Raw genomic sequence first — 144,179 nt, 5'->3', positions numbered from 1 at the left:
TTATATTATTGTCACTCAATTCTCTTCTCTGCAGACCTTGGGCAAGTGACCGTCACGTCTGCCCCTGCTGCAAACTTCTAGGACATTGACCCCAGCCCATACTCACGCCCACGCCTCATCTGTCTGGGAGCTGAAATTCATAGTCATACCTTGTATTGCTGAGCAAAAGCATATGACCTGGCACTTAATAGATACTCCACAGATGTTTGTGAAAATGAATCATAAAGATACTTCATGGTGTCATCATTGTCCTCATTCTCCTCATTTTTTAATTAAATATTTAGCTAGGAGAGACCGTATTACATACCACTTGTGAAAATGGCTTATGGGTCAATTGGTCACACTCAGATTCATAAATAAAACTTAGTCTGAGTCTTGAAATTCCAGATAGCTCATTTAAATATCTGGAAAATTGTATGAATAATTTTTTCTCCTCTGTATATTGTGAAGACTTTGTTGGATATAAATTTATGCTATATGAAGGGGTTCTTTTCTCTCCAAGGAGTTATCTAATCAGTGAAGAAAATGAGATTGTACTGTACGTACATGGTAAATTTCTATCATTTAGTCTTCTTTCGAACACTTCCAGAAATCCTGGGCTAGAGCTAATTAATAACTAATAACTAGCAAATTAAAAATAATGTTTGAACAAGCTATATTTCAGACAAAGTAGCACTTCTTTTTCTCTGAAGTATATTAAGCAAGTATGACAATAGTCTTAAAAATGACAACCTCAATTAAAAGTTTATTTTCCATGGTTTGCCAACATGTAAAAATGAACTTCTGTTTCTAAACATTCTGTAGCTTTCTTCTTCCTATTGACTCATTAGCAATATTTGTTTTTTCCCCAGTTATAAAAGTAACACATGCCCAATGTAGACATTTTATAAAAGATACAAAAATAGAAAGATGTAAATTAAAATCATCCATAATAAAAATGGCTTAATACCATTAACCACTGTTAACATTGCTGTATTTCTTTCCAGACTTTCTATGCGTTTGCCTTGACTTTCTCCTCTCTCTCTCTATACTTATTCTGTGTATATATCATATCACAAGGGCACCAAAGTGGCATTGCATTAGACACCACTATTTATATAGCCAATAGAAGAAACGGCTTCTTGGACCTAGAGGCTCATAAGCACCTTTCCTTTGGCCAGGGGAACAAATCCGGAAGATGATACTGCACTCAGTTAGTGGGGCTACCTTTTTTTCCTCCTCCCCAACAGTTGTATCTGTTATTGAATCAAGTGTGGGTTTTCCCTTAAGAGGCTTCCAACTCTCTCAATGCAAATCAATTTGCAGCGGGCCCACCCCACCGGTTCCCCAAACTCATATGTATGAATTATAATGAAAAGCAAGGTATTACTATCTCTGTCAAATTATACTTGAGTCTGCAAGGTGACCTATTAGTTGGTGATAAAAAATAGAAAGGATTTTGAGTTTTTATCACAGAGTAAAGAACTTTTGAATATTTGTGAATCTTAAACTTCTGTTTGGATTTTCTTTGAGAAGTTTTGCTTTTCTTGCTATATGCTGGCTCTCATTTGCTGTGCCTAATCACTGTGTCTTCATTCTCTTCATAGCATCTTCTGTGTGTCTTTCCTTCGTAACATCTTTTATCCCCTCATTATTTTTTCTACTAGCTGTTGAGGAATGCAGGATTTCTGTTTTTTGTTTTTGTTTTTTTGAGATGGAGTCTTGCACTGTTGCCCAGGCTAGAGTGCAGTGGCACGATCTTGGCTAACTGCAATCTTTGCCTCTGAGGTTCAAGCAATTCTCCTGCCTTAGCCTCCCGAGTAATTGGGATTACAGACACATGCCACCATGCCTGGTTAATTTTTGTAGTTTTTTAGTAGAGACGGGGTTTCACCATGTTGGCCAGGCTGGTCTCAAACTCCTGACCTTGTGATCCGCCTGCCTCGGCCTCTCAAAGTGCTGGGATTACAGGTGTGAGCCACCGCGCCTGGCCTAAATGCCAGATTTCTTACACCAACATCATTGCCTCTACATGGGATAAGTAACAACCGGGTCACAGAACATAAGGTTACCTTTGTTTCTTTTTTCCTACTTCTTTCTCTAAAAATAGCCTTGAAATTAGAACTGAACAAGTTAAGAGTTCATTTAAGCGAAATAAAACATTTCATAGTCATGTAAAGGGAGCTGGTTTACTGTCTCCTATATTTCAGCCTGAGAATCATGTTTCTTGTATTTATCAAAGGCCCAGGAACATTACAGGGGCACTAGATCTTTAATTCTTTGACCTCCTAAGCCATTAGTGTTCTTTTTATGATTGTATTTCAGAGCTGAAGTCTCTAATACCACTCCTCTATTGTATAGAATTTACCTGAAACACAAGCAGACAGACATATACCCACCATCACATCTAGAATCCAGTTTTCTTGCTTCTTATCTCATATAATATTAATCACTTCCTTCACTCCTGAAGGCTTTTTGAGCATTTGCATTGTTCCAGGCCCTTAGCTGAGTGTGAGGGATACAAAGAAGGCCCAGTCTCGGACCCATCCTAATATGGAAGGGGAGATGGACAATGCTTAATTCTATTTGAGGAGTCAAAGGTTATTAGAGCAAATTATGCTTGACGCTGAGTTTCTATCACTTAGTCTTCTTTCAAACACTTTCAGAAATAGATTTCACAGGAAGATAGGGTTTTTACCACACAAACCCTCTAGGGTTGGATGTTTTAGAGAGAGGAAACAGCATATGCAAAAGCACAAAGGCATCGTAACATCCTTATGGGAACTATGAACTCTTGGGTTTTGTTTCAATACAGGTGCAAGGTAGAGGGGGATGGTGGAAGATGAAGTTGAATATCCAAGAAAGGGTGAACTAGTGAGTCCTGAGGAATGGCTTGGATTTTGTCTGTGGTTGACAGGCACCATTAAAGAGTTTAGAAAAGGGATTGATAACTCATACTTAAATGTTATAAATATTACATTGCCGATAGATGAAGTGGTGGGTGAACTCTTGAGAGGAGGTGTGAGGTTAGAGGCGGTTGGAAACCTATCTGAAATTTTCAAGTAATGGATGGAGAGATGTCAGAGCTGGGGTATGTTAAGGAAGCAGGCTGTTCAGGACATGATGATAGTGACAGGAAGAAAGTTCAGATGACTTGGGTTTCTTTCTCAGATGAACAGGTGGATGGTGGTGTTGAGGAAGAACCAGGTAAGAAAAAGAGTTGGGAATGAAAGAGAAAGAGAGAGAAGCTGTTGAAGTCTCATGAGCACTGAGGACTGTTTACTCTCCCAATTGGAAGTGGTTCTAAAATACTGGCTTTAAGACACACAGGCTTGGCATAGTGGCTCATGCCTATAATCCCAGCACTTTGGGAGGCTGAGGTGGGAGGATTACTTGAACTCAAGAGTTCCAGACCAGCTTGGGTAACATGGTGAGATTCCATCTCTATAAAAAATTAAAAAATTAGCCTAGCATGATGGTGTGTACCTGCAGTCCTAACTGCTAGGGAGGCTGAGGCAGGAGGATCGCTTGAGCCATGGATGTCAAGGCTGCAGTGAGCTATGATTGCACCACCGTACTCCAGCCTGGGTGAGAGAGTGACAGCATGTCTCAAAATAATAATAATAATAATAATAATAATAATAGACACATAATGTACATTTGAAAGATAGTTATCCAGGCCTGAGGAATTGTTTATAATAACAGAGTAAAATGATAAACGCACATTATTGGGTTAAGAATCAAGAGATTGTTTGATTTTTGTAGTAATACGCTGCTGTCAGATATTCATTACATCTAACTCTAAACTCCATGAATGCAAGGGCTGTTTCTGGTCTGTCTACTTCTGTGTCAATGGTTGCCATGAAATAGATTCTCAACAAAAATTTATTGAATGAATTATTGAGTGACTAGTTAGGTTTGTCTAAGAAGCTATGGTTTTGTTGAAGAATCTCACAGAACACACACCACAAGGATATTGTCAAGGAAACGGCTTTCTTTCTCCCTTTCCCTTGTTAATTAACTTCAATGAATGCTTATCGTCTTCCTTTTGTGCCTCCAGTTTGCTACCATTTTCTTTGAAATATTGAAAAACCTGAAGAGATTGCTTGCTTAATGGAATCTTGGAAGTGTGGTAGCATTAATTTGTATACGTTTTAATCTTTCCAATTAGATTTCTTAAAGTGCACATTTCCAAATGTGTCTTATTCTTTTGAGTTCCTATTGCATTTGGACAATATTTTAAAATACATAAAATGTTTAAAACACACCCATGTGCAAAAGTCCTTTGCAAATTAAAGTGAACTTGTATTTCCAATATTATTTGTAAGCAGTAATACATTAAGTCTGACTAGTCTCCAGTTTGTGGAAATAAGGTTTATGAGAAAGGTCTGAGTCATAAATTTGAAACTGATTAATAGACTATTCCTAAATTATAATATCATTATAAAGCCAATGACTGTATGACCTTCAAGTAGCTTATTAAGTCAGTAAATTCTGTGAAAAAGAAAACCTAATAGTCAAACTATTTATGGGCAGTCATGTAGTTTAAATTATTGGTTTTTCTGCTATGCAGAGATACCACTTTTTAATTTGATGATCAGAGTTAATTAGGTGATTATGTGCTGGCTAACTGCTAATGCATTTTATTTGAAATTGTTAAATATATTTTGGTTGTCGTAATTGAATTTTATGAATAGAAATTAAAACTTAGTCAAATGTCTACATAAAATCATCTGGATAATTTGTGTGTGTGGATATGTGTTATTTACTTATACTTACAATTGTTTGTTTTTAAAAATTTTATTGGGCTTTTAGTTATTCTACAGATATTTATAAACACATACAATGAACTAAGCATTGGGTTTACCACCTTGTTCTTAATAATATAGTCTGGAGGGGTCATCAAACATCTGAGCTGGCAATTATAGCTCAATTTGATGGGGCAAACACAGAGTGCAAGGAAGAGGCAATCAACTCAACGTTGGGAGGCTAGGGAATGCTTGCTTCCCATAAGGAGGAACATCTAAGAGGAGTCCTAAGGGACAAGCTATCCAGGTGAATTAGTCAGAGTTCTCCAGAGGGACAGGACTAATAGGATGGGTGTATATATGAAAGGGAGTTTATTAAGAAGTATTGACTCACACGATCACAAGGTGAAATTCTACAGTAGACCTTCTGCAAGCTGAGGAAGCCAGTACGAGTCTCAAAACTTTAAAAGTATGGAAGCTGATAGTGAAGCCTTCAGTCTGTGGCTGAAGGCCTGAGAGCCCCTGGCAAACCACTAATGTGGGTCCAAGAGTCCAAAAGCTGAAGAACATGGAGTCCAATGTTCGAGGGCAGGAAGCATCTAGCATAGGAGAAAGATGGAGGGCAGAAGATCCAGCCAGTCTAGTCCTTCCATGTTCCTCTGCCTGTTTTTATCCTACCCATGATGGCAGCTGATTAGATGGTGCTGGCAGCTGATGGAGGGTGGACCTGCCTCTTCTAGTGCACTGACTCAAATGTCAATCTCCTTTGGCAACACCCTCACCAACACACCCAGGAACAATACTTTGCATATTTCAATCCAATCAAGTTGACTCTCAATATTAACCATCAACCAGGCCAAGGGAGGAAATGGCTTCATGAAGACTCAGAGACTCTTCAGGAGATTCATAAGCGGTTTGTCATAAATGGAGTAGACAGATTGAGGAAGGGGAAATGGGAATTAAGGCATGAGAAATAAACTGGCGTTGGTCATGAAGGCCCTTGTTTGCTAAACTAGGCAACCTGGACTGCATGGTTCTGTATAGGTGCTGTATTGGGTTTTGTTTAAATATAGGTGCAAGGTAAGGGGAATGGTGGAGGATGAAGTTGAAGATCCAGGAAAGGGTGCTCTTGTGGGTTTCAAGGAGTTTTTTTGTTTTTTTGTTTGTTTGTTTTTTTCAGTTGTACAGTGTAGACTAGATTTAGAAACAGTGGTCACTGTTGACCTTGAAGAGAACAGTTTGTGTATATGGAGGATTGGGAGTGGAAACCAGACTGTAACAGGTTGAAGAGTGAATCAAAAATGATGGAGTAAAGACAGTGACTATTGTCAAGTCCAGAGGTTGTTTGATTTATGAAACATTTAAGGTTGGTAGGTCATGAAATGCTCAGAATTAGGTATGGAACTATTAGGTTGAATACAATAACAAATGATAGGTTAACCATCATATACAATAGTTTGTATTAGTTTCTTGTCATTTGTTAATTTTAATTGTTTTTCTAACTGCATGAGAATGGAGGATGCTGACTTGAAATAAATTAGCTCGGAGTCTGAGTTTATGGACTGCTTCTGAAGAAGATGTCAATCTCTCCCTTAATGTGCACCACTTTTATTTTCCTGGAGTATTATTTAAAAAAAAAGTAGGTGATAAAAATGTTTCTTCCAAAATCAGTTGTCTTTTTATGATCAAGTCTAATGCCTTTTACTTAAGAATTGCGGTGCTTATGAGCATATTCAATAGTTTCCACGAAGTTCTGTCTCATAGTGACTAACTGAGAGAACTTAAAAGTAGACTATAGTCACAGCAATAAACAAAACAAGTCATACAAATCTAATTTTTGACATTTCATGGAAGACTTTTTTGACAGTATAAAAGATACTGGCTATATGATTTCTTTGGTTCTTTTATACATGTAAAATTATTTGATTAACAACAATTCCACTTTCATAATATTATGCAAAGCAGCCTACCTGTCCTGCAGATACTAAGTTGGTTACCTTTCAATACAAACTGTCTTTTTTCAGGCTAGAAGCATTAAAAAATGCAACTAATAGATGATGCTTCTAGTGTTAAAACTGCTGTTGACGTAGATTTCCCATGAAGTTAATGAAACTTCAGGGCTCCTTACTTGCATGTACCTAATTTTGTATCTCTAATTTCTAAGGCCTTGTACCTAATGTTGTATTTCGAATCCTTATTCTTTTTCTTAAAGAGGGCCTACAAATTGTATATGCTTCAAACCCACAAAAATCTAAGCCTGTCCTGATTTCTTTCTAACAGACAATGCCTAGATAGAGAATCTCATGTAATTATTTAATGCTTCTATTTTGAACTTTATTAAGAAAACAGATGTAGACTACTGAAGATAGAAATATATTTAAGTTTTCAACAGGTGCTAATTAGTAGACAATATTCTTGAAAACCAACAAAGGAATAAATTCCTACAACTAATTTATTTTGTTGTTGCATAGGTTTGTTATCTGGAAAGAGCCCACATATTTTGAGGCTCACTGTTTGGTAGGCAACAGTTAACGCAGCAATGCAATGAGGTGGGACCTTCTACTAGCTGCATTATATAGGCAAGGAAGCTGAGGCCTGTAGACTGAGACTCTGAGCCTGCCTGTTAAGAATGTGTTTAACTTTGCTACGTACACTATTCTTCAAATGGTCAATATACACTGTTAAAATAGCGTTGTCTGTTTGATACCTGAAGAAACTTAACTTCACAGAGAATGGACCTAAAGTCAAGTGCCTCTGGACAGAGGAAACTATTAGAGGCCATGGCCAGTTCAGGGCATACCCATGACCACACAGGAAAAGGGACTCCAGGCATACTTCTCTTTCAGAGTGAGTCTATCTGTGGCATTATTGACATATATAAATGACAACTTACTACCTTGGCACATTTTAGATTACTGTTTTATACTAGAGGCATTTTGTTGTTTTTCCACCCAAGAGGGCACCAGACAACCCCAAAATCCACTGGTTGTCCATAGTCAGAATCTTGTTAGTAGTTGTGAATGATTACCAAGAAATGAACTTTTTTGAGAAAGGAAGGGTCCAGACAAAATAAAATAAAAGAAACGAGCCCAAATTAACTATGGTGATGGGAAAAAAGAAACACAAAATGTTCAATAAAAATTCCCTTGAGTAGTTTTTTATATCACCCAGATACCTGTTGTCATACAAACAGACTAACATTGATTTTGTCACTAAAATCCTCAGTGTTAAGAGGGCTTGTTGTAGTCACAAACAGAGTAGGAATCTCATTTATTCTAAAGCCATCCATGAGTAGCTGAAAAACAGCTCATCCCATTTTTTACCTAGCCATCAAAGCGTTTATATTGCCCAAGTTGAGTTGTGTTACCCTATAGAACGAAGGGTATGTTTATTTGAACCTTTCTGTGGTAATTGTATTTTCAGGCTGGTCCCTGGTCTTCAGAATGCTTCCTAGAAGCCTGGAAAGGGTTTAGTTGTTTGTTACAGGCTTTTTCCAGACTGTTAAACTCCCCCTTCCCAATTTCTGCCAGCAATATTTTATTTTTAAAGAGCACTCAATACTCCAGGCACAGTTTATTTTTACATTTCAAATTTGAGCTCTGGTTTTTAGGAAAATGTAAAAAGCTAATATCTGGGATCAGACAAAATCTACTTAATTTTAGTAACATCTTTCTTTTAAATAGCTTTAGTTGACTTTGTCTTTTTTCTTTTTCTTTTCTGATTATAAAATTTTCTTGAGAAGTTTGGTAGGATATTGATTTGAAACCAGTGAATTTTTGAGGGCACTCTATAAATTTTTTCTATGATACTTTTTTACGTCTTTGTATTTGGTAAATAACCATAAAAAGTCTTCTGTTAGAAATTTACCATATCATTTCATAGCTGAAAGAACTGCTTCTGAGTGTTGTATTTACCCTAAATAGCTGACAGATTTATCCCTCTAATAACCTCCCACTGCCCCTAGCCCCCTACCTTCTAATTTTGCCATAGTTAATCATGAATACATAACAGTTTGTGATGGCCCTTGGGAATTGTGAGATGCTCTCAGCTGGAATTTAAATTTCTATAAGCAATAATCTCAATTTGTCACGTTTTGGGATCCTAACCATGTATACTTTGCATTATTCAATCACCATTCAAAATCATATCTGTAGGAAAGAACAGGTCTCAACCACATAAATTCAGTCTCTGAATAAAAAAACCAGCATGAGTCAAAGGGACTCAACTAACCAGGTCTTCACTTTAAGGAATGTTTGTTAGCAAACTGCAGTGTGATTGTTCATTATCTGATTAAAAAAAAAAAACTTTTAATTCAATTGGGAAACATTCGCTATGAAAATATGAAACATGTGAATGGAAATACTTATTGGGAGTTAATGATTGGGGAGTTTATGTCATGCTTTAAATGCAATAGAAAGCTTAAACTTTCTATGCTAGGGTATCAAATTTGAAATATCATCTAAAAAATATTTGAACTGACCAGAATGAAAATTGTTTCATTTTCATTGAATGGTTTCATGAAAAGTTACCAATACTTGTGTGAAAGGTTAAAAATTGTATTACTCGGAATTGATGGTACCCACACCAAATTTTTCACCTCCTCATTTCCTCTTTTTACATATATGTAGTTATTTAGAGAATAGGTAAAAGTCAGAATTGACCTTTTATTTCTACAGTGTCTGCGGGGTACTGGTAGAAGTACCACCTTGGTAGGTAGCTCTTTGGATTGAATGTTTTCTCTCTGAGCAGGGGACCATGCCACTGCTGGGAATGAAGTGCAGACTATAATTTTAAGTCATTGTTGATCTAGGCTAAATTCCAAACAATAAACTGGTAGTGAAAGTCCATAGGTCCTATTACTAATCTCCCTAACCTCTTAGGTTTCTTCTGTTTTTCTTCTGATTACATTATTAACAGTGTCTTGTCAAGGGATATATCAAACTCCCATAATGGAAGCACGATATATAACCAATTTATAAGTTAAAATAATTCCTCATTCTATATTTAGGGTGCTCGTATTTAATATGTGCCATAATTGAACTCTAGATAACTTTTTCTTAATTTGCTAAATTTCTGCATATTTTCTAACTGTTTCCCTGATATCGAATTTTTAATATTTATGACTTCTTGGCTCCTTTACATTAAACTTGTGGTCATATGATGCTAGGGCATTTAAAAATCATTTCACTGGTAACCTTCATTGTGTTCTGTAGTTATTCTGAAATTCCACAGTCCGTCTTGAGCCTCCAGGTGTTCCCTTTGAAAAGTGCCAGATTCACCATAAAGACAAGTGTGAAATTTTAAAAAGTTGTATTTTCTGGTGCTATTTACACACAATATTATTTTCTGAAATACTATATTTAACATTACAAAAATTATTCTTTATACGTGATTATTGTGGAAGATGACATGCCAAAAGATATAAGTTAAAGTCTTCATAAATCTCACCATCCAGATGTAAACAGTGCTAACATTCAGAAATACATCCCTTAATATCTTTCTATTTATAAATATAAATATATATATATTTTAAAGTGGAGGCCAGGCATGGTGGCTCATGTGTGTAATCTCAGCACGTTCAGAGCTGAAGTAGGAGGTTTGCTTGAGGCCAGAAGTTCAAGAGCAGCCTGGGCAATGTAGCAAGAGCCCTGTCTCTACAAAACAAACAAACAAAAATAATGGCGTCACAATGTGCTTATTATATTGCAATTGTTTTCTTTCCTAATTAACTTATTATCAATACCTTTTCCTCTCCACAATTAGGTATCATTACTATCATTTAATGATTGTGGAATGTACTGTAGAGATTGCCATAATTTATTAAGCAAACCCCTAATTATTGAAGATATGTTTCCAACTTTATATTGTTAGGGAGTTTTCTAATCACTGTTCTTACACATAAATTTTATGCATTTGATTATCTTCGTAGAGTGAATTTCTAGAAGAATAATTACTAGGTTATTAAGCACATATTAAGGCTTTTGCTATCTTATCAAGTTGTTCTCCATAAATATTACAGCAATAGATAATTGCTCCTCCTAGGTATGAGTGATCCTTCATTCCACTCTCTTCTTTTTAAGATATTCTCACAGTTGAAAACAGCAAGAACCATTTTCACTCATACTCATCACTCATACTCATGATCACTCATATACATGGTTGCTCTGATTTCTATTTTATTAGTAACTAGGTTGAATGGCTTTTCATATATTTACTTGTATATCTATAATTTTTAAGGATTATCTTTTTCAGTGGTTAGCCTATTTTTCTATTCAATCTATTTGTAGAATTTAAAAAGTAACAACTCTTTATTAGACATTATACAAAAATTTTTCCGTTTGTTATTTGTCTTTTAATGTTTATAGTATTTTTATACACAGCTTAAACTTTTAACATTTACCTTAAAATTAGATGTATCAATTATACAAAAGACTGTATAAACAACATACATATACTCTTTGAATAATAATAAAACAAGTAATCCTATACTCACATTCCCTTTTAGGAGTAGTACATTTTCAAAACTTTGAAGCCTGCATGAACTGTTATATCACATTTCCCCTTCTCTCCAGAGATAATGGATGTTTTGAATTTTGTTCTTATTTTCTTTGTAGTTTTAGAAATCACATATAGATAATTCCTAAACAATGTATTATTTAATTTTATTCATTTTTGAACTATATGTAACTAGAATCATATCTTACAAATTCTCTTGTGACTTTCTTTCATTTGGAAATTTATTACCCTTTCAGTATCATCCATGTTGATGCATCCTTTTAATGCATGCATGGTATTATACTATATGGTCGTATCACTATTCATTCTGTTGTTTCCAGTTTTTTCTATTACAAAAATGTAACAATAAACTTTCTTATACATATGTGCAAAAGATGTATTCCTGGATTAGAATTGTTGGCTCATAAGATATGCATATTTTCTTCTTTAAAAAGAGCCAAATTGTTTTCCAAAGGGCTTGTATCATTTTATACTCACACCAGCAGTGTTTAAGAGTTCTTGTTTCACATTACTGTTAACGTTTGTTATTTTCAGACTTTAAAATCAGTGGTGGCTGTAAAATTCTAGCTCATGGTGGTTTTACTTTGCATTTCTCTGATTACTGATTAGGTAAGCATCTTTTTCATCTATTTATTGGTTCTCTGAGAAATGCCTTTTCATGTCTTTGGACTACTTTGTTACTGGGTTGTTTTTTCTTTTCTTTTCTTTTTTGATTCCAAGATATTCTTTATAAATTCTGGATACTAATCCTAAGTCAGTTTTATGTGTGAAAATGCCTTCTGGCCAAGCATGGTGGTTCATACCTGTAATCCCAGCACTTTGGGAGACCCAAGTAGGAGGATCACTTGACCCCAGGAGATTGAGACCAGTCTGGGCAACATAAGGAGACCCCAGCTCTACAAAATTTTTTTAAAAAATTAGCTGGGTGTGGTCTCTGCTACTCGGGAGACTGAAGTCAGAGGATAACTTGAGCCTGGGAGGTTGAGGCTGCAATAAGCTGTGATCACTCTACTGCATTCCAGACTGGGCAACAGAGCAAGACTCTCTCTCTGTCTTTCTCTCTCTCTGTCTCTGTCTCTCTCTCTCTCTCTCTCTCTCTCTCTCTCACACACACACACACACACCCTCTGCCTGCCCCCCAAAGAAAATGCCATCTCTCAGTTTGTGATTTCTTTTTTCCATTTCCTTTGATATATTTTGATGTCATAATTTATCTAGTTTTACTTCATGAGTTGTGCTTTTGATTTCTTGTTTAAAGTCTTTTTCCACTCTACGGATATAAAGGTATTCTTCTGTTTATTCCTGAAAGATGTAAAATTTTGTCTTTCACATTTATTTATTTCATATTATTTAACCGCAGTTACACATTTGCAATTTTTGCACATGGTTTCACATGCTGTGCTAGTTGTATTATTGATCCCAATTTGTCACCCCTCCCTGTAACCATATCCTTTGGGTATGTGGTTTCAAGTTTCTCTTGTAAAGTTAGATGATACTTGCCCAGCTCTTGGCTTTAGTCATATAGCTTTTTTTTGGCCAAGAGAATGAGCAGAAAGACATCATTTCTGAGCCTGAGACTGAAGAGGCCTTGTGTTTCTGCTTCTTTCATTGCTCAGAGAACATGTCTGAGCTAGTCCACTAGTCCCAAGAGGTGAGCTACACCAGCCACACAGCCTAAGCTGAGCCCAGTTGATTTCAACTGAATACCAGGTCACTTGTAGAGTTTTCTGTGATGATAAACCATTGTTGCTTTAAACCTCTGAGTTCAAGGTGTTTTGTTTTATAACAATAGTTAACCGATAGAGGTATTTATCCAATTTCATTTTTTTCTGCATAAAAATCAATTGTCTCTCTTATCATTAATAGTAATGACTCAAGTCTTTTGGTTTTCTTTTGGTTAGTATTTGTCCATAGGTTTTTTTGGGGAACAGGTGGTATTTGGTTACAAAAGTAAATTTTTTAGTGGTGATTTGTGAGATGTTGGTGCACCCATAACCTGAGCAGTATACACTGAACTCAATTTGTAGTCTTTTATCCCTATGTCTGATATGTTCTTTGGACAGTGTTTAGTCATTTTCATTTCATAGTGATCATTGTTTCTTTTGAATTAATCGCTACCATCTTACTTTTCATTTTCTCTTCACTTTATTTTTTTCTTTTTTCAGATTGGTTTCTTATTATGCTGATTTTTTTCATTCTACTTTTTCCTCTTCTAGTTTTTAGTTGTACCTACTGTTTCTATTAATTCTGTGGTTATCTTTAACATTTTATTATGCATATTTAGCTTAAAAATGTTCAAAGGACATCACTGTCTTCAGGACCTTAGAACACTTTAACTTTGATAACCATCTCCTTTGCTATTGTTTTATTTTATATTTGTTCTAGCTTTCTAAAATCCCACAAGTTAGACATTTTTATATTGCAGTTAACATTTACTGACTTCATCCACATGTTTAGTATGTTTTCTCTTAGTATTTTCTCCTGAATTTCAGTTCTTTGTTCTACAGCGTTTCCATTAGAAATTGCTTTAGAAAGGATATGTGGGTTGTAAACTCTCCATTTTTGATTGTCCAAAAATGTATTCTTCATGCTTACCTTGAAAGATACTTTTGTTGGGTATATGATTCCAAATTGAGAGTTACTGTTATTTGGCATGTTGAGGATATTATTCCACAATCTTCTGGCTTTCATGGTTACTATAAGCTGTCAGCAATCATTTTTATTAATAATTGTTCATTTGTAGATAATCTCTCTGTTCCCTCTGGCTTCTTGTAAGATCTGCTGAACTCAGGTATGCTGCATTTTATGACATCTCTAGGTGTGGATTTATTTTCATTTTTCCTTCTTGGCATTGTTATAATTCTGAATCTGAAGATTTATGCCTTTCCACAATTCTAGCAACTCTCTTGCATCTCTTCATTTGTTTTGTTATCTTTGACTGTCCTATATGTCTCTCTCTTCTGACTGTTCTCCGTCTTTTGACCTCTCTTTTATATGTCAATGTTTGATTGTTGTTGCTGCCTATGGGTACCCAGATTTATCTTCTAACTTATGGGTTCTCTCTTCAGCTCTAACTTCAAGATTAGCTTAACAATTAAGTTTCTAATATTAAGATAGTTTCCAGTTTAACATTTTGTCTTTTTCAAGACTATTTTTTATAGTCCCTTGTTGCTTCATTTTCAAAATTCCTTTTCTGTAAACACATTAAACGCATGTATTTTTAAATATAATACCTGACAATTCCAATATCAACAGTTTCGTGAGTTTGATTGAATTGCATAATTATTCTGCTGACTCTTGCTCATAGTGGCTTGTTTTCTTATTTGTTTTGTGATTTTTATTTGTGATCTCATAATCATTGAAACTCTATCTGTGGGGAATATGAGGCCTGGGTTAAAGTTGCCATCTATAGAGAGAATTTAAATTTGCTTCTGCAAGCCAACTGGGGAAAAAATCAAGAGCTACTTTAATCTATTTTAGTCTGTCATCTTTTTTTTCTTTTCCTCTACATAATAGAACTTCTGTTACCAAATCAAAATGAAGGTTTGCCCTGAGACCAAGAGTTCTTAGGAATTCTCTTCTTTTTTTTCTTTATTCAGAAAATAGAATCCAGAGCCCTTGCTTTGTGAGTTAGGGGTATGGTTTTGTTTTGTTTGTTTAGTTTACCTTTTTCATTGAGAATATCTCCTTTCATGATTTCAGCTTTGTGGAAATGTCTTGATCTTAATTTCTGTTTTAGGTTGGTCCTGTTTCCTGTTCCTCATTAAAACAGAAATCTCCAAACTGTTAGAAATCATAAATTTCAGCAAATGCCTCCAGGCAGCTGTGCTGTTTAGTGCTTGGCTACCTTTTTGGATTCTAGCTTTTAAGTCATTTTTACTACTGAAAATTATTTTCTTGCCATCTAAGCTATGCTTCTGAAAGGTTTTTAAAAATGTTTTGTTCAGAATTTTTTAGGTATTCTATACAGAAAAATTCCTTAGGATGCACCATATTGCTGAAATTTTAAAACTAGAAATTTAAAATTTTAAGGTAGTCAAATATATCAATTTTTCAAATAAATTTTGTTTTCAGTGTTAAGCTTGGGAAGTCCTGCTCCAATTCAAGACTATCCAAATGCTCACATGTATTTTCTTTCTGTAGTTTCATGATTTTATATTTTAAATGTTTAAATATTTGGTTCATTTGGAGTTAATCTTGATGAAACATGAAAAATAGATATCTAATTTTATTTTTTCCTCAGATAGTTAACTTCTTGCCCCAATATCTAGGCAATTTGTTAAAAAAAATAGAAATATAAAATAATAATGGCTAACGGTATAGCTAGTAATGAAAAAGATTGTGTTTCAGTTGTAGTTACAGGCATACTTGCTAGATGCATAATATGGAAAACCAATTGTAAAAATGAATGGTTTTGTGTTTTTTAAAAGTATGTTGATTTCCTTTGTGCTCTTTGAAAGAGGGTGGACTTTTAATTCCTTGGTTTTATTCACCAGTGTCTCCAACAGAAATATTTTTTTCTAAAAAATGTCCATGATACTGTAAAGTAAAGCATTAAAATAGGAGACTCTGGAAAGCAAAAGATTTTTTTGCTGACTCCATGTTTTTTGTTTTTCTAAAATCAGAATCTTGTATATATTGAATGTATTCATTGTGACATACTTATTGATGGTCTAGTACAGAATTAGAAACAGATATATATTAATTTGGAAGGGGAAAATCGGACTTTTTAATTTTCCCAGGTATGAAGGCTATGAAGATGGAGACAGAGGCACATCGATAACTCCTATGGAATATTATTATGCTCTTCCTCATAGGTCAAACTTGTGCTTTTCTGGTCAAGTTTTCCTTTACCCTGGAATTATTTCCATGCATACTAGAAATTCTCTGTACTAAGAAGTAAAACAACTTCCAATTGAAACTTGTAGCTTACATTGCTACAGATCCATGTAAGAATAATGCGGGTTTTGCATTATGGACATAATCTCTATCATTCAGCAATTATTTGTTGACCCTCTGAAACTCCATGCTGGGCCTTACATTGAATAGGAAGAAACCTCAATCCTCAATTATGTATAATGTAGAAGAATAGTTTAGTTTTATTAATAGAACATATGAATGGTTAATCACATCAAAAAAGTCAAAAATAGAAATGCATTTGAAACTAAAAATATATGGAAGAGACTTGACTGTCTTTGGCACTTCTGGATTTCATAGTATTTTCCACTTACAGTCAGAGAGCTTTGATTATTATTGCTTAGCCTGGTAGTTATAGGTGAAGAAGGCAGTTAGAGGTTGGATGGAAACAGGATTGCTTTTACAGATATATTAGAAGTTGCTTTATGGACTACATTTCTGAAAGCTTGTTTGCTTCTTCTTTCCTCATTAAAGAGAATTTGCAGAGTTCTAAGCAGCAGTTGCAACATCTTTCATTTGTTTGGTGTCCAACATAGTGTTGGGAACATAGTAGGCACTCAGTAAATGCCTGCAAATTAACTGAAAAGGGGGCAAAGGAAAATACTACCTGTTTATTTTAACTTTCTGGTTGATTGCATTCTAGATATGACAGTTAATTATAGAGAGTAAAACAGGAACTGACGGAATCTAGAAAAGATGTGGAAAGGGAAGGTTGTTCAGCAAGTCACGAAATTTGAACCCGATGTCAAGAGTTCTAAATGGGCAGGACGTGGTGGCTCAAGCCTGTAATCCCAGCACTTTGGGAGGCCCAGGCAGGTGGATCATGAGGTCAAGAGATCGAGACCATCCTGGTCAACATGGTGAAACTCCGTCTCTACTAAAAACACAAAAAATTAGCTGGGCATGATGGCGCGTGCCTGTAATCACAGCTACTTGGGAGGCTGAGGCAGGAGAATTGCCTGAACCCAGGAGGCGGAGGTTGCGGTGAGCCAAGATTGCTCATTGCACTCCAGCCTGGGTAACAAGAGCGAAACTCCGTCTCAAAAAAAAAAAAAAAAGAGTTGTAAATGTTCTTCCTGTTGAATGTTGCAAGGTGTTTACCCATCATTCATTTTAGTTTGTTTTTATGTGAGCTTAAACTTTGGGTAATTTCTTGATTAGTGCTTTTTTAAATTTAATATTGGGTTTTGAAAAATGATTTGCATTTTGTTTTACAACAGCGGCCCAAAATATCCCTGAAAAAGGAGGGCTGTGTTTACCTTTAATACTTAAAAATCACTTGGAGTTAGTTCAACTGAACATGAGTATGTGCTTGCAAGAAAGTAAAACATAACCATAGTGAGTAACCTTTGTCCTCTGAGGCTTATTGCATATGATTTATGCATGAAAAAACAGTGAATTTATTTGTTTTAATGCCCAAAATTTTGACTCAAGAGTTAAAAGGAGCTAGCTGACCAATAAAGTAAAAATGGCAGCAAACTTACTTTTAACTGGGATGATATTTAATCTTACATCTCTTCCTCATAGGACATGTTGAAAACAGAAATAATTTTCTAATGTTGGAAGCCCAATTTAGAATGTCTTCTCTGGTAATATAAAATGTAGGTTGGCCAAATTCAGTGAATAACCAAAGTCCCCAAACCCACTCTGGAGAGAAAGGAGAGTTATTTTTTTTTAGCTTAAATTATCCAAATTTATAATCTCATGACATTTAGTAATTACTCAATCTTCATCTTATCCCTGCTGCACTGTAAACTGAGTTATATTAATGAAATGAAAAGATTCGAGGAAATAGTATGATAGGAATCAGCAATGAAAGGCTCATTTTACTTTAAAAATGTTGTTTTTAAATTAGAGATGATACATGATAATTTATTTAAACCTGAAGAAATCCTGATTCATCCTCTCAAGATCAGTATTTGGTTGATTATTCCATGGAGATTTTACTCTCTTGTTTTTATTTTCTCTAAAGAGTGGGTGGATCTTAGCTTGATTTGATGTTCCTTCCCAGGCCACCAATAAAGGCAGGGCTGTTTCCCAAGTGACTTTTTTATTATCTTTCTAGAAAAATGCTGATGACAATAACTTTTAAAATTACCCTTTATACTGAACCTCTTCATGCCTTCCTAATTGAATATGATAACAGCCAATTACTTAATATTTAAGGAGTAACTTGGGGTTAAACGAGGGCCTCTTCCTTTAAGATAGACCCTAGAAACCATAACAAAGAATATAAGACATGTTTAGTTATATTTTTAGACTCAGAGTTTGATTACAGAGAAAATGACATTGATAAAATGGCCTTTCAGTAATTAAGAACTTTTGTTTGATCCTTGGCATTGTGCCATATACACTGTGGGGTATAAAAGCTTAAGATGTGGTTACGGTCACCAACTTGCAGTCTGGATAATGTGAACTTACAGTCTAGATAACGTGATCATATTTACGCCTGAACTTCCAGCAATTAAACATACAACTAAATGCTAAAATGAGGAGTATAAACAGCAAGTATTATCAGAGTTCCTAATGGGGGTTACATATCAGTAGAGGCCAGTTGACTTACACAGTGGAGTCACATCTTAGGGGTTTGGTACTAAAGTCCGTATACAAAATAAAAATTATGTGAAGTCAATATCCTTGAAAGCCTATTAAACTGCTCATAAATTTTAGTATATACCATCACAAATACATGCTACGTTAGATACTAACACACACTCTCTTTCTCAGCAAGTGCTGTACAGTGTTTCCTCTGCTATAGACACAGATCACTAAAGAAGTGGGCTTGGTTTTATCAGCATCAGGAGGTACTTAGACTATGGGGCGCACATGGGGAGTGAATGCTCCTTCAATGAAATAGAGGGCAGAATTGCTTACCCTTTACAGTTCTTTTACTTGCATCCTTTCCAATAAGCATGTAGAGGCAAGTTTACATAAAGTGTCTACCTGACGTGTTCCATTTTATATAAACTACATGTACTCTTGTCTTTTCTTTCTCTAGCTGTAGATGGTAAATGTTGATTTGTTTTTATTTGGCTGTATTTAAGATTTATGTGGCATACTTAACTCAGCATATTATTTTTTCATGCTTATTTTAAAAATAAGACCAAGGCTGTCCTAATTAGGACTTTTGTATTCTTCTCTATAACTTTCCTGTATTTTTCTTCTCCTCCTTTTAGTTTCATAAAAGAAAATACACCCTATCTGTTCTATAGCCAAAACTACCACTTGTCCTGGGACTCACCCTTTCTCACTTTCTTTAGGACTCCAACCACTCATCCCCTGACTGAATAACCAATTAGCAAATATTTACAGAGCACCTACTATGGTGCAAAGTATTTGAAAAAGAAACTTTGAAATTAGTCAAAAGGGAAGACTGGGACATTCAATAGTGCAAAGTACCATGTTGTGATACCAAGCTGGTGATACAGAGAGTAAGTGCTGTGGTCATTTCAGAGGAGGGAGACACTCATAGCCTGGAGTGAGTGGCTGTGAAAGTCCAGGGAAGGGGCTGCAGACTGAGCCAGGCCTGGAACCTTGGGTAGGTTTAAGACACAGAGAGCAGGGTGCATTCATAATTCCATTCATTCGCACTGAGATACATGAGTGCTGCCTGATACTGGTCCTTTGTGAGCTCCTGGTCTAGTGATGGAGACAGACAGTGCAAACGATAAATTTCAGCAATGTGGCAAATGTGTTTATACAGGGATTTGAACAAAGTCTTGTAGGGGCACAGAGTGTGAAGGGACCCTCTTGGATTCTGATAAGAGGTAAGAAAGGATGGGTCATTTGGGTGGCACTTTCAAGGTAGATAGGAGCTTCCCAGGACACAGAAGGGAGAAAAGCCTCTTCAGGGAAAAGAAGACACTGCTCCCAGGAACAAATCTGGAAAGAACAAGAAGCCCACCATGGCAGAGATGAAGGGCTGGATTCGAAGGTGTGGCACAGGGCGAAGCAGACTGTGAAACATCTTCCATGACTATAGAAGGATTTGCACATCACCTTGTAGGAAAAAGAGAGTGAAAAGCCATGGCATGACATTATAAGATTTGTTTTCTAACAAGAAAATGCAGTCGGGCGCTGTGGCTCATGCCTGTCATCAAGCACTTTGGGAAGCCGAGGCAGGCAGATTACAAGGTCAGGTGTTTGAGACTAGCCTGGTCAACATGGTCTCTACTAAAAATATAAAAATTAGCTGGGTGTGATGTCACACACCTGTAGTACCAGCTACTTGTAAGGCTGAGCAGCAGAATCACTTGAAACCGGAGGGTGGAGGTTGCAGTGAACTGAGATTGAGCCACTGCACTGCAGCCTGGGCAGTTGAGGGCTACACAAGGGCAAGACTGTGTTTAATTCCTCTTGGTATACCTAGCACCTAGCACATAGGTGTGCTGCACTTTACTGAATTGCACCTTTGTGTTGTCTATATAGTCTAAGGAAAGGCTAAGAACAAACTAAGGCATTAGCAATATAAGTAGAAAGAAGAAGTCAAATTTAAGTGAGGTTTGTGAGATAGAATCCACAGGGACTATCTTCTGATCAGATGTAGTGGGAGGGTATTAGGAAGAAGAGAAAGTTTAAGATAATGCCAAGGCGTCTTAACTTGTGAGGCAAGATAGATTTGTTATAAATTAAAATTGAAAACACAAGAACCACGATGGAATTTGGACTCTCTTTTGGAAGTGGCTGTTTTGTTTAAAGGGCCTGTGGATTTCTGAATCAACTATGTCCAGTGGACAGTGGGAAACACAGCTCTGAAGAGTGGGATTGATCTTGAGGCCAGTGATACAGATTTCACAGTAACAAGCAGAGAACAGATGGGCTGGGGGCAGAAGAGACCACACTGGAATGGTCACTCTCTGGGGCTGGATGAGGACTGTACTGATTTGAACAGTGTCCCCCCAACACCAAAAGATTTCATGTCTATCCAGAACATAAGATTCTGACATTATTTGGGAGCTTGTTTGGAGGTTCTAGCAGGGGAGTGCAGCTGTTTGTATATCCTTTACAAAAAACCTGTCCTCCTCTATGGTCATCCTCTTCCCCTGAGTGTGCAGCTTCAGGAGGGACACACGTGCAGTGATGAGGGAGGAAGGAAACACCTACCTAGCCAGCCATATCGGCCAAATCAACCCTGGTCATCAATGGGATGACAGATGTTGCAGTCAGATCACTTTCACATTCTGTCACCTTATTTGGAATTGAGTCTCTGCAGATGCAAGTTAAGTTAAAATCAGGTCATACTGCATTATGGTGGGCCCTAAACCAATACCTAGTGTCCTTATGAGAAGAGAAAACAGAGACACAGATGCACGATGGAGAAAGCCATGTGAAGGCAGAGGTAGAGACTGGAGTAACGCATTTATAAACTAAGAAACACAAAGGATTTCCAAGAACTCCAAAAAGGTAGGAGGAGGCAAGAAAAGAACCTTTTTATGGCCTTCTGAGACAGCATGGTTCTGTCAACACCTTGATTTTAGACTTCTAGCCTCCAGAATTCTGAGAGAATATGTCTGTTGTTTCAAGCCACCTAGGTTGTGGTATTTTGTTGTAGCAGCCCTAGAAAACTGATACAAGGACCATGGATGAGCCGTGGAACCTGACAGTTAAGGGGAGCAGAAAATGAGGACATGAGAAAGGGGCAGGGAAGGAACATTACCAGAGGTAGGGAAGGCCATGTGAGTGCAGGTGGGGAGTAGCACAAGAATGGCTTGTTTAGAAGAGATGACTTGTGGTTAGGCATGGTTTAGAGATAAAGTCTCAAAGATGTTGAGAGCCAGCTGAGGTGCACTTCTGTTCCAGGCACAGCTATATATGGTACATGAGCAGCCTCTGATGGTCAGGGTAGGATGGCTCTGGGCTGTTTCCACATCTCCAGTCTTCTGTCCCTTACCCCATCTTGCTTCCAAACTAACGCCAGTCTGCCCTATTCTGTAAAGGACCAAACAAATGACCCTGGGTCTAATCTGCTGCCCCTTCTCGTCTCCTTCTGCACCCACTGCCTCCAATTCCTCACCACTCACCCTCCAGGACTTGATTTCTATCTTTAGTTTCCCCAGTAGTCTTTAACTTGTTAACTCCTGTACCTTTTTGTCTCTTTTTGTTTTCCTTGACCTCAGTGCATCTCTGCAGCATTAATATTTCTGATCTTCTCTGCGTGGTCCAAAGTTTCTCTTCCTATGACTTCTCTGCTGCTGTATTATTTCAATTCTTAAATTACATTTCAGGACCCCTAGGGTTCATTCTTCCTGCTGCTGCATAATGTGGACTAAATGATTTTCTTGGGTTAACAATGACTTCTATGGTTTCCTCCCTCTCTCCCTCAGATAATTTATATAACTATTGAATGGATTAATTATGAATTAATTCAATAAATGGTAATGCCACAAAGATTTTTATCACATTTGACCTCTCTCAGGCCTAATATAATTTTTGTCAGGAATATTAAGCATTAATTCTAACCATGTCTGTTTGGAATTCCTCTTGTTTTGTTCAAAATGTTTCCTTAAAAAACTTATTGAAGAAAATTTAGAAAATACAGAAAAAGAAAGAGGAGAAAAAAGCGTTCAATATTTCCTTTCATCTTTTTTTACATGCACACTTTTTTGGTTTATTTTTATAAGCATAGTTATAAGCAAACATTTTTGTATATGTATATGTATCTATAATATTGGCTTGTTTTCTGTTTTTTAGTATTATAAGCATTTTATATGATTCCCATTATTCATAGGTATTTCTTTTGGCTGCATAGTAATCTGTTGAGAGGTTATATAATTTTTTCCTTAGTCATTTTCGTACTGTTCAACATATATGCTGTTTCTCCGTTTGTCTATTAAAAATAATGCTGCAGTAAATCTATTTGCACGCCAAACTTTTTCCTATTGTAATTTTACTTAATATATTCTTCAAAGTGGAATTTTTGGATCTGGGGTATAATCATTTTATACCTTAATATATATTGTCAATTTCCTTATATGGGGTTCTACACCAAATTGCACTTCAGCAATTTAGGAGTGCCTATGTTACCATGGCCCTTAAATGCTTACTTAGACTTTCTGTTTTTTAAATACTTAACTGTTTTCCTGCAAGAACATTGATGATGCAGGTCTTCTTAGTGAAGAGACCTACAATTTGGATATTTTTGTAAGATATATATATATGGAGAGAGAGAGAGAGAGAGAGAGAGAGAGAGAGAGAGAGAGAGAGAGAGGACTGTTAGTAGAAACTAAGTTGACAAGATTCTGGCTTTTATGAATAAAAGCATGTTTACTTCAAAGTAGAATCTTAGAGAAAAAAGGAAAGATCTGAAAAAAAATTGTTATGGTTTTAAAGGTAGTTTCTGAATCTGCAGTATAGCATTTCTCTGTAATTCCTCTCCAGAATAAGAAAATATTCTTAATTTCTTAATTTTAAGCAGAAAAACAATTCCAACAGAGAGGGAATAGTTTTCTTTATGAAGATATAATATTCACATATCTTTATAGAAAATATCTTCCAGGGGCATGTTCACATGAACATTTTCTAATATGCTTGTTATCTGCTGGCCAAACGAAGTGACTGCTTAGCAAAGCTTACACAGAGATTTGTGTATTGCCCTAATGTAGGCACGTGTAGCCAGTGGTGTGTAGGATTGGCTGAGAACATTAATTAAATTCTTCCTGCTAGTTTATACAGAACGTACTGTCAGTTTATGGAAAAGATATTTATGTGTTTGTAGAGTTCTTTCAAAGAGCCTGAGATCTGCTATTTCATAGCAAACAGTCCATGTCAAGTCTAATTTCTGAATCACTTTCTCATAATTCGCTGAGTTTCTGGTTAGTGATACTTGAAGAAAAGTTAGAGAAAAGATAGGTGCTTGATAAGACATAATTGTTATGTTCTGTATTCCCAGGTTTTTGAAAAATCAAATCACTGGTGGTATGCTAAAAGCTAAATTTTGTAAAATGTTAAACATTTATGAAAGAAATGATGAAAGAAAGCCTAGGTTTCCTGCCAGCCTTGCGGTCAGCAGCAGTACTCTGGCCTGATTACTTAAGCCGATGTTTTTCCTAAATCAGTCATGAATCAGTAATTATCAAGTTTTGCAATACTAGGCGATTCTCTTGAGAACAGCAAATGATTTGTAATGCTAAGTTGATAGCTTTTTTTTTAATAAAGGAAATAATTTGGCTCCTCTTGATGGGTTTCCCTGGGCACTGGGCAGAACCCCTATTGATTTAATGGGCTTTGTCTGTGGAAGCTTTGTAGATTTATTTTTCTTACATGATCAAATAGCACATATTTGTTTTCTTCCTCTGCAAAAACAAGAATGCTGCTGGTGTGTAGTGTATTGGTTTCGCTTCTATTCATTTTGCTTAACTACTTAAAACACAATTTAGTCCCCAAATGGAAAAAAAAAATGAGAAGTCATAGATACAAATTCAGAAATCAAGATTTTTGCTTTATTTAGTTTCTTCCAGCATGTTTTGGAATGACCTGCTGATAACTGTTTCCTTTTCCTATAAGATGTTCTCTTTTGTGCAGTCCCCAAGAAGTCTTATTCATTCTTTTTCATGCCGATTCAGGATTGTATGCTGATGTACGATTATAGATCATATGGTTGGAAGGGACTTTGTGAAAATTTTCCAATTCAGTCTTCTGATTTTTGAAGCTCATGGGAGTTTAAAAACTGTACCAGTTACAGAATCCAGAAATGGTTGAGTAGGGACCCAAACACGGGCTGTTTTTCTTACACGGTGGCTTTGTTTCAGAGGCAAGATACCCAGCGCTCAGTGAATGACAGTTTTTACAATTTGCTTTGAGGTACTGTGTGGTGCCAGGATTTTAAACAACCTGTTTCTTGGTTGTCCAGGAACACTCAGGCTGTTCCTCCTCTTGTGCAGTCACCATCCCAGGCCTGTATACTTTTCTCAGGAGGCCTGTATAACTGTCTTGTCTACCCCCTGCTTATTTACTTTTGGAAATACTCTTCTTGGGCACATCTCTGACAACAGCTTTGCTTGGAATTTTCCAAGAATCTGAATGTCCTAACCTTCATGACGGCCCCTGAGGGGCCCTCAGCATCAGATGAGCCTTTCAAAATACTCTAGAATCTTATATATCTCTTCTTCAAGGTGCCACTTTTCAGTTCTTTAGTTAGGTTTTCATCTTGGAGTCTCCTTGTCTAATAGCTATGATCCTTTTTGAGCACTAATGAGTTTTTGCATTCTGAAGCTCTTCCCAGGTACTGGCTAGCACCCTGGGAGTTTGGTCAGGCTCTTGGTAGAAGTTAGATTGACCCATTCTCTGTTTTCTCACCACCATTCGGAATGGGCTCTGGCACCCTGAATAAGACTAACTCGTAGCTAATCTTTAATGTTGACAACCTTGCAGTGTGGATTCCCAGGTTTGTTTATTGTGTTATCAAGGGGGAGCTGCAGAAATTCACACAATCATAGGACTGGAAGGGAGCCTACTGGTCATCAAATGCTTGCATCACCCCTACCAAATCACTGCCAAGTAATTATCTAGCCTGACGGGAAACTTATTACCTCCCAAGGCAGTGCATTTTAATTCAGACAGCTCCAACTGGTGGGAAATTCTTTTTCATACCTATTCATTTTGATGTGTTTCTTGTATTGAGTAAACCAGAATTCCTATTAATTAAACTCCACGCAGTCTTTCCAGAGTTGACTTAACCTATTGCTTTTGGGAGGAAAATTTATTGGCATTTATGGAACTTGGTGGATCTTGCCTTGTGAAATTCAGAATGCCAGCATTACATAATCAACAGACCTGTGGTGGGCATTTAATGTAAAACACTTGCTGAACTAAACTGAATTATTGTCTCCAGAAAGCAGCAATGGCTAGGAGTATAGTGCTTATAGAATGCATCATTATTTTGGCAGCTACTGCCTTGGACTCTCAGTCATTTTATATGCACAGGTCTTGCCTATATAGCCTGTTGTTGAGCTCCTTGGAGTGTGGACCTGTCTTGTATGTGTAGTCCCCAACAAGTCTTACTCGGGACCTTGCATTCATAAAATCAGTTAGTGAAAGAGTGAAAGTGCAAGAATTGTTCCTCCTGACACTGAACTGCTTTTCTTCTTTCCCCAAATGATGAGTGGTGGTAATGGCAGTGGGTACGTGTGTGTTGGCAGAAGCCCAGGGCCAACTCTATCTTATTGAGGGTCTTAGAATTAATCTCCCAACAGAAACAAGTATTCCCAGCTGACCTACAAAAACCTATTCCATTTCTGTTTCTGACATAAGCCTGCGGCACTGGCGGAGCTACAGTTGGGGTTAAATTGACACTTGGGTGTTGGTCTGGCAACCTGACAACCGCATACCAGGAACACCCTTCTCCACTCATCTGCCTGGTGCATGCTTCCTCATTCTTAGGCCTCAGTGGAATGTCTCTTTGTGGAACCTTCCTGATCCACCCAGGCAGAGGGCTCACCTCTTTTTTCTTGTTCTCACTGTACCGTGGATAGTCCTCTATTTTTCCACATGCTGCCTTGCATATGTATTATTTCTATCACGGTCTCTTTTGTTCTTCTGTAAACTTCTGTAGGAACAAGACTGTGTCTCACTTTCTCTTCTCCTGTGCCAAGAACAGTGCAAAGTAAGAAGATACTCAGTGAATGTTTTTGTAGGAATGACTATTGAAGTATATGGGTTGTTGGTGTAGAGATATACATTCCCAAGTGCTAAAGAATCTGTTTGCAAGCATATTTTTGGAATAGAACATTTTTTGAAGTTGAATGTTACTTGCACTGTTTTGTGTGCTGTCAGGTTTCTGCCATGGTAGGCATGACTAAACAGCATTCTTCCAGTTAACTCAGTGAGGGTCCTATGGTATGGATGAACCATGAGCTGGAACAGGAACAAAGTGAGTCTGGCCCTGAGGATAGAGACCTGTTTTAGACCCTGAGAGAGGACAGTTGGCAAATAGAAGTTGATATCCACTGGGTATGGCAACCAAGCATGGATCAGATAAGCAGTTGGCTTTACAGAGTCTAATGGAAGAAGTGAGAAGTCCTAAAGGTGGTTGAACATAGCCGTAGGATTAGAGGAACATACTTTGTACTTCTGATGCTCTCATGTGTAGGCTGCTGGTGGTTAGACAGCATCAGGGAAGGTTGTCAGGAGTGAAGAGGTAAGGGATTAAAGGAGGTACTGGCAAGGACCTGGCAGAGCTCTAAACCTAGAGAGACACTGGCATAAAGGCTTTTTTTGTCATTCATTGAGCAAATATTTATTGAACACTTATTGTGAAATGCTTCCAAGAGGAGGCAAATTCTTGATCTGATTATCAAAAGAAGAAGAAAGAAGATGCCCAGTTACCAGCATTGGGTTACACGATCACGGCTGGTCTAACTAAGTACTGTGACATGATGTGAATTCCTTGTTATGGAGATAAAGCTCCCTTAAGTGTCTTTTGTTTTTACTTAGAATTGATCTTAGAGGCGGATGGGCAGAGCTTCTGGGGTCAAATAAACCCAATAGCGGCAAAAGAAGAAGGCCTAGGGGTTAGAGTACCAAGAAGGGCCATACAAACCATCACTTGACTGATAGACCTGGATCCAGCCTAGAATTATTTATTTTATTTATTTATTTAATTTTGGGTCGGCGTCTCATTCTGTCACCAGGCTGGAGGGCAGTGGCCTGATCTCAGCTCACTGCAACCTCTGGCTCACTGGTTCAAGCAATTCTTCTGCTTCAGCCTCCCGAGTAGCTGGGACTACAGGCGTGCGCCACCATGCCCAGCTAATTTTTGTATTTTTTTAGTAGAGACGAGGTTTCACCATGTTGGCCAGGATGGTCTCGATCTCTTGACCTCGTCATTCATTTGCCTTGGCCTCCCAAAGTGCTGGGATTACAGGAGTGAGCCACTGTGCCCGGTCAGAGTCATTTAACTAAACCATTAAATTGTTGATTGGCCACACCAAATGGTGGCACTACATAGCACAGTACAGGAAACACTGATTTGAATAACATCTTCTACTTGAAAAATACTCCATACTTACCAAAATACTTTCACATTTCACTGGATTTCAAAATTCTGTGATATAGGCAGGGTGTTATATCCATTATTTTTAGAGGACATTAAGGCAGTAACAATTTAAGTGGATAGTTTTACTCCTGGCTAGCTAGTGGCAGTGGCAGAACTAGAACTATGGGCTCCTTATTGACAGGTCACTGCTCTTTCCTTGATCCCACTGCTTTGCTAGTGTGATGCTGTTACAACTCTTGGAGGCCACCTTTACTGAGAATTCAGTCCAGGTCTGAGTGACTTCTGGGAAACAGGACCTGCTGAGTCTGAGGATTCAAGAGCATACTCTCAGCCATAGTCATGAGTCCAAATATTGTTTCAGATACTTGCTTTAGGAAACATGCTTCAATTCTGATTAGTGGGCTATTATCTCTTTTTAGGAGGTCTCCTTAAATGTAAGGAAGTAAATTAGTAATGCCAGAGATTTTAAAATATCAGTTCCTAGTAAACATGCTTCAATTTTTGCAACTTTACCATGTTGCTGATTTATTGAGTTCCTCTGATGTGTCAAGCACTGTTGTAAGATTTGAAGACATGGCAATAAACAAAATAGAAAAAAATCCTGTCTTTGTCATGGTAGTTGGGGAGGGGGTGTTTGTGAAGGAGACTAACAAAAACCAAGTAAAATGTAAAGTATTTCAAATGTTGATAAGAGAAAAAATAAAATAGGAAATGGGGACAGGGTATGTGGGGTGGGGGTGTGAGAGGGATTGTAATTTTAAATAAGATGGTTAGGGGAAAGGCTCCATGGCAAATGTGAAGGAAACACATCACTATGTACATCTTCAAAATCTATAAACATCAATATGAAATATCCAAACTACTGACCTATAATTATTAGTGAGAAAACAAAATAATTATTAATGAGTATAAACACACAGCCATACCTACACACAGACACATGAACATATATACATATAAAATCTAGTACTTTTCAAATTAACTCCCCACTCTTTATGTACCTAAAAGATGAAATAAGTTTGAATTTGTTTTTGTGCAACTATAAGAATATGGAATGTAGCTATTACTAATCTCTGCTTTTTTGTTTGCAGACCTCCCACCGTTTAGCTCAGTGATAAAATTCCACAATAAATTATGACTTGAAAGATTTTAGGATATCATGAAAATGGGAATGACGAATGAAGGCTGAAATGAGGCAAATACTTGGCAAATCCTGTGAAGCACTTAGAACAAGCTTTATTAAGTGTGGTGGAATCAGATAATCATTATTGTTTTTATTTTTATCTGGGGTCAAACTTAATTAAAATAAAACATTTTCTATGGGTTTTCAGATTAGCCTATCAATTTCCTAGTCTCCAAAGATCTTTGTAGATAGATGGTAACTTTGGCACAGAATTCTAAAGCAGAGGACTCTCTAGATCTGGAAAGAAGTTGGAAAATAATTTCTTTAAAAACAAAACAAAAAATGTCCCAGGAAACACCATGAGAGAATGTTTTGTGACATATGGGAGATTCAGTTGAAAGATATTAATAGGGAGTCCATGGCAAGCTGAGCCCCCAAATGCCCAGTTTGTCATAGTTCATAACTGCAAAGACCTAGGAGAAAATGTTGTAGCTGCCCTCTTGTGGCCAAACTGAAAGTTTTACCTTTTTGTCTTAATACTCGTAAGAAACGATACATTTTTCCCCCTGGAGCTATTTATTTAATAATCTGAAAGCAATGAAATATTTCATTTTCAAATAGGCTTGAAAAAAAAAACCTTCCCTCCCAAAGACAGAGTCAGCAGATCAGTCAATACATACTTTTTAGTGGCGCAAAACTCCCGGCTATTGGTAAATTATAGTAAAATTGTGGTCCCTTCCACCACACCCCAGGCAAAGTCATTTGAGGCTTTTAAAGGAAATACCCAAGTCTACAAATACTCTCTGGTGGTGGTGGTGGCGGGGTGGTCACTGCAGGGGGACATGTAGGAAATAATAACGGGAAGTGCTTTTGTGCTTGTCAGCTGAGTGATCAAGGCTCAGTCACTTAACCCTAGGGCTTAGACTTTAGTTTTCTCACATGTGAAATGAGACTGTTCAAAGGCAACTTCTAATATCACTTTTATCTCTAAAACTCTAAAAATATGTGACCGGATGGGCAGGAAAAATGGCTTTTTGGTCTCTGGGATTTCTTTCCTTTCTGCCTGTGTGGCTTTAGGATTAGTGGACCAAAAAGTCATGAGGGGAATTGCGTGATGAAGCCTTTGAAAATTGCAGGGCTACAGGGAGATTTGTAGAACTGCCCCTACTGGTCTTGTGAGAATTTTTCAGTTTATTTGTACAAGCACTGAATTTATTATCAAATATGTGCTATGCATTATTCTTGGTGCTAGTAAAACAAAATCAGGGAGGAGGAGAATTCTTGTCTTTAAAGTGTTTGTAGTTCAAAAAAAATTAAAATTCAATAATTTCTATGTAGTCTTACACAGTTTGCTTATATGTTCGTATGGTTCTAAAAATATTAAGGGGAACTTACCTTAACTTTGTCTCCAAAAACTTTGAGGTGGGATCGTCTTGAAACTTAGCAAAACTCCCAGTGAACTTTTGCAAGAGCTGGGGTCTGGATTTAAAACTCTGAGTTCAGGAGAAGTGTGCCCGTTGGTGAAGCTTCCATTAAAGAGGTGTCTGACTATGCCCTGGTCATTCTGAAAACTGCTCTTCCATGGGCCATTTCTTTTAACATAAAAGGAAATCCTAGTAAGCCCTGTATCTTTTTGGAAAATGCCTTTTCTGTGTTCTGCTTTTACATTCATAACATACTATGCAATGACTAATTAAATAGGTCAGATTGTGTTTTAAATGATGTATGAATTTATTTAAAATTTTTGCTTTAGCAGGCTAAGACTGTTTTCTTAGGTTTGTTTATTCCTCAAGTCCTTGTGGCATGTTCTGATGTCTAAAGTAGAGAAATAAGCTTAAATTTGGCAATGCTAATTGTTTCAGATGTGAGAAAACATAAGCTATATATTATTAAAATGAAAGTTGATTTATATTATTAGTTATATGCCTATGCACATGTGCGCTATGATTAAGTTACAGGAGCTTGATTAAAATAATTATTCTAGATTACAAGAAGTTCTGGGAGGACCTCTTGATGGCAGGTTTTTTTCCCTGTTGCCTTGGTATTTTCGGAATATCTTACACATCATCTACTATATGTGGCTTTGTTGTAAGTTAGAGTTTGATTAGATAGAACATTTGAACACTATTCAACTTGGCAATGTGAAGAGCCTGGAGTCCAGTGATTCGTCTTTAGGGCGGTGTTTGGGGAATAACAAAATATGTCAGAATCATTAAGGGTATTCCAACAGGGAATTTGGGAGTGGTTGAGATGCTTTGTGTGCTTCTAAGAAGGCAGGATGGGAGAGATTAGAAGAGGAAAATGGTTTTAAAATTTCACTCAGAGATTTGTAAATATAATCAGCATTGCTGCAGGTCCATAATACAATAAAATGATTACAAATTGGTAAAAAGATGATGGCTCTTTCTGGTCTCAGTTTAATGAAACTGAAATGGTAAAACAAAAAACAATTTACATGTTACAAAGGTAGGGTTATTAGTGTGTGATATTAGAGCTCTCCCCTGGCCAAAGATATAACTGTTAGAAAGACTTTTAGATATAGACTTTTAAATAAGTTTGTGATATCATTTTGATACAAACGGTGACACCACAGATCACTTCTTTAAACATGATTTTCATGTAGATATACTCCAAGGAAGACACTGTGAAGTCTTGGAAAGAACAAATACCTGGGTTCAGAATATGCTGGGTCAGTAATTTGCTGGCTGTATGGTCTTAGGTAAGTTTTTCAGCCCCCAGAATCCACACTTACAAATTGAAGTGATTCTTCTTCTCTCATAGGCTTATTCAGAAAAAGCTCCATGTTTTCCTCTTGCCTGATCTTCCAGGTTTCTAGGAGCGTTTTGCTACATACCAACTGATCTCCAAAATCATGTCAATCATTAAGGTCTAAAAAGCTAAAAAAAAAAGGGAGAGAGAGAGAGAGAGAGAGAGAGAGAGAGAGAGAGAGAGAGATAGTTGAAATGTTACTGTTTGGGTTAAGTAGTACATGAAAACTTAAACTCCCTCTTTTAGCTATGCCAAACAAAGAGAAATGCATTTAACATTGAAGGCAAAAGAGTCTTTGTTCCATGGACTATAAGGAAACCTGGATTTTCAGGTTTTTGTTTAGGTATGGGGATGTGGAGAACAGCAGGGCTTTACAATTTCTGCACATAGGGCTCAAAGGCTTGTCCAGGCATTTTCTATGTGGTTGTGTTTGAACTTGGTTGTTGATTTCTTTTCATGCAGACCTCTTTCTTACATTAATTTTTTCCCCCTTCATTTCATTCAAACATTTTAACCATTGGGTACACATTATTGAGCACAATTCTTGTGTCTTTATGGCTTAGACCATGTTTAGAGTGTGGATTAATTCTGGATTACAAGTTCAAATGTGTGTGCAGGTCGGAAGGAAAGCAGCCTCTATAACACAATTGTGAGCACCAGAGACTGCTGAACTGAGGACCTCAGTCCAGACAGCAGCCACCAGTCAATGGCTTGTGGCCACACCATTATGTGAGCTGCCTAGTGCCAGATCTTCCAACTTTTTTGAGAGCAGTCAGAAATACAGACTTGGTTTTTAAAACACTGCAAATCAAACAGAGCCCATTGTCTGAGGACTGCTTGTTTTGTGTACTTGAGTTCCAGATACAGTTAGCACCTCTCTTACTATCTATTTCCTAATAATATTATAGTTAAGAGCTAGATAAACTGGGATCAAACCATAGCCGCATCACAAACATACTAACTGTGTGACTTCAGCAAGTTACTTGCCATCTCATTTATGAAGTAGAGGTAATAATAGCTTTTATCTCATTGGGTTTTGGGGAAGACTTAAATGAGCTGAAATATATAAAGCACTTACAATAGTGCCTGGGATGCAGTAGGTGCTGCTGAAGTGTTTAATATTGTTGGAGTCTCTTTTTTGTCATCATGAGACCACACTCCTCTTCTTGTGAGGTCTGGGAAGAGAGAAGGAAGAAGAAAGGAAACTACCCTTTATTAAGTACCTCCTGCGTGCCAGGAATTATCCCATGTGCTTTGTATAACATTTCCTCAGTTAATCCCCATGTAGAATCTTGAGGTAGATGTCATTTGCATTTTATAGGAGAGAGAACTGAGACTCAATGAGATTCAGTGACTTTTTTAAGGTAGAGCAGGGATTTAGACTTAAATAGATCTGATTCCAAACCAATCATTTTACTAGAAGGCTTACCACCCTTGAGCCAGGGAGATCTGCTGTAGATTTTTTGCTTGCTAGGAAATTGCTTTCTAGATGAACCCACTTGGTATCATGAGAAAAACTTGGGATTGTAGTGTTTCCTCCTCACCCCAAAACTGGGAAGGTATTAAGAGACCAAAATTACTTGGAAAAGTCCAGCTTGGTGAGTAGATGAGTTTATTAAGACTCAAGGCACTCCCAGACAGCAGCAGCACAGCTCTAGAGATTCGTTCCACTTCCCATCTCTCATTTAAGCTAATTCTTTGACTCTTTGCCTACTGTGTATGTGTGATGGGACTGTTTTCCTTGGTATGTTTGGATTCTCAGAAACACCTGCTCCTTGGCTGGGCATGATGGTTTTGGATCACAACCTGGCCTTCAAGGTTCAGGCAGTGAACATGTACCCTTAAGTAACGTGGTAGGGGGTCCATCACGCTACATTTGGGGCCAGATTAATTAGGGAGAGCTTTGCTACTCATAAATCTACTGTCCCTGCCGGGCACCCATCAGGTCCTTGAGGGGAAGGTTGGGATCTTTTTATATCTGAAGCATCCAGCATATTCAGTGAACTTAAATGCTGACAAAGATATGAAAGAGGGACTCAAAATAGGCCCTCACCATTTTGGAGAGTCCGGACATAGCATGTTAGGTCTGGCCAGGCTAAGTATTAGCCTTTAATTCCTACACTAAAAGCCCCTCAAATGTTACATAATTTGTGCCTCCCTTTCTACCAGTGTTCTTTATGGTATCAATGAACAGAATCAGAGTGGTTGGGAGGTGTGAAAGTGTGTGTGAAGGGAAGGAGGAAGGGAGCCAGAAGAGAAAGTAGGAAGCTGTCTGTAGAGATAAGGAGAGCAGGGCTGTGAAAGGCAAAAGTCATTGAACAAACTTCCTGTAAGCTCCACAGAGTATTTCAGCTTAGATGAACTTCCCAGATCAGGACAGAGTCAAGAAGCACACGCAACAGTTTCCTTGGAAAGCCCTTTTCCCCTCGTTAGTCTCTGCTGGAAACAGCTTTCGTTTTTGGTAGGTAGAATAAAAGAGTATGAGAAGTTTACTCAAAAGAATATCTGCTGTTATAAATCACACAAAGTTTTCCCAGTTAGGGCTTAAGTCACATCTATCTACAACTCTGAAGCAGAAAAACATGAGTCTTTCTGCTGGTCAGTGAAGTATTTTCAAAGGATTTTAATTCTTCTTCCATCCGAGAAGTTTGAACACACAACTTTCTAGTTTTTGCTTCATTGACTCAAATGTGTTAGGAGTCAGTGGAATTACCAGAGTCATGAACTAAATGATTAATAGGTCTGTTTTTAAGAATCAAATGGAAAACAAATAGGGAAATGAGAACTACAGTTTCCACTCTGTCCCTTTACACTTTGCTCTCTGTCTCCCAGGAGACTGGGGGACAGTCAGGCCGCTGAGTCACCACCTTGCTGTTCCCTTTCAGTCTCTCCAGATGGAGTGCCAAGACTGCAAAGGCTGCGCCGCCCCATCCCGGGGGTCAGGCAGGCTCACAGATGGACCTTTGGAACTAATCCAGATGCAGAGCAATGCTGAGTCCATCCATCCAGAGCCAAGTGTCAGTGTCTGAATCAATGTTCAGCAAGAGCTCTTTAATAAGCTTAATATCTAGAGTCCTGTACTTCCTGGCTGAAGGAGCTCTGGCAAGTTACTTACCCTTCCTGATTCTCAATTTCCTCATCTGTGAAATGGGAATAATCCTAAAAGCTACCTCACGTGTGTGTGATGATTAAATGAGTTTTACAATGTCTAAAAGGCTTCGTGCAGTGACTGGCACATGTTCATTAATACTGTAGATATTAATAAAATGTTTTAGAGGTGTATTGACCACACGAGCAGGTGACCATGTTTGTGTTGGAAATAACCCTTTTCAAAGTGCTTTTATTTTGTGAATGATTTTAAAAGGCACTTGGCATGAGATCAGGCACCTTCATTTGCCACTCCAAAAATTAGAAATGGAAATCTCCATTTCTATTATAAGCAGATTTTTATCCCTTTGTGTAAATTATCAAGATTTTATAAAGGGATATAATATGGTCTTTTCCTTAGAGGGGGAAAATGGTGTAATTATACAGAGACATGTAGATAAAGCAATGATCAATTAGATGGATTAAACAGAATTTAAAAAATAAGTCAAAGAGGAATAAAATTCTTTTTTTTTTTTTAAAGAAGTAACTTTGTTCCATGCTTATTGTTTCCATATACTGGATTGTTTCTTATTTATACTAAATGGAACACAAAATTGTCAGGCTCAAATAAAAATGTCACAAAGCCTGGTTTCTAGTTCGTATCAAAGGTGTTTCTTGATCAGTATTAAATGGTGTTATAAATTCTCAGAGATACCGTATTTTTGTATGTAGGAGAACTGACTGGCATTATAGCGGCAAAGCAGAATTCAGAACTGGACTCTGCAATCACAGATCTCCCCTTGATAAAGTTGGGATGGAAGAGTATAGTATAGCAGAAAGCCACAGGCTTTAGAACCAAACAGAACTGTATTTGAATTCTGGATATACCATTTATTATTGAGTTTTGAATGCATTCGTTATTTATAGGATAAACAAGTGGTTCTCAAAATTCATCGTGGATCAGATTCACCTAGAAGGTATGTTAACACAAACTGTGTACACCACCACAGAGTTCCTGATTCACTAGGTCTGCTGCTTGGTCCCAAAATCTGCATTTCTAATAAGTTCCCAGGTAATAATGGGGGCCTCATTTTGATAACCACTAGGATAAATTTTATGCAGTATGTTAGGCTTAGATAGTAGGTTGTGAATAGCTGGTTAACTATTTGGGGGCAGAGCTTCCATATCTATAAATGGGAAGAATTATGGGAAAAATTTGGTTTCCCATATAGAATAGGGATGTTGTATAGATACACATGGTACTTAGTGGGCAGTCGATAAATAGTAGGTATTATTCTCTTAGAGTCTGATAACCTTGGATTCAAGTTCAAACTCTGCTGAGTGCCAACTGAATGATCTGCTATGAACTCCTTCTTCTGTTGAAACATCATTTATTTGTAAATTGGATGCTACTGACTGAACTGTTCCTCCCTGACTCTCCCGGTCAATTCATGGGTGGAAACCCAAAAGCCCATTGTGATGGTATTTGAAAATGAAGCCTTTGGGCGATAATTGGGGTTAAATGAAGTCATGGGGATGGGGCCCTCGTGATGGGATTAGTGCTCTCATAAGAAACACCTGAGAACTCTCTGACTCTCCCTTGCACCCTCTGTCTCTCTGTATCATCCCCACCCCTCTACCACGTGAGGACACAGTGAGAAAATGGTCGTTTCCAAGAGAACTCTCATCAGGAACCAAATCAGCTTATACTTTCTGGTGTCCAGAACTGTGAGAAATAAATTTCTGTTGTTTAAGCCACTCAGTTTTTAGTATTTTGTTATGGCAATTCTAGCTAACTGATACCGTGAAGATAATTCTACCCTGTAAATTATGGATATAATGAGATGCTGTGCATACAGCACCCAGAACAGAACTGGCTCTTATAGTGATGGTAGCTAATGAGTGTTAGTGTTGTTATTTAATAAGAACAATCACTGCTTTGTCCTTTCTTCCAATTTCTTTATAGGATTTCTCCTCATGTGAACTTTGCTAAGTGCTTTACAAATCTGGTGGTCAACGATTGTGGGGCATTTAGATGAGATAAGAAGCGAGGGCTAATTTAAGTCATTGCCTTTCTTAAGACAGAAATTAATTTCTGTCTCAGCCTCTCATCTTGGGACCTGCCCATATTTATATAAGAACAAAGTGTTATTAAACATTTTTCTGTGTTCAACCTGTTCAAGAGAGTAAGCCATTTGTGTGGCTCATTTTCGTGACATTTCATTTGTTAGAGCACCTTGGTCAGTTGTCTCCTGGGTGGTATCTTGCACATATGTTTCCTGTTAAAGTAACAACTAAAGAGTGGCAACTGTGATTCTTTTCTGGCTGGTGCTCATGTTCCCTTTTCTTCTGTAATTAGCTTGGGGTGGATGTTTTCAGAGGAAGGGAGGGGGCGGCTTATTTATGAATTGAAAATTGGACTTGATGCATTTGACACTGGGTTATACTGCTTAAACTAGCTATGATAAATTTTTCTTCTGTTTCTCTCTCTCTCTCTCATCAAAATCTCCTCATGTATAAGTAGATTCCTCAAGGCCTTATGCTTCTATAATGTTAAGCACCTAATTTTGTTTTAAAAATCACATTAAAATATTAGAGACTTTTGAAGCTTTAAAAGTAGAAAGAAAGAAATGAAGTCAAATACCTCTGATTATTTTAAGAGCAATATTTTATTATGGTGAATAACTATTGGAATCCCCTCAACACAAGTTAGCAAGCTGTCGGGGTCATTTTAATAGTTTTTATAATTTTACTTATCAAGAAGACATTATGTATAGCCATTCTGTAAAAAGTTTACCAATTTCTTATAGTCATATGTGTAGCATGTGACCTCACAATCTCACATCTAGGTATTTACCAAAGAGATTGAAATGTTACATTCACAACATAACTCGTATATAAATGTTTATAGCAGTTCTATTTGTAATTGCTAAAAACTGAAAATAACTAAAGTGTCCTGCAGTGGGTCAATAGATAAACAAACTGTGGTATATCCATAAAACAGAGTATTACCTAGCAATAAAGAGGAACAGATTACTGAGACATGCAGCAACTTAGATTAATCTCAAAGGCATTTTGCTGAGTGAAAAGTTACATGACAAAAGTTATGTGACATTCTTGACAAGAAAAACTACAGTAACAGAGAACAGACCAGTGGTTTGTTAGTGCTTAAGTAGGTGAGAGACTGTAAAGTAGTAATGTCAGACAATTTTTGGGGTCCTAGAATTGTTATGCTGATTACAGTGCTGGTTCCATGAATCTATACATGTAGTAAGATTCATAGAACTATACACCAAAATAAATCAAATTTAGTGTTAATTATTTAAAAATAATTTATGATTTCAGGGGAAATAGGGAAAGATATGTCTTTTTCAGGAATTTAATGACATCTCAGTGTGGTAGGCAGTGAGGTTTTAAACGTGTGTTAAGGTGAATCTATTAGGAATTTCTGTGCAGGTTGGAAGTGTCAGGAAGACATTTATTTTTTGCTTGCTGTGCATAATGAAGGAATGAAGGAAGGATGAGTTCAGTTTTACCCATGGTTTCACATATAACAACCAGAAATCATAGGATAATATAATGAGTTAACAATACTCATAAATTTCTTTTTAAAATCTCTAAACCTCATCACTTATTAACTTTCTGATCTCCACTGCTTTTCAGAAATGAATTGCATCTGGATTCTGAGTCTGAGATGCCCGGGATGGGAAGTGGTTGGGTCAAAAGTGGGAGTTCACCTTCCTTTATACAGCACATCAACTCTTCATATCCTACCATCTGAAACTAATTTGTTGTACGTAATTTATTCCATAAAGTTGCTGGAATAAACAATGCATGCAAAGCTCCTTAGATATGTATTCAGCAGGGACTTGCTTGGCTGTGTGTGATTTTCAGTTCTCTCAGTGCTCTCAGATGTACCATCCAGCACTTGTGTGGGTGGTTTGCTCTCTGTAATTGATGTGAGATGGACCATGGTCTCCATTCCCAACTTGCTCCTCAGTCCAGTTCAGTGAGGTAGCAATGGGGAACAGACGTGCCTATCCTGAACCTCTGGTCCGGATAAACAGCAGGATTGTGATTGTCTGGTCAAATGTGTGAGAAGTTACATTGTAGTTTGCCATTTGCCTTCCAGGAAATGAAAGGCACCTCAGATGGTGCATTTTCCACTGTGGAAATTAGTTGCTTGGTGTAGCCCAGCTTCACTTCTGTGATGTGGATGCTAAAGCATTTTATAAAGTTCCTCAAATCCTTCCACCTCTTATCCTTAATGGTGGGAGCCTTGCTGGGTGATGGCATGATATAGAGAATAAAGCACAGTTGTCCTCACTGCCCTGCAAATTTCTGCACAGTGTTTCCAACACAGTGCTCCCAAACTACACATTCCAAATTGCATTTTGCCTCTTTTAAAAAGAGGCTATACTAGTGCCGGTATGGGCAACCTCCAGTGTTCTTTCTCTCAAAAATCCAAATTTTCGTTTTGTTCTCATAATTAAGTCAAAGCAGCAGGCTTAAATATTTCCCTTCTGAATCCTATATTATCACTGTAACTTTAAGGTAGAAAAGTACAGATAATTACAGAATATTTTAGAATATTTGTCAGTTTTACACCTATCCTCTTGAGTTTCTCCTTGTAGCAAAAGGATTGCCCCTCTGCAGGAATCACATGTGAAGGGCTCACACTTGAACTTTGGTACATGGTTTCTCTTGCCTTATATTCTTGGAGGCCAGAACTCCTTATGTTATTCAGAAATATTTTGTGAGCTTCTTCTATGTATCAGGCATTGTTCTAGGTACTGAAGAAATAAGACAAAGTCACAGCCTTTGTGGAGTGGGGGAAGAAAAGAAATAGACATGGAAATAAAAAGATAATTTCAGAGCCTGTGAAATACTGGAAAGGAAATAAAATATGCAGTAAGATAGCAATTATAGGTGTGGGGAGACTGCATTATTTTAGATGACAGATGGTCACGGAAAGCTACTTTGAAGAGTTCACATTTGAGGTGAGTCCAGAAACAAGCCAGCAATGCAAAGATTGAGGAAAGAACATTACATAGGAGGAAGCTGTTTATCCATCAGGCAATACAGGCAGTTTTCATGTTTGAGGGGTGCAGGTGGAAACTGCCTCTCTCACTATTATACCTAATCATCATCATCATCATCATCATCATCATCATCATCATCATCATAAATACCCAATAATAATGATAAACAATTAATGAACTGTCCCTTCTCCTTAAAATCTTGGGCTGCGTGGGTTTGGAGGTCCTGGTGTCTAAGAGAGGACAGCTTCTACCAGGGATCACATGTCATAATGCTGTTAAATTGGGGGCTGCTGTAGTCCTTGCTTCTGTAGCTGGTCCTAAGTCCTACGTTGATGATCATTACATTAATTCTATGTTCCACCTATTCCATGTTCCCTTGACCTCTGCCAGAACCTTGGCTGGTCAGAAATTTTTACCTGATGGGGTTAATCAAACCTTATGCCTATGAGATACAAGTTCTTAGTGATCTTATCTTTATTGGGTTACCAGTTTCCTACTGATCAGTATTTTTGGGATAGGACTACTGAGCTGTGTACCACGAAATCCCCTGTCTCCCATACATAGTCTGCCTTTCCCCTACTGTGCTGCAGCAACCTGATTTACCCTTGGTAACTGAAGTCAACTGCCTTGCCCAATACACCTTGCCTGCTAGTAGTATTAGGAGCCCCAAGGAGTCTCAGCTTCCAACTGAATGGAGCCATGTTTAGATATTAACTGTTTTCTTTCCTTCTTTTTTTTCCCCTGATACTTCATCTGAAAGGCACCAGTGGTGACTAACTTCATTTGCTGTGAAGAGAGTTCTTTGATCAGAACCAGTACTATATGGGATACCATGATGGTGAATAAGGCATTCTGTAAGATGATAGTTTTGATGGAAGCAATGCATGCAGAGGAGGAAAATACTCTCGATCTGGATCGAGAGTAAGTGATAACTGCAGTAAGGACCAAACACTGCCCATTCCATGAAGAAAGAAGTCCAGTGTAATCAACGTGCTACCAGATAGCTGGCTGATTACTCTGGGCATGCTGTCATATAGCGGAATCCATGTTGGTCTCTGCTGCTGGCAGATTAGGCACTCAGTAGTGGCCATGGTTGGCTTGCCCTTGGGAAGTGGAAACTCATGTTGCTGGGCCCATGCATACCCCCATAATGCCATCATGGTCACTTTGTTCATGAGCCCATTGGGTGATGACAGGGGTGGTTGCGGAAAGAGGCTGAATGGTAACTGTAGAACAGGTCATCTTATCCACTTGATTATCAAAATCCTTTGGTGAGCATTCATATGAGACAAATATTTTTACAAATTTTTGCCCATTCAGTGAGATATATTCATATACCTCTCCCCAAATTTGTTACCAATCATATTCCTTCTAAGCTCTTGTGCATCCAGATAAACCATTGGCTATAGCCATTCACATTGCATGTAATTGTACATCTGGCCATGTTTCTTGCTAAGCAAAGTGCACAATCAGATGTTCTGCTCACTGGGCAGATTCCCCTTCACCACTGTCCTTCAGGGATATCATACAAAAAGGCACTCAGTAAATGAGTGGGAATAACACCCTCCAATAAGAAATATATTGCCTCCAAAATCCAAAGAGTCCCAACAGGCATCATGCCTCTTTCCTGATTGTAGGTGAGGTTAGATGCACCTTGGAAGGGATATCTCAACATGTCCCACACAACACTGGACCCCTAGAAATTTTACTGAGGTAGAAGGCCCCTGAATTTTTGCCAGATTTATTTTCTACCCTCTCACATGCAAATGTCTTATCAATAAGTGTAGAGTAGTTGCTACTTCTTGCTCACTAGGTCCAATCAGAATAATGATATCAATGTAATGAACTAATGTGATATCTACCTTTGAGCTAGATTGGTAAAGGTGTATTGATATCCTTGCCAGATGAAAGCAAACTGCTTCTGGGGGTCTTTACTAATAATCATTGAGGAAAAAAGTGTTTGACAGATCCATAGCTGTCTGACAAATACCAGAATGTGCTACCTTGCTCAAGCAATGAAACCCTATCTGGTACAACAGCTGCAGTTAGAGTCATACCTGGTCAAGTTTATGATTATCCACTGTCATTCTCCAAAATCCATGTGTCTTCTGTACAGGACAAATAGGAAAAATGAATGGGGATGTGGTGGGAGTCACCACCTCACATCTTTCAAGTCCTTAATGGTTGTGGTAATCTCTGAAATCCCTCTAGGGATGTGGTATTGCTTTTGGCTTACTACTTTCCCTTATTCCAGAGGTTAGGGAATCAATGTGGGGATTCTGCCAGTTGCTGAGTATGTCTATTCCAATTATGCATTCCAAAATGGAGACAAAAAACCACAGGATGGCTTTGGGGACCCACTGGACACACTGTGAGATAGACCTGAATTAAACGGATTTCTCCTAAGCCCCTGCTCTGACTAGTGAGGTACAGTGACTTTTAGATTTCCTGGAATTGATGTCAGTTCAGAGCCTATCTATGTCTGGTAATCCCCAAAGGGTCTGATTATTTCCTTTTCCGTAGCTTACAGTTCCCTTGGTAAAAGGCCATGGATCCCTTTGGGGTAGGCTGAGAAAAATATTAACAGTATTAATTTTTGGCAGTGTATCAAGGTCTTTCTTCAAGAGTACCTGGCTTTCCCTTCATTCAAGGGTTCTGGGTCTGTAAACTGGCTTAAGTCTGGGAATTGATTGAGTGGCTGTGATTCTGTTTATGATTCCGGTTTGACTTTTACTTATTTGACAGATCTGCTTATACAGATCAAGTAAGAACTTAGTAGACGTCTTATCTATTTCATGACTACAAACACCATAATCAAATAGCCAATGCCATAATTCTATGTAAACCAGATTGTTTTAACTGCTGCTTCGACTCAGCTGTTTATTCTGGTAATCGTGCCTACCAAGCCTTTGATGGTTGAATGCTGCCACTTGGCCCCTCCCATCCCAGCATCTAATTATTCTCATTGCATTTAGGTTGTCCAAGTTCAGTAACTGCAGTTCCCATTGTGAAGTCTGGCCTACAGAAAAGAGCAATCACAGAGCTCTTCAAGGATGCTGGGGCTCCTCACAAATTTATTTCTTATAATTGTGATGAAAGATATGTTTTCTGGACCCTTCTAGGATGAGTTAGTATGTCTTAAATGAAAAATCCACTTCAACATTCCAGTTTTCCTAAGCCTTTCAACCCCTTCCTGTACATTAAACTGAGGGATATGGGGCATTTCAAATTTGCTAATGGTGGGCTATCTTTTGATCCATGTTTCAGCTAACCAATCAACCAACCAATCAATTATGGCCCTTTCTAATTCCCCAAGCTGAAACATTAAATACAGACTCTCTGGTTAGTGAGCCCATATCAACAAATTTGATCTGATCTTATTTCATGTTCCTTCCACCTTATCCCACACCCTTAATATTCTTTTCTATACATGTTCCCTGGATTTCTGTCTGTGTAAGTTAGAAAACTTAAGTACTGTAGTTCTTTTGAAGTACAGCACACCTTGTCATGGGCCACACTTCGTATCTCACCTTTAGATGTCTGCTGGAACTTGAGTCTAATTATAGGTCTAGAAGCAAAAAGGAGTGGTGGGGATGGGTGGTGAGAAGACTCAGCACTATCTTGCATGGCAACTACTTCAGGGGAGGTCATTATAACTTCCTCAGGCACTGCAGGGTTAATCTCCTCAGACAGGAGTGGAGAGGAAGAAAACTCATCAAAACTTTGAGGCTCAATGTCCCCAGCTTTATCAGGGTCTTCTTACACATGGCTATTCTAACTTTCAGGATCCCCTTCCTTCTCAATCAATCCAGTCCAAGAATTGCATATATTGGTCTGGAACACAAGGAATAGTCAGAATAGAGATATAAATTTGTGATTCATTAACATACAGATAGTATTTAAAGATATGAAACTAAATACCCAATCCCGACTTTGCTTTGGAAGAGACTAAGGTAGAGAAAAGCCCTGAAGACCTTCTTAGGAGGGTTTCTAAACTTTCATATTCAGATACATACTATTTCTCTTGAAAGGAGAATTAAAATGATGATTTCCAATACAAACCACTAATTTCTCATCAATCTACTTATTATCCAAATAATTTAGAGTCCACTATGTGCCAGGAAATGGTCTAGGTGCTAGGATAACATAGTGAATACTGTATAGTCCCAGCTCTCACATACCTCCATTCTGGTAGGAATGACAGACAATAAAAAAAACTCTGAACAAACAAATATATAACCAAATCTCAAGCAGTGATAGATATTATGAAGAAAAATGAAGCCAAATAAGGGGTTAGAAAGTGATGGGTTGGGCGGGGCCATTTTAAACAGGGCAGTAGGGGAAGGTGTTTCTGAAAAAGTGTGAAGACATGAAGTAAGAGCCAGTTATGTATAATGTCTAGAGAATGAAACAGAGTTGGGTATGGCAGGCAAGGAAGAATGGAAGGAGCTGATAGAATGAAAAACTAAGGGTCTGATCTGTAGGGGAAGGTAGAGAGAGAAAGAAGAGAGTAAGGGAGAGTGGAAACTGGAGAGGTAGGAGGAAAGAAGTAGGAAAAGAGATAGAGATAAGCCAAATGATCTGGAGCTTTTAAGGGTTAGAAAACAGACATTGAGGGGCTCAGGAGCAACTGTGGGGCGTTAGGAACCAAAAGAGATTCCTAGAAGTAGTGCTGAAGGTTATAAATTGTTTTCCACTTATGCTCTCTGTCAGACCTAAATAGAAGTGGAAACTATTTTTTGAATTACTTATGGTCATTGGCCTGTGTTTCTTTTTAATGCAACACTCCACTGAAACTGGGCCATATGGTTTATATTTGAGTTATATTTAATAAACATTAAATTTATGTTTCACATTACCTGGAGGGAAGCATATTCAGAGATCCTGCATAGTAGCCTTTTCTCCCTTCAGGGAGCATATTCAGCTAAGTCCATAAAATATATGTATAACATCTGTACGGTATATAGTGTGATAGTTGCAGAATCAAAATGGAGTTGCTTGTGCCAAAAAAAAAAAAAAACCCTCTGCCAAATTGTGCTGGGAAAGAACATGAAGAGAGGATTCTCATTCATAAATGCCAGAAAACAAAAACTATCACAAAAGACTGCAAAAACTGCAACTTGCACAAGCTTCTGCTAGGACTTCTGCTCAGCAACTGCCTGTCCCAACTTGGACTGCTGTCACCCTTGTTATTGATCCTTGTAGCGAGAGATGATTATCTCAAAACAATTAGGTAATCCTCCTCATTTTTTTCTTTAAAAATCGTTGTTTTTCTTTACTTTCCTGAATATGCACATAGTTTACTATGGCACATGTATTCCCATTTCAATGCAATTATTTATTACAATGCTATTATTTATTCCCAAATAAACATTGATTTTTAAGAAAGCTTCTCTCTGATTGTTATTTCAGTTGACACAAATGGCATCCAGAAGTAGGATCTGAGAAAGGATCGATATCAGAAGGAACTGGTGATTTCTGGGACTGGTATACAGTTCTTATTTGAGACCTTTGAGCTTTCTGCTTCCATGGCTCATTTCTGCCCTGGTAAGTCTTTTCTCAGGCTGAGCCTCCCTCTGTTGGTCAGAAACTCTTGACTTTATTTGGGATTTGGTTTGGTTACAAGACCACCTTACATAAAAGACCTTACATCCCTCCTACAATGATAAGATGTATATATATTTTTCTGACAAGTCATTTCTAGTATAAAAGACAAGTGTCCTTTTGGTTTGAGTAATCTTGTTTCTATGGAATTTACATTCTGTCTTTAAGGCACATCTTACCTGGTAAATTTACTTTCAGTTCTTTCTATATGCCTAATTTATATTTTGTTTCATCTGCACACCTGGGTTAACATTTTTGTGAACACTCTTAATTTCATTTTAGCTTGGTTATGTGCATCTGTAAATTATTTCACTCCTTTTCCTTGCTTGCTTCTAAAAATCTTCCAAGAGCAAAAATAAACATCCTAAATGGCATGTACTGAATGGCTAATTAAAAGCCACTAGTGCAGTTGCCACCGTCTAAAACATCAGTCCAAACTCATGGTATTCTGTAACAGAATTTATAGGATGTTCTTTGCTCATGAGAGATTAATAAGAAACAGAATGGGATCTTCAAACATTAAGGTATATGAGGTCTTCTGGGACCGCAGCCAGCTATATTATGGTCTATACTTGTGCATGTTTCTAAACGGATGGGCAAATTACATCAGGGAAAATTCAGAGCCCAAGTGGTCATTGTTCAAACACTCTAAAACCTCTAGAACTATAGAGTTAACATATAGAGCTTTCTAATTTTTTTCTCTGTATTTTTTTTTTCTGCCTATTTTGAATATGCTGACTTTTCTACAGGTGCTGAGATAACACTTACTGCTTGTGGCATTCCAGACAACACACACACACAAAAAAAAAAACCCAAAAAACAAAAAACAAACCCAAAAAATCTTAGAGGGCTTTCAAATTAATGACTTTACCAATTACAACAGCCTCATGGTAACTAACAATCTAAACCTAAGATAATCCCTTTTAATGTAAATTTAGTTGTGCCTGACTAACAATTGCTTAGGGCAATGGAGTAGTTAACTGAAGGATTGATAGTCTAAAAGAAATAACTACATAAATGTTTATAAAATTTAGACTCTCAGATCAAACAGGTCAAAATCTTGAGCTGAGAACAATAAAATAAGGTGTCTCTGTCTGTCATAAATATTTCTTTGCCTGACTTGCAGGGGCTGAAAAGAAAAAGCCAAAAAAAAAAACAAAAACAAAAACAAAACAAACGAACAAACAAAAAAACGCTTCCTAAAATGCTTCTCTACCCACATTAACTAGTCAAGCAAACCAGAAGAGCAAATGAAAAGAGCAGTTTGTTACTAAAAATTGAAGGCCACTTGGAGATCCATTTTTCTTATACAATTAAGCCAGTTCTAGATAAAATGTTAACATTGAAAATTTAACCCTAAACTTATTTGAAACTAAAAAAGGGATAAAAAGAGTTTTGTTTTGCTTTTTTTTTTTTTTTTTAATAAATCATTCTACTATGGAAACTGCTTTACCCAAAATTTTGATCCATAGACTTTATTAGATTACCTATCAGGAGAAATAATAGTTTTAGCTACATAAATGGTTCCATTTTGTGAGGAATGTAATATAGATCCAATTATCTTTTAAACCAGTGACTTTGTATGTTTTACTGCCTTGTGACTAAAATTCTAAAATGAAGCTATAAGATCTTTGTGCATATATGTGTTTAGGTACATTTATGTATATATGTATGAATCATGTTATATATTGTGTCTATATTTTAAAATCTAGTATAGTCAGCCAGAAATCCCTTAGGAAATTTTATTCAGATTGGCTTAGATAAATGGAGCACTCATATAAAATATATGGTAATTAACCCAAATGCCTTTTAGTTCATTTGACTTAAGCAAATGTTTATTGTTTTCTACGAAGTCTCTCTCTGTCACCCAGGCTGCAGTGCAGTGGCCTGATCTCTGCTCAGTGCAACATCTGCCTCCCAGATTCAAGTGATTCTTCCACCTCAGCCTCCCGAGCAGCTGGGACTACAGGTGCTCGCCACCACACCTGGCTAATTTTTGTATTTTTAGTAGGGATGGGGTTGACCAGGCTGGTCTTGAACTCCAGATCTCGTGATCTACCTGCCTTGGCCTGCCAGAGTGCTGGGATTACAGGCGTGAGCCAATGCACCTGGCAACAAATCTTTAAATAAGCTAGTTTAAAAATAATTGGTAAAATAAAAATAAAAATATCTTCAAAATTGTCAGTATATGTTTTTCCCAAGGTCTACTGCTCAGACAGTTTTATATTTGTCTGTGCTGGATGTTTTAATGTGTCAAGGTTTGACACAAATGTTACAAGACTAAAGCCAGCCTAAAACAGAATCATCTTTGTTTGTGTAATTCCTTGATAAGACTAATTTAATATTGTTGGCTTAATATAAACAGCTGTAGTTATCAGCAAAATACTCATATATTTAACTTTAAGATTCTTATTTAGGTGAGCACCTGATATTCAAAGGCTAAAAATGGTTAACAGGAAAATAACTTGAAGTGATGACTAGAGCTTTTTATAATATCCCAATTTTCATAAGTAATTTTCATAAAATTGTTAAAAATGAATAAATTAGGTAATGTAAAAGAGATAATGTTTATAAATAAATTTTTATGTAATTTGAGATTTTAAAGTTATATCCTGTGGAATTAATAGACAGAAATTACATGTCTGGGTGAAAATTTCCAAATAAATTAAACCAATAAAAATCTACTTTCTCTTTAAAGCTGGAAACATTGTTATATTACCAAGGCTTTGATTGGAATATCATATTTTAAAATGCACATAGAATGCCTGGCTTCAAGGGTTTTCAGCATTAAAGTGAATAGACTAAAAATTTCACTTCCTGACAGGCCGAGGAACCTTAAGACTATAGATAAAATCTAAAGTCTGCTTTGACTTGACTTTCTAACCTCAAGATGTTTTTAAATCTGAGATCCCCAAGTGACCAATTTAGAAAGAAAAAGTTGTTTCTAAAGAAAAGTTATAATACACCTGTTATTAGATTGTAGCTCTGTGTATTATTTCAAGTCCTTGTTATCAACCTATAGACTAGACTAGGTCATGAATTTTTCCAGATCCCTCCAATTCAATTTTTTTCCCTTGAAATTATTAAAAACTGAACTTCTGTTCCCAAAGCTTCATAAGCTGAAACTAGATGAATTTTAAGAAACAAGTCTCCTGCCTGATGTAAGGGTCACAGAAAAAGTTCACCATACTCTCCAATTCCTCAACCAGAGATATTTAAACAGAAAACCAGGACAAGAAGTTGAAGTTTTTACACTGTAGAGAGCATTTCTGGAGATGTCAGAACAAGATTTTGTATTATGATGAGACGCTTACCCCTCTTAATGTCTACCTTTTTCTTTTGGCAGGATAATGGTCATTTGATTTATTCAATTGGTTGCCTGTAAGCATACACTTCATGGCTTCAAGCTACATGCAAACTGGGACTGTCATATTACTATTAATCTTACTTTGAATTTCTCTTTCTTTAATATTATATCTGTTACTCATTAATTTTTTTTTCAGAAATAAACTCCTAACAGAATAATGCTGTCCCAGCACTTTGAAGTGATAGCCAAAGACTACAGAACAGACAAAATTGAACTTAATAATGGACTCCAGGTAGACTTGGCCTGAGAGCCTCTCCCTTCAGACCTTCTTTGTTGCTCAATTGTGGCTTTAAAGGGCTTTAACACCGATTCCCAGCTGCCACGCACACCCTCCTACATGAGACCAGCCCAGCAACCTGGGCCAGATCCAGCCAGACCAGGCAGTGAGGGATATCAAAATCTAAATACAGGATAATTGATCAGTGATGTTTTTGGAGAGAGATTTTGATCAAAAAGGGAGAAATGCAAAAGTTGTCAGAATAAAAATAGAGCAATTCATGCTAAAAAAAAATACCCTGACAAATAGAGCTGGGAAAAAAATATGAAGAGAAGGTTCTCATTCATAAATGCCTAATAACAGAAATTATCATGAAAGACTTTGCAAAAACCAGAACTTGCACAAAAAAATAATTCTTTAAAGACATTTGCCTAGTAAGTGCCTGTCCAACTTTGGACTAGTGCCACCATTGTTATTGATCTTTGTGACAAAGGATAATTATCTTAAAACAATTGTCTAATCCTCAGTTTTCCTTTACAAATATTTGTCTTTTTTTTTTTTTGCCTCCCTGAACATGCACATAGTTTACAATGGCACATGTATTTCCATTGCTGTGCTCTATTTCTGAATAAATACCATTTTATTTTAGAGAGCCCTCCTGTTACATAGGTAAATAATACTATATGGTAAGTATCCACATAAGTTATATAATTACTTGTATCCAATAATGTTCAATCTATGTCAAAGCATATTTATTTCAAGACTGTTGCTCCTCTGAAAACTCCTGATTTAATGAAGAATAATATAAATTAAGTGTTTAGTTGTTTACTCCTTTTATTAGTGTGTAAAGTTCTTTAAGACAGTGACTTTTTTTGTTTATTTTTGAGACAGTCTCACTCTGTTGCCCAGGCTGGAGTGTAACTCTTGATTTTATGAAGAATAATATAAATTAGGTTTTTAGTTGCTTACTCCCTTTATTAGTGTGTAAATTTCCTTAGGATAGTGACATTGGTTTTTCTGATTTTTGTTTTGTTTTGTTTTGTTTTTTGAGACAGAGTCTCATTCCGTTGCCCAGGTTGGAGTGTAGTGGCATGATCTCGGCTCACTGCAACCTCTGCCTCCTGTGTTCAAGCAATTCTCACGCCTCAGCATCCCAAATCGCTGGGATTACAGGTGTGCACCACCACACCCATTAATTTTTGTATTTTTACTAGAGATGGGGTTTCACCGTGTTGGCCGGGCTGTTCTAAAAGTCCTGATCTCAGGTGATCCACCTGCCTCGGCCTTCCAAAAGTGCTGGGATTACAGGTGTGAGCCACCATGTCTGTTTTGTTTTGCTCAGTGTTTTATCCAAATGCTTAGAATAGTACCTAGCACATAACAGGTTTTCAATAAATTTTTGATAAATGAATTAGTTAGTGAAGTATAATGAGCTTATTAGGCAAGCCACCTTGACTTCCAACCAGAAAATTCTGGAAATACAAGTTGATTTAGACTTATTGAAGGTAGAATTTAACATGTCATTATTATTATTCTTTAGAGACAGGTTCTCACTCTGTTGCCCAGGCTGGAGTACAGTGGCATGATCATAGCTCACCAACACCTCTAACTCCTGGGCTCAAGCAATCCTCCCACATCAGCCTCCCAAGTAGTTGGGACTACAGGCATGTACCACAATTTCTGTTTTTTATTATGTTTTTAGAGATGGGGTCTTGCTATGTTGCCCAGGCTAGTCTGGTCTCAAACTTCTGGGCTCAAGTAATCCTCCTACCTTGGCCTTCCAAAGTCCTAGGATTACAGGAGTAAGCCACCATACCCAGTTACTATGGGATTTTTAATAATAATTACTTTGCCGCACTTTTTCTTATAGTAACATTTACTTTAGTGCTATAAGTGGGAAATTTAATTCCTTAATTCCAATAGCAATACTTATTTAATCTCTATAAACACTTAAGTTTAAAAATAGTAAAGATAAACCAACAAAAATACCTATTCATTTTTCTCCCAGAATGTAAAAATGATCCAAACCTTTTAGGTTGTTTTACTTAATAATATATTTAGCAAGGAAAGTACAAATGTATCAAAGGCATAAACATGCAACTAGATTTACACTTCTGGTTTCAGTGATAAGTTCCCAAGAATGGTGATAAATGATAGGTGTTTTAGCATCTTGGGATCACCTCCCTTGTAGAAACATTTCTCTTCATGGTTAAATTAAGACTGTATATTTTATTGGATGACCATGAACACATCACAGGAAATCTAACTTAAGGTATTTACTGATGCTTGCTTAGATGCTGAAGGCAATGCATTAGGAACTGATGGTGACTGATTCTTATCCAATCAGTTCCTGATGCAGTATCTGCGACATCAAAAATTATGTAATAATTGTATTATCATTTATTTCCAAATGCAGCAACGTTATTTTCTTTTGTTCCTTCAAATGAAATTTGCAATTAAAAACCTCTTTTTAATGTCACGTAATAAAGCAATTCAGTCATACTAACAAATAATTTTCCTAATTTATCAAGAGAGATATATTACAATATAATGTGTTTAAGACTAACTTAGCATAAACATTTATTTCATGGTGAACCATTGTGCTAGTGTGGATAAGCATTTGTAAATAGTTTTTTAAAAACAACTTTTTTTTTTTTTTTTTTGAGACAGAGTCTTGCTGTGTTGCCCAGGCTGGAGTGCAGTGGCACAATCTCGGCTCATTGCAACCTCTGCCTCCTGGGTTCAGGCGAGTATCCTGCCTCAGCTTTCCGAGTAGCTGGGATTACAAGAGCTGGCCACCATGCCCAGTTTATTTTTGTATTTTTAGTAGAGTTGGGGTTTCACTATGTTAGCCAGGCTGGTCTCGAATGCCTGACCTCCACCCTCATTGGCTTCCCAAAGTGCTGGGATTACAGGCACAAGCCACTGTACCTGGCCTAAAAATAGCTTTTCTTAAGCCACTCACTCCTTTTTAAAATGATAATTTAAAAAATATTAAAGCCCTAAACTGGGTTTGAATGAGAAAATTCTGATGAATCATTTAATTTTAGATTAATTGATTAGGATAAACTGCACTTCATTTTCAAGATGAATTTATCATGTTTTCCTCCCTGCCAGCTTTATTGAGGTATAATTTGTATACAGAATCTTCATGTATATATAATTTAATAAGTTTGGACCTATGCATACACTGATTTTAGCATCACAATCAAGGTAATAAACATACTCATTACTTCTGAAAGTTTTCTCATTTATTATATTATTTTAACCACATTAGAATTCTAGTTCACTGAAATGATAAAGTTAGAATTAGAATTAGTACATATGAGAGGCATGTAACACCTTGAAGAATGTGGTGGCCAAACCTTTAATTCTGAAAGTGTTACTGGTTTTCTACCTTACTGATGATTTTGTAGTCATTTTTGGAGACTATCGCATTAGAAAATTCTAGTGATCCTCTAGAATGCTTCCAAATATAGAGTGAATGAATGACTCTAATATTACTTGGCAAATCCATCATTCTGTCCAATAGGACTTCTGGTTTAGATGGGCTATTTTGGACATAAGGGGTAGGAAATAATTGAATATGGGATTCAGAAGTAGAATAGAGGAAGAGCTGAGAGATAAAGATTATAGAATGAACACTGAAGAATACACTTTTGGCTTTCTGTCTCATTTATCTGGATTTCAAAGAGGCTTGAGAGTTAAGGTTGATCATATTTTCATTTTACAGATAGTGAAAATTTGGAGTACATTAATGTATCTTAGGGGCATAATTTCTAGCTTATTGTTTCTCTCTCTAGAGGTCTTATCTATGATCAAATATAGTATCTCAACTGTTTACCAGACATTTCCCTAAAATCTGTATGTCTTTTCTAAAGGGTATTCCAATGAAGCCAAAGGACTTGTAAGCAGAGTGGTCTTAAAAACCCTAAAGACTCCTTGCTGGAGAAGGAACCCCAGAAGGAGGACCTTAGAAGCCAGTTCATCATGATGTTCCCCTATAGCTAGTATTGTCTCTCTGTAGACATGGTTTCTGGGTTTTGCTGCAAGATTTGACAGATTAGGGACTTGGGTTAACAACTCTTATGGTGGTTGGGAAACCAGTTGGTATGATCTCATTTGTGTGCTAGGATGAACTGTGAGATGAAAGTAAAAGTAGGTGAAGAATAGGCTTTCTTAAGATTTGATTGTTGCAAATATGCTCTATGTGATCTTCCTCAGGTAGTGTCATTAATTAAAAATAAAAGCGCAGGAGCCTTGTCATAATTATAGGCTTCCTCTGGCTATCTGGAGTGCCCACCATAAGACTGCAAGTTTTAAAAGCCTCAAGGACTGGGATACAGTTGGCTGGGATGACTGGATAGTAAAATGTCATCTTCCATTACAAACTACTGCAGGGAATCAGATGGAGAAGGAGAGATTCATCAAGATGGGTGAAAAGGTCCTCTAGGCCAGTGGTTCTCAAAGTTGAGCAATAATCCAGAGGCTTGTAAAATATAGATTGCTGAGACCCATACCTAGAGTCTCTGATTTAGTAAATCTGGCATGGGGCCAAGAATTGGCATTTTTAACTCTGGTGATATCGTCCAGGGACCATAACTTCAAAACCAATGCCCTACCCTAGTCACAGACTATCTGGGTTATTGGAAACAGGTGATCTTAAACAGGACCTTGGCAAGTGAATGTGATGATCCAGAAGGAAAAAGGCCAGAAATGAACAGGTATAGATGTTCAAAATCCTAGCAATTACCATAGTTCAAGAAAGTCACTTGTTGAATGTCACTGTATTATTATAGGTCTTTAAGAAGTACATTTGTAACTTGGTGTTTTCATTTCCTTTCACCACAGAGAAATCACAGAACAGAAACTCTGCTTTTCTCTGGTCAACTAACCATTACCTGAGTTTGGAAATATAACTAACATGCCTATAGACAATGCAAAGTGATAGTGAGCAATACAACTGCAATTGGTCACTATAAAACAGAATCCTAAAAGCTAGGTCACAGTTTTGAGCAATCTTTAGAGCACTGTATGGGCTGAAGAGTATCTGAAGAGTATTTCCCAGTAACTGAGGTGCCTATAATAGAACTAAAAAGCAGAGGATCACCCTTTCCAGGATATTTCTAGAGTTTTTCCAGAGAGATCCTCCTGGTATGTCCATGCCAGGTGACAAGCCCAAATTGTGTACCTTGCAGGGTTACTGACTCTGTGGGGCTCAGCTGATACAGAATTAAGTCTGTAACCAGAAAAGGTCTTTCTGTCCCACTCTACCTTAATGATAGATAGACAGCTCTGGCTTGGATAAGAAGGTTATAGAGACGAATCTTTTGGAGTTTCATGGTGAATCTTGAAATGATCATTAAAAATGCAAGCCATTTTTGTTTGTTTTGTTTTGCTATTATTTTGGTTGGGCTGAGGGCAGGTTGCCAAAGGAGGGCAAAGGTGGGACTTTCTGGACATTCCATAACTGTTCATCATTCAGTGGTACAGCATTGGGAAGGGCCACAGAAAATTCTAATCTGGATTTCCACAGAAGACAAACATTTTGAGCCTGGGGCCCTCTTTACCAGGCAGAAATAGAATTCAGGTTTTCAACAAAAGCTCAGGATCACAGATTTAGCAGACATCTAAGGTCTAGTCCTGCAGACTGGCAATACGTTCTGCTTGTTTGCTCTGAATGAGAGGCTGCTTCCACCTTGACTTTCATAGTCTTCAGGGCATAGGTGGAAAAGGGATCATAAGTGCCACGTGGTAGGTGCTGGTGAATGGAATGATGAGCTAGGAATGCTGAGGACTTAGTTTCTGGGAGCCCTAAGGAGGTCTTGGGTCATGAGCAAGACAGAGCCTCTTTACTGAAAGGCTGGGAATCCTGTTGTATTCTATTTTTACTGAAGACTGGCATAAACCCAATTGAACAAATGATCTTTTAAATGTGTCCTAGACAGAGATGCCAAATCCTTAATTTATTTTGATGCTAATTACTAAATTATTAAGCTTTAAAAGAGAAGTCAGTGTCTATGTGTTGAAAGGATAAGTGATTTTCTTTTTTTTTTCTTGAAACAGTGACTCAAGCTGTTGCTTAAAGAAGTTAGGGCTCCTGATTCCTGAGCTAGGTTCCTTTTTGTTCTTTTGTACTAGCTTTCCTCTTGGTTGGAATCTGTCTATCCTGTGGTCTTATATTCTTAAAGTTAAATGACAAGGACTTTATTTGCAGCCCACAATAACTATTTTTCTTTAAAGTTTATACATGGTTAGATTCTAAGAAAAGTCTATTGAACTATTGTTACTGGTAAATCACTCATTGCCACTTCTCTAACTAAAACTCCCCAATTGCTTCTGGAGTCCCTCTCATTGAAACCCTAAATTCTTACCATAGTCTACCCAACTATACCCTCCAATCCTCTCCTCCCGGTTTTTCTCACTGCACTCCAGCCACAGCTTCCCTGTTGAGCTCAAATACAGTGGTTCTTACCTTTTGCTGCACATTACCACCCCCTGGGTACCTCATAAACAGCGATGCCCAAATCCCATCCCAGGCATTCTGATTTAATTCATCTGTGGCACAGCCCTTGCTATTGACATTTTCAAAAGCTCCCTGTGCCTCTGTGGACAGAGAGCACTGGGAACATCTGGAGTCTGCCAGAGTACACAAGTATGTGCACAAGCAAGGCAACAAGCACGGTTCCTGACGCATTGTATGCACTCAACTATTTAAAAAATATTTCCTACTCTGTTTAATTACATTTACCTTCTTCCCTTTTTGAAAAATGGTCACCAAAAATTGGAATTGAGAATTTTTTAATGTTTGAGAAAATGGTTATTTCAACGAGCAGGAGGATACAGACAACATTTAGAAAGTTTCAGCAGTTTAAAAGAGCTCTTAATGAGTTCTGAAGATTAATATGAAGTGCTCTCCTTACCAGAGGTAAGTTATTTCCTGGCTTATGATTCCGTATTTATGCTGTTAGTATGTGAATAACCAGTTCTCAAACTTACCTCCTACTGCTCAACATCAATTTCTGGCAAGGAAATCTAATAAGTCATACTAATCTGCCTTGATACAGAAATGTAATTTAATCAAACTGAGATATACAGACTTCTCTTCCTGAGGATACCTAAGGAGATATTTGCCAGTCAAGACCTTGGAAATAGCATTTAAAAAATTTTTGTTGTTGCAGTTAATCTCACATTTAATTATAAATTTGGTTCATCTGATTTTGTTTTGTGTTACTGAGTGGATGAAGAAGATAAATGATTTTTCACCCTGAAGAATTACATTTGTTCTTCTTTTTGCGGTAAAGGATTTTCTGTTTCCAGGGGTCACCAAGAATTCGAGTTGGGTACAGCTCAAAAGTCTCATGGCAACCTCTGCCTGAGCCATAGTTGATTCTAAATTTCAGTATCATATAGGGCAGATGAATGTGAAACATTTACAGAAGGAATGAGGAAGGGTGATTAAATGTGATAATCTGGGGAGTTGAAGTTTGAGGAGGGCCTGGCAGGAGATTGTCCTCTTTTAGACGGTTTGGAATTTGATGGATTAGCACCCACAAAGAGAGTGGGAGGAGCTTTCAGAGAGAACATTTTGGGTTCAGTTTCTAACACCCAAACTCTCCTGGCTGCAATTAAAAAAAAAAAAAGTAGCACTGAAGGAGCGCAGTAAGTAACAAGTGAATCCAATAAAGGCAAATTAATTCCCAAGGCTAGTTTCCTTTCCAGTACAACAGCACTTTAGAAAAAGACTTTAGTAAGATTAAAAGAGGTTGAGAAATGAAACAGTAACCACCGCAACTTTTTCCCCAACCTTGGTCATGAAATAGAAATTTGATGTTTTAGTTTTGGTTGCCATGCACGTCTTTTGATTCGTGAGGGCAAGGAAATTGCTCTGTTTAGCATAATCCCAGAGACCACTGTGAGGGATTGTATGAACGTCTCACAGTTGCCAGCTGAGATTAAGCCAACTCACAGCCATCCATGTTAGACCTGCAAGAGAAACCATATGAGCAGAGGCACGTGGCTGCCTTAGGTGGAAGCTACATTTTCATTCACTGAGTACACCAGCAGAAGCCCTGATGTACCCTCTGCATTTTTCTTGATGAAACATTACTAAGCTACTCCTCTTGCTGAATTGAAACTCATTTTTCACAGGTTTTTGGCATATGCTATATTGCATGTAATGTCATAAAAGTATAATCTTTGCATTTCGAAAGGATTTATTCTATTTAATCCATATACAGTAAGAAACAGTCAAGTAGGAGTACAGGTGTATGTAAAACTAATCACTCAAAAACAATTTCTTAAACAAGCTTTACAGAGGACTTTATAGAGGAAACATTCAAAGCCAAACACTTCAAAATTTGTCCTCAGACAAGAAAACCAGCAACTACATTAAAAAAGTAATGACCATATACTCACCAAATGGGCAGATGTGTCAGAGATAGGGGTGTTCATGTCCTCCCCTCTTGCCTGAGTCACTTTGTCATGGCTAAGTGAGATTGAACCATGATCTAAGCCCCTCAGTCCACTGGGTGGGGCTAATCAATGGTAGGAACAATGATTAAAAATGGAGGAAAGAGGAAACGCCTTCAGAGCTTCCCCACCATCTGCTGTGGATGGCATCTCAACTTGAGTGACCATAAGAAGCACATGGAGAACTTGTTACAAATGTAGATTCCCAGGACCTACCTCCAGATTTTGATTCAATGGGTCTGGTTTTGGTGGCTGGGACTTGAACTTTGGTGGAGATTTTCCACTGCTTTTCTCTTCAGCTTCATTTCAAACTAGGCCATTTCTTCCCCTACATTTATTGTAGACTCCATCTCTGACAAGTTCTGAGAATCCAATGAGCTGTATTTGCCCATACTTGGAATCATTTCTTCTTTCTCTCTCACTCCTATCTCTCACTTTCATTCTCTCTCTCTCTCTCTCTCTCTGTCTCTGTCACACACACACACACACACACACACACACACACACACACACACACACCTTTGTGTGACAGTCACACATTGAATCTAAGAAAACTATCACACACTGCCTTCTCTCCCCAGTCTCCCTTTTTTGGCACCTGTAATACACAAGGGTGTTTTCTCATTTACATGCTTTCTCCTTCATTGACTGCAGACTTCTCAGTGTTGGCACCATGCTTATTCATCTTTATATTCTCAACTATGCTATTCTCAGCTTAGCATCTGATGTTTAATAAGTACTCAATAACATTTTGTCGAACTAAATCAAATGTGTGTTGAAGCAAAGAATTGTGGATTTCAGCTCATAACATGTCCTTAAATAATTGAGACTTGACACAATTAAGAGAGTGATAATTTACTAAGTTAGAAAAGTGGCTTTTCATTTTAAAAATCAGGTAAATGTAAATTTACAAAACAATTGAGAAAGAACAATTGAATATAATCTTGTGCTTCATATAACTACTAAGTACAAGGCTACTTTTGTAAAATAAGAAGGTCTGATCATTGGAATTTAACTTTTCAAATATTGTTCCAAGTTTATTTTCTGGAGTTAAATTGCTCAGGATTAAAAATAAGCAGATTTTATCCTAATTAAAAAACAAGGGATTATCAGAGCAACATGAATGATGTTCGATTTTTTCTTTTCTCTTAATCTTAGATTAATTTTCCTTTCTCTCTAGAAAATTTAATACTGAAAAGTTACTATAGAGAAGTGACATGAGTAAAGATGTATTTCTTCCCTCTGCTAGAAAACATTAAGAAAAGTTCATAAATGGAAGCATCATATGTTGATGAGGAAGATGAGACAGCTTTGTATTAATCTTTAGTTGTCATGCCCACAACTGCATAGGGAGGTAGGCTCTGAACAGAAGCAAAGACATACTTTTCTGCCTTGCCTACCTTGCTGGTTTGCTGTGATGGGCATTTAAAAAAGAAAAAGGAAGAAACTGAGACAAAGTTGATTTGGCAAAAAAGCTATTAATGTGGCTAGGTAGTCCACAGGCCAGATAAACTGAAATATAGTAGCAAAGTTTCAAGGAGTAAGCTGTTTCTAACACTGTAAGTTCTGTTCAAGTATTCTGAGGATATTATCATATCCATGGTAAGATGTCTCTACAGGCATCTTTTGGGTGCACTGCAGTGTATGTGTTTGTGATCTTAGTTCTATTGGAGACTCTATAGATTTGTATTTGAGAGTAACAAATTTCTGTTTGGTCATTGGGTCCATTCAGATGGTGGCAATTTTCCTATTTCCCTGAAGACTAGTGTTATTTATTCAAAGCTGTAATTATCTGGATATCTTCTGAAAATGTGGAGGACTACCCTTCCTGCAGGTAGCTTGGCTGTGGCATGGTGTGTGGGGCATTGGCAAGCACATGAGCTTTGGAGTGAGGTGGACCTGAATATAACTGCTGGTTCTATTACTTATTAGGTGTGGTTTTAAGGCAAACTGTTTTATTTCTTGTAGCCTCAGTTTCTGTGTTAGTAATACTTGTGCAGGAGATTGTTAAATGCAGTATTTGTGAAAATGTCTAATGAGTACAGAACCTGATACATAGATTCTCCATAAATGCTAATTTTATTTTGTTTTCATTTTGTTCCTATGTCCTTTGGTTAACTCAATTACTTTTTCTGTTAGTTTTACAAATCTTCAACCTCTAGGGTTTACAAAAGTTATCCAAATCCTAATCATTTTTTATGCTTGTATCTTTTTTGTTATTTTCCTTCTTTCTAGAATTTTTTCATATCCATTTCTGTATCTTGCTTGAGGTACTGATTTATCATCCATGTACTAGGGTGTATTAGTGTGTAGGTCCAGAGGTGTCCCTATCTCTAAGTTGAAGGGCTTCTGAGTTTACACGATGTTTTTGAATCTTCAGAACCCTGTGGTATCTAGAGTTGATACAAGCTGTATTTGCCATTCAGTTTTCTCTTTTTTCTTTTTTCTCTCCATCATCTAAGACATGTCCTCCCTCACACTTCAGGCTTAAATTCTGAAACATCTCAAGTCCTTGGATACTCAAACTCATACTGGTGCTGAAGTTGCATTAATTTTATTATATTTGAGTATCTTTTACATCCTACTTTTTGGAAATTAACTCAAATCAAGCGTAGGAAATCTATATAAATCAACTGAAAAAATACTGGTGGATGAGAGGACCCATAAGAATCCACTCTATGTTATTCTCTTCTGTATCCTAATTTCCTAGCAGTTATGATGATTACCCAAAGGTTCCCTAAATGAACTTCTGCTCCTTCATTTCAGGTTGAGAGTCACTATCCAAGCAGTAACCCTCTTCAAGTCTGCTTCCTTTTACCTTGTCTTGTTATTTCTGGGGCTGGGACTCTGTATCTTCCAAGGTTTGAAAAACAGCCAAACATTATTTATTATTTTTGTAGCCTTGTAGGCATTTGGAAAATGTTTGGCTTCAAATTGATTTCAATAAAATAGTTGGCTGGAGTTACAAATGAGCATTTTGGCTGGAATTGTGTTAAATACCAGTTTGAATTTTGGTAAAGCTGCCCTGAATACATCTATCTTTGTCAATGGATTTGTTTGTTTATTAAGTGCATACTTTCTGGATTTTTGTGGGAAGAGAAGGTCAGACAGAGGAACATGAGGATTAGAAGTGACTACGAATAGGGAAAGGGATTCATAGAGAATGGTGTCTAGAGATAAGGCATTACGAGAAGGGAATTTGAGTCATAGTGTGCATAAGTGGGTGTCAAGTCCAAAGCCAAAGCCGGAACTGCCATTGAGCTGAGCTTCTCACTGGCATGTTTTCCACATTCTGAATGGTGGAGACATTCTTGAATAGGTAGTCACAATTAACAACAGAACATCAGTGTTACTGATACAATGAATGGTTCCCATTTAAAGGCTTTATCCTTCTCTAATTCAAGCTTCTGCAAAGCCTCAAAAAAAAGTCAGCTCCACCAAGAGATACAGTGCATTCCCTATCCCTGTGACCCAAGTGGATAAATAATCCTCAGAGAAAGCCATTATTAGTAGGTTGGATAATGATAATGATATGAGTAATTAGAGAGAAATAAAGTAGTTTCTATTAGAATAGTCATTGGGGGTTGCCTATATGTAATTGGGTTGCAACCTTAAAACTAAACTTATGCCATCTTCTTTTTCATAAAAAAGGAAAATTTTGGAGGTGCTCTTTCTGGAGACCAGATACATAATAATAACAAACTTCAGGGGCATGAGCCATTGATTTGCTCCATAGGATTGAAGTTGTAATGGCTGAATCAGCTTGGACCTACCTTCTTTAGTAGAGTACATCCACAGTAAAAGAAGGAGAAAAGTTTATCTTGGAAGTATTTAGGAGATGGTGTTTAGAATTCAGGTCTCTGAAGATTCTTGCAACAGAGAAGAAATGTTGGTCTAAGTTTTTCAGAGTTTTCTAAGAGGATACTTGGTTTGGGAAGATGGAGGTGATGTTAAAGGCAGCAAACATGAAAGCATGGAAGATGATTTGATACTTGCAGCCTATAAGCCCATAAGTCTCCATGACAGAATGTTGGGCAAGATTGCCAAAGTGTTGACTTACCCATTGTCAGCTTCTTGGAGGCAGGAACCAAGTTTGAGATTTCTTCTGTAATTTTCACAGTGCCTGACTGGAACTCAGTGGCTTCTTATTGAGGAGTTGAGTGCCATGCCACAGTCTGGCAGGATTCACATCCTATAAGAAGGTGTTTGTTCTAGAAGCAAATGCATCCCCATTGTCAATTTAACTGGCTAGTGACCCAGAAAAAAGGCAGAACCCCTACAAAACCTGTTTTCTCACTTAAAAATAGGAGGAAAAATTCCCACTATCTATCTCATAGGCTCGCTAGAAGGTTAAATAAAAATATTTATGTAAAATGCCTAACAATGCCTGACATGGAATCATACAGTACTACTAACAATGCCAAAAGCTGCTATTTAATTAGGGATGACCACGCTTAGCTTTGCACTAAGCATTTTATATAGATTATTTCATTTATCTTGACAATGACCCTATCAGGAAGGTGCTTACAGAAATCAAACTGAAAATGGGAGAATCACCAATAGCAATACATTTCTAAGGAGTTACAAAACAACATGGAACTCCTTTTTCAGAAATATGAGTTCCAGCAATATAGTGAAAAAAAGAGAGTGAAAGAGACTGATACCAGGAGGCAGCGTCATTCTCTAATTTTATAGAGCTCCTTTTGAAGAGGAGCTTAAGAAAGTCACCTAGGAAGCACCTGTGGAAGGACACCTGGATCTTTATGGGACGACAGCAAGGGTGGCTAGACAGAGATAGTACTGTGAGGAAAAAGATGAATGAAACATTTTCTCTACTGCTTTGGAGATAGTAAGGGAAATGCAGGACCAATTGAGAAGACAGGGTTTCAGTTTAGGGAAGAAAGCCATGGGGGAAAAGGCTAAGGGGATAATATCTGATGCCAAAGGCCTGAGGTCCTAAAAACAGTCTTTTAGGATAGAGATTGGAGAATGCAAGTACCTAGGGCAGGGACAATGCATACTGAACTATTCTGATTGTGGGCTTGCATGTGTTTGGGGAGGGAACGTCAGGACTCTTCATAGATACTTATTCTTAAGTTACTACATTGAGGTAAATATACTTAGAGAAAAATGCTCAAATTGTAAGTATGTAATTTGATGAATTATCACAAAATAAACACTCCCTTGTAACTACCACCCACATCAAGAAAGAGAATATTACCATTTTTATAAATATTTACTATTCAGAGTTTTTACATGCTTAGTTTCTTAAATAAATTTGTGTCTTTCTAATATAGACATTTAAAGCACAATGTGGCCAGTTACAATATTTTATGCATAAAGTGAGAAAAGGGGCTTATTCAAAAAATGAGTTGGAGAAAACACTTGAAATCCATAAAGTTCTATGAAAGTAATATGTTGAAATATGCATAAATTATAATTAAAACTTGAAATAAGGGGCAAATTTATACACCTTCCAAATCCAACAGGGTACTAAAAAATTGAGGTTCAAGGAGGAATCCCTGTTTTTTCATGATTTTTGTTTTAAAAGGACTCTGCTGCTTAAAGCTGTCAAGAAATTACATCTTTTGGCACTGTCCCAAGCACATGTGTGCTTAGCAAATATTTATTGATAATGACAATGGTGATAAGTTACCTTTTTTTTAATATAATACATGATGCTCTTTGGCCTTCAAAAGCAAAAATCTATGCAAAGATATATGGCTTTTAGTTCCCTGCAGTTCTTGCTTGGAGCCTCAGGAGAGAAAACATTCTTTGTGTATTAGTGGTATATTTTATACACCAACTGAAATTATTTGCCCTTCACCTCTATCCTTCTCCACAATCAAATCCAGGCTCTGGGTTTTGCAGAGATAGAAAGAAGGAAAGAAAATAAGAGGCAAAGCTGGGTGTAACTCACTCACACCTGTAATCCTAGCACTTCAGGAGGCCAAGATGGGGGGAATTACTTGAGGCCAGGAGTTGAAGACAAGCCTGGGCAATGTAGCAAGACCCTATCTCTAAACAAAATTTAATAAATTAGCTGGGTGTGGTGGCACATACCTGTAGTCCCAGCTACTTGGGAGGCAGGAGGATTGCTTGAGCAAGACCTTTTGAGACAAGACCTTGTCTCAAAAGAGGCAAGATGATGAACAGAAGTATCACAGAGAAAAACAAATTCTGAGTTAAAACCACTCCCTTTGCTTCAAGCTGTCAATATTACAAGTTAGTATAGCAATTAACCACACCTTTTATTAGATTAGATTCCATTATGTGAGTACTTGTACTTTGGTGGACAGTCATTTTCGAGCTGAAGAAGGTTCTCCATGGTGGGTGATAAGAAGAAAATAAAAGCCATTTCTCAATAGAAGGATTATCTAACTTTTACAGACTATAATATCCTTAATGGAGTCTTTAGTTGAATCTTTATAGGGGACAGAGTTGACATGATATGTAAATTTGATGATGAATAATGAATATGGTAATATTTACTTGTTTGTGAATGCAAACTCTAGCTCAGTCTTAGGAACTCCCCAAATGATCCCTGCTGTGCTAAAAATATATTAATTACTCGTTCTGCCTTGATTTTTAGGTTTGCAGTAGCAATTAGGGAGAGATGAAACATCTATTTCATAGGACTATGTGTATTTTATGTTGTTTTTGTGTTCTCAGCAACAGAATTTAGAATTTACCCATTGAGGCTAAAGTATAAATAGATGCAGAATTTATATAAATCTTTCTTCCTTGGCATCTACTTTAGCCAGTGGGTTATAATTTAGTAGCTTTGATTTTGAGTCAACACTTTGGCTTATATGAAAAATTGAGTAACTCTTTCAGGCACTTTTATTAGAACATAGACTGTTCAAGTTAATTCTTTAGGGATAAGTGTCATGTGGTACAAAGTAAACTGGACTGTAGTTTCAGGTTTACCACTAACCAACTATATGTACTGGGGCCACTTAATGTTTGGGCCTTGAAGTCAGCCAGTGGTTAAAATTATGGGCTTTGGAGTCAAATAGACCTGGTTCAAGGCCCTTATTAAGCCTCTAGGAGTTTCAGCTTTTTTTTCATCTGCAAAATGAGACCATTAATAGTCTGACTTCATGTAAGGTTGTTATGGGGACTAAATGGGACCATGTACATCAAATGCCCAGTACACAGTCAGTGTTCAATGCACAGCAGAGCTGGAATAAGTGGTCAGTATTTTCCTTTCCATATCCAAAGATTTAATTTCTGTGAATGGTGGAGCTTCTGAAATATCTGTCAAGATTGTAACCAGATAGGAATTTCAGGTCCTTGAGAGGTGGCACATTGTAGCCAAGCTTTACTTCTGCATAGGCCCTTGGGCGCTAGTGTATTTTAGTTACACATTTATTGAAAAGCCTGACATCCTTGGAAAGAAAAGAGAGGAAACCCGTTACCACATCAGAGGAGTAAAGACCATGTGGACTCTAGCACAGTCGTTCAAGAGAAGCCGTTTGCTTGCCTTAATTAAGGGTCGTGTCTTTAGTATTACCAAGGCTATTGGGAAGAGGCATGGCTGCACCCAGGAAGGAAAATGAACAGATACAAGGCCAGTGTCCTTAGGAGGGGCTGATGAGGAGGCAAAATAGTCCTCCCACCAGCATCCTCTCTCTTGCAGTTTCCACAGCGATGGGAGAAGACTGTGGTGGTGAGAAACAGCAGCAGGAGACAAGGCCATCCGCACAGCTTGCCCAGTTTACTCTGAACATAATGACAATGTCCTACATCTTTCCAGTTCTTTATTATTGACAAATGTTTTACCAGCCATGGGAAGTAAGCAGGAAAGAGAATACTTTGCTTGTTGTAAAGATCAGGAAAATCAGACTCACAGAAGCTTAATTTAAGTAGGGGAATCAGATACTGAAATCAGCATTTCCTCAGTAGACACTGGGGACCCCAAAAAGAGTGGGGAGGCAAGAGTCGAAAAACTACCTACTGGGCAGTTCACTATTTAAGTGTTCACTATTTAGGTGGTAAGGTCAATAGAAGCTCCAAACCTCAGCATTACACAATATATCCATGTAACAAACCTGCACATGTACCCCTGAATCTAAAATAATAAAAAAAAAGTAATAACAATCAAAAAGTAAACCGCTTCTTAAAAAAGTAAACATGCATTTATCATATGACCCAGCAATCACATCTCTTGAAATTTATCTTGGAAAAATGAAATTTATGCTCACACAAATCCTCGACTATATTGTTTGCAGTAGTTTTGTTTGTAATACTGAAACACAGACACAAACAAACAAAATGTCCTTCAATGGGTGAATCATTAGTTGAGCTATGCTACATTCATATCATGCAATACTATCCAAGAGCACAAAGGAACAAACTATTGATACATGCAACAGCTTAGATGGGTGTCAAAAGAATTAGGCTGAGTGAAAAAAGTCAATCTCAAAAGGTTACATACTATATTATTAAATTTATAAACATTCTAAAAATGACAAAATTATGGAGACAGTGAACAGATTAGTGGTTGTCAGGAGTTAGGGATGGTGCATCAAGAGGGCAAAGAAATAGGTGTATAACTAGAGAGGGATAACACCAGGGATATTTATGGTGATGAAATAATTATGTGTCTTGATTATAGCAGTTGTTACACAAATCTACATGTGGCAAGTTGTGTAGAACTATACACACGTACACACATGAGTGCTTGTAGCTGGTGAAATCTGAATAAGATCTCTGTGTTGTACAAATGTCAATATCCTGGTTTAGATATTTTACTATAATTATATAAGATGTTCCACTGGGGGAAATTGAGTGAAGGTACATAGAATGTCTGTATTATTATTTTTGTAAGTCTATACTTTTCTCAAAAAAAAAAAAAAAAGAAAACCTAAGTTTTCTGACTTACAGTTCCATGCTTGTTCCTCTGTGCTATTTTGTCTGAGATGCAGAATTATGCACATTTAGATAATTTATTTCCTTCTAATTTACATCTTTTTGAACTTTAGTTTCTTTGTCAGGACAAGAAAAGGACCATTAAATAGGACTGCCAATAATGCCTTCTTCACTGGGTTTGTGAAAAAACTAAACAATGTGTATAGAGTGTTTCATACAAGAGTGACTATTAGTGGTTGCCGTCTAATAGTAACAATACCCCTACTGCCTGGGAGGATACTAAATTCCTAGAAATGTTCTTATTGTTTCCTTTAATGAAACCTCATGTTTTGAAATATTTTGTGTATCAAATTTCATATATGGTTAATAATTATTTTATTTTGTTACTATCAAAGGAATTTTAGACTGTCAGTTGGAGCTCCTGATTAGAAATTGCGTCAATATTGAGTTTATTTAATTCCAATGAAAGCCAAGAAACCTAATATTTGGAGAGCCTTCTTATCCTCATCTAAGGAAATGTACTTCTTTCAGGTCACCTGAAGTGGTGAAGTGTCTAAAACATCTTGCTGATTTCCAGCACTGCCTTTACAGACTCTGGACATAGTTGGACTCTCATTTTTCAGTGAACAAGCCAAACCTTGTTATTATCATCTGTGTGAGTTGACATTTTGTGTGTGATCTAATTCAATTTTTGAATGTTACAATTTTTTCCATCACATCATGGGAAATTGGTGTGGTCCAGAAATAATACAAATGAATTTACTAAGAATAAAACGGAAGATGAATTTTTAACATGCTACCAGAAGTTATTGATTAACAGCATACCAATGTTTCATATACTATATTCTGAATATGTAAAAATCAAATTATGACTTTTATTCATTGTCATTAGAGATCAGTTTCAATAATAATTTTAAATACTTTTTATTTTTTCTTTTACCCTTTAGTCATGAAATTTTTATAATATCAGAGGAGAAGGGAAAATAATTTTTTTTAGGATGCAGAAATTGTACTGCTTATATATTCAAATTTAACTGTTAAGAGGGCAAATTATAAAGGATGTTGAAAAATGTAAATTTAAACAAACATCTCTTATTTTGACAGGATATGTTTCAGAGAGAACAAGTCTTGAGTCTTTCAAATATTATTGGGCCAGGCTAAAATAATTTCATTGTGAGAGCATTTTCCTTTCTCTGTGTGCAGTCTAAGTGCATATTTTGTGCTCTTAGGAATAACTTTCCAAAGCTGTGTGAAGAATGTAGCAATAAAATCTAATAAGAATTATGGCTCATGACTTGAATGATGTCAGTACCCTTTTAATCCTCCCAAACATGAAAACGTTTTCTCCTCTTAAGTAAGATTTCTTAACTCCTTATTTCTAAGGAAATAAGTAGATCTCAGCGATTCTATTGGCAAAGTAAGAGTTAAATGAAAATGTTTCTTTCCATTATTATTAATGCTTATACTGATTAAGACCACCTCTTTAGAAAAGAAACGTGTTCTAGATAATATTTTTATGAATACATATTATTTTGTCTGATTATTTTACTGTTCCATTAAAACCTTTTGTTTTCTTTAAGCCAGCGGTTCTCAAACTTGAGCATGAATCAGAATTACCTGGAAATCTTGTTGAAAGACCGATTGCAGGGCCCATTCTGATTCAGAAGGCCTCTAGTGGGGTACAAGAATGTGCATTTCTAATAGGTTCCTAGGTGATGCTGCTGATGCTAGTCTGGGACTCGAACTTTGACAACAACTGCTTTAAGCCATGTTACAAACAACCTTCTTATTTTACAAATTTAATTTAGTGGGATTCAACCATCATGAGGCATGTAGTTCCCTTGGTTTAGAAGAAGTCAAAGTTCATTAAGTGGATTATAGCTTGGCTTTTTGGTCATGCTAGATTTATTCCAGGTTAAAGCTCTGCATATAAAAGAAAGCTTGGTTGATGAAATGGTTCGATGCTTGAAGATGTCAGACTGTAGAATCTCTGCGGGTAAGTGTGTGATTTCTTCAGTGACATCACATTTGCCTGCAGAGATTTTCCAGTCTGCCACTTTGAAGTTGTATTAAGATGGAAAAAAGTTGTCATCATTCTACAGTGATCTTTCTGGTCTTGGTAAATTTTAAAACTATATTTATTCAAGGTTAAAATGGGATGGGAAGCAGGAATTGTTGTTGGGATTCAGATAGGTGTATAAATGAGAATGGATATCCTAATTTTGCCACACATCTCAATAGAGAACGAAAGAAAAGGTGAAAAGTGAAATTTCCCAAGCCACAACCAGTGGATGAGACTAGTGTACATTGGTCATGGAAGAAAGACTAGGCTTCTTACGGCATCATTCATTTTTTTTCTCAAATTACGCTGTTTGTTTCATATGTGCTTATTTTACCAGTGTTTTAGTCACACCAAAAGCCTTATGGTCAATCTAGGTAAATATCCCTGCGTTTCAAGCACTTGTGTCTAATGTTAGACTTTGCAGTTGAGTTTCTCAGTCTTTCTTAATTTAGTTATGCCTAAGTAATCACAAGATTAGACGAGTAGAATGAGGAGATGTACTTTTTGCTTTTATTCTCCCCATCTTTCTTCTACCCAATAATGGTCTTATAATAATACTATCACCTGCTGCTAATCTCTAAAGTGCTGGAATGATGCAAAATATGCAATATTTACTTTAAAGCTCAAAAATCTAACTTGTGAATACTGTGATATTATTAATGCTACAATGTTGGGGTTTTGTCAATGCCAACTATAAATTTATTCCAACATTTTCCTAGAACAGGGACTTTATATATTTTGTTCTCTTCTATATTCCAGCACATAGAATAGTTCCCGGGCTATAATAGGTGCTCAATTAACATTTATTACTGATTGGCTATTACTTAGGATGTTTTTGCAAATGCTTGTTTACCATTAGAAAGGATATATATATATATATATATTCACATACTTTATTGATATTAGAGTGACATTTAATTTCAGACAAGAAAAAGTGAGATAATATTTAAATATGTAAATTATATCTTGGTAATAAAGATTTGTCCTATGATAAAATACATTGTAATAAAACTTTTTTTGTAATACTTGATTTAGGAGTAGATTAATAATTTCCTTAAAGTCTAACAATGTTATATTATGTTTTTCAGGCGTGTAGCTGAATTTCAAATGATGAGTTTTTTATTCTTGAGTTACATCCAAATTTATGTAATAATGAATCACAAAATTCGGGTTGATTATGTTTATGCTACACAACACAGTGTCTTGATTATCTGTTAATCTGCTATATACACATCCTTGAACCTCAAGATGACTTTAAAAGCATCTTCTCAATTGCATTCTGACTTTCCTAAATAAACCATAAATAGAAACTTAACATAAAATCTCTCATAAGTGTGCAGAGGATGTAACAGGTGGCCCTGATCTGATGTAAGTGTAGCTAAAATAATGTGCTGAAATAATTGCAGCTTAGAAAGATAGGAAACATCTGGGCTTCAAGGGAGAACATTTCCATCCTTTTTGCTGCCTTTAAAAATACAGAACTACATCATTCTGGGTTGCATAGAAAGAAGGGGCTTGTTTTAGGAACTCTATGATCCTCAGTGGGCTGATCTAAAGCACCAAAGGATGAGACTAGTATACCTTCGTTGTGGAAGAAAACATGATGGCTTATTATGCCATCATTCATTTTCTTTTCTCAAATTATGATTTTTGTTAATATGTGCTTGCAGGGCCTGACTAACAGTGTCACTTGTTCTCATGAAGGAAAATTGAATGATAGAATTATAGTTGCCATTTCTCCAATTGTTGATATCTTGTTTCTTTGCTCCACGGGAAGGCATGGATGGAACAGAGTTTTGAGACAAAATCTTCATTTTGGTTGCCTCCATGACTAGGTTGTTTAGAAGCAGCCAGCCTATAATATAGGGTTCTTGTTAGTTTAAGCACTTAGGTAGAAAAAGACCCCTCTATAAATGTAAATTTTTGAGATCTAAGTATTATCTTCCATTAACATTAGTACAGATGAATTTATAAAATTATTTCTAGCAGACAGTAAAGATCTGAAAAAAATTGAAGAGTACAATTACGTCTTAAAAGATCAGAGGTTGGGATCTACCCAGTGATTCTCAACCTGATATACATCAGAAACATTTGGATTTATGGAGAAGACAGATTTCCAAGCCCCAGCCAAGACCTCCTGAACCTGAACTTACAAGATGTGGACTTGAGAAGTCTCTTTAAAAAAAAATTAGTAAACTTTATTTTTTAGGAAAGTTTTAGATTCACAGCAAAATTGAGTGGAAAGTATAGAGCGTTCCCATATATCCTATCCCCATCCATGTACAATCTCTCCTACTAATGACATCCCCCACCACAGTGATAACATTTGTTATAACAGATGAACCAGCATTCACGCATCGTTATCACCCCCAAATCCAAGGTTACATTAGAGTTCATTCTTGGTGTTCTCTATGTTTTGACAAAGGTATAATGATATGTATCCACCACTGTAGTATCATGCAGAATGGCTTCAGTGCCCTAAAAATCCTCTGTCTATTCATCTCTTCCTCCCATCTAATTCATGACACCCACTGATGTTTGTACTGTCTCCATGGTTTTTGCCTTCTTCTGAATGTCATATTATTGGAATCGTACAGTGTTCAGCCTTTTCAGATTGGCTTCTTAATATACATGTATTATATATAATATGTATACATATTACCAATATATGTATATTATGTAATATGTGTATTATATATATGTATTATACATGTCATATGTAATTATACATATTAAGTAATATACATATATTGATAATATGTATACATATTATATATAATGTACATTTCCTCCATGTCTTTTCATGGCTTGATAGCTCATTTCTTTTTAGTACTAAATAATGTTCCTTTGCCTGGATGTATCACAGTTTATTTATCCATTCACCTACTGAAATACATTTTGGTTTCTTCCAAGTTTTGGCAATTATGAATAAAGCTGCTGTAAACATCCATGTGCAGGTTTTTGCGAGGACACAGGTTTTCAACTCCTTTGGGTTGAAATACCTGGAGTGTGATTGCTGGATTGCATGGTAAAAGTATGTTTAGTTTTTAAAGAAACTGATGAACTGTCTTCCAAAGTGGCAGTACTATTTTACATTCCCTTCAGCAATGAATGAGAGTTCCTGTTGTTCCACATCCTCACCAGCATTTGGTGGTGTCAGTGTTCTGGATTTTAGCCACTCTCTTAGCTGTTTAGTGGTGTCTCATTTTAATTTTCAGTTCCCTAATGACATACAATAATGAAAATCTTTCATATGCTACTTACTACATCTTCTTTGGTGAGAGGTTTATTCAGGTCTTTTGCCTGTTTTAAAATTGGATTCATTTTATTATTGTTGAGTTTTTAGTGTTCTTTGTATATTTTGGATAACAATTCTTTATCAGATGTGGGCTTTTTTTGCATATATTTTCTCCCAGTCTGTGGCTTATCTACTCAATCTCTTAACATAATCTTTTGCAGAGCACAAGTTTTAAATTTTAATGAAGCCCAGCTTATCCATTATTTCTTCGTTTTCCTTTATCTTATTTTACTTTAAGTTCTGAGGTACATGTGCAGGTCATGCAGGATTGTTACACAGATATACACATGACATGGTGATTTGTTGCCTCCATCCTCCTGTCACCTACATTAGGTATTTCTCCTAATGTTATCTCTTCCTAATCTCCCCACGCCTTGTTTCTCCCCTAGCCTCCCAGCCCCCAACAGACCCCAGTGTGTAATGTTCCCCTCCCTGTGTCCATGTGCTCTCATTGTTCAACACCCACTTACGAGTGAGAACATGCAGTGTTTGGTTTTCTATTCTTGTGTCAGTTTGCTGAAAATGATGGTTTCCAGATTCATCCATGTCCCTCCAAAGGACATGAACTCATCCTTTTTTATGGCTGAATAGTATTCCATGGTGTATATGTGCCACGTTTTCTTTATCCAGTCTATCATTGATGGGTTGGTTCCGAGTCTTTGCTATTGTAAACAGTGCTGTGATGAACATACGTGTGCATGTGTCTTTATAATAGATCTATTTATAATCCTTTATGTATATTCCCAGTAATGGGATTGCTGGGCCAAATGGTATTTCTGTTTCTAGATCCCTGAGGAATTGCCACACTGTCTTCCACAATGGTTGAATTAATTTACACTCCCACCAACAGTGTAAAAGTGTTCCTTTTTCTTCACATCCTCTCCAGCATCTGTTGTCTCCTGATTTTTTTAATGATCGCCATTCTAATTGGCATGAGATGGTATCTCAATGTGGTTTTGATTTGCATTTCTCTAACAACCAGTGATGATGAGCATTTCTTCATATGTTTGTTGGCCACATAAATGTCTTCTTTTGAAAAGTGTCTGTTCATATCTTTCACCCACTTTTTGATAGGATTTTTTTTTCTTGTATATTTATTTTAGTTCTTTGTAGATTCTGGATATTAGCCCTTTGTCAGATGGGTAGCTTGCAAAAATTTTTTCCCATTTTGTTGGTTCCTGGTTCACTCTAATGATTGTTTCTTTTGCTGTGTGGAAATTCTGAAGTTTAATTATATGTCATTTGTCTATTTTGGCTTTCGTTGCCATTGCTTTTGGTGTTTTAGTCATGAAATCCTTGCCTATACTGGACCCCTTCCTTACGCCTTATACAAAAATTAACTCCAGATGGATTAAAGATTTAAACATAAGACCTAACACCATAAAAACCCTAGAAGAAAACCTAGGCAATACCATTCAGGACATAGGCTTATCAATTACTTTTTTCATAGGTTATGCCTTTGGTGTTATATCTAAAAAGTCAATGCTGTTCCGGAGGTCATCTGAGTTTTTTCTTGTGTTATCTTCTAGGAGTTTTATAGCTTTGCATTTTATATTTAGGCCTATGAACCACCAAGAGTTAATTTTTGTGGAGGATGTAAGATTTGTGTCTAGATTATTATTTTTTTGCATGTGAATGTCCAGTTGTTCCAGCACCATTTCTTGAAAAGACTCTTTGCTCCATTATATTGCCTTTGCTCCTTTGCAAAGATCAGTTAACTATATTTGTGTGGGTCTATGTCTAGGCCCTCTATTATGTTCCATTAATCAATTTATCTATTCTTTCATTAATGCTATACTGGCTCGATTACCATAAAAATATAGCAAGTCTTGAAGTCAGGTAGTGTCAGTCCTTCAATTTTATTCTCCTTCAATAATGAGTTGGTATTCTGGATCTTTTGCCTCTGCATAGAAATGTTAGAATTGATTTGTCGATATACACAAAATCACTTTCTGGGATTTTTATTGGGAGTTTTTGGAATCTATAGTTCAAGTTGAGAATAACTGACATATTGACAATATAGTTTTCTTAGAAACATGAACTATCTATTTAGTTCTTCCTTGATATCCTTCATCAGACTTTTGTAGTTTTTTATAGAGATCTTGTTAGATTTATAGTTAAGTATTTCATTTTTAGGGTGTTAATATAAATGGCAATGTGTTGTTAATTTCAAATGCCACTGTTCATTGCTGGTATATAGGAAAGTGATTGCCTTTTTTCCAGGAGTTTTTTCATTAATTATTTTGAGTTATATATATATATATATATATATATATATATATAAAAGTTTTATATATATATATATTTATATATATATATATAGTCATGTAATCTGTGAACAAAGACAGTTTTATTTCTTCTCTTCCAATCTGTATATTTTCTGTTTCCTTTTCTTGTTTTATTGCATTAGCTGGAACTGCCAGTATGGCGTCAAAAATCAGTGGAGAGAAGAGACATTCTTGTCTTATTCCTGATCTTAGTGGAAAAGCTTTGAGCTTCTCGCCATTAAATATGATGTTTGCTGCAGTTTTTTTGGTAGATATTCTTTATAAGTTGAGGAGATTCCTTTCTATTCCTAGTTTGCTGAAAGCTTTTTTTTTTTAAACCATAAATAGGTGTTGCATTTGTCAAATACTTTTCTGCATCTATTGATAGGATCATGTGATTTTTCTTCTTTAGTTTTTTTGATATGCTATATTTCATTAATTTCCAAATGTTGAACCATCCTTGCAAAGCTAGGATCAGTCACAGTTAGTCATGGTGTATAACTATTTTTATACATTGTTGAATTTGACTTGCTAATATTTTGTAGAGGATTTCTGCATCTCTGTTCATGAGAGGCATTGGTCTGTAGTCTTTCTTGTAATGTCTTTGTCAGATTTTGGTATTAGGGTAATGCTGGCCTCATGGAATTAGTTAGGAAGTATTCCCTCTCTTTTTATTTTCTAAAACAGATTGTAGAGAACTGGTGTAATTTCTTCTTTAAATGTTTGGTAGAATTCATGAGCATGCTTATCTGGAGCTTGTGCTTTCTGTATTGGAAGGTTCTTAATTACTGATCTAATTTCACTAATAGATATAGGCCATTCACATTGTTCATTTCTTTTTGTGTGAATTTTGGCAATTGTGTCAAGGAATTGGTTCATTTCACCCAAATTATCAAATCTGTGGGTATACAGTTGTTCATAATATTCCTTTATTATCCTTTTAATGCCCATGGTATCTGTAAGATATCCTCTATTTCATTTCTGATATTAGTGCTTATCATTAAGATTAGTTTTATCTTTTTTTCTTATTTATCCTGGCTAGAGATTTATCTTAGTATCTTTTCAGAGAACCTGCATTTGGTTTTGTTGAATGTTTCTATTGATTTCCTGTTATCAATTTCATTGATGTCTGTTTTAATTTTTATTTTTTTCTGCTTTTCTTGGATTTAATTTGTTCTTTTTCCCCTAGTCCCTAAAGTGGAATCTTAGATTATTTATTTTAGACCTTTCTTCTTTCATAATACAAGCATTGAATGCTATAAGCTTCTCTCTAAATGTTGCTTTCATTGCATTCCACAAATTTTGATAAGCTGTATATTTCTAATGGCACTTGAGATTTACTCTTTGACTCATGTTATTTAAAGCTGTGTTAGTCTCTAAGTTTTTTGAGCTTTTCCAGTTATTCTGTTATTGATATTTTGTTTAATTCCATTATGTTCTAACAGCATACATTGTATGATTGCCATCCTTTAAAAAATTTTAAGGTGTATATTATGGCCCAGAAAGTATTCTATACTGGTGAATGTTCCATGTGAGCTTGAGATAGATGTGTAATCTGTTGTTGGATGAAATAATCTATGGATGTAAATTATATCCCATTGATTGATGGTGTTGTTCAGTTCAACTATGTTTTTACTGATTTTCTGTCTATTGGATTTGTCCATTTCTGACAGTCGCAAGGTCTCCAATTATAATAGTGGATCTATCTATTTCTCCTTGCATTTCTGTCCGTTTTTTCTTCACATACTTTGGCGCTCTGCTGAGTGCATACAGGTTAACAACGTCATGTTGTTTTAGAGGATTCACCCTTCCATCATTATGGAATAGCTCTCTTTATCCCTCCTAGCTAGCTCTGAAGCTGGCTCTCTTTGAAATTAATATAGCTACTCCTACTTTTTTGAAAACAGATTTTCTGCTTTCTTTTGATTAGTAGTACATGGTATTTTTTTCTTCATACTCTTAACATGTCTTTATATTTAAAGTGGGTTTCTTTTATACAACTTGTAGTTGGGTATCGTTTTTTAATCTACTCTGAGAATCTCTGTCAGTTGGCATAGACCATTGAAGGTTAAAGTGATTATTATAGTTGTATTAATATGTACTTTATTTATTATTATTTTCTATTTATTCTTCTTGCTTTTTATTCCCATTTTGTCCTCTACACTTTTTCTGCTTTCGTAGTTTAATTGAACATTTTATGTGATTTCATTTTCTCTCCTTTCTAAAAAAAACATTTAGTAGTTGCCCCAGAGTTTGCAATAGACATTTATAATGAATTCAAGTCCAATTAGCAATATCCTACTTTATGAGCAGTGCAAGTACATTATAATATCAAAATATTCCTAACTCCTCTGCTCTGTCTTTTGTATCAGTGCCATTATTCATTCACTTACACATAAGCATACATTAGCATATATATATGTTTACGTGTGTGCACATATACATAAAAGCATAAGTGTACATAATTGAATATATCATTGCTGTTATTTTGAACAAACTGTTTAGTGTTAAGTCAATTAAGAATAAGAAAAATAAAAGTTTTATTTTACTTTCACTGATTCATTCTCCATTGCTCTTTTCTTTGTGTAGATCTGAGTTTGTAACTGATAACAATTTTCTTTTGTTCTGAAGAACTTCTTTTAAGAATTTCTTGCAAGACAGGACTACTGGTCAACAGATTCTCTCAATTTCTCAAAAAGTAAAGAAGAAATACTTTTGAAGGATAATTTCACATCATACAGAGTTCTAGGCTGGTAGTTTTTATCTCTACAGTTTACATATTTTACACCACTCTCTTCTTGCTTGCATGTTCTGAGGAATTCAGGTGTAATTCTTATTTTTGCTTCTCTATAGGTAATTTGTGATGGACCCACTACATATGGGTCCTCCTGAGTTTTTAACTTTCAGACACGCCCACACTGATCTTCTAGCAATTGCAGTTCTGGTTTTCTAACCCTGGCACTGGCTCCTGAGAAACAGACTGCTCATAGACTTCTGCTCCAGTGAGTTGTGATTCTCTGTATTTGTCTGTCTGTCTCTCCAATTCTGGGGACAGCGATTTGTCCTATGACCTCACTTCTCTGACAGATCTAAGAAAAGCTGTTGATTTTTCAGTTTTTTTTTTTTTTTACTTGTTAGAGTGGTGACTTCTTAAGCGTCTAACATACTGTACTTGAAACTAAAACTCTAGATGTCTCTGCTTTTTAAGATGAGTCAGAGGATTGGATAGGTAGAGAGATGGTTTTTGAACTTTAAAAAGTAATGCCATATTATCTCAAAAAATCTATGAATTTATAATTTTATAAAAATAATACAATTGATAAGGTGGGACTGTTCTGTTTGAATTGTGTGTGTGTTAGTGAGGGAGGCAACCAGGGTTTTGTCCTCTCAGCCCCTTATGACAGCCCAAACAGCCTCTTCAGAGCCCCCTTTTGCAAATCACACTGGTCTTTCCAGCATGGGGAACTGTCAAATGGTCTCAAATAGGTTTTGGAGGGTATGGTGTGAAAGCTCTTGGTGCCTGGAGTGCCAATCAAGTGAAAGAGGAACAGCACTCAAAGGGGCACAGACTTCAGATATCAGTCTTAAAACTGCCACTGGAAAGTGAAGGGGGCAGGAGGGTGATGAAGTTGGAATTGAAGTTAGAAATGTGTTTGCTGGCAAAAACACCATTTTGCAACGTGCCTCCTTTAAATGACCCTACCCGTGTAGGCTGTTCTTTAGTTAACCCAGCATAAAGGGATGTTTTAAAGGTGGAGAATTGCCCTGGTGATGAACAAATACGAGAAATAAACTTCCAGTGGGGCTGGGTTGCCTGCTGACTGTGATTTCCTGATGATCTATAACAATGGTTATTCACTAACAGCTGGCGCATGTCTCCCTCGGACAAAGCCACTGGGAAGCACAGGCGCTCTGATTGGTGAACCAGAACCGTTTCCCTGGTAACAGTTAACTAGCACGTGTTTTATTGTTTCCAACTGCTTTTCCTGGGGTATTTGCAGGTGGTGGGAGATGCTTTCTTAAAGAGGGGTCATAACCTCATGAACTTTCAGATGTTGCAACAAATTGGGGAACAAAACATTTTTCTTTTTTCAAATATATTAAGTAAATCTTATTACGTAGCATTTTCAAGACAAATGCAGCCCAACAGTTTTTCCTTTTTGCCATTATTTCCAGATGTTATCAATTTTAAAGTCAGCGTTCCATTTTAAGAACAGGATCTATAGGAAGGTGATATTAGTAATATGTATAGCAGTAAAGTATTATTTTGCCCTTTTTGGAGGTGTGTTCTGGTTCTACGTTTTGCTATAAAATGTGAGATCAAACAGTAAAATGTGAGTATTTTTAATTGGCCTTTTAATGGTTTGTATATTTTACCTCTTCATTAATTAACTCAATGTTTTTGCCTTTACTGGTAGTTTTGTCATTTTTAATGCACCAGAAAAATTAGAGTATTTTTATAAAATACAGGACTAAATAAGATTTGATATTAGAATTTTCTTCTATATTTATTTGACATGTTTTTGAAAGGATTGATTAATTTCCAGCTGGATAGCTCCCTCTTCTGTCTGGTTTGCAGAATTCACATCTTTCGAAAGCAGAGATGGAAGGTGAAGCATGTATCACAGAATTCTTTAACTTGGCAGCAGGTTGAATGTAGTTACTATATGAAGAATAATAAATTCATGTATTGGAATATGGAGAAATCTTCCATTGTAATAATTTGGTTTAAAATAAAACTGTCTATCCTGCCATAAATGCTGGCTACAAGAAAATGAAAACATTCCCTTAAGTTAATATTGAACTTTATCTGCAGACATCCCTGAAAAAATGCCGACCTGATCAATCACTTGACTGAACTCTACTTGAAACACTTGGACTTCGGTCAAATAAGCACTTGCCACTTGATTTGTACAGCATTCCTACAGAAGTGCAACTCAAATCTTCTCTTGAGCCTGATTTGCAAGACTCTTTCTGGTAAGTGTTCTTCATGGGTTTGCAAACGTGCACCTACGTGTAAATTAGATCAGTGGCTTTCAAATACTTTTCTGCAGGAACTCAGAATTTTAAAAAACACTTTGAAGCATTTCTTTAAAAATATATTTCCTTTGTTTCCTTGAATCCAATTCAATCACTACACCCAGAATTAGGGTTATGCTCTGAAAGTGAACACAAAAAATCACAACCTAAACTTATAACCATAGAACCAAAAGAGATAGTAAAATTATTTATGATAATAAGGGTACTTATGTACAGTCTGTGTTTATAGAGATACAATGAAGTGGTACATTTTTACGTGAAGAGGGAAACATAGATTAATTCAAGCTCATCCTTCTTGTTTCTCTCAGTGGCAGGGTGAAATGGGAGTGGGTGTGTCTTATAAACCTAATTATTTGAATATATGTTACATGAGCACTGTTTTCAACTCTCTGCTTTTGTTGAGGTAGGCATAGCTCAGGGATCTCTGAAGGAGAAAAATTTGACCTCACACACTCCTGTTGGTACCATGTTATTGTATTCTTTCTTTTTAGATTCATTAGAGAAGTACAAATGATATTTTTTATACAAGGAATAATTTGAATATAGTGAAATGAGAATCAGAAAATTAGTCATTATCAAAATTTGTAGACTTAAGCATGTATTTGAAAATTAAAAATAACCTTCTCATCTTCAAGTGGGTAAAATAACCAAGTCATAAAGTATTCCATAATACATTTTGCATGAAATGAGGGATTGCTGGAAATCACAGACCATAGAACACTCAATTCAGTCTCTCCTTCCACAGATGAAATATTAAGCCCTGAAGGGCAGTTGTCTTGTTCAGGGTCCTGCAGCTAGCTGGTGACAGAGCTGTTTTCTCTGGCTCTCATTCAAGTGCTCTTTTGCTCAGGCCATGCTCTGTGCTATGGTCAAGGAGTTCTTCCCTAAGGGTACTTGGCTGTGGCTCCATGAATACAGATTCTGTAATTTCTTTCCTCCTCCAAATGAATAAATGCTGGCCCAATTTCCCAGATTTGCATTCCTGTGACTTACTTGGTGAGTGACTTTGGACTAGTTAACCAACCTCTCTGTGCTTGTTTTCACTTCTACAAAATGAGGATAATAATAGTGCATCTCTCAGAAAGTTAAGATCAGTATTGTGTTGTGGCTCAGTGTCTGGTACAGAGAAAGCTCTCAATAAGTGTTATATATTGTTTTTATTATTGTAATTTTCTGCCTATTTTTCTCAAGTGTTTTTTCCAGTGTGTCTTAATTTACTCTGCAGCATGTAGTAATCACACTCTGAAATGACTGAAGGTTGCACACCCATGTGCATAGCAGCCTTATTGACAGTGGCCAAAAGGTGGAAGCAATCCAAGTCATCAAATGACAGATGAATGGATAAGCAGAATGCGGTGCATATACATACAATAGAATATTAGCCTTAAAATGGAGGGAAATTCTGGCACATGCTACAACATTGATGAACTTTGAAAACATTATGCTAGGTAAAATTAAGCCAGCGTAAACAGACAAATACTATAATGATTCCATTTACATGTAAGGTACCTAGAATACTCAATTCATAAAGACAGAAAGTAGAATGGTGTTTGCCAAGGGCCTGGAAGAGAGGAATGGAGGAGGTGTTGTTATGAATATAGAGTTTTCTTAAGGTCAAAACAATTCTGGTGATTAGTTGCCCAATAATGTGAATGTACTTAACACTACTGAATTGTATGTTTAAAAATGATTAAGATGATAAATTTTATGTTATGTGTATTTTACTACTCTTAGCAACAACAATAACAAACACAAAATGATTGAAGGGCTTAGTGCACGTAGAACATATTAATTATATTAGTTAGCCCTGGATATTTTGACCTCTTGGTCCCAGAGCTCTGGGCCAGTGCTGTGGGTTAGAATCAGAAAGGATTTTGTTGGGGGCTAAGTATGTGGTCGTGGAGCTCAAACATCATATCTGTTTTAGTTCTGTTTCCTTCCTCCAAGATTGTTGATTTCCTGCCAGAGATGGACTTAATTTCCAGAGCCTTACAGTTTATGAACTTGGATGAAAATACAGAAGCACACTTTCCCCATAGACACATGAAGAAACCCCTCAGAGACTCTTCAAAAAATGCAAACACATGAAAAGCAATTTGATTCAGCAAGTTTACCATTAACAACACCTCCTTTGGGGACAGGAATGGTGTAGTGATAGTACAGGCTGTTAGAAAGAAGCTTAGAAACTGCCCTATGGAATAAAGAAAGCTAAAAGGGGAGAGAGAAAAAGGGAGAAGAAAACTACATTTTAGTTTAGAAATTTTTTTGAAATTTCTGTTTAATTATCATTATTATCTACAGGGATGATTAAAAGCATCAAACATTTCCAGGATAAAACCCTAGCACAACTGGTAAAGGATTTATACTAAATTGGCATTTGATAATTTCTTAGAATAATCTGATGTAAAAGTTGTCTCCCTTTTATTTCGATTTAAGAATTCCTTTCATCTTTTACTCAATAGTCAATATCCTTTTAATTTCAATTCAATAACATTTACTGAATATCTAATATGTATGTAGTGTAGGCGCTGTGTCTCAGAAAAAAATACTGGGTTAGGGTTTTTTAAATAAGTTTTAAAAGAAAATAAATATTTTAAAGCTTAAAATGTTTTTAAAATTTTACTGTTCAAAATACTGAACTATACTGAAAATCATAATAAATGGTCATTCTTCCAAATAAAATTCCCTTTATGATTATGGGATTTATGTAAACTAAATGTTTGCAGAAGAAATTTCTTCAACTATATTGTAGGGAGAATGTAATCTTTTCAGATATGCTAGTAGGGAATAATCACTACATTAGTGAAATGTTTGCTCAAGCCAGCATTGAAAAGAGACAGATTTCCCTTTATCAGCTTCTCAAAAATGACAACTAACATGGTCAGTATTGGGACAGGATTAAAGTCTAAGTCTGTAAATTTTTAAATGCCACATTTTTGAAATAATCAGGTGTTTTGCTTTAAGTGTATTAAAGTGTATTAATATTTAGTATAAATATTGAAATATAATTATTAATTTATTCAGAGGCAACAACCCAATCCTAATTTCAGCATTGTCTTAATAGAAAGCCTGGGTTTATGAAGCCACAGGCTTTTTGTTAAAATTCCAAGAGGTCAATAACAATCTTGTAATCACAAAATATGCGTAAAGGAGAACATCAGACTTACCAAGAAATGTAGCTGCAACAGCGCATGACAAAAGGCACATTCTGGAGACACGATTCAATTTCCTGTTTTTCAGCATCAGGTACTTTATCTGACCATCTGAAGGCTTTAGAAATAGGTGAAAAAAGGGGGAGTCTTTAATATTAAGAGCTATGAAAGGTGAAAAACAGGCCCTGAAAACACAGCTAAGTACATCCATGTATTTCATAATAGAAACAGTTCCACTTTCATTCTCAATATTTCTAGTTGAATAATTGTCCACCACCCCAAGGATTCTTAATAAAAAACATTTTACCCTTTGAGAGGAAGACAGTATTGAGTTCATTTTGAAAGTTTCACATTTAGCTTTTAGCCAAAAGTGAACCTTTGGTGGCTTTTGAATCCCTTTTAAGTCTTAAAGCCTTAGAGAGAAGCCAAAGAGAAAGAGATCAGATCACGGCCTACCTCTTTCAGCCCTTGAGAATTCCCTTTCCAAGTAGTTTCTTAAATAGTGAGGCTGCATCAGAACCCCCAGTTCTTCTCCTTAGAAGTTATTAAATCAGCAGAAAGATCGACAATAATGGCACATGAAATTTAAGTTTTGTATAGGAAACAGACAGGCAGTCTACACTTTGTTATTCACTTGATAGACAGAGCCATTTTGACAGCCCTAACCTTGGAAACCACAGGTCCTGCTGAGCTCAGCAGGAGTCAAACGCTGAGTACCATCTGTCAAAGCTTTATTTTCCCCCCTCCTCATCCACGCCTTTACTATAAGATGCTAACAAGAGCCCTGAATGAAAGTAGCTAACTACAGTTAAACTTGTGTGCATTGTAGCACTAATGTTGGGGTAAGAAACTCACTCCCGGAATCTACCAAATTTGAGTGAACAGAATTGAGTATTCTATGTCTTTTCTTAATTGTTATCAACAATATTGAAAAAGTGTGAAAAAGTGTTGGGGTTGAGAAACCTCGTACTAACAACTAATACTCCAAAATAAGGAAATTACACATTGTCTTATATGTTTTGCCAATTCTGTAGCTAAAATGAATGGGTTGGAAAATTCTCAACTCTAAGGATTTTTTTTTTCTTAATGTTGTTTAATTAAACATGTGCAAGAACAACAAATTCATTTCTTTCTAAAAGAGATTTTGATGAGTTAAACTTGTGCTTTATAAAATAACTCTCATTCAATACAACCACTCTTTCCATCTCTCTCTGGCATAATCAATTCTAAAACATTAACAGGCCTAATAATAATGAAATCAATTAAATCAAGCTCATGCTGCACTTGTGTCAAAGACAGTATATCCATTGAAACTTAAAGGAGCTCACAAAGGCATTGCTTTCCACTAAGCACTATCAAAATGCTACATTTTTTGAAGTACAAATTTATTTTCTTGCATTTAAATTTTTTATATATTTAATGAATAATTTAGATATCAATTTAAAAATTCTTCATTTGGAATATCATTTTTAGCACACAGTTTCTTAAAAAATGTGGAGAATATTTCTATAAACACAGATTAAAAAAATAGTAGGTTAGAATTAAAACACTGAAAAAAGCTCAGCAAATTCTTTTTAGCAGAATTATTCATCATTTTAATGTTCAGTTATTCTACTACAAAGACTGATGTTTCATTTTTTCTAGTCTTTTTCCCAATTTTCCCAAATGCTGAAAATAGCTATAAAGTATTACATCATGAGAACAATACTATATATATGTACTAGATATACTATACTATAGCAAGTAATTATTTATTGCTTAGTGGTTAATAACATTGTCAAGAAGACACTGTGAACTATTATTAATCAATTATTGTAGTCATATAAGTGCATACTTTTTTCCATTTTGCTGAATGTTCCACGTGTACATGTCTTGCAGGGATTTGAGAGACATTGTATATAAACAACTGAAATCCTTTATATGAAATATTTTTTATTAATTGCACATCCAGAAGGTGATTTTGCTATTTAAAGTGACCAGGTGTCGATTTATTTGCAATGTGAAAACTAGCTAAGTCACAAATAATAGTTTCTAGTATCACAAGGTTGAATTTTGTCCATCAGTTTCACAAGATGACTTCAGCTGTATATATGCATGAATGCATCTGAAAGAAGTCTCAATAGGTACTATTTGAGTTGGGGCTTTGCCCCTTCTCCTAGTTTTCCTCATCTGCCCATCAGCCCAGGAGCAGCCGAGGAAGGAAGCTGCCTTTGCTGGCAGACAGGGTCCCTGATGGGTAAACACTTCTTCCACCAGTGTGCTTATGCCTGAAATCCTTTCTTAAGGGGGCAGGACACAACTTTCACTGCATTGAGAGAAGATTCAAAGGCAAATGCCCCAGGGAGAGGAAACACGTGGATCTAAATTAATCTTGCTGACAGTTATTCTGAAAGCAAAGAGAAGCAAAGGAGAGCAGGAGGGGAGGCACCTCCAGATGGAGAAGGGGCAAAGACAGGGGAGGCAAACTTGGCCTTCCTTAAGGTTTTACCTAAGGAGGGCTGCCTGAAGTGTCCACACATAACCTTCCTTTGCCTTATGCTTGTGTTAAATTTTTTTGATTGCCATTGCTATCCTTTTAGTTTTCAGAATCTCAGAATCTCAGAGTTAGGGAAATATTAAAGGTCAGTTAGTACAACTCTTCCTTACAGAGACGAAGAAACAGACCCAGACAAATCTACTCCGTGATTTATCTAACCCCTGATTTTTTTTAAAGCCCCATCTCCTCATCTGTAAAATAGGGGTGATAATATTACAGACCTCAGAGGATTTAATGAGCAATGTTGGAGCCTTTAGTGCAAGTCCTGAGCACCGAGAAAGTGCCCATGCCCAGTAATTGTTCATTTTTGTTATTACCATACAAGGAGTTCAGAGTCAGACTTAGTGATAATTTATAGCAAGTATATTAGGTCTCATGGTTACTAATTTGTTTTCATTTCTTGTTTATAATTTTTTTTTGTAAGGAGCTAACAAACAACAACTGCTGAAAATTTATAAAACAATTACCTTATTCTATTTATCTTGATAAAATATGATGCATTTTGCAAATGGTTTTTTTCTAGATGTGTACCTTTGTTTACACAATTGGAATAATAATGTACTACAATTTTATATCCTGCTTTTCTTTTTGTCATCATACCAGAATTTTTAATGTGGCTACCAATTCTTGGTGAATATAATTTTAAATGAGTAAATGTTCCGTAATTTAATTAGCCGTATCCTTATAACAGAATTCGTTGGTTGCTTTCAGTTTTTCTGTTATAAATAATACTCCAATGACTATTTTAGGATGTGTTTCTTTGGGCGTTTTTTAGGTTACGTTTTCAGAAATTAGATTACAAATTAGAATTTGTATATTTTGTGGTATTTGCTACTTATTGCTAAAACATGGCCTCACTTTTCTATTTTTATTTCATTAACCTTGTTTCATAAATGTTCTTTTAAAAATTATTATTTTGTAGTGACAGGGTCTGGCTATGTAGACCAGGCTGGTCTCAAACTTCTGGCCTCAGACAATTCTCCACCTCAGCCTCGCAAAGTGTTCGGGTTACAGGCATGAGTTACAGTGTCTGGCCTAATATCTTTTGTTTTATTGGACATCCGATTGGTTTTTTTTAAAGATGCGATTGTTTTCAAAGTGGTAGGGGTAGGTAATGGCAGAACCAAGACTTGAAGCCCTCTTTTTACTACACCATAATAATAAAGCCAACGGGAAAAACTTCCCAACATTAAGATGTGGAAGAATCATCCATTCCTTAGGGACTATCTGAGGTAGCATAAAGTGAAGTCTAGAAGTTGGGAGTTCTGAGTTCAAGTCCTACTACCACTAATAATGAACTATAACATAGATTCATTGATTCTTGCCCATATTTCCTGGAGAGTCTGAGGTTTAGAGAATGCACTGGAGTGCTCTTGAAGCAGTGTAAATCTCTGCAATGGAGGGCAGTGTCTCACTCTCTGAATCCTGAGCACTGAGTTGCTCTAAGAAGCTGTAGTATAGAGCTTCTTAGATTTGATCCTGTTACATTCTGGATCCTGTTAAATTCTGTTTCAATAGGTTTGGGGTGGGCCTGAGATTTTGCATTTTTAAAAAGCTTCCAAGTAATCCTGATGAGCTGCTTGTCCATGGACCACACTTTTAGAATCAGCCACCTTGAGTATCAGTGGTCGTTCATTTGCACAGTTGACTGCCCCCATGGTATAGAGCACCCTTAATCACAGAGCAATTTTAATCAGTGGTTAAAGGATGGGAATTAATAGCAGTTAGCCAGATGCTCCCGAAGTGGTGTCTAATATGCAGGAGTATGTGAATATTATGACCTGTTTGTGAAGGAAGTATTATGTGATCTGTTTCCTCTTTGAAGCTAGAGAGCCTCTGAACCTAGGAATATCTCTTTTTCTGAGATGTGGGAGGAAGTGGAAAGCAGCCACCTGGAATAATAGAGTAATATGGAAAAGCACTGGCTTTTTATTATCATTTCCCTTATCTGAACACAAACCCAAGAATGACCTTTTCCATTCTTATTTTATATTATGAGAGATTCCAACCAAGGTCGCTTAAAAGCTGACCAAGAAAATTTGCCAGAAGCACCTTACAAGCTGTAATACTTTGTTGCAAATCTTTCCAAACATCTGCTGCATGAAAAGGAGCAAAAATCCTGCAAGGGCTAAGGGCAAGAGGGCAACTTGGACGTGGGATATCTCAGCACAGCTCTGTGGAGGCCCTTTCTCTGAGCACAGGCGTCCCCAGGGGGCCCCAGCACCTGTTCTTACATATTCCTGCTGGCTTCTGTTGTTTGCAGTTGCTGTCAAAGGCATCCCAGGAGAGGGCTGGGACAAGCCTTGTCAGGGAACAAGAAAAACTGGGAGTGTGGCGGTTGGTCTCACAAATGTGAGGATGTTCACCATCCCAGTAGGGACTCTCATTTCCCTTTCACATCTCCACACACCTGATGTCAAAAGGAAATCCTTTGAGTTTAGGAACTGTGGCAGAGAACAGTCTTTTCAAACTCAGGTGACATTGATAGCCTAGTTTCGTTTTTCTAAAACTGAAATGCCATGAGTGGGATTTGGAACTCAACCATTAGGTCCTGTGGAGTTATTGTCTAGAGAGGTGGATGGTACATTTTAAGAGGAAAGAAAGAATCCTAAGTTAGGAGTAGAAGAAAAGTAGTTTGTGCATTAGGCCTAAGCTTTGAAAGGCTAACTTTCAAGAAAATAGTTAAAGGGAGAATATGATAAATGTCCTTTTATTTTTGCTCTGAAGATATCCTTGGTAGAATTGCTGCATACGGTTCCTGCAATTTGATAGGACAAGTGGTTCTGCCCTTAATTGTCACCACAAGCTTGCATTTTAGGATGCTTGAACGGTTTTTAATATAACAAAGACATGGCTTTTAACATTTTTTTTTGTATTGTCTTATTATAGGCAGAAGGGAAGTAGGATTCTTTTGTCTCTTGTTTATGGGTCATCAAAGTCTCAGTTTAAAATTTGGAAGTCAGAAAATGGCTTCTGAAATACAGAAAACTACCTTTCAGGGAATGTTTAGCCTGCAGATCTTATGTGACTAAACCACTAAAATAAAGGTGCTTTTTAATATGCTAAAAAAGATAGGTTTGCAGTTAAAAATCTCTATCTTTCTTTAGCATGAATACTCGTTCTTCCTAATAGCTTCAGCACAAAATAAAATCACAGTCTGGGTTTCAGAATAAACTTATTTATCAAAGACATAATAACTATTCCGGTCCTGAGTTTTCATCACTCAAAATATTAATATTATTGACTAAGTTGAGTTTTGATTGTGATAAAAAATGTTTGAGCCACTCAGTTTTGAAGCTCTTAAAAATTTAAATTGCAGAAAAACAATAATCCAAGCTGTCTGTCTTTGAAATGATCTTCTTCTTTTGACCAAGTATAAGAATTAGGTTTTGTCTAAAATGATACTTATTATTTTAGTCCATTTAAGGTTCTATGTATAGTATAATATAAAATAATCTCTTCTATAGATAATTTTTTTTTTTTTTGAGACGGAGTTTCGCTCTTGTTGCCTAGGCTGGAGTGCAATAGCGTGATCTCGGCTCACCGCAACCTCCGCCTCCTGGGTTTGGGCAATTCTCCTGCCTCAGCCTCCTGAGTAGCTGGGATTACAGGCATGCACCACCATGCCCAGCTAATTTTTTGTATTTTTTATTATAGACGGGGTTTCACCATGTTGACCAGGATCGTCTCGATCTCTTGACCTCATGATCCACCCGCCTCGGCCTCCCAAAGTGCTGGGATTACAGGCTTGAGCCACCGCGCCCGGCCCATTCTATAGATAATTTTTAAAGACAACTATAAAATGATGTTTTTAACGTTAACTTCAGGTCATTTGGCAACCAAATAAGTCATTATTTTCCTCTGTGGCATTTTTTTGTTTTGTTTTTTCTTTTGTTTCGAGGCAGAGTCTTGCTCTGTCGCCAGGCTGGAGTGTAGTGGTGTGATCTCGGCTCACTGCAACCTCCATAGTGAGACAGGGTTTCACCATGTTGGCCAGGATGGTCTCGATCTCTTGACCTGGTGATCCACCCACCTTGGCTTCCCAAAATACTGGCATTACAGGCGTGAGCCACTGTGCTTGGCCCCTTTGTAGTTTTTAATTCTGTTGTATTCCTTATTACAATTATGATATTTTAATGTAAATTGCAAGCATATGATTTTACAATGGCTGTCAATTGTTAAATAAATGGAACAAGAATTTAAAAAGTGTTTTCCAAAACAGTATGATTCACAAGTAAAGAAATCTGATTTTCAAAACGGCTAGTTTTAGCTGTTGTAAAATCTTGGAAAAAATCTATAATGCAAAGTTCAGAAAAAAGATACCTGGTCATCTCTCCTCTCAGACAGCTGAAAATACTTAGGATTAAAGCCATCAACCTAAAGACAAATGTACTTTCATACACTTACACCTAGAGGAATACCTTCTGCCAGAGGAAATTCTATGAAGTGTTTTGTAAACCCTCTTAATGAAGGACATTGCCTGCTCTGGCTATTTAGTGGGTGACTTCTCTGCAAGCTTGGTTCTTACTCTGATATTCTTACTTAGCAGTGAATGGGGGAGCTCTCCAAGCTTGGGACGGTTAGAGGCATTGTCAGAGAAAAGGTAAAATTGCTATTCTCATAAAGGGGACATAAATTGCAAGCCTTTCTTTCAACTCCTCAATGTCCTTCTCACCCTTTTAAAACTCAGTAGTGGGATACTGACTCCAAAGAGGAACACTATCACTTCGGGGAAGGAACTGGGGCTGTGGGATTGTGAACTGTCCACTGATACCCAGTTTGTCCATATGTTGGAGCATCAGAGAGACTGCTAGATAGAAGCTCAGCTCTTGGGGGAGAGGTGCCTTTGGTGTTGAATGTCAGTAAAGAAACATCTCTACTTGGATATTCAGGCAACCTTCAAATGAGCTTTTATATTCTATTTTGGAGGGGCTCTGAAAAGAAACAAATCTTTCTCTGGAGAAAATATTGCCCAAAGATAAACTCCAGTGGAAACTGGTCAAACCAAATTTAGTTTTTTTTAGGTAAAAGTAAAAATAACAATAACATTGCATTTCATAAACTTGTATTTTTTTAACATTCTGAAAGTGTACATATTCATTTATAAGCTCATGAAGTAATTGGCTTATAGAAACCTTGAAACATGTCTGTTAGAGTAAAATCCTGTTTCACTGTATTTATTCAGCTTATAGATGGATTTCTTTTACACTATATGCTTCCTGGCAATGTGTATATTGCTTATTTGTATATACTTTATGGGGTTAAGCACTTCTGGTACATTTTTCACGTCAGACAACCTACGGAAGCTAGTGGAAGTATGATACGATTAAGTTTATAGGTCATGAGATAAATTTACATGGAGAGGCAAGTTTCCAGCTTCGAGCAAATTACTTATCTGTAATTTGATGCAAGTAAAATGACTGACCTTTCAAATGTTTGTTGGGCTTCAAGTGTCCAGAACAATCAATATGTACATTATTGTTTATATTTTATGCTCCTGATCTCATTAATGTATGCTTATGGAATGCTGGGACACCATTAGTATCTGATACTTCTGAAGTATTGGGTGGCATTTATCAAACAGAAAGGCAGCACATATTGACTTGTGACAGTTTTTGCATTTCTTGAGCTCAATGTTTCATAAGCTGCTTATTCAGTTTTGGTAAGCAAGGCTTTTATTGCTCCAAAGCCTCCTCAATTAAATAATAATGAACAAATTTGTTTAAAACAAATCTTTAACTTGCAGACTGATTAATTTCTCCATTGTGAGCATGAGAAGATGTGTTCTTAGGCGGGAAAGATCAGAGAAGTGTGGTGGAGTGATTGCTGGTTGTGGAAATTGGAAGAATGATTGATGCTGTCTCTAACTGTTCGACCACAGACAGGTCTCTAGTATTTCTGAACCTCTGGTTCCCCAGTTGTAAAAGGGGGTCAGGTGGACCAGATAATCGCCAAGATCCCTTTCTGCTTGGACATTCAATGGATAATGAAATATCAATAGACAAACACATGAGTAGCAGTGCAGCCCTACTAGTAAGTGTGAGACTGAGAAGTGGGGAAATCCTTTGACCACTTTACCCCCAATCCGGGGAAAAGATTTAAGGGAAATCTGTATTCTTTCCTATTTGTCTAGAGTATATTGGACTTACTCTGGGTCTCTGGGAGAAAGATATTTGGGAAGTTTGCACACGCATTTGTGCACACATACAAACACACACGCACTACACTTAGGCCACTCTCTTTCTCTACTCCTTCCCATTCCACACACCTAATACGCATCCCATGCAAAGGTGCTTAAATTAAAAAGTGCCATTTGTTATTGGGGTGGAACAGGAACTCAGTTGTTCACTGAACAGACAGGAAACAGTTACTCACTTCTGTATTAATTAACTCTCCCTTTCTAGGGTTTTATTATTGGAGAGTCTAATGACTTAAAATTAACCATCCACAGTCCAATTAAAAATCATGAATTGAAGAATTGCTTTCTAAATTCTCTGTGTTATTGACAAGTTGCTGCATCATTGAAGCTATAAGACGTGTCATCCATTATTAACTTTGATGGCATTAAAAGAGATAAATTAGATCTTTTAAGCAGAAATGAGTTCTCACAAAGACTGCTCTTCTAAAGTGCACAGGGTCTCAATTTTCTCTGAATTTCAGCCCACTTATTTGAACTTATTCTTGTTTCACTTAGATTTTATTGATCGTTTAGTAAACATTAACTGATGATAGAGGCTTCTTAATATGAGCAGATAATAGATAATCAATGTGTAATGCAACTTAAGTGATAAAATACTTTTGCCAGGAATATACAATCTGTCATAAGGGCCGGAAATGCCTGCATTTAAAAAAATTAAAACATACAATGAAAATTTTAGAAAGGAAAACTAACTCTTCAATGTATGAAAAGTTAAATTTACTCTCAAGAAAATGGCAATAGATGGCAAATATATAAATAAAACATGCTATTTCTAAAGCACATTTAAGATATATACATTTAGAAATAAGTAAGTGTTCTTTCAACAGTTGTAGTTTGAATTAGGATAAGGGCAAAAGGCAGTAATAAACATATGATTAAAATACATTCAAAATTTGAACTCAATAATGGACTTATTACAGAGACAAAACATTCTTACTTTGGCTTTTATGAAATTCCTTATTCTTACTATTATTTACTTCTTCAACTGAAAACAGTCTTTTGTTTCATAATCAGAATCTTATTTTTCTAACATTGTAAGTATGAATTTGCTGTTAACAGCTCCAGTATCTGCTATGTAACACATATTAGGCTGGGGGTAAAAATGACTTACACACGTTTCTAATACTTCAGAATGGACCCACCCTTTATCCCACAATCTCTTTTGTGTGTCTCATTATTGATTAGAGTTATGCTGTTCTTTGAAGCCTGGGAATTACCAGGATAGTGTTTTATTTTACTATTTGTCTCTTTAGCAAAACTGTTGCCATCTTTGACCTTTCAAAAATGTTTATGACAAGGTGTCTGCCATTAATTGCATGCAGGAAGGAGTAAAAAGCCTCCCAGTTGAATCTCATATTTACCAGAAGAAGAATTTTATTTATTTATTTATTTATTTTTGGTAGAATCTGAGTCCTAAGAGGAGACTGGTTTTGGTTGTTGTTTTTGCTTTAACATAGCAATGTAGCCTGAGAAAGTTACTATTTTCTAATTAGCAGATCTATTAATAGAATAAAAAAAGAAAGGATACGGTTTTATATAAAGTATATTGTAGTTCCACTGGCCTAGATCCATTTCTCACCTCTAGTGAAAATGTAGTTCAATAGAGATATAAAATTGCAGGACTGGAAAGGTTCTTAAAGATTACATAATCATATCAACAGTTGCAGAAAAAGCTCTTAATTAATGCCAGACACTGTTCTATACACGTATAGAAAGCACTTATTAATTCATTTAACCCTTAGAGCAACCTTATGAGGAATGTACATTTTATTATTATTTCAATTTTCCTTTCTTTTATAGATAAGGAAATTGAGGCATGAGGAGATGATGTAATTCCCCAGAGCTGATTAGTGTCATAGTAAGGAAATGAACCCAGGTGGTCTGGCCCCGGTAGACAGTCTCCTTTGTCCTTCCTACCCTGCTTCCTAGTCACTATGACTATTTGATTTTCTTTGTAGCATTTTTTGCTAGTTGAAATGATCCAACTCATTTTTTCCTTCACTTATTATCTGTCTATGTTCCCTCTGCCCCGTTAGACTCTAAGGTCCAGGAGAGCAACAACTCTTGCTCACTGCCATTTCCACTGAGGTCTGGAGTAATGGTGCATGCAGTAGTTTCTTAACAAATACTGAATGAATGAATGAATTTGAGAAAATGCAGTAGGAACAGTGAGAATGGAAGAGGCTGCAGGATGGCTTCCTAGTGAATGTGGTGGGAGAATCATCTTACCAGCAGAAGCCTGACTGATGAGAATAGAAATAAGGGAATGGAGACATCAAGAGTGGGCTCTGTTTTCTAGAAGGTGGACAGTAAAGAAAGCGGGGGCAGGAGAAACACCAATTATGGTTTTATGCTTTCATCAGAAAACCTAACAGAAAACTTCCTCTTTTGCAATGGAAGAATGCCCCCTTGCTGCTCTTTAATGATTATTGTTATGTGAAGACTCATCTCTGGCTAATTTTCTCAACGATTTGATCTGCTTAAACACCAAAGTAATGGTTTGACCACAGAATTATCATCAGACATTATGCATTTCATCCGGGGTGCACTCCTGTGCAGTAATTTCCCAGGACCATCCTTGGGGGAGCAGTCCTTTCCTCATTAATTTCTGTGGAGTCAGGAAACCTATAAAGTATCAGCAAATTGCCTTTGAATCCCAGGAAACATGTCCTCTGTCCTTTTCTACACACTCTTTGAAGTTGCCATTAGCATTGCAATTTTTTTTCGTGGACATTACACCAGGATAGAGAACTTAGAAAGAAAGAGTGAGTGTCGACATGGGTGGTGCTGAAGCTCCCCACTGTGGTCTGTGTCCTGCAAGGCCAACCAGAAATATTTCCATGACATAGTTCTGGTTCTTGCTGTGTGGCGTATGCAGCCCCTCATATTAGCATTTCCTACCATATAAAGGAAGGCAATGCCAGAAATTTCATATTTAAAAGCTAAACCCTTTTAAGGTGGTTTTGGTTAGCTCTCCCTCTGGTTTCTCTAATTAGGTGCTTGTATGAAATTGCAGTGGAAGGAACATCTTGTTTTTACAGAGACTCTCTATTTTGAAGCCAGATACTGCTACTATTTCAGAAAAGAAAATATTGCTCTCTTTTAAAATGTGGGAACACGTGCTGCCTCTTTGTCAGTATCAATTGCAAATCAAGATTCTCTTCCGAATTCTTTTTGTAGTCTGTGTTCTCGTTTGTCATTTAGAAATGTTAATAATTCAAGTAGAGCCAGTTTTATCAATCAGTCAATAAATATGAAGATTTAAAGTTCAAATTTTGTAGCACAACACTACTTGGCCCAGTGTTTCTCAAAGGAGGTGCTTCAAGTATTTGGGGGACAGGCAAGTCTTTTCTATGAGAAGCTTCCCCAGACATTGCTGGATGTTGAGCTTCCTTGGTTCTGGGTCACAACTCTCAGTAGTACCTGCCAGTTCCAGATGACCCAAAACATCCTCATGTGTTTGCAATAGACCTGTAAGAGGAGGTACTATTTCCCTTGGCCATGACCTGGCTCAGGAATCATAAACACAAATGCTTATGATGCCAAAGGCCCGCCAGATAACATAAATTGGTTAATCTGCCTCAGTGTAAGGCAATTTGGAATGGTATGCCCTGTGCTTGCTGGCAAAATGTGCATGATTTGTTTGGAGGCATTCAAGATCAAAGTTGTAATAAACACTATGCTGGTCAACAAAATTCTCCTTTCTACCAAGTTTGCTCTCCAGCCATCAGGCTTACACCTGACTCCAGCTCCTGTCTATCACTCCAGCCTATCTATCCTCTCTCCACTTTGTGTGCAGTGATTCAGCTACATTGACTCAGCACACAGGAGGCTTGCCTTAAATGCCAGTTGAATAAATGAATAAATGAAAATTATTCTAGGCCTTTAATCAATTTGTGAGAAGTTTGTAAGAGGAGCACTGATGATTAAAATTTCCCCTTAGGCCACAGCTGCTGTGGGTTTTTAGATGGGATCCCTGGGTTTCTTCTAAGTCCTCTCCTGGCATATGAATCAAGGCTTATCTTTAGTTACCTGCATCTGTTCCATTTGTCCAGTGGTGCACTGGTTTTGATGCACAATACGTATAATTTAAACTTTAGACTGTGAAAACTTGCCTCACAAACTCTCATCACTGTGCTTTGCCCAGGGATGTGCTGCTTTCTCAGAAATGTCAGGGAGCGGTGGCCTGAGATTCCTTTACACTAGCAATGTGCTCTATTTCTTCTTCTAGTTCATGGCAGGGGACAAGCAATTGCTCCTACCCCAAGCTGATCTGGACTTACTGGTGCTAGAAAGTGATTTTAATGGAACTAAGAACTCTTCCTATTTCAAAGTAAAGACTTCTCCAAGTGTCCCCTAAATTCTTCCTCCCTTTCTTCCTTCTTTCTCTCTCTCAAGTAATTTTAACCTGTTCCCTTGGGTTGGAACTCTCCATGAAAAATAAATCTTTCTGATTTTCCACCCTCTTCTTGTGATCTTATTTGACCATATAACCCTAAAACAGAGCAGGAAATGTGGCATTTGAAAATAATAGAGTAAACTTCTCCTCCAAACCCAGGGACGTAAGCAACTGGGTCTCCAGAATTTTATGTAGAAAATCTTTTTTACTAATGGGTCAAAAATTCCCAGATGCTCACAACATAACTCTTTTCCCCCTTAATATTATTATTTCCTGAGAATGTTTTAAACATAAAGAAATGTTGTTAATTCACACACCCTTTTTTCTCCTTTCCCTTTCATGGTCTGCATGTGTTGGTTTGGTTGGTTTTGAAGGAGAACACACACTTAACCAGCCTTTTGGTTTCCCACAGCCAGTATGCACATGTCCAGGGTGTTCCCCTGTGATTTTCAAGGCCTGGTTTTCTTCTGATAAGGTCAGCAGCACACACAGCTTATCCACATCTGCTGTGTTCCTTGAGGTCAATCAAAATATTTTTCCTTCTGGAACTAATGGGAATCTCCCAGAGAGAAACAATTATTGCATGTGAAAAATCTATTGATTTACATTGCATGGTTCACCTACTATTTAGGGTTCAGGGACACTTTTTGAAATTGGGACATCAATTCAGAGGATTCAGAAGGAGAAGTTACTACTGAAAACATTCACTGGTATATTTCTGAGTATTTGCTGGTACTGCTATTAGAAATGCAGAATGCTGAATTCAGTTGCCACCAATTGTCAAGAATGTAAGTCATCCAGCATTATTGATTTCATTGGTTGAATTATAAATCCATGACAATAGTGTTGGACACAATTACAGATTAAAAAACAGTCAACAGAATTGTGAGTGTTCTCATTCGTGTGATTTCCCACTTCCCTTTTTTCTTTGCTTTAACTGTGAGGCCCATTTTCTATGACTCCTGGTGCTGATTTGGATGGAAATACAAGGAGCATATGACTCCATGGTGCAGAAGACAAGAGCACTGGGTTTCCACTTATTAAGATTTACTTCTCATGTGGTCCGTGTTGAAATTTTCAAAAGAAAATTTCAAAAGAAATGTGGGACCATGACAATATTTTATGTGTCATCTGGATCCAGGAATCAAACAAATAGTTAAAAACCTTCAATAAACTATCTACCATTTGGCTCTTTGTTTCAATATACTTTTACCACAATTTTTTTTTCCCACAGTTGCAAGCCAATTAACTGGAGTCCTAGACCCTTACCCTCCTTTAGGAATTAGATGACCTGCCTCTAAATCCCAGTCACAACCCTTATCAGCTGTCTATCTCTTTGTTCTGGGTTTATGCCTATGGAATATGAAAGATAATAACCATTTCATGATCATCTTGTGAAAAATAAATAAAATCACTCACAAAATATCTAACATAATTGACACCACGCAGTAGACCCTTAAAACATTAGTCAAATTTTTTATCTTTACATTCTGGAAAGTCTAATAAGTAATGAAGTAACCTAAATGCTGAATAAGATGCTGAATTATACTTTTTTAAGAAAAATATTTGGATGCAAGCTTTTTAAAAATAGGGATTTTTCTGCAGGCTTAAGGGATGGAAACGTGAAAGTTGTTATTCCATTTGGGTATATGACAAAGGCAATTCTCTAAAGATTTTGTACTGGGGTCTTTATTTCAGTGCCTTTATACTTTTACATCTACCAAAAGAGTCAATAGAAGGCTCATAAACTGGTAGCCTTAATCTTATCATCCATGAAACTGGGTTAGTTATAGTGACAATATCATGGGATTTGGTGATGATTGGATAAAATAAAGTATATAAAGAGCTTTGAATAGTGCCTGGCACATATTAAGTGTTCGATAAATAGTCAGTTAATAGTATTATCATTATTTATAAAGATCCTATCACAGAAGTTGCTACATTTCTATAGGGAGATCGAAAAGAATGGAGCATATTATTTCCAAGCTCATTCTAGCTGTACAGTATATACTTCTATAATTTTGATAAATCTAAGATAGTAGAACAGTACTGAAGACTCCACTTTTGACTTGGATTTCTCATATAGGAAAATTCACATTTTAAAATCTCAAAATGATAAAAGCCCCAAGGCGAACACTAAGTAGCATCTAGCTATTTCTCCCTTCAAATGGGTATAATTTTCTGACAACATCCTTTTCAGCTGCAGAGACCTTCAAATCTATTTTAAAGTTATTGTTTTTTTCCCTAAAAAAATAATAAACACTAATGGTAATAAATGAATCTGTATGACTTTTTTCCTCCTGACTAGAGAGCGTGATGGCTTCAGTTATTTGCAAGGCAAAAGTGCTGATGCAGGAAGGCCTAATTGATTAGAACAATATATGCGCTGGCTTAATGCTTTAGGTCAAACCCTTGGAAAATTATACATTCTTTATGCAAAATTAATTGTGTTGCAAGCATCTTTCCTGTCAAATGCCATTTTTTTTTTCCTTTTGCCCATTTGGCTCCAACTTGGACTTGTAAGGATGAGTCATGGGAAGCATCATCACATAGATTCAGATGCTATTTGTGAGCAGCAGTTAAGTTATGACTATTATTCTCCTTGCTATTTTTACATTTTGTTAATGTCTTCTTTTGCCATTAAAACAGCTCAGCATTTCTTTTTCTTCTATTTTGGGAGTCTGTAGGTTGTGGTTTGGTCCTATTGTGGGATAGGTTTTTTTCCTTTCTGGCTGATAGACATTCTCATCACATAATTGGGCTCCCTGGTGGATGGGTATTAGGCTTATGCTCAACCTGCTCTTACAGTGTCAAGGCCCTCAGAGAGGCTAGAGGTACCTTCAGTCAAAGTGGATTACTTCCCAATATACGGTCTCCCCTGTTGTGCCTTACTGCACTGGATTGGGCTGTTTAGATGTGGCTGAGTGACCAGCAGGCCCTTTGCTCCTCCCTTTCTGCTCTGAAGCTCTCAGAGTCTAAGTCAGTTCATTGTTGATGTGCTAGCAGGTGGGGGCTTTCTGGCCTAGAATTGAGTGGTCATGGCAAGTAGATGGATGTGAGGATTGAGGGAGATGGGGGACACTGAACATAACTATCAGATTTGTAGATTGGGCTAGTGGGTGGCTAGGGCTGGCAATAACTAAGATAAAGAATGGGAAGTAGGTTTGGTTGGAAACATGGTAAGTCCAGTTTTGGAGGTGAGTTAGCTCTGCCTTCAGGTCATTCTTCAGGTGGAGATGCATGTGTGGGCTGTTGTGAAGGAAGAGCCACAGCTCAGCATCTGTCAGGCATAGGAGCATGGTGGCTCAAAGGGAGGGTCTGCTCCTTCAAGCTACTTAAAAAATATCAGTGCCGAATACATCTGGCTCCCCTAAACTGCTGATGTTAAATATACCAAATGATTCAGAATTTTGAAGGGTGGGAATCAGGGTAATGCATTCCTAAACTCAGCAGGACAGCTGTGCATTACAACCATGTGTAGAAGAAAGGCGCCTGTAGGATGGAAGTCTCCCAAATGCAAAGCAGGGTAGGTGAGCCTGAATCATTTAACGTATGGGGCTGGCATGAGGCATTCAGAGTGGCTTGTGCAATTCCCTTCAACACATTTTATTCAGCTCAAGCTAAAATACAACACAATATATTAATATTAATGAAACTATAGAGTTAGTCATCCTAATTGCCATCAACATACATTTATCAAAATTCTCCTATTTTGGGGTTTACTTAGGTTTGTAACTATTCTCTCTTGGTCACCCCGAAGACTACATCCTTATTGTACCAGGTTTTGGAATAATTTCTCATATCATAATGTGTTACTCTGATTAAAAAGAACCATTTGGGTACGTAGGTATAGTATGAGCCATAATATCAATTGGTTTCTTAGGATTTGTCATATGGGACCACCACATATTTACCATAGTACATTGAAGTCTTTAGTTGCGAAGGTTTAAGAGTGATTTTCTCTGAAAATCTCATTCCCTTACATCAAACATTGCATGGTTAGTGAATATTTTGCTCTTGGTTAGTGTGTTAGCAAAATATTTTAAAAGAAACTTTTAAAAACCAATTTTACATACGTGTTTTTATCATTAGCCTTCATCTTTAGGTCAGGGGCATGGACCTTGAGATTTTATTTTCTCTGTAAAACTTTCTACCGTCCCTCTGATTAAAAGAGGGAAAAGCTAAAACCCACATGTTTAGTTAGAGGTGTGTACAGACTGGATTAAAGGCTCTTGATCATGACCTGAGAATCGGGAACACTGCAGTGAACTCTCCAGGACATTCAAGAATAAGAGAAAAATGCTGAAGGAATTGTATAGAAAGCCTTTTTTTTTGTTTTTTAAACAAAAGTGCTGGGAGGGGCTTTGAGAAATCCTCCTGGGGCCTCCTTTCTTTGGCAGTTGAAGCAGTATTGTCTTCATTGTGCAGCTGAGAAACTGAATCCTGGAGAGCTTCAGAGAGAGCTTTGGTGACTTTGCTAACATGCAGCACAGAAAATGAAGTGGAGGTTAATGGAACATGAATGTTGGTTCACCATTCTCACTACAACCTCACTCTGCCACCACAGAAGGCTGTTGTCAGCAAAAGGAGAACATGGGCATCCTTAGCTGTCTAGAGTTCGAAGCTCCTGGAGGTTGCGCACTCATGGCATTTCAGAAGGACTTTGTTTTTCAGACTTGTGGCCCCATATCAAGCCCAGCAGAGACACAACAGGGGACACTGGTTAAGAGCTCAGCACTGGAGTCAGATAGTCCACGGTTACATGCCTTCTCTGCCACTTACCAGTTTTATGACCTTGGGCAAGGTACTTAATGTCTCTAACACTCAGTTTCTTTATGTGAAAAGTGGGGATAATATAACTATTTGATTCTATTGTCAAGATTAAATGTGCAGTCATCGTTGTAAACCACATGGCGCATGGTGTCTAAAAGCATCCACCACTGTGGTTGCTGTCAGCTTGCCACCCAGTGGTGGTGCAAATGAGTGCTTCTCACACTCATTTGACTTATGCCTCACAATATCAAACATGCTCAAGCACATCTCCGGCCTTTTCCCTCTGTGTTTTTTTTTCCACATTACCAGCTACTGCTAACAATTTACACAATGTGAAGAAAGCAGAGCCCCTTTCCTTTGTCTTTTCTCCTTCTATTTCTTTCACCTCCTATGGCCCTCTTTGGAGACACTGAGTGAGGAGATTCTCACATTTGTGCTTGTGTCTCTGGCACTGCCTACTGTGCCTATCCAGGCCCCCACTCCCTGGACCCTTTACTTTCTTTTCAGCTGATCAAAATTTACTCTTTGCTGCCTTTTACCCAGAGGGTATAGATTCCTGGTCAGCAGGTTGGATCCAACCTCAGAAATATTTTCTGTGACTGGCACAATGTTTTATTTTTATTTTTTTTAAATTATAACTTTGTTTTAAAACTCAGGAAATTTTATATAAAAACCAAGAAATGGTGTGTGTCTTTGGACCCTACCTTTCCTAATGGCTGTCCTATTCAGACAGGCATGTGCTGCTTCAGTTCACAACAATCCTCACCCATCATGCCTTATACCAGGCTGCCATATTATTTGCATTTCTGTCTGGACACTATAATCATTTACTTTTGTGACCTAACAAATTTAATTCCCAAAAGGTAGTAATTGGTAGAGTAGCTTAATGTAGGTTTGACTTTCTTACATTCCCCATGTATTAAGCATTAACATATATTGGCTGTCTTTTTCATGCTGGGTTAAGGCGGATGAACAGACATTTTAAGCTGATCCACAGTAATACTATTTGCCAGTGTAGAGTTGGAAGTATTACTAACTTTTCCTGTCAGTATTTGGGTGATGTCTGAATCTGTATCTGCTTTTTGCTTTTCTACTTAAAATGTTATAAAAATGAATGGAGATGAGAAACGTGCATGAGATTCAATGTTATAAAGTTTGATGTCATTCAGTGCAATATTTGTTAGTCTCATTCAGTGATTCACTGGGATTTAAGCCAGAAACTTAAAGAGTATATGTCAAATGCAGGAAACAAATCATCAAAGGCTGGGTCCATAAGAGGAGGTCTATTTTCTAATATTTCAGCTTTCTCAGAATGGAACTGCTCTTAGAACGTATCAGCCTATTGTTCCATTTTTCACCTTCAAATGTGATAGAAGTTTTCAGGAACATTATATGCATATAAAATGCTCTGCCTATATTTTTGTTGGTTTGTTTATTTTTCAGAGTTCTCCTAGGGACACGAAGCCTTATCCAAAGAGAAAAAAATTCACTGGTAGATTTCATAAGGGCTGATGCAGGCCATTGGGGGAGATTGGTGGGGCATATATACTGAGCACTCAGCAGCTGTCAGGTTGTCCTGAGCTGTCACAGCAGTCCTGTGAAGTAGGTTTTCTCCCTGTTCGGTGAGGCAGCACAGTGTCTCAGTGCCTAGGTCTATGTTTTTGGCTTCTCTGCTGACTTGCTCTGGGGCCTTGGGCAGGTAGCTTAACTTTTTTTTGTTGCTTTTTGGAGCCAGGGTCTCACTCTTGCCCAGGCTGGAGTGCAGTGGCACAATCTTAGCTCACTGCAACCTCCATCTCCCAGGTTCAGGTGAATCTCATGCCTCAGCCTCCTGAGTAGCTGAGATTACAAACATGCACCATCACGCCTTGCTGATTTTTGTATTTTTAGTAGAGATAGGGTTTCCCCATGTTGGCTAGGCTGATCGCCAACTCCTAGCCTCATGTGATCCACCCAACTCAGCCTCCCAAAGTGCTGGGATTACAGGCATGAGCCATCGTGCCGGCCATAACTTAACTTCTATGAGCGTTAGTTTTATCATCTGTAAGATGGTTTATGGTAATACATAAAATAATAAGTGTTAGCAATTCCAGGCACCAAATAAGTACTCAGTATGTGTTGGCTGTTGCTATTTAGAGTAAGGTCCTGAAATCCTTCCGTTTCAGACAGCTGACTACTCTTCCTCTAGGTAGGGCTGAGCTTAGCCTCCCAAAGGCAGAGGTGGATACTTTCTGTCGTGGTGTGTGTGTCGGGGGGGAGGGGCTCCTCATATCATAGATCAACTGTAGAAATTACTTGGGACTGGAGATCAGCTTTTTTTGCCACTCTGGTTCTGTCCTTGGTCCCTCCCTTTCTTACTCTGACCTTCTGCACAGCTTGACTTCCTGTCTACTGCTTCTTCTTTGCTTAAATGAAGTTAATATCCCCCTCAGATATCCTTCACCACAGCAGCCTACATGTTATTTCCCCATGAAGTTCAAATAATTTCATTGAACTTTTTTTGATGCCTGTGAAAGATGTGGATGATTATCCTCAATGTGGCCAGCATTTTTAATTAGAGTAACTGTGCTGTTAATTAAACAAGGAGTTATTTTTAGATATACGTGTTCATTAGTCCTCTGGAACACCTCTTCCTTCAGATTTTTAAAAATACAGGTTAATTTATGGTCTGGATAGGAGCCATTAATTCCAACTTCATCTTGTCTAGCAAAATCCCTCCTGGGGTTTCTCTGTTGCTAGAGAACCAGAGTGAAGGCAAGGTGGACATGGCAGGTGGAAAGCAAAGCTGCTTTTCTTCCCGTTGTGCATTCTATCCAGTGACACCTCCCAAAGACAGAGTTTGAAGCTGGAGAGGTTTGCTCCAAAATACTCTAATATTAGCTACTTTTGAGCTTCAAGAAGGAATTCAGCCCTAAGAGCTATTGAGCCCTTTTAAACACACAGACCTATGCTGTCGTCATGAAATGATTCACCCTTCAGTTTGCATTCTGGCAAACTTACCCCCAGGGCTGTCTCTAATGTCTTACAAAGACATTAGTTGAATTAAATTGAACTTAAAACACTTTAATAAAATATGAGGCAAGAATATACCAAGTAAACATATGTATATTATTATATGTATGTGAGCCACATACATATTTTTAAAAATAGAAAAAAATTCAAAAAATATATGCTATGTGATTCCGTTTTATGTACTTCTTGATTCCATTACAGAAAACTCTCCAAATGACAAAATTATAGAGATGGAGACAAGATCGGTGGTTGCCAGGTATTAGGGACATGGTGTGACTATAAAGGGGTAAACAGGTAACTATTTGTAGTGATGGGAGCAGTTCTGTATCTTGATTGTGCTAGCAGTTACATGAATCTTTACATGTGACCAATTTTCATAAAACTAAACACAAACACACACAAAGAAAGCCAGAAAAGTAATCTCTGCAAGATACTTATGTATTATGACATGTATTAGGTCAGCTATGCATAAATGCAACAAACAAAATAGAAAGTAAATAATTGCAAGTGGCCCCCCCTATGATCAAGACAAAAAATCTCAACTTAACAAAGGGTTATTTTTGCATTAGAATGTAACAAGGCTTTGACATATGAGTTTATAAGTGCTCATTCTTACTGTGAACATTAGCCTTTGTGTGGTCAGTCATCAATAACCCAGAATTTATGGTAAATATCTCTTTTTTCTCTTTCCCTTTATCACCATCATCTCACTTCGATGTGACTATTGACTGTGATTGATTTTTAGGAGTGTGGCTATAACTGAGAAGACCACCTTCTCTCTGTTTTTGACTCTCGGTTTTCTTGGTAATATTAACTCCTTATACATATCCAGTCTTGATAGATTGTGAGGGGTTTAAGCTTATCTTGTGGAATTTCCCCCTCTCATTGTTTAATAGTCCCTACTCAGTGATTGTTCACCACAAATTCCTCATGCCTTCATGGCAGGGGCGGGGGTACTGTTTCTCATGGTGGAAAGTGATTTAACAGATAAATAATATGACCACGTGTTAAATCTTCTTGGGATAATTCTTAAATAAAATTACTAGAAAAATAAAAGCAATATATTGTAGTAATTTATTTAAATGATTCTTATATTCAAAATACCAACAGTTAAATATGCCAAGGAAAATCTAAATAATGACCCATTGGTATTGGAAGGAAATTGGGGCAATGTTTAACCTAAAGGAATGACTTTCTAAAATTCAGCAGAATTTCAGTCACTGTGATACTTGGGAAGTGAAGAGAAGTTTTTTGGGAAATGCATACAGTTGACTTTTTTCATGCTGTCTGAGTTATAATAATCAAATAATTGCCTAAATCAAGCATGAAGGTTTTCTTACCTTTATATATTCAATAATATATTGAAATTTAAAAATGTATGTAAAACAGAATTTAAGGAGTCTGTTTGCAAATCTTAGTATCCCTACTAGATTTTAAGTTCTCTGAGAGCAAGGACTATGCCTTTTACAGCTTTATTTCTCAGTATTACATAGTAGAAATTTTATATACTTACATACTTATATTTAATATCATTAATGTATTTGATAGTAGATATTTAATAAAGATTAGTAAATTGCATATGTTGATATATTTTTAAAATTTAGTTTGTTGTGAGGCAGTGTATCACTCTGTTGCCCAGCCTTGAGTGCAGTGGCATGATCATGGCTTACTGCAATCTCTATCTCCTGTATTCAAGCAATTCTCATGCCTTAGCCTCCTGAGTAGTTGGTATTACAGGCATGTGCCACCATGGCATGGCTAATTTTTGTGTTTTTAGTAGAGATTGGGTTTTGCCATGTTGGCCAGGCTGGTCTCGAACTCACCTCAAGCAATCCACCCATCTTGGCCTCCCAAAGTGCTGGGATTATAGGTGTAAGCCACTGTGCCTGGCCAGATATATTTTAAAAATTTGGATGTAAACATATTATTATATGGGTTAGAGCCATTACTAATGGCTATATGCATGCTCTCTGATTTCTGGTACTCCTTAGCTAATACCACATTCAGGCACCATATAGGACTAATTACATTTTTTGCCTTAATAGTCTTTAAGAGGTCATTTGAGATATTAGTTTTAAATTTTCATACATGTATGAAAATTATATTTTATGTCCATTTCTCAAATATGCTTCCTTGCTTAAGAAGAAAACATCTGTGCTTTGGAGAAATGCCAGATTCTTCTATAATGAATACCCATAGTTATTGTTCAAAGAGAAAATTTAATATCACTTTTTGATAAAAATAGATGGCCAATACACAATCCAATAATTATCAGTAATGCTTTTACTACATTTCTGAGTTTGTTTCCAAATTTCATTCCTAAGAGTAGAAAAACATATTATTTTGCATGAAAAATAATATTAAACTGTTTATTCTAAGTAAACTCTGAAAACCACAGAAGAAAAGGGTTCTAATTTTTCTTTTTTTCTTTTGCTTTTTTAAAAAGTCCATGTTACCAAACAAAGTCAGAAAACTTTTTCTGTAAAAAGCCAGACTGTAATTATTTTTCAGATTGGCAGTTCAAAAAGCCAGTTTCTGTTGCAGCTACTCAGCACTGCCTTTGTAGGGAAGAGAGCCAGAGACAAGATAGAGACAAATGAGCATGATTGGATTTCGCCTGCAGTTCTTAGATTCCTTCTCCTGTTATAGACACTATTAAGCTAGTGTTATGGAGGAGATTTACCTGGAGGCACTATTGAAGTTTCAAAATGTTGGCAGTAATGAATGTGTGGGAGGAGATTGATGATAAATCTGTGGAATCTGCAGCGACTGGAACACAGCATTGGCACTAGCTTTAAACAGAAAAACCAGGTCCTCTGGTCCCCAAGTCAAAGGAGAATAATTTGATCTTCACTCTGTTTTAATGGTATCAGTTGGTAGATGTCCATTGGCCCTGTCTCAAGGTGATGTCTGTATAGCAGATGACACCAGCACAAAAACAAGTAGAAATTTGTTTTTGATTGATTACTCATTGTTCCCTCTTTGATACCAAACTGATAGCATGGGCACTCGGTTTCTATACTAGGTAAAGGAAAAAAAATAGCAATCCATTATTCTTCCATTTAGACCAATCCAAATTGATTGTCCTTATCTCCAATTTATCCTGCCACATGACTCTCTTAAACCATAACTTCAGGAGTAAAAGTATTTATATATTTTTGCTGAGTTCAAGGATTTAATGTGCTGAGCAACATATCATTTAAGAAGCTGACCTACCATTTTCTGATTGATAATGGAAATGTTAATGTATTGTTAGTCCTCTTATTTTTAACCTAAAGTGAGCTAATCACTAGAATCATTATGTTGTGCCTATCAAGTGTTCAGGCTAAAGAGAAGGTAGAGAAATTGAGGTCTATTTATCAAGTTAATTATAATATTGGAAAAGCGAATTAGATTGAAGGAAAAATACAATTTCATACCCTTTTGCTGGTAAAAGGAGCAATGGAATATCTAATTTCTGAACTCTTTTAATACTATTCTTTGGATAAGTTTATTGCTGAAAATTTTACCCATTATATCCATGTCTTATAATAATTATTAACTCAACACTTACTACTGTGACACCTAATTTTTCACTGCATGAAACACACCATTTCTCTGAGACTGTTGTCAGTCTCTCTGCCCTGATTCCCTCATGTTGTCATGGCATTCCTTTGAGCAGCCACCTGCTCACTCTGGGTCTTCTAGCTCTGTGCTCTACAAGGTGCAGACTCCTACCAAATCTAAAGGGGAGTGAGAGAAAAAATGAAAAGAAACCTTGCGTGGTGGTCAGGAAGTGTCCTGTCAACCCACTGGGTGGGCCTGCAACTATGCATTCTTCGTCGAGGGATATTACACCCCCACACCTCTGAGTGGGGAAGGAGTTCAAATATCAGTGTTTGAGGAGCAAAAACATCTGAGGCGTGACAGTGGCTTGTGGCCTTTCAAAGGGTCACAGCACATAAACTGATATATAAACAATATATCTGCGGCATTACAATGTCAAGGGAGGGCAACTGGAAAAAAAGGTTAAAAAGACCCGAGGCAGGGGGATATAATCTTTAAAAAGTTGAGAAACATTGCTGTGTGATGAAGAAGGAGGGCCTCTTTGCCTTTTTTCTTAACCATTCCAAAGCCCCTGATTTGGCCAAGTGAACAATGGACACCCTTGTGCTGGCAGATCACATCTAAGTCCCAGAGGTGCCCATGTTTGCCTTGTTGCAGGCAATGGGTGAGGCCTGGGCAACCCAGGCTCTCTTCTCCACCAAATCTAATCTCTAAAGCTCTCATTCACAGATGGTGCCTTCTAGCTCCAGTTCTCCAGATCCATATGCCTATTTAGAAAACACTGTCATACACCAGTTGAAGAGTTTTGAGGTACTTCACAGAGTGGTGTTAATGAATAGTTATTGGTAAGGAGAAACTCCAAAAGACTTGAACATCCTGGGAGAATTTTTATGCTAAACAGTTTTGCTGTCTTTAGAGAAAAAGATTGGCATTTTTATTTTCCACCAGAATAATTTAACCTTAAACTCTTTGTAAATATCAAAATTCCAAATAACACTCCTCTAATATCTTAAAGTAGAAAGGGAAAAAGAAGAATGAAACACATCAGTTAGCCTTTCCTTGGTCACTTGATCCCACACTCTCCCTTGGTGAGGGCCAGCAGAAATGAAAATGGAGCGCTCTGCAAGAGTGAGGATTTTCCTAAGTCCATCTCCTGTGCTTCCTCATCCCTAGCTCTCCCTTTCTGGATTAAAACAGCAGCTGTGCAATGAGGAGCTTCAGCTGCTGAAGGTCCAATTAACAGAGCCTCGGGCTGATATGTTCGCACTTGGAAACCTCTTTGGAGACAGGCTATGTGGCTGTTATAGAAGGGGTATTCTCGCCTCGGGGATGAGCTTTGTCAGTCAGAAATTTATTTAAAACAGTCACCACCATCCCAATCTCCTGAAACAATTGGTGAAATTTGGGAAGGATACTAGAGCCTAATGATCTCATTTCTTTGCTGTATATTCTCACAAAGTGAATCCTACAGAATGAAAGATTAATTGAAGATTAATTGAAGGTCAAAGAGATATTTATCAGTGCCAAGCACTGCGCTCAGCACTGCTGAGGAGTAAAAAGTAGTCTGGATATGAAGAAGCTGATGGGAGATAAGGAAGTATGAACTCAACAGCAAGAAAAAGCAGAACTTGAGCATGCCATGAGAAAGGCACAAGAAAGGTACCATGAGTACATCTGACTGGAAGGAGTAAAAGAGGCTTCCTGGAAGAGGTGACGTGTGAGATAAGCCTGTAAACAAGCATATGATTTGAAGGCTGGATGGTGGAAAGCCTGTTCCAGAAGGAGGGAGGTATGTGAGCAGAAGCTTGGCTGGGAAAGCACCAGGTGCGTCCAGGGAACAAGCACCTGGTTCTTGGAACGGGAGGTTACAGGTGATGTTTGAGAGAGCAGGTTTTTTTATTCCAGTGCAGGGCAGAGGCACCTGTAAGAGTGAAGGAAAGAGGAGGAGGAGAGCTGGCAGAGGCTGCAAGGTTGGATGGCTCTTCAGAAGGCCTGAAATGGAGTTGAAGGTCAGAGCAACTCATTCTGCTGCAACCCCCATATATTTGCATCTGAATTTTGAAGGGTTGTGTGAGCTGACTTCCTTGATATCCGGCCACACATCTTGGTGTCTATGTGAGAGGTTAGACTAGGAGGAAACGAGGAGAGCTACTTTCTCTGTGACATCTCAAAATTTATGCATTTCTGCCAAATCTAAGAGGAAATCCTAGATAAAATGTGTGACTCAGGTTGAATGGGCCCCAGAACACTAGCCTGCAGACCTCTGGTCTTACTAGAGAAGTAAGACTCATCTCCAGCTTTACTGGATGATGTAGTCAAGTCCTGAGCTCTCTGGGCCTCCTTTTTCTGGTCTTGTGCATGGTGCTATTACCTTCCCTACATACATGAGATCCAATTACAATCTAAGGTGCTCTTATCTGTGAAAACACTTGGAAAATTTTTTTTTGGTACTGATATGAGATAGTAGTTTGAGTAATAAGTTACAGGGTTTTTAATAAGCTCTTTGCTCCACTGGTCTAAAATATAGAATCTGAGATTCTAGGGGTTATTTTATACTCATAGATCCATAGAATGTAAACATTGAAAGGGACTTTAGCACCATCTAAATTTCCTCCCCTGGTGAAAGACAGCACACCATCATAGTTAAAAATGTAGATGCTGGAATTGATTGAGTAGATACAAATTTCATCTCTGCTACTTACTACTTACATGATTTTGAACATGACTATTTTAACTTCTCTGTGCCTCAGCCTCCTGATTTCTGAAGTGGGTGTGAAAAATGCTCTCTAGCTCATAGAATTGTTGTGAGCTTGAGTTTATGTGTGTAATGCCCTGAGAACAGCACTTGTGCCTAATAAGTACCATATGCATCACAATAGCTAGTTCGACTGACTTGTTTTTCAAATGAGGAAACAGAAATCTAATGAAATGAATTGACTTGCTCAAGGCAGTGTAAGGGCCAGGACACTAGAATGTGTTTCCTGACTCCCAGGTCAGTATTTTTCTACTTCTCAGTGTCTTCTGTTGATTCAGTCAGCATAATTTGCTTTTGGTAAAAATGTTTAAATGAAGAAAAGTATGCCAAAATCTTTCAGGTATGGAAGGGTCTCTCAGAAAGACCTCTGTAAAATCTTTCCTTTGGGTGAGTTCATGTCCTTTGCAGGGACATGGATGAAGCTGGATACCATCATTCTCAGCAAACTAACACAAGAACAGAAAACCAAATACCACATGTTCTTAGTCATAAGTGGGAGCTGAACAATGAGAACACATGGAACACAGGGAGGGGACCATCATATACTGGGGCCTGTCAGTGGGTAGGGGTCTAGGGGAGGGATAGCATTAGGAGAAATACCTAATGTAGATGATGCGTTGATGGGTGCAGCAAACCACCATGGCACATGTATACTTATGTAACAAACCTGCATATTCTGCACATGTACCCCAGAACTTAAAGTTTAAAAAAAAAATCTGTCCTTTGACTTGCATTTGGGCCCTGAGGAGAGAACGTCTGGTCTTTCACTGGCAGCATCTCTCAAATAGCCTTCATAACAACTTAACTTGGAACAAATGTAGAAGTTTCCAGATCACAGCTGGATGAAAAGCAGTATTTCAAGTAATAATACTATTTGTAGTAATCATCTTCTGTAGCAGTGCTACGAAATTCTTTATCTTTATTTTTGTGCCTTATACCAATCCTGGAGGTTGGATGAATTATCTTTATTTAAAAATGAAGGCTGGGTGAGGAGGTTCACACCTATAATCCTAGCACTTTGGGAGGCTGAGGCAGGAGGGTTGCTTGAGTCCAGGAGTTTGAGACCAGGTTGAACAAAGTAGTGAGGGCCTGTCTTGACAAAAAAATTTTTAAATTAGCCAGGCAAGGTGGCATGTGCCTGTGGTCCCAGCTACTGACTCAGCATCTCTAGTGGTGAGGTCAATAAATCTGTATTTCTTCTGTATGCAAAAATTTTAGCAGCACTGTGCTACAAGCTTTCTTCCCAAGTCCCATTCTGTGTTAGCCCTGGAAGTGCCCGAGCTTTAGGACAGAGATGCCAGGAACTGAACCCTTATCACTTATTTGACACTGGGGCCTGATGCTCTGGCCCATACCACTTCTCTGTCACTTTCTATAACCACCCAACAACTGATAAAGAAGGTTCTCAGGCTCTTTAGGAGACAACCTTACATTCTGCATGCAAAGACAGTGATCAGAAGGGATGACAAGTCATGTCTATTTTTGGCATATAAGGAAGAATAAATTGCAATTGTGAAAATATCTCTATGTTAAACCTTCCAGTAACACTTTTACTACAAAATAGGAAAGAGAGATGGACACAGAACTCAATGCCTCTGGATTTCAAGGGAAAATAAAGGAGCTTTAAAAAATAGATGCAGCCAAGGGCAAGTGGTCGAATCTCTTGCCTAAAGGGAAGAATGTTTGTGTCCACTTTGAAATGAGTGAAAATATATAACCTGTTGTGTTGCCAGATGCTTTGACCTAATATATCCCAGATACTATGCTTTTAATTTGTTGGTTACTCGAAAAGCAACTCATAGGGTGATCTGGGAAAATTCCAGGAAGGTGATTTTTGCCATTGCTCTTAATGGCAAAAACAGCAATTACTTTTGTACCAATGTAAAATTAATAGTTATTCCTAAATATCTCTCTCATCAAAATGCCTGAAATACATTGCTTATGACTAAATATTTTATCCAGGCAACTTTCTTAGCAGATCTGGGGAAATATGGCCTATTGACATGAAAATCTCATTGTGAGATGGGACTCTGGGGAACTGGAGAGTGTAGGGATGTTGGGGTGGAGATTGGAAAGCAGGGGTGGACTTTGCAGAAAAGAAAAGAATAACCTTCTTAAAGTTTACCTTGTGTGACTCCATCACTCTCCCTAACACTTTGTGAAGCTCCAGCTAACCAGCTTAGAGCCAACTTTAAGAGCTGCCAGCCCTGCTTTCTTCATATGCCCCTGGTCAGAGAACCCTGAGCAGAGACATAACTGGTCTCTTTGACTTTGGCCTGTGATTGCGGAAAGGGCAATTTCTTTTACCATGGGCCATTGCTGCCAACCAGCTGTGGGCAATGCTAGATCTTCCTCTCCTCACCTGGTAATATGCAACCAGATCATGTGCCAGACCCTGACATGTATGCCTCCTTCAGTTTCTTATCCTTTTCCAAGTATCATCTCCATCACCTACCATCCACATCCATAATTGGGCTGAAATCCCTTCTAACATGAAATATAGCTGAGTGTGATCATACCTTGTTTTCTGTTAGCTCCTTAAGCATGAATTAATAATTCAGCAGATACTAATTGATGGTCATTTGAGAGCAAAAAGGAGACAATTTGGGGTGATTGTGATACAATGATGCCACAGAGGAGGACTTTGTAGAGATGTAGAAGGGACAATAAAAAAAAAAGTGAAAAAAATAAAACTTGCCAAGATGAATACCAAGTTGTTCTTGCATGTAAAATATGTAGAAGAGTAGTGTTGTAAGAGGCCCCAAAATTTGTAAATGGGAGTAATTTAAGGCATTGGGTTTTTTTTTTTTTAAAGTTGCTATTCAATAGAATTCAGATATTTAGATGCATTCTCTATAGCTTCAGTGTATATGTATATTTATTACATGTATCCATTTAATTTATTAGATATAGCAGAGAATAAAAATGGAGGAATTTCTGAAGGAACTGGATTGTAAACCAGCCTTTTGAAGAGGCAGGTATTAAAAGAGAAAATTGCCATTTAGAGGGAATGGCATAAGCTCAGGGAGGGGGAAGCCACACACGAGAGGCTACAAGCTACTTGACAAAGGCTGAGTGGCCAAAGGGGTGAGGATGGGGGCATGGAGCAGCTGATGAAGCAATCTGCAGGGGTAGCCTTGGTGTGGATCTGGAGGGTTCCCAGTAAGCTCTTGGGCAGGATGACTCCATGTGAAGACTGTGAAAGTGGCACTGGACAGACAGCTGGGTCAGGGCTGTTGAGAAAGATAGGAGACTGGAGGGAAATACAGTGTCTGGTTGATCTCCAGCCATACACAGGTGAGTCTGAGAAAGTAGGCAGAAATAATGTCTCCACCTCTTTCAGGGTGGGTGTGGAGGGTCTGCTCTCATTTTTCTCATCTAGGCAATTTCTTGGATAAACATGAAGAGACTCGGAGGGATGGTCCCCTCTGGGTCAGGCTGCAGAGTGGGTCAGGTGGTCCTTTCAGATGGCCCTCGCCCCTCCCCACAGAAGGTGTTCAGTCTCCCTTCTGTGCATCTTTCTTTGAGATGAACCATTAGGAAACCCATCCTGTCCAGGGAGCTGAAAGCCTTTTGCCTGGTGGTGGAACAAGGACACATACATTCTGGCTGATGTCTGGCTTCATTTTTGGAACCCATAACAATTACTCCTTTAAAATTCTAGATTGAAATGGAGAACTGAAATCTGAAAGTGGCTCTTCAAATGAGTGGGGCAATGTGTTTTAAGCATTTGATCTCAAAAGATTCCACTCACCTCTTCCAATTATTTTAGAGGCTGGATTTCTCTGAGAATAGAGAAGCAAAGAGAGGAAATTCATTTTAATCTAATGTACTTTTAGTAAGTTTAGGGGGCTAAGGCACAATTGGTGTTCGAAGGGAAAAAAAATAGAGCTCCAAGTGGAGCTAGGAAAACTTCCATTTTCTTCTCAGCCTTAACACCCTCAGGAAATGATTGAGGCCTGGGAAATTATGAATATCAGAGTAATTGAACAGGAAAACCAACGAACAGCTGTAATTTTCTGCCATGGATTTTTTTTTTTTTAATTTAAGTGATAGGAAACCTTTTTTTGCCTTGGGTTTTCCAAATTGATTTCAAGAGTATATTATGCTAATATATAGTAATTTTACAAAACAAAAAATGGCTTCCTACTTGGAATTTTAGGCATGAGAGTTGCATCATGATTGTTATAATTATTCATTCTCTGATGAAAGAAAAGAAGATTGAACATTAAAAGCTGAAGGTCATCCATACAGTTGTCCCAATAGCAATCTGTGTACCTTTAACCCTGAGGAGGAAAAGTAATTACCCTTTGGCTTCTGGTGACCTCAACTAACCTTTGTTGAAGGGCCAGAGAAAATAAAAGCTGACCATCAGCCTGCCCTGGCTGCCCTGGGCTTAACCTGCTGTGTGAATGAGAACAACCCAACAATAGGATGAGAGGATGTTGCCATGGAAATAGCCCTGGATGAAGGAGCAAAAATCAGAAATTTATCACAATTAATTGTTCTATTAAGAACCTCCCATCTTTTGGATTATTCCCTGGGGGTAGGGAGGGAAGATGCATTCTCATTTAGATCTTATGAGAGAAAATTCTACTTGCATAAATGAGGCAGCCCATATAGTAAAACCATTCTAAGTAGTGGAGAGAATTGGACAGCTTTGTGAGAGATGGAAGGAGCTATACTTCCTTATAATCTATAAAGATGCAAATGCAAACATCCAGGACGAGGGCCAAAGAACCTCATGCTATCAGGAGACCCAGCTGAAGTGTGGGTCTGGACATACATCTTTTTAATATTTTCAGTAGACTGTTGCCTGTGCTTTCATGCCTTGACAAGGTCTGCAAAATACAGGTAATGATATTTTAACAATACAGAAATGTGTTGTCATATTTTGTACTCCTTATTTAGCCTTTCTGTTAAATAGAATCCAAGTTCTATGTATTTTTAACGTGAGCTTGTTTAGATTAGAAAATAGAAGCTTGCTATCCAATTATGTTCAGATTAAATTAGACTAATCCATGATGCTGTGGGTGCTACAGACTAATTGTAGAAAAAAGACATAGAGTGAGAAATAGTTCTTTTATGGAAACCTACAATTATCTCTTAGGTAGAAGAAGACATATTTAAAAGTAATAATATTTTATTTTAACATGAGAATGTTTTCATTTTATTCATTATACAAAGATGAAGTTAGTCTTTAAAAATGTGAATTTTTTGATCAGTTCTTTCATTTATTTGTATTAAATGGATTAATTAATTATTGAGCAAAGAACTGTATGTCAACCATTTTTTGCTTGCCAGAATAGTAATATGAAACACTATTTGCTATGTTTCCTAAATAGTGAGTTACTTATGTTAATCAGTTTTTAAAATAATTTGTGGTGCTAAAACAAAGCAGGTGGTTAAGCTCAGACATTGATTTTCTCTTTAATGGGTATTTCATCAGTGAAATTTTAACCATTGATGGAGGAGAATATAAAACCATAGTAGGCGTTCACTGAAGACCCTTGCTTACAATGCGAAGATATGTTTCTGTCACAGCGTAAGATGCCGACATGAGTTTCATCCATGAACTAATGAATCTGTGAATTTTAACTCCAGATGTTGACAGGAAATTAATCTCATACTAGGGAGCATTGTCAGCTTTCATTAGAACTCCGGAAGTTTACATTTAGTAGAAATAAACTTTTTAAATGAAGGGACATATGTTGGAATTCTGTTAAGTAACAATGAAATCCAGCTCTTGGGCTTCTTATTTACCCATCTGGTCCCTGCAGTTAGTTTATCACTCATTTGGTGTGATTCTGGTATTGTTAGGGCAAGAATTCTGTCTGCTAACCCCCCAGGTACCTGTGGTTGGAAGGCCTATCTCAAATAATATAATAGACTTGGCTAGACTCATTGAACACTCTCTGGCCTTTGGCAGGCTTTTAAGCCTTTTTTTTCTGCTGTAGAAAACGGTTTTTCTTAAGTGGCAGTGACATATCTCTAAAAATACATCTACAATAAGGTCCTAGTTGTACTTACCCTATAGGTCAGCAGCATCTTGCTGGTAGTGAATATGCTTCTTAATTTCCATTTACTTTAGTTTGCTGGTAAGCACATACCTGATTGTAGGCTGTTAAGAGCGTTCTTCTGGCTGAGGCATTTGCAGAATTGGGCTTCGTCTTTACAGTTCTCACTTTATTTGGACGCTCTCCCGGTGTTCTCTGTTTATTAACGCTCACCTAGATGGCTTGGCTGAGGCAACGGAACCAAAAGTAGAGATGGTAGTGGGTTTCTGTTGTTTTACCTGTTTGGGCCAATAGAAGAATGAAAGGGAGAATGATGATTAAGATCAAACTGTAAAAAACAGTTCTAATCTTTCCTTATGTAGAGAGGGGCAGCAGATATCTACCTGGTCTCCCCCATTTAAAACAATTATGCATAATTTCTATTGATTTAGATAATCAGTTATGTATTACAATTATGGAAAGCTATTTCATTATGTACAGTTTACTTATGGACTACATTTTTATTGCTCTCAATTTTGTTCAGAGAAAAAAATTACATAGATTTATGAAGTTTACATAGAAATCTTCCCAAAATAATTTTGTAAGGAATAGGATAGGTCAAATCTCTCAATGACTAGATATTTAAGTGCAGACATGAGGGTATTTACTGATTTATAACTAATAAAACTTCAACCTAACTGCTCTTCAATGACATCTATAAAAATGATATTAAAGTGTGATGAATAACTTAAAAGACAAAGACTACTGAGAATAGTTTTTTATATTTTTCTAGTAGCTGCACTTTATTTTTAATCTTTTATTCTATGTGTGCAAACTTAACTACAAAATAAATCCACAAACTCTGCAGTGTAAATGAGGAGCTAAATACAGTATGTCACAAAAATACAGAATCACAAAAATAATTATGACATAAATGAAAGCAAAAATTAGATGATAAATATATGTGTGGAAAAATGCCAATGATTGCCATCCAGTACACTCTGAATGTACCTATTTAAAAACCAATATGGAATTTGTTAAGAGAGTTGAAGATAATTTTTATAGGGTTAAAATTACATGCTTTAAAACAGCATGTTATTTTGTCAACAGAGTTTAATATAAGTTATATAAGGTAAACATACAAATTTTTTAAATTACATGGCATTTTATCAAGAAAGTTCATGATAACATTGGGTTGAATAGACACTTTCAACTGAAGGGGGAAAAACTATTTTAACAGTTTATGAATGTTAACACTACCAGATCCAAATTAAACAAACATTAACGACATGGCATTATTCTGACATACTCAGTATTTAAAATATCTTTCCATGTATTACTTGTGGTGTAATGAATCATATATAGAATATAGGATATTTTAGCGGAAAGTCAAACTATGGTGTTAATACTGTGTCTGGGTTAAAGAATGAGAAAACATCATAAAAATTATGTGGCATCAGTGTTCTTCATAAAAGGATATAATTCAGTCTCCAACAGACTGATGGAAATGAAACGCTGTCAACCTTTTTACATTTTTAAGCACAATGTATAAAGGAGGTAACTCATGAAAACAAATTTAGACGAATTTAAATACATCGTAGAAAACAAAGATACTCTAAAGAAATGGTCAAATTTGCCTCTCTCCAAATCCTGCAAGATTCATCCTGGGTTGAAGCAGGGAGTAGGAATTTTATAAACTATTATGTTATACATAATATTTCCATACATATTATGTCATCCTGAAGCAAATGATGAACCCAGTTTAAAGTCACAACTACTAGAATTCAATGTACAATAGTACCAGGTATCCAGCTCTGAAGTAGCTGGGTTTGGGGCTTTCTATTTGTACCTCCCCACCACAAGCACATAACTTACAGTTCATATCTAAGCTTTGAGTAAGAATATCAGCTACCCTAAAAGTTACCGTCAGGATGAAATACCTTTAAATGCTGCAGCGCACTGGATTTCCAGTTAACCAAACTGTATTTCCAGCAGAAACTCCTGGGGTATAGAGCAGTTCTTGTCTGTAAGCCCTTCCCGCTGGTCTTCTTAGGAAGCGTTGCTGGAGCGCTTTATTTATTTTTTTTAATCCTGTTGATAATTTGACTCTCTGTCAACTAATGGTTGCCGACTCATCACTAGCCTTTCTTAGGGTGGAGATGACTGGAAGGTTGAAGGACTGCAGGCCATACATCATTCTCCCCTTCTCAGTGTACCTTAATATGAACATGGCATCATGACTCTGAGGAAAGGAAGGGAAAGCTGTGCCATCAGATATTCCACAAATTGCAGGCTTTCCCTATGTCCTGTAGTGCCGGAAAGGAGGATTATTGCTGCAGAAAAAAAAATCTGACCACTCTGTAGAAATAATCACTTCAGTTGAGCTCCTTGCTATCTCCCCGTTTTCTCTCTCTTTCTCTCTGTGTGTCTCTTCCTCTCTCTTTTTCTTGCTCTCTGTATGAGGCCCCAGCTGATTCAGGCTGCATCCAACCATACATAAATCATTCCCCTTATTCTATTGGTTACATGGTACATGGCAAGTATTGATTTTTTCCGTTGCCTCATTGCTGGAGAACACTTGGTTTTTGTGAGACAGAAAAAGCAAAAACCCAACCAAACCGAAGCAAACAAAAAAATCCTCACCAGAGTTTTGTTTAGATAAGAAATAATCAGGTAGATGTGTACCATGCTGATGGTAAGTGTGTTCTAAAAAGAGCATACTTTTGGGAGGCCTTTTACTGACAATCTGCGTGTTCCCAATATCTCCTGTCTCAAAATTAAGAAAAAAGAATTGTTTCTAGTTGTGGAGGCTCTGGGCTTAGGAATTAGGAAGGATACGCAGAGAGGGCAATCCTCTCTAATTGTGCAGGATAAGGAGGCATCTAATTGATCACTGCTAACTCCAGGAAAAAAAAAAAGTTTAGTTAAAACAAAACTTACTCACAAAACAGGAATAAAGAGGCAAAAATAATGCCTCATGGCCAAATGACAGCATACGAGACAGGAAGAAAGGGATGTTTACCTAGGTTTATTTTGTGTGGTGATAAAATGTGCAATTGCACCTTGTTTGTGTGAAGTATAAATGTAAAACACTGTCAAAATATTGTGTCTTGTAATACTCAGAGGTGGGAAATAGCAAAAAAGCAAATGTGTCTTAGTTTAGGATTCTGACACCTAAGTTAAGTCTTCAGAACCTAAGTTAAAACACGCAAGAGTCTTAATATATTATTTGTCACCAAGAGCCATTTGTTTTAAAGTGATAGCAGCTCTTGGACTCTATCCAAAGGGGTTTTATTCTTGAAATACCAAAATGACTTATTTATGAGGTAATGCTGTCCAAAGGAGTGTCCCAATATATGAGGAAATTGTTATAACAAGGGAATCATTGTAAGAAGGTGATAGTGCTAATATAAGATGTGAGAAGATGATAAAATCCACTTTAAGTTTATGAGCCCGTGTCACAACTTATTATTAATCAAACAAAGGGTGAAGTTCAAGAACAAAAAGAATTCAGTGGGTTACACAGGTGTCAGGGTATTTTCTTTTGCATTCTACTTAGAGCTGTCACCTAATAAATTTACCATATGCAAAAATCGCAAGTGAGAAATGTAATGTCTTCTTTAACCTATGTTATGGAGTTAAAAAATTTCTTTTAACCCCAAGCCTTTACTCCTTACATAAAGAGTCTACTAAGTTAAACTGTCACTAGCCTCAGAAATCAGACTATGATTTCTCTTTTTATAATCACAAAAGCTATGCTGGAGTATTCTTGTTGTCTTTTTGGTCTGTCAGTTTACCTTGTGGCCCTTGGTCCTTAATCCATGTTTATGATAAGGTCTGCTCAACAGAGGATTCTGTGGAGTTGAGCTGTGAGGGGCTGCCCAGCTAGAGCTGTGCCAAGTCCTTTGGGTGTTTAGCTTCTCAATGCACAGAATACTACTCATCTCTCTTCTCCTTATCAATCTCTATTATTGAAGCTCTTAGAGCTTTTCTTTTTACGTGCAAGTGCCGGTTTATCTAAATTGCCATTTCAAGGGAAACTGTGAATTAAGATATGGGAGAGGGCTTTAGGAAACCTGCATGGAATTTTGTAGATATTAATATTTCATTGTTTGGTTTGTTTGTTGTAGTTTGGGGCTCCAGCCCACTGCTTATTTTCTTAATCATCTCATATCCATGAATTGGGGAGAGTAAGATTGCCTGTCAACCTACCTAGATGGCAAAAGATTTCATAAAGGACCTTGATTCTCAATCCTTTGACCCAGCAATCTTATTACTGCGTATATCCCCAAAGGATTATAACTCATTGGACTATAAGGACACATGCACATGTATGTTCATTGTGGTACTATTCACAATAGCAAATAATTGGAACCAACCCAAATGCCCATCAATAATAGACTGCATTAAAAAATGTGGCACATATACACCATGGAATACTGTGCAGACATAAAAAAGGATGAGCTCATGTCCTTTGCAGGGACATAGATGAAGCTGGAAACCATCATTCTCAGCAAACTAACACAACAACAGAAAACCAAATACTGCCATGTTCTGAGTCATAAGTGGGAGTTGAACAATGAGAACACATGGACACAGGGAGGGGAACATCACACATTGGGGCCCATTGGAGGGTGGGGAGCTAGGGGAGATTAGAAATACCTAAAGTAGATGACGGGTTGATGGATGCAGGAAACCACCATGGCACCTGTATACCTATGTAACAAACCTGCCTGATCTGTATGTGTATCTCAGAACTTAAAGTATAATAAAAAAAATTTTTTAAAGAGAAACAATTTTTTTAGAGATATGCTCATTGTTAACACTTTGTAAAATAAAAAAAGGATTTTGAGCACTTTGAACTTAAAAGGTAACAGACACGATAATGACTAAAATGATAGGCAACGCTTTGGACATGACCTTTTTTCCTTTCTCTGCTTCATCCTTTCCTAACTCAACAACTTGAACAAATGTTTCTTGACCATTACTTGTTGCAAGTGGTTTGCTCGACCAAGGGAAAGCTGCAGAGCTAAATGCCCATGCCCCCTCCAAATACAGTGGGCTCACTGGGCAAACACACAGGCATACAAGTTTCTGTGCAAGCAGAGGTGCGTGTCACACACATGGTACAGGTTTCTGCTGTGTAACTCTAGTGCTCTCTAGGTCTGCTTCTCTAGAAAAATCGAGTAAGAACCTTAAGCAATGAATACCAAAAGTGCTTTTCATTTTAACTTATTTTCATTCACTGTAACAAAATTTTAATTGATAAGCAGAGCCTTGCCCACAGTGGACACTCGAAAGGCATTTCTTTGTTTAGTTTGATTCAGTGTGGGCTCCAAAGGAGACGTAACTATAACCAAGGCTAGCAATTATTATGCACTTAGGGGGTTACATGTATTATTTCATGTAATTCTCATAGTAACCATGTTTTTAACCAACCTTTTTTAAATGCCCATTTTAAAAATGAGGGCACTGAGGCTGAGAGAAGCCAGGTAATTTGCTGAAGGCCCCCTTGCTAATCAAAGGTGGAATTGTGTTTCAGACACTGTTGCTGTTAAAATCACTCAGTGAGGTGGGGCAGTGGCTGCCTGGCAGAGGCCCTTTTTGCCAGCTGAGAGTCTTGAGCAAGAGCTTCAGCAAGAGCATAGCTTCTGTGCTGGACTTGAAGTGCATTGTATCCCATGATTTTCATGTTCTGTGGGTATACTTTGGTTCACTATAAAAAAAGAGAAATATTTAAAAATTTCTAGTGGAGATTGCCATTGAAAGGAATTTCTTTGTGAACCCTTTTGAACATGAATATTATTTTGGGGGAAGAAAATGTCTGCCTGCTAACTATTTGGTGGATTTAGCTAATGTGAGGCTCATGCATGGAAGAAGTGATGTTGGCAAGGGCCCAGCACATGAGAGTCCCAGATAGAACCCATGCCCTGCTCTGCAGAAACGTGATTTTTCCACAGAAAGTGGTAAGAATGCACAGTTGAATTAGTAGGTTTTTATGAGAACCCAAATGCCACTCTTTATTATAATTCTTCTACTAAAACACAGCCAGGGGAAACAGCATAGTGAGTGGGGCTTACCTTAGGTGATCTCCTGTAACATCAGGTCATAATGGCTTCAAAATTTTAAGGTGGGAAGAAATGTAGTTGAGAAGCTGGTTGTCTATCTTGTCTGCAGCAAACTCCTTAGAGAAGGAAGATGGCTCAAACCTACTCTGAGGGGACGAAACTAAGGTTCTATTGCCAGAGTCCCCTCTTACCCAGTGCTCTTGGTCTCTGTGACAGAGTGGTTTACTTAGAAAGCATTTATGCTTAAGTATTGAGGGCAAGTATGTATTTCAAAATGTAAATAATAATAATATTAGTAAAGTTGGTAACTGATGTGAGCACACATCACCAGGCATACATTTATCTTTCTTCTCACCACATTCCTACCACTGTTTCTGCTCTTCTTTTTGCCCATCTGGTAGATATATTGGCCAGTTCCCAAACTAAGATCTGGAAGGGATATTATGACAGTTATATTTAGACATACTTTAGTCTGTTAAGTGTGTAATAGCATTATATCTTAAAAAACAATGACCATACCTTAATTTAAAAATACTTTATTACTGAAAAGTGCTAATGATCATCTGTGCATTCAGTGAGTCATAATCTTTTTGCTGGTGAAGGGCCTGGTTTTGATGTTGATGGCTGCTAACTGATCAGTGTGGTAGCTGCTGAAGGTTGGGGTGGCTGCAGCAATATCTTAAAATAAAACCACAATAGTTTGACACATCAGTTGACTCTTCCTTTCATGAAAGATTTCTCTGTAGCATGGAATGCTGTTTGATAGTTGTTTAAAGTCTGTTTTATCAGAGACTAGGATTGCAATCCCTGCTTTTTGTTTTTTTGCTTTCTATTTGCTTGGCAAATCCTTCATCCCTTTATTTTAAGCCTATGTATGTCTTGCACATGAGATGGATCTCCTGAATACAACACACTTACGGGTCTTGACTCTTTACCCAATTTGCCATTCTGTGCCTTTTAATTGGGGCATTTAGCCCATTTACCTTTAAGGTTAATATAGTTATATGTGAACTTGATCCTGTCATTATGATGCTAGCTGGATATTTTGCCTGTTAGTTGATGCAGTTTCTTCACAGCTTTGATGGTCTTTACAATTTTGTATATTTTTGCAGTGGCTGGTTATGGTTGTTGTTTTCCATGTTCAGTGCTTCCTTCAGGAGCTCTTGTAAGGCAGGACTGGTGGTGACGAAATCATTCAGCATTTTGCTTGTCCATAAAGGATTTTATTTCTCCTTCACTTATAAGTCTTAGTTTTGCTGAATATGAAATTCTGGATTGAAAATTCTTTTCTTTAAGGATGTTGAATATTGGCCTCCACTCTCTTCTGGCTTGTGGAGTTTCTGCTAAGAGATCTGCTATATGTCTGATGGGCTTCCCTTTGTAGGTAACCCAACCTTTCTCTCTGGCTGCCCTTAACATTTTTTCCCTTCATTTCAACCTTGGTGAATCTGATGATTATGTGTCTTGGGGTTGCTCTTCTCAAGGAGTGTCTTTGTGGTGTTCTCTGCATTTCCTGAATTTGAATGTTGGCCTGTTTTGCTAGGTTGGGGAAGTTCTGCTGAATAATATCCTGAAGTGTGTTTTCCAACTTGGTTCCATTCTCCCTGTCACTTTCAGGTATGCCAATCAAATGTAGGTTTGGTCTTTTCACATAGTCCCATATTTCTTTTCTTGAAGGATTTTTTTGTTCCTTTTCATTCTTTTTTCTCTAATCTTGTCTTCATGCTTTATTTCATTAATTTTCAATTTCTGATATCCTTTCTTTTGCTTGATTGATACTTGTCTATGCTTCATAAAGTTCTTGTGTTGTGTTTTTCAGCCACATCAGGTCATTTGTGTTCTTCTCTAAACTGGTTATTCTAGTTAGCAATTACTCTAACCTTTTATCAAGGTTTTTAGCTTCCATGCATTGGGGTAGAACATCTCCTTTAGCTTGGAGGAGTTTGTTATTACCCACCTTCTGAAGCCACCTTCTGTCAATTCGTCAGACTCATTCTCTAACCCTTGCTGGTGAGAAGTTGTGATCCTTTGGAGGAGAAGAGGCATTCTGGGATTTTTTTGTTTTTTGTTTTTTTTTAATTTTCAGCTTTTTTTTGCTCTGGTATTTCCTCATCTTCAGTCTTTGGTTTTTTGCTATTGGTGACCTTTGGATTGAGTTTTTGCATGGTCTTTTGTTGTTGTTGATGTTGATGCTATTGTTTCATGTTTATTAGTTTTCCTTCAAGCAGTCAGGCCCCTCTTCTGCAAGTCTGCTGGAGTTTGCTGGGGGTCCGCTCCAGACCCTCTTTGCCTGGGTATCACCAGCGGAGGCTGAAGAACAGCAAAGATTGCTGTCTGCTCCTACCTCTGGAAACTTCATCCGAGAGGGGCAACTGCCAGATGTCATATGGAGCTCTCCTGTACAAGGTGAATGTCAACCCCTGTTGGGAGGTATCAGCCTGTTAGGAGGCACAGGGGTCAGGGACCCACTTGAGGAGGCAATCTGTCCCTTAGCAGAGCTCGAGTGCTGTGCTGGGAGATCTGCTGCTTTCTTCAGAGCCAGCAGGCAGGAACATTTAAGCCTTCCGAAGCTGTGCCCACAGCCATCCCTGCCCCCAGTTGCTCTGTCCCTTCCAGGGAGATGGGAGTTTTATTTATAAGCACCTGACTGAGGCTGCTGCCTTTCTTTCAGAGATCCCCTTCCCAGAGAGGAGGAATTTAGAGCAGCAGTCTGGCTGCAGTGGCTTGGAGGCACTGCAGTGGGCTATGCCCAGTCTGAACTTCTGGGAGGCCTTGTTTACACTGTGAAGCAATAAGCACCTACTTAGTAATTGTGGATACTCTTCCCCCAACCAAGCTGAAGTGTCTCAGGTCGACTTCAGACTGCTGTGCTGCCAGAGAGAATTTCAAGCCAGTGGATCTTAGCTTGCTGGGCTCTGGGGTGGTGGGATCCACTGAGCAAGACCACTTGGCTCCCTGGCTTCAGCCCCCTTTCCAGGGGAGTGAATTGTTCTGTCTCATTGGCATTCCAGGCACCACCTTGTATGAAAAAAAACTCCTGCAGCTAGCTTGGTGTCTGCCCAAATAGCTGCCTAGTTTCATGCTTGAAACCCAGGGCCTTGGTGGTATAGGCATTTGAATCTCCTGGTCTGCGGACTGTGAAGATGGTGGGAAAAGCATAGTATCTGGGCACGATAGCACTGTCCCTCATGGCAGGGTCCCTAATGGCTTCCCTTGGCTAGGAGAGGGAGCTCCCCAACCCCTTCACCCTGCTTCTGCTTGCCCTCCATGGGCTGCACCCACTGTCTAACAAGTACCAATGAGATGAACCAGTTACCTCAGTTGGCAATGCAGAAATCACCTGCCTTCTGTGTTTATCTCGCTGGGAGCTGCAGATCAGAGCTGTTCCTATTTGACCATTTTGCCTGGGAATAGATTTCTTTCCTAATTTATTTTTCAGATTGTCCACTATTAGCACATAGAAATGTGACTGGCTTTTGTATATGATTTTGTATCGTGCAGTTTATTTTTTAGTTTCAGTAGGTTTTTTTGGTGGAGTCCTAAGGCTTCCTAAATATAAGATCGTGTCATCTGTGAATGGGCTCAGTTTGACTCCCTCCTTCTCAATTTGAATGTCCTTTGTTTCTTTCTCTTCCCTAATAGCTCTTGTCTAGGACTTCCAATACTATGTTCAATAAACATGGTGAAAGTAGACATCTTTATCTTGTTTTGGATCTTAGATGAAAGACTTTCAACTTTTCCCTGTCTATTGTGTTGTTAGCTGTGGATTTGTCATACATGGCCTTTATTGTTTTAGGGTATATTTCTTCTATACCTAACTTTTTGAAGGATTTTATAGTGGAGGGATGTTGAATTTTATCAAATGGTTTTTTTGCATCTCTTGAGATGATCATATGGTTTTTGTCTTTCTGTTAATGTAATGTGTCATATTTATTGATTTCATATATGTTGATCCATGTTTGCATCCTTGGGATTTATCCACTTGATCTTGGTATGTAATCTTTTTGATGCGCTATTGAATTTGGTTTGCTGGTATTTTGTTAAGGATTTTTGCATCTATGTTTATCAGGGTTATTGGCCCGTAGTTTTTATTTTTCACTGTGTTCTTGTCTAGTTTGGTATCAGGGTAACACTGGCTTCACAGAACATGTTTGAAAGAATTCCACTCCTCTTAAATTTTTTTGAATAGTTTGAGAAAAATTGGTACTAGTTCTTCTGTAAAAACTTTGTAGAGTCAGGCAGTGAAGATATCTGGTCCCGGTCTTTTCTTTCTTGGCAGAATTTTTCTTACTGATTCAATCTCATCATTCATTATTGGCCTGTTAGGTTTTCTATTTCTTCGTGGCTCAACCTTGGTAGATTATATGTGTCCATGAATTTATTCATTTCTTCTAAGTGTTCCAATTTGTTGGCATATAATTGTTCATAATAGTCTTTAATCATGTTTTTTATTTCTGCGATATCAGTTGTAATGTCTCCTTTTTATCTCTAATTTTATTTATTTGAGTTAAAAGAATTTTTATTTGTTAATCTTTTGTATTTTCTTAGTCTTAATTTCATTTATTTGTGTTCTGATCTTCATTATTTTTTCTTCTGATTTTGAGTTTCATTTGGTCTTGATTTTTTGGTTCTTTAAGGTGCATCATTAGGTTATTTGAAAATTTTCTACTTTTTACATGTAGGTATTTATTACAATAAACTTTTCTCTTGGTACTACTTTTGCTGTATTACATAGGTTTTAGTATGTTGTGTCTCCATTTTTAATTTGTTTTAATGGATTTCATATCTTCTTAATTTCTTCATTGACTCATTTGTTTTCCAAAAGCATGTTGTTTAATTTCTATATATTTTTATAGTTTCCAAAGTTTAACTTGTTATTGAATTTTAGTTTTATTCCATTGTGGTCAGAAAAAATACTTGATAATATTTTAATTTTAAAAAAATTATTGAAACTTTGTTTGTGGCCTATCATGTGGTCTATCCTGGAGAATGTTCCATGTGCTGATGAGAAGAATGTGTATTCTGCATCTGTTGGATTAAATGTTTTGTAAATGTCACTGAGTCCATTTATTCTAGAGTGTAGTTTAACTCTGATATTTCTCTGTGGATTTTCTGTCTAGATGATCTGTCTGTTTTTGAAAGTGGAATATTAGAGTTCCCTATTATGGTTATAGTGCAGCCTATCTCTCCCTTTTAGTCTACTTATATTTGCTTTATATAGTTGGGTACTCCAATGTTAGGTACATACATATTTATAATTATCGCATACTTTTGTTGAATTGACTTCTTTATCATTATATAATGATCTTCTTTGTCTTATTTAACAGTTTTAGCCTTAAGGTCTATTTTATCTGATATAAGTATAGGTACTCCTGCTCTCTTTGGTTTTCATTTGCATGGAATATCTTTTTCTGTTCCTTTACTTTCAGTCTATGTGTTCTTACAAAGTGAGACAAATATCCTTGTAGGAAGCATAGAGTTGAGTCTTCTTAAAAATTCATTTAGTCACTCTAGCTCTTTTAACTGAGGAATTTAATACATTTACATTCAAGGTTATTATTGATGGTAAAGACTTGCTCCTGCTATTTTGTTAATTTTTTTTCTAATTATTTGGTAGATCATTTGTTCCCTACTTCCTCTTTTGCTTGCATTCTTTGTGATTTGATAACTTTCTATAGTGGTATGCTTTGGTATTTTTCTTTTTCTCTTTTGTGTATCTATCACAGAATTTTGCTTTGTAGTTACCCTGAGTCTTACATAATATATCTTATATGTATAACTTGTTTATTTAGACTGATAGAAGCTTAATTTTTTATACACAAACTCTCCATTTTTACTTCCCCCCTCATGTTTTATGTTTTTGATGTCACAATTCACATCTTTTTGTAATATGTATCCCTTAGCAAATTATTGGAGCTTGCATTGTTTTTAATAGTTTTGCCTTTTGACACTTATACTAGAGCTATAATTGATTTACCCATTATCATTACAGTATTAGGGTGTTTTGGATTTGACAATGTATTTACTTCTATTAGTGAGCTGTATAATTTAATAAGTTTTTATGATACAAATTAGCATCCCTTCCTTCAGCTAGAAGAACTTCCTTTAGCATTTTTTTGTAATGCAGATCTAGTAGTGATAAGTTCTCTCAACTTTTGTTTGAGAAAGTCCTTGTCACCTCTTTGTTATGCCCAGGATTGCTGAGTTATTTTTGGTTGACAGTTCTTTTCTTTTAGGATTTTGAATATGTCACCCCACTTCCTTCTGGCTAGCAAATTATGCTGAGAAGTCTGCTGATAGTCTTATAGAGACTCCCCGGTATTATGTGACAATTTGCTTTTCCCTTTGCTGCTTTAAACACTCCCTCTTTGTCTTTAAGTTTTGGCAATATATCCATGATGTGTCCTAGTGTGGGTTCTTTTTAGTTTATCTGATTTGGTGTGCTTTGGGCTTTCTGCATCTGGCTTTCTAATTCCCTTCCCAAACTTGGGAAAGTTTCTGCCATTATTTTTTTGCATGTGTTTTCCTTCCTTTTCTCTATTTATTTTCCTGCTGGTATGCTAATGATGCATACGTTGTTTTGCTTGATGCTGTCTTATAAGTTTCTTAAGCTATATTTGCTCTAGTTCATTCTTTTTTTTTCTTTTTGCTCCTCAGATTGGATCATTTCCAGTGACCTGTTGAAGGGTAGGAAGATAGGGGAGGGATAGCATTAGGAGAAATACCTCACGTAGATGATGAGTTGATGGGTGCAGCAAACCATCATGACATATATATATACCTATGTAACAAACTTCCACACTCTGCACCTGTATTGCAAAACTTAAATTATAATAGTAATAATAAAATAAAATGACAAAAAATAAAATTAAAATAAAGATGAGGAAACAGAGCTCAGAAAAGCTTAATTTACCCAACTAGTGAGTTGAAGCTGGGATTTAAAACTGATTTGCTGAGCTCTGAAGTCCCTGTGTTTTTCAGTAGTCACAAACTTCCTCTTTTTCGGTTGAACACTTTTGTTATGAGGACAATTTGAAATCTCTGAAATACAGAAATAATTCCTTGAACTTTCAACATTTATTCAGCAAAACATTCATTGAGAACCTACTCTTGCTGATGTCCTGTGCTAGCTGCTTTATGAAGCAATATTCATATGACTAACTATCTCCCAAAATAATCAACTTCAGTTATGTCTGGAAGGACAGAGGCATAAACAACCAAGGAAGACAGGGTTGAGAGACACAGAGGAGGAGTTGGGTTGGGGTAATGGTGATTGAGGAAGGTTGACTGTTTTATTTGTGCCATGAGGGATGAGGAGCAGCCACTGAACAAAGCCTGGAAGGACATATAGTCAACATGGCCACAAGAACAGTGGAGTGACTGTAGGTGGGGTCTCCAGGGAAGTTCTGTCCTTAATTGAGTCTGGATTGTAGCCGTAAGTGTAGAGGGGAGTAATGGGATTGAAAGTTGTAACATGTCAGCAAAAAAAATGACTTGAGAACTCAACCTAAATTGTATATTTGGCCCTTAGTTTTCATACTTTTGGCTTGTCTTCCTCTGGCCTCTTACTTTATTTCTTTTCTGATTATCAGAGTTACACACATTTGTGGTAAAAACTTTGGAAAGTGCAAATGAATGCAATACATCAGAATAACAAGAAGTCACTCTTGTCTAGTATGGCTAGCATATCCATGTCTCTTTCCCTCCATGTATCAGAGAGAATTTTGACCATAAGACTTTACAGTAGGCTTTTCTTGCATAACTTCTTATTATGAAGCTCCATATGAACTTCATTATATTCCATGAAATGTGTAGTGTCTTTGCTGCCTGCTCCTTCTACATCCATGTCACTGAAGATGCCTTGTACCCAGACCTGCTGAGAAGCAGGTAGGCCTTACCAGTTCTATGTCCATAGGACACGTCCTGCCCCAGTGGTCACACCTAACTGAACCATATGTAGATACCTAACCCAAGTTGTGCCTATTATATTGTTTTCCCAGAAGCTTTGGACTAAGGCTCTGAAGGACTGGTTCAATAAGATGGTGATGGGTTCTGAAGCCAGGTTTGGCATTAAAGCCAGTCAAATCCACATACAAACTAAAGTTGTGGAGGAGGAGCAGGTGTGGTTTTCTTTCTCTTCTCAGGAGAAAGAAAGAAGAAGATGTGTGCAGGGCCAGAGAAAAGAGACCACGTGGACCAGAGAGGAATGGAGATAGAAACAGTAGTAGCCTAATCATTTTCCTATTCTCATGAGATCCAACTATACTTCCTATGTTTTGTCTCAGTCAGATTCTCCATAAGGTTTTCACAGGGAAGTCATTTGAATAGATGCCTGCTCCTGGTAATCAAAACATTTCTTATTAGAGCAGTTTACTTAAATGGATTTTTTTTCCCCTTTGGTTTTTTTCTTCCAATTTTTGCTTTGGTGTTTTAGAAATATACATATGTTTAAAAATTTTTGGTAGTTACAATGTGAACCTTTTCTTTGTCATTACTTCCATTGCATTTTAACTTAAATATTTATCATCAGAGAACATTAAAATTTTATTTTTTTTTGTTTGAAAAGAGATATAATCTTTTATATTTAAATGTATAGTAGACATATTCTAACAACAGAATCCATGGATTCTAATCCACCTAGAAATTATTTTGATGTACATGTGAGATGAGAATCTAATTGCACATTTTTATAAAATGTAAATAGCCAATTAGTTGGCCCAGAATTCTCCTTCATTTTGCCACTGATTCATGATTTCTCTTTGACTGTATGTTAACTTTAGATACTTACGTTTCATATTGGTTTGTAACTGAGCTGTCTATTCTGTTTACTCAATCATTTAAAAAGAAAATGTTAAAGAAAATATTTCTAGTCTATAGGTAATGATGATTCCTAGAGATACTGACTGGATTTAGAGAAGGATGGTGCTAAGTTAGGGAACTTAAGTTATCAAGTCATTTGATTCCTATGATTTGTCCCTCCAGAACTCCAAATGGCACGTTGGTGTTTATGTTGGAATATATCCATCTTCTTTCTAGGGCAGCTTGAGTAAACCTTTCAAGTTTGGTAATTTTGGTAATTTCTTGAGTCTCAGGATAGTTTTCATATTATAGAATTTCAACTTATAAAATGGCTTTAATTTTAAAAAGTATAAAACTACTTAGAGTTTTAAAATGTGCTAGACTTGAGCACCTGACAAGAATAATAAGCACATACTGTCATTTTCTCTTTTTGCTTCCATGGCAAATATTGTGAATTGATTAGGATCTTCCTTACCACTAAACTGAGACATTAGATTCCTTCTTTACATAGTGCTCCAAACAACCAGCTCTGTTAGTGGAGCTATAATATCAGCTTAATACCAACTGGTATTGCCTGATAAGATGTAACCTGCTTGCAAATTAATTCTAGCAAGCAATATAAATCCCAAGGTTAGAGGTAAAATAGTGTAGCTATGTTATAGAAGTGGCTAGTATAGATTTAGGGCATTGTTTAAAATTTTTTTCACTGTACTCTTTCATTATGAATACATTTTACATTTCACATTTAACTATATAAAAAAGAGAACAATTGGATTAAAGTTTGATGTGTTTTAGGGAATATATACTTTATGCCAATTCTGTAATGTTGGAACCAAAATAGATTACCTTTAAAATAACTCTAGTTATTCAGAAATAAAACTCTTTTATATTTTACTCTTATCAGTGATTGGTGCAATTAGAAGAAATGATTTTTTGTCCCAACTTCTTTGTGTTTTATATGAAGAAAAAAAATCCATATTTTTATTTTCCTGCACTTAAGTACCCCATCAAGGCTTAGAATAAACCTCAGTAGAAACTTGCCAATATGTAAAAAAAGTTTATGCCATCATCAATTTTCAGGCCAGGCAATATTCATTAAGTTTGTGGCAGATATATAGGTTTGAGGATTATCATCTCCCTTATGCCTAATCATTATTTAGTTAAGAAAACAACTCTGGGCTAGACTCTAATATTTGCAAGCTGTGCGACCTTAACCAAGGTACTTAAATTTCCTAGTTTGAAATCCCATGACGGCTAATGTATTACTTCAAAATTTATGCTCTTTTTTTTTCTCACTATGGCAAACTTCAATATTTTTTCCTTTAAGCAGTTTTGATCATTTCAGCGGCAGTTTTTATTTTATTCTTCTCTCAGTATTATATAATGTGCTAAAGGAAGTAAAGTGACATGGTGTGAAAACATGTTAAAACAAGCAAAGTGAAGTGATCCTAGGGGTATGTTCAACCAAGTAAGATCAAGGGAAACTAGGGGTGTGCTTGGAGGCTGGACGAAGACAGAGAATGAAGGAAAAAATGGCAGCTTCACATCTCTGGAAGTGGAATGCATAGCATTATATTTCGTCCCCTGGTTCTTCAGCATTTGGCTTTGCTATTTAAATAAGGCAGAAGGGATGTGTATGGGATTTAATAATGTTGTTGCCATACTTGTCATTAGGATCCAGAAGTTTCTTAGATTATGAGTGCTCCAGAAGTGTAATTAATATCCTCTGCTGGAGCTAAAAGGTGGAAGTTCCTATTATCAAGATTTCAGTTCTGGCAGCTTTTTCTTTTCTGATAATTAAAAGTGAGGCATTCTCAGACTTGACCAGCACACCTCATGAAAGAAACCTACTGAGAGATTTGTGATGCTTGGTTGTAAGAGAAGATGACATTCATAGAAAACTGGCAGTCCTGCAGGACAAACAAGCAGGTAGTTGGAAATAGTTCAGAAATATTTGCTTCTCCAATTTAGAAGACAATATATGTCAGACTTGGAGAGCTCTAATGGAGGGCTACTCACTGTAGAGTGTGCTCATGGAAATAAAATTTCAATCAAAAATAAGAGTTCCAGAGACTTTCACCAAGATGGCCAAATGGGAATAGCTCTGGAGCACAGTTGCCAGTGAGAGTGATGCAGAAGGTGAGTGACCACTGCATTCCCAACCGAGGTACCAGCTTCAGCTCAATGGAACTTGTTTGACAGTGGGTGTAGCCCAAGGAGGGCAAAGTGAGTCAGGGTGGGTTGCTGCCTCACCTGAAAAGGGCAAGGGGCTGCAAGAACCCCCTTCTACCCAAGGGAATGCCATTGGGAACGCTACAGGACACTCTGGCACTCTGGCTCAGGTGTGGTGCTTTTCTTATGGTCTTTACAGCCCACAGACTGGGAGATTCCCACTGGGGCCAACAACTCCAGTGCTGCAGGTTTCCAGCACAAAACTGGGTGGCCACTTTAGCCCATGACTGGAATGCCTGTGAGACAGAACTGCCCATTCCCCTGAAATAAAAGGTGGCTGAAGACAGGGAGCCAAGCCATCTGGCTCCATGGGTCCCACCCCCACAAAGAGTAGCAAACTGAAACCCACTGACTTGAGATTTAGGCAGCCAGCTCAGCAGTTTGAACTCTACCTGGGATGGTTGAACTTGATGTGGGGAGGGGTGTCTGCTACTACTAAGACAATTCTAACCTTGCCTGAGTAAACAAAATTGCAAGGAAGTTTACACAGCAGCTGGGCAGAGCCCGTGGCAGCTCAGCAGCACCTCTGCAGGCACACTGTGACTAGACTCTCTCCTTGCTGGGCAGAGCATCTCTGAAAAAAGGCAGCAGCTGGTCAGGGACTTATAAATAAAGCTCCACCTTCCCAGGACAGAGCACCTGGGAAAAGGGGTAGTTGTGAATTCCACTGCAATAAACTTAAACGTACTTGCCCAGCAGCTCTGAAGGGAGGAATGAAGCTCCCAGCACAGCACTTGAGCTCTGATAAGGGGCAGACTACCTCCTCAAGTGGCTCCTTGACCCCTGCATAGCCAAAGAGGCACCTCATAAAGGAGAGCTCTGGCTGACATCTGGTGGGTACTCTTCTGGGATGAAGCTACCAGAGGAAGGAACAGGCAGCAATCCATGCTTTTCTGTAACCTGTGTGTGATTCCGAGGCAAGCAGGCTCTGGAGTGGACATCCAGCAGTCCTGCAGCAGAGGTGCCTATTAGAAGGAAAACTTAAAAAAAAAATAGCTTCAACATCAACAGAAAGGATGTCCACTCAGAGACCCCATCTGAAAGTCAACAACTTCAGAGACCAGAGGTAGATAAATCCATGAAGATGAAAAGAAATCAGCACAAAAAAGTTGAAATCACCAAAAACCAGAATGCCTCTTTTCCTCCAAGGGATCAGAACTCCTCACTAGCAAGGGAACAAAACTGGATGGAGAATAAGTTTGATGAATTGACAGAAGCAGGCTTCAGAAGGTGGGTAATCACAAATTTCTCTGAGCTAGAGGAACATGTTCTAATCCAGTGCAAAGAAACCAAGAACCTTGAAAAAAGGCAGATGAAATGCTAACTAGAATAACTAGCTTAGAGAAGAACATAAACGACTTGATGGAGCTGAAAAACACAGCATGAGAACTTTGTGAAGCATGCACAAGTTTCAATAGCCAAATCAACCAAGCAGAAGAAAGGATATCAGAGATTGAAGATCAACTAAATGAAATAAAATAAGAAGGCAAGATAAGAGAAAAAAGAGTGAAAAGAAATGAACAAAGCTTCCAAGAAATATGGGATTATGTGAAAAGATCTAATCTACGTTTGATAGGTGTACCTGAATGTGATGGGCAGAATGAATCCAAGCTGGAAAACACTCTTCAGGATATTATGTAGGAGAACTTTCCCAACCTAGCAACGAAGGCCAACATTCAAATCCAGGAAATACAGAGAACACCATAAAGACATTCCTCAAAAGAGCAACCCAAAGTCACATAATTGTCAGATTCACCAGGGTTGAAATGAAGAAAAAAATGCTAAGGACAGGCAGAGAGAAAGGTCGGGTTACCCACAAAGGGAAGCCCATCAGACTCACAGCAGATCTCTTGGCAGAAATCCTAAAAGCCAGAAAAGATTAGGGCCAATATTCAACATCTTTAAAGAAAAGAACTTTCAACCCAGAATTTCATATCTAGCCAAACTAAGCTTCATAAGTGAAGCAGAAATAAAATCCTTTGTAGGCAAGCAATTGCTGAAAGATTTCATCACCACCAGGCCTGCCTTGCAAGAGCTCCTGAAGGAAATGCTAAACATGGAAATGAACAACTAGTAATAGCCACTGCAAAAACATACCAAATGGCAGAGACCATTGACACAATGAAGAAACCGTATCAACTAATGGGCCAAACAACCAGTTGGTATCAAAAACAAATTCACACATAACATTATTAACTTTAAATGAAAGTGGGCTAAATGCCCCAATCAAAAGACACAGACTGGCAAATTGGATAAAGGGTCAAAACCCATCAGTGTGCTGTATTCAGGAGACCCATCTCACATGCAAAGAAAAAATAAAGGGATGGAGGAAGACTTACCAAGCAAATGGAGAGAAAAAAAAAATCAGTAGTTGCAATCCTAGTCTCTGATAAAGCATACTTTAACAAACAAAGATCAAAAGAAAGAAGGGCATTACATAGCCCTAAAGGGAATCAATGCAATGAGAAGTGTGAACGATCCTAAATATATATGCACCCAAAACAGGAGCACCCAGATACATAAAGCAAGTTCTTAATGACCTACAAAGAGATTTAGACTCCCACACAGTAATAGTGGGAGACTTTAACACTCCACTGTCAATATTAGATCAACAAGACAGAAAATTAACAAGGATATCCAGGACTTAAACTCAGATCAGGACCAAGTGGACCTAATAGACATCTACAGAACCCTCCACCCCAAATCAACAGAGGTAGATTCTTCTCAGCACCACATTGCACTTACTCTAAAATCGACCAAATAATTGGAAGTAAATCATTCCTCAGCAAATGCAGAAGAAGAGAAATAATAACAACCAATCTCTCAGCCCATAGTGCAATAAAATTAGAACTCAGGATTAAGAAACTAAAAATCACACAACTACATGGAAACTGAACAACTGGCTCCTGAGTGTCGACTGGATAAACAATGAAATGGAGGCAGAAATAAAAATGTTCTTCAGAAACAATGAGAATGAAGACACAATGAACAAGAGTCTCTGGGACACATTTAAAGCAGTATCTAGAGGGAAATTTATAGCACTAAATGCCCACATGAGAAGTGAGGAAAGATCTAAAATCAACACTCTATCATCACAATTTGAAGAACTAGAAGGGCAAGATCTAACAAATTCAAAAGCTAGCAGAAGATATGAAATAACTAAGATCAGAGCAGAACTGAAGGAGATAGAGACACAAAAAACCCTTCAAAAATCAACGAATCCAAGAGATGGTTTTTTGAAAAGATCAACAAAATAGATAGACTGCTAGCCATACTATTACCAAAGGAAAGAGAGAAGAATTGAATAAATGAAATAAAAAATGATAAAGGGGATATCACCACTAGTTCCACAGAAATACAAACTACCATCAGAGATTACTACAGACGTCTCTATGCACATAAACTAGTAAATGTAGAATAAATAGATAAATTCCTGGACACTTACATCCTTCCAAGGCTAAACCAGGAAGAAGTTGATCCCTGAATAGACCAATAACAAAGTCTAAAGTTGAGGCGGCAATAAATAGCCTACCAACAAAAGAAAGTCCAGGACCAGACAGGTTTACAGACGAATTCTACCAGACATACAAAGAGGAGCTGGTACTATTCCTTGTGAAACTATTCCAAGCAATACAAAAAAAGGGAATCCTCCCTAACTCATTTTATGAAACCAGCATCGTCCTGATCCCAAAACCTGGCAGAAACATAACAAAAAAAGAAAATTTCAGGCCAATATCCATGATGAACATTGGTGCAAAAATCTTCAATAAAACACTGGCAGACTGATTCCAACAGCACATCAAAAACCTTAACCATCATAATCAAGTCAGCTTCATCCCAGGGATGCAAGACTGGTTCAACATATGCAAATCTATAAACGTAATCCATCACATAAACAGAACCAAAGACAAACATCACATGATTATCTCAATAGATGCAGAGAAGGCCTTTGACAAAATTCAACAGCCCTTTATGCTAAAAACTCTCAATAAACTAGGTATCAATGGAACATATCTCAAAATAATAAAAGCTATTTACGACAAACCCACAGCCAGTATCATACTGAATGGACAAAAACTGGAAGCATTCCCTTTGAAATCTGGCATTAGACAAGGTTGCTCTCTCTCACTATTCCTATTTGACATAGTATTGCAAATTCTGGCCTCGGAAGTAACACCACACATCTACAACCATCTGATCTTTGACAAACCTGACAAAAACAAGCAATGGAGAAAGAATTTCCTGTTTAATAAATGGTGTTGGGAAGACTGGCTAGCCATGTGCAGAAAGCAGAAACTGGACCTCTTCCTTACACCTTATACCAAAATTAACTCCAGATGGATTAAAGATTTAAATGTAAGACCTAATACCATAAAAACCCTAGAAGAAAACCTAGGCAATACCATTCAGGACGTAGGCATGGCAAGGACTTCATGACTGAAACACCAAAAGCAATGGCAACGAAAGTCAAAATAAACAAATGGGATCTGATAAAACTTAAGCTATTCTGTACAGCAAAAGAAACTATAATTAGAGTGAACTGGCAACCAACAGAATGGGAAAACATTTTTTTTCAATCTGCCCATCTGACAAAGGGCTAATATCCAGAATCTACAAAGAACTAAAATAAATATACAAGAAAAACAAACAATCCCATCAAAAAGTGAGTGAAGAATATGAACAGACACTTTTCAAAAGAAGACATTTATGCAGCTAACAAACATGAAAAAATGTCATCATCACTGGTCATTAGAGAAATGCAAATCAAAACCACATTGAGATACCATCTCATGCCAGTTGGAATGATGATCATTAAAATACCAGGAGACAACAGATGCTGGAGAGGATGTGGAGAGATATGAATGCTTTTACTGTTGGTGGGAGTGTAAATTAGTTCAACCATTGTGGAAGAGAGTGTGGCAATTCCTCAAGGATCTAGAAATAGAAATACCATTTGACCCAGCAATCCCATTACTGGATATGTACCCAAAGGATTATAAATCATTCTACTATAAAGACACATGCACACATATGTTTACTGCAGCACTATTCACAATAGCAAAGACTTGGAACCAACCCAAATACCCATCCATGATAGATTGGATAAATAAAATGTGGCACATATTCACCATGGAATACTATGTAGCCATAAAAAATGATGAGTTATGTCCTTTGCAGAGACATGGTTGAAACTGGAAACCATTATTCTTAGCAAACTGACACAAGAACAGAAAACCAAACACCGCATGTTCTCACTCATAAGTGGGTATTGAACAATGAGAACACATGGACACAGGGAGGGGAACATCACACACTGGGGCCTGTTGGGGGTTGGGGGGAGTTAGGGGAGGGATAGCAGGGGGTCTGGATTGGAGAGTGATAACATTAGGAGAAATATCTAATATAGGTGATGGGGGGATGGATGCAGCAAACCACCAGGGAGTGTGTATACCTATGTAACAATCCTGCATGACCTGCACATGTACCCCAGAACTTAAAAGTATAATAAAAAAATAAGGGTTTTAGATGAAAAATGTGTCTAGTTCCACTATCCATAGCTCTATTCTCAAGAGGCTACCACCCACGATGTTTTCTGTCTTTAGCTCTTCTAGGGACTATCACTGTAACTAGAAGTATCTATTTCATACACATTAATATCTATTTCTTGTCTTACCAACTTAAGCTTGTCTTTTAACTCTTTGCTATAAAAGATTATTTTTTCAGCTCATAGCAACTACTCTGCTTCCTTCTTCCCTGTATCTGCTCCCATTTTTTTCTGTTCATTCTTCTATTGGTTATACTTTAAATAATATGTTTGACTTTACTTTTTGTTCTGTTAAGTTCAGACATTTCACAGTGTATAATATGGAGTTGATCACTCCTACATGCTTTCCCATCTCTCCTTCCCACCTCTAACTCCTATTGTTTGTCATTTCTACCGCCACTTTTATATTGCCAAGGTTTAAAACATTTAGATTCTGAATGGAAACTTTAATTAAGTATTCATTGCTTGTCTATATATTGATGCAGAGATGCAAAAATAAATAAGCATCATTTATAATACTATGAACTGTTCAATATTATTCACTGTAGAACCAGAGTGAAACTATAGAGGACATATAATTTATGTTCTTAAATCAGATCTGCTTAGAGTAAAATACTTCAAGTTCTAAGTCAAGATTTTTCTTTTCTTAGATTCCATAAATTTCCTGTAATAATGCTTCATATTTTCATCATGAATTTTTGTATGGCATTTTCTTTTTCCTGGAATTTCCAGTTTCCCTTAATTTTTCTCACTGACATCAGAAACATAAACCTTCTTCATTATGTACCACCCAAAAGCCAGCCAATAGGTTCTTTAGCCAGATGTACTATTGATGTCTGCTCTCTTTCAGGTCCCTAATGCCAGGGGTCTCTTCACAGAGTAACAGATTCCCATCTTTATTGTAGCTTCTCCTGTGGCTTCTCTTGTACTCTGAGCAGTTATTTTTCTCTCTTCCATTTGAATTTCCTAATTATTTCACCAATTCATGTCCTATCCTTTTGCATATCTCGATTGTCATTTCAATGGGTTTAGGAGAGGGAGGTATAAGTATTTGCTAGGTTCCATATGTTCAATAAGAGCTCTCGGAATTATTGGTTTACTAGTGAGAAATTGATATCAAAAGGGGAAAATTTACAGACTATTTCCCAGATCTAAGCTTAGAGAGGAAACATTTATGCTTATTGTGTGAAAGTCCTGTTTTAAATTTGGAATATCCTTTTAATATATTTGATCTCATAACCTTCTTAGAATTAAAACTCCACCTGAAATAAACAGCACTGCAAAAATTGCTGATGTTGCATTGTCCGTCCTTATACAGGTTTCATTATCTTAAGCACTTGGAATGAGACACCACTTCATCATCCAAGGAGATTCAATGTCTATAACCTCATAGATGTCAAAGGACAAAGTAGAGTTTCCAATAGGGTCTTAAATGCAGCAGGTAAATTTACTGGATTCAGCAACCACCAGGTGGGGCCAAGGAGTTTCACTTTTGTCAAATTGGAGATTTTACTGGAAAAGCAGTGTGTGTTGCTACTGGCTAATTTCTAGATGGAGTTTCAAACTTGTTAAGGTAGTTGTTTCTTCTAACATCAAATATCAAAATTATCTCCTAAAAGAGACAATGTGGGAAGCATTTTCTAAAGTTAGGCTCCAGAAGGAGAGATATTTGACTAAAATGATAGCTTGGGTGGTCAGAAGGCAAAGTTTGCATGTGGCAGCTAGGAGGGAAATGAAAATGATGGAAGGGGACTCCCAGACCCACTAGATTAGGAATGTTCTTCATGTTGTTCTTAAAAGAACATTTCCATTTGTGAATTCTGAAAATGCTTCGTGGTTCTGGAAAGAAACAGAAAGAACTATTTATGAAATGTGGACACTGATGGTTTTAGAGGATGATGGCAGAAGAGGCTAAAGGAGGCTTTTTGATATCTGCTTCTCTTATGGCTGGCCAGATACATGGACCATCCCTATGAATAGGGATGTTGTCCATGCCCTCAAAGATCTCAGAATCTTAACATTTATGAAATACTTAATTTGGGCTTATCCCAATGTAGGTGCAGAGATCACAAAAACCAAAGAGATATAGTACATGCCCTGAGGAGCATTTGGTGCATGGGTGAGTGAGAGTAATAAGGGGATTGAGTATGGATAGCATCAAGAGACTCTTTATAGGCTGGGCGCGGTGGCTCACGCCTGTAATCCCAGCACTTTGGGAGACTGAGGTGGGTGGATCACGAGGTCAAGAGGTCGAGACCATCCTTCCAGGTCAACATGGTGAAAACCTGTCTCTACTAAAAATACAAAAAATTAGCTGGGCATGGTGGCACGTTCCTGTAATCCCAGCTACTCAGGAGGCTGAGGCAGGAGAATTGCCTGAACCCAGGAGGCGGAGGTTGCGGTGAGCCGAGATCACGCCATTGCACTCCAGCCTGGGTAACAAGAGCGAAACTCTGTCTCAAAAAAAAAAAAAAAAAGACTCTTTATAATAGGTGAAAGCCAGAGGAAAGTGAGATATGAAAGTATAAACATTCCAAATCAAAGGAACATCTCACAAGCACCTGAATTCTGACCAGATGTGAAACATGGCTCTTAAAATCTTCCATTTGCGGATAAATAATCCCCCACATTTCACCCATTAGAAGTTTGTTTGAATCAGTGTACTACTTGTTAAATGGTGCCAAGAATCTCACTTATTTTTAGGAATAAACTTTCAATTTAAATTCAATATAAAGCGCTCAATAAATTTTTATAAAGTGACTACATTCTGTACTTGGCATTCAAATCTGGAAACTAATTATTTCCAACTCCCCATTCTAGCCATACTCATCACTCTTCCCAATGGAAAAAAAAAAACCTGACTTTTTTTTTTTTTTTTTGTGATGGAGCCTCACTTTGTTTCCCAGGCTAGAGTGAAGTGGCATGATCCTGGCTCACTGCAACCTCCGTCTCCTAGCTTCAAGCAGTCCTCCTAACTCAGCCTCCTGAGTAGCTGGGATTACAGGTGCCCAACACCATGCCTGGCTAGTAGAGATGGGGTTTCGCCATGTTGGTCAGGCTGGTCTCAAACTCCTGACCTCAAGTGATCCACCTGCCTTGGCCTTTCAAAGTGTGGGGACTGCAGGTGTGAGCTACTGTGCCCAGCCCAAAATTCTGATTTCTAACAACATAGATTAGTTTTGTATGGTCTTGAACTTTGTATACATGCAATAATAGAGTACATTCTTTTTTGTTTCCAGTTTCTTTTACTTAAAATTATGTTTGTAAAATTCATCTATGTTTGCCTGTATAGTTGCAAATTGTTCATTCTCATTGTGGATAAGGGTTCCATTCTATGAGTGGGCCATACTTTATCCATTCCACTATTGATGAACTTTTGGCTTTTTTCTTAGTCTTTGGCTCTTACAAGTAGTATTGCTAAAAGTATTTCTGTACTTCTCTTTTGGTGAACATATGTCCACATTTTGTTGGGTATATACCTAGGATTGAAATTGCTTGATCAACTTTGGTATTAATAGATACTTTTCCAAAGTAGTTGTACACATTTATACTCCTATCAGCATTCTGTGAGTTCCCTGTGTTTTGCATTTTTGCAAACACTTGATTCTCTTTCATTTTTATTACTTTGGTAAGTGTATACTGACTGGATTTTGTTGTTGTTGTTTGTTTTTTCTAGTATGGAGTTTTCTTAATAAAATAACTTTTTAAATAATCTTTTTAAATAACTTTTAAATAACCTATTTAAAATAACTTTTTAAATAACCTTTTTCTTTGTTAAGGGTAGACCTGTGGTTTATTTGTCCCTTCACTTTAAAAGAAAGAACATTTTGGTCTGGAATTGAAACACTGATTTCTTAAGTCATAATTGGTTCTTGGTATATAATTCCCATTTGTGTTTAAAATTAGGACTGGCCACAAGGTTAGTAATGATTTTGGTTATAAAGGCATTGTAAGAGGAACAGAGAGGGATGCTCTTAAAGAAAAAGGCATGCCAGTTGTTCTCAGGATTACTCTATGCAAATAAACTAGAAAATCTAAAAGAAATGGATAAATTCCTGGACACATATACCCTACCAAGACCAAACCAGGAAGAAGCTGAATCCTTGAATAAACTGGTAACAAGCTCTGAAACTGAAGCAGTAGTTAATAGCCTATGAACCAAAAAAAGCCTAGGACTAGATGGATTCACAGCTGATTTCTACCAGAAATACGCAAAGAGGAGCTGGTACCATTCCTTCTGAAACTATTCCAAACAACTAAAAAGGAGGGACTCCTCCCTAACTCATTTTATGAGGCCAGCATCATCCTGATACCAAAATCAGGAAGATACACTACAAAAAAAGAAAACTTCAGGCCAATATCCCTGGTGAATTAATGAAAAATCCTCAATAAAATACTGGCAAACCAAATCCAGCAGCACATTAAAAACTTATACACCACAATCAAGTCAGTTTCATACCTGGGATGCAAGGCTGGTTCAGCATATGCAAATCTATAAATGTAATCCATGACATAAACGAACCAAAGACAAAAAAAAACCACATGATTATCTCAATAGATGGAGAAAGGCCTTTGATAAAATTCAACATCCCTTCATGTTAAAAACTCTCAATAAACTACGTATTGATGGAACATATCTCAAAATACTAAGAGTTATTTATGATAAACTCAGAGCTAATATCATATTGAATGGGCAAAAACTGGAAGCATTCCCTTTGAAAACTGGCACAAGACAAGGATACCCTCTCTCACCACTCCTGTTCTATGTTGTATTGGAAGTTCTGGCCAGGGCAATCAGGCAAGAGAAAGAAATAAAGGCTATTCAAACAAGAAGATGTGAAGTCAAGTTGTCTATGTTTGCAGAAGACATGACAGTATATACAGAAAACCCCATCATCTCAGTTCCAAAACTTCTTGAACTGATAAGGAACTTCAGCAAAGTCTAAATATACAAAATCAATGTGCAAAAATCACAGGCATTCCTTTAAACCAACAATTGGCAAGAAGAGAGCCAAATCATGAATGAACTGCCATTCACAATGGCTACAAAGTGAATAAAATACCTAGGAATACAGCTAAAAAGGGATGTGAAGGACCTCTTCAAGGAGTACTACAAACCATTCTCAAGGAAATAAGAGAGGACACAAACAAAAAGAAAAACATTCTACCCTCATGGATAGGAAGAATCAATATCATGAAAATGGCCATACTGCCCAAAGTAATTAATAGATTCAATGCTATTCCCATGAAACTACTATTGACATTCTTCAAAGAATTAGAAAAAACTATTTTAAATTTCCTATGGAATCAAAGAAGACCCTGTACGGCCAAGAAAATCCTAAGCAAAAAGAATGAAGTGGAGTCATCACACTGCTTGACTTCAAAATATACTACAAGATTACAGTAACCTAAACAGCACATATAGTTCAATGGAGCAAAACAGAGACCTCAGAAATAACACCACACATCTACAACCAGCTGATCTTTGACAAACCTGACAAAAGCAAACAATGGGGAAAGTAGCTCCTATTCAGTAAATGGTGCTGGGAAAACTGTCTAGCCACATGGAGAAAACAGAAACTGGACCCCTTCCTCATACCATATACAAAAGTTAACTCAAGATGGATTAAAGACTTAAATGTAAAATCCCAAACCCTAGAAGAAATCCTAGGCAATACAATTCAGAACATAGGCAAGGGAAAAGACTTCATTACAAAAATACCCAAAACAATTGCAACAAAAGCCAAAATTGACAAATGGGATCTAATTAAACTAAAGAGCTCTGCACAGCAA

The 144,179-nt window shown here is 37.2% G+C and overlaps 1 long non-coding RNA gene across 1 annotated transcript; it reads right to left on the bottom strand.

Moving 5' to 3' along the window:
• Positions 1 to 31,682: 31,682 nt before the first annotated feature.
• On the bottom strand, positions 31,683 to 115,881 carry LOC104650551 (uncharacterized). The gene is made up of 3 exons (XR_744157.3): positions 115,777 to 115,881; positions 82,542 to 82,644; positions 31,683 to 32,172 (listed from the first exon to the last, which is right to left on the bottom strand). It is a non-coding gene; the product is annotated as an uncharacterized LOC104650551 (long non-coding RNA).
• Positions 115,882 to 144,179: the final 28,298 nt, after the last annotated feature.

The sequence above is a fragment of the Saimiri boliviensis genome, chromosome 1, assembly GCF_048565385.1.
Source record: "Saimiri boliviensis isolate mSaiBol1 chromosome 1, mSaiBol1.pri, whole genome shotgun sequence".
Lineage (NCBI taxonomy): Eukaryota > Metazoa > Chordata > Mammalia > Primates > Cebidae > Saimiri > Saimiri boliviensis.
This window is presented reverse-complemented; position numbering and strand designations above follow the sequence as displayed.